The 144,179-nt window shown below is 43.2% G+C and overlaps 1 non-coding gene across 1 annotated transcript; it reads left to right on the plus strand.

Annotated features, from left to right (window-relative positions):
- The first annotated feature begins 28,637 nt into the window (after positions 1-28,637).
- Positions 28,638-28,738, plus strand: LOC147722627 (small nucleolar RNA U13). The gene has a single exon (XR_015295389.1). It is a non-coding gene; the product is annotated as a small nucleolar RNA U13 (small nucleolar RNA).
- Positions 28,739-144,179: the final 115,441 nt, after the last annotated feature.

The raw sequence follows: 144,179 nt of genomic DNA on the forward strand, positions 1-144,179 counted from the left end.
GGCTAAATTGTTGAGTGACTTGGTGTGTGGGTGAATGAATATATATGTGAGTGAATGTATGGGTGAGTGGATTTGTGAGTGGCTGTATGACTGGGTGTGTGGGTAACTGTATGGGTGAGTGAATGGGTATATGAATGCCTGTATGGATCAGTGAGAAAGTAGGTGTATGAGTGAGTGAGAGAATGCATGAGTGGTTGTATGGGTGAGTGGGTGGGTGTGTGAGTGGGTATATGGGTAAATAGGTGGGTGCTTGAGTAGCTATACAATTGAGTGAATGTGTATGTGAGGAGCTTTATGGGTGAGTGAGAGGGTACATGAGTGGCTGTATAGGAGAGAGAGTGGGTGTGTAAGTGGCTGTATAGGTGAGAGTGGCTTTGTGCGTGGCTGTATAGATGAGTGACTGTGGGTGTGAATTGCTGTATAGGTGAGTGAGTCAGAGTGTGAGTGGCCATATGGGGAGTGATTGGTCATGTGAGTAGTGTGTGGGTGAGTGAGTACATGTGTGAATAGCTGTATGGGTGATTGGGTGTGTGAGTGGCTGCATGGTCAAGTGGCTCGATACATGAGTGGCTATATGGATGAGTGAATGGGTACATGAGTAGCTTTAGAGGTGAATGAGTCAGTGTGTGAGCAGCTGTATGGGTGAGTGAATAGCTGTATGAGTAGTGCATGGGTAAGTGAGTGGTTGTGTGAGTAGTGTATGGATGGATGAGCGCATGTGTAAGTGGCTCTATGGGTGAGTAAATCAGTACAAGAGTGGCTGTAAGGATGATTGATCATGCATGAGTGGGTGTATGGGTGAGTGAGCAGCTGTATGGGTGAATAAGAGGGTGTGTGAATAGATGTTTGGGTGAGTGAATGTGTCTGTGAGGGGCTAAATAGGTGAGTGAGTTAGTATTTGAGAGTCTGTATGGGTGAGTGAGCACATGTATGAATAGCTGTATGGGTAAGTGACTTGGTACAATACTGGCTGTGTGGGTGAGTGACTGGGTGCATGTGTGCTTGTATGGACAAGTGAGTCAGTGTGTGAGTGGATATATGTATGAGTAAATGGGTATATAAGTGGCTGTATGGGTGAGGGAGTAGCTGTATGAGTATATGGGTGACTGAGTGGGTATATGGGTGTCTGTATGGGTGAGTTAGTGCATGTATGACTGGCTGCATGGGTGAGTGAGTAGCAAGGCGAGTAGTTTATGGGAGAGTGAGTGCATGTGTTAGTAGCTTTATAGGTAAGTGAGCCAGGGTGTCAGTGTCTGTATGGGTAAATGAGTGGGTATATGAGTGTTTGCATGGGTTAGTAAGTCAGTGTGTGAGTGGCTGTATGGGTGAATAAGTGGGTGTGTGAGTAGCTGTGTGGGTGAGTTACTGTGTCTATGAGGGGCTGAATAGGTGAGTGAGAGGGTACATGAGTGGCTGTATGGGTAAGTGAATGGGGCTATGAGTGGCTGTGTGGGTGAGTGAGTAGCTATATGTGTATATGGATGACTGAGTATGTTTATGGGTGGCTGTATGGATGGGTGAGTATGTGTGTGACTGGCTTTATGGGTGAGTGAGTGGCCAGGTTACTAGTATATGAGTGAGTGAATAGATGTATCAGTAGCTATATGAGTGAGCGAGTACATATGTGAGCATTTGTAGAGTTGAGTGAGTGAATATGTTAGTAGCTGTATAGATAAGCGAGTCAGGGTGTCAGTGACTGTATGGGTGAGTGAGTAGATATGTGAGTGCATATACCGATGTGTGACTGGGTGTTTGTGTGGCTGTATAAGTTTTTGGCTGGATGTCCCAAGGGCTGCATCGCTCTCTCCCTCGGTGTGTTCCATGACAATATAAGTTTGCTGAACAACACAGAAAGAAGTAATTAGGAAATTACATCACTCCAATAGATGGTGCCATTCATCTGTACAAAAAGAAAAGGTACATAAAGATAATTAGTATTATGTTTTACAAAAGTATACAAAAAACCTTTAATTTCTACCATACTTAAGTTCATATTATAAACAAAACAGTACACATTTCTTATGCCGTAATAGCATTGCACATGAAAGCAGTTTTTCCCTTTTTTTACTGTTCTCAGCTTTCATACTTGCACACCACAAATGAAGTACTGTATAAAGATTCATCCTTGAACAGTGGGTACATATAGATTGTAAAAAAAAACAGAACTGCACAGTATGTCACTATTACTATCACTATGCATTGCACTCGCTACAATTATTTAATCAATTCTTTTATCTATAGTTACTGAACTAATCTAAGCAAACATATCTATTTTATTATTGGAAGTGGTACAATACTACTAATAGATATAAAGGGCACTTGAATTATGGAGACCTTATGAAAACTTCACCCCTTGTAGGCCAAATGATGTCAAAAACAGTGCCATCCACGTAGAGAAAATACTCATTACCACTTTTTTCAACAGTAATACTTCTGAGAACTTTGGTCGAAGAAAAAAGATAAGAATTTGGTAGCTTGAAAGGCAGTTTTTGTTTGAATTTAATGTTACTGTCATACATTCCATCTATCCCGTTTGACTCTTTAAATAGGCAATATAGTGTCCAGATGTTACACTAAGCCTTTGGAGAAATATGATAGCCATAGTAGAATAGGCTCTTCCAGAAATGGATATTTGTCCAGTTTGAAGTTTGTCATTTCTGGTTCCAATTTACTTCTCTGCTCTGCATCGTTGTAGCATTAATATAAGGTATTTTCCACTTTTTTGTATATGTAATGTTGACATCACATCTGATCGATAATTTGGTCAGCTATCATTTTGCTTGGCTTTCTTGATCCACCTGTCAATAGACACTGTATTGGAATCTGGTAGTGTTAAGTAAAGAAATCGCTCTGCATCGATTTGAGTACTTGATGTGAAAGAGCAATCCTCACTTACCGTTCACGAGTAACTTAGTCCAAAAAAGTCATCAATATTTATTTATTCTTCTTCTAAAATTCCAAGCATGACCATTATAAACTCCTGTGCATCATGTTGAGTGGTCTGAGTGAGAAATTAGTGCTGATCCCAATGTATTACAGTCCTAACACTATGTAAACGTTGCAGCAAACTACACAGTGCAGAACATAATCTATCTTGTGGTTTTAATTCAAGTACATTTACAAGAGGTGGTAACTGAAAGAGTTTATTGAGAACAACATTTGCATAGCAGTGGACAACAGAAGGGTTTGACAACTGGTAACCTAGAATATCTCCCACATTCTCCACTTTTGTCTTCTTAACAGATTCCTTCTTTTTAGCAACATCTGTACAATCCTTTGAAATGTTTCACTTTGAACTGTCTATCTCTTTTTCATAAATGGTATACTTCCAATGTTAATAAAAGTTGCATCTTCACTTAAACCTTGGGATTTATGGATAGCCACAGTGTATGCTAGAGAAACTGGAAACAGCTGCCACCGAACATTCAAGACGTTTACAAGCCAAAAAAGTACAGTACACCTACCAATCTGCTTTACACCATAAATCTGATCACATTTTATTGCAAAATATTCAACCTCATTTCTATTTGGAAAGTTAATGAAGTCAATCACTTTACTCATAGCACCATTTACTAATCCATACGCAACATTAACATTTCTATGCAAAATTACTCTACAATTCTCACAAACACTTAACCATATCTCTAATTCCACAGTTCTGGATATAGACTTTTCCAATAAATCCAGTTTACTTGTAGTTTTTTATTTAGGAGTACTGTTACAACCTGGTGTTTTAATTTGACTATTGCTGTAAGTTGCACAATTTCTCCATCCTCCAATTTGAGTAATTCTTCATTAAAACAGGAGCACTCTTGAAGTGTAGGCATTAGGCATACAATCAATTTTTCTTCTTGAATTAAACTAAACTTTAGTCCTGCTGCTGTCTTGGTTGTTGAATAGTTTCTTAATAAGTTGACTTTCTAATTGACTTTTCCCTCTTTGGTGAGAACTCTCACTCTAATTTCCAAATTCAACGTCAGGTGCTTGCCGCATATTTCTAAGTAGTTCTTTGTATTGGAAGTTTAACTAACTGTTTTTACTTCTAGGACTTTCCGAGGAATTTTGAGTTTCATTATGGAGAAGTGCCTTGAACACAGGCTGTCCTTTGTTGGGGTAGGTTGTGGTAGGTCGCCAAAAATAATCAAGTGCTTTCCTCTAAACAGCACATCATACTCTAAAATCTGTTGCATTCTCAAGTGTACAAAGGCAAGCATTAAGTTTGAGACCATGCTCACCCCATCGATGATTAAAAATTTCAGTTTCTTCGGTACTCCAAGACTTCATGACAAGCTTCACCTGCTTACTTTTGGTACTCCAGTTTGTTGTCATATTCTACAGGTAGCATAAGTAGTTTGTGTAAAGCAATTTCTTTAATATGGTGTGCAGGTAATCTAGTTGGTGTTGTTACTACACACAACAAATTTGAGCCTGTAGACTTCTGTAGGTAAGCAGTGAGAACTTCAATTAAAAAGCATTTACCAGTGCTAGCTTGACCACTTATATATAATAGTTTTGAATTTAATGATGAGCATTTAAATTTTTTCTTCTCGTGGAGGAATCCATGCTGTATTTTCTCTTTTACCTCCATATTTATTTCTTACAGACCGTCATTCAGTTGTCCACCTAACTGCTCCAAACCAACACATTCTTGTCTTGCTTGCTGCATTGCAGTCTCCACTTCATTCATTGCTATGGCAGCTTCATTTTTAATAATTGATTTTCCAAGAGGATCTTGACTTAGAGGTACTGAACTTTGCATGCTTTGTGACCTGTCCTTAACTATCACAGCAGCAATTGTTTCCTCCTGATCAATCTCATCATTTTACATTTTTATGTTGTTGGGAAAGATTGAACACTGAGTGCTGTCTTTCACAGCATTGAAAGAATCTTCATGGCAGCCAAAATGTCCAAGTAACTGCAATTCAGAATGCCACAACTTGAACAGTTGCAGAATTGCCAAACAGAAAAACTCTCTATCATCAGGAGTTTGGGAACCTGGGCTCTTATTTGTGAGAAAGTCTCACAGTGCTGCACCGCAAGCCCTTCGACTATGCCATACTGCGGCACTGATGCATCCATGTGCATTCCCCTGTGCTGGCGCACTATCGGCTGCCAGGCGCCATGCAGGCACCCTTGTGCCATGGTGGAAGTGTGCCTGCTTTGCGGGTAGATTGTTTCTGTCCAGGAAGGGGTACCTTCCTGCACAAAAACAATAACAAAAAAAATAAAAAGAGGTGTTTTCATCTTCCTTTGTGTGTTACAGAATGCAGCACCCCTAGAAGGAGGAAAAAACAAGGAGAAATGTAAATGTTTCTCCTCGTTGCACCTCGCTAGGGTGGCATGCATTCTGATGCATTTCCAGGTTTACAGGTTCTCGTAAATCTGGAAAAGTGGCAGAATACATGGGTGTTGCGTGGGAACACCCACAGCAATTTATTTTATTTTTATTTATTTAAATTTATATACCAGCGCACAGCTACCCACAAGGGTTTCCCGGCGCCATCAAGGAAACAGCAAAGGGAGGAGAGACCTATTGGCTGAAAAGCCATGTTTTAAGGGATCTGCGGAAAGAAAGAAGGTCTGGTTGCATGCGAAGGTGCAATGGCAGAGCGTTCCATAAGGTGGGGCTGAGGTAAGAAAAGGAGCGCCCTCCCATACGAGAAAGTCTAACTTTCTGAACTTGGAATTTCTCTTGGGTGGAGGATCTGAGAGTGCGAGAGGGAACATAAGGGCAAGCCAGATGCTGCAAATAACGGGAGGACTTAGCATGCTTAATACGGAACATGTAAGTAAGGGCCTTGAACTTAACCCGTTTCTCCACTGGAAGCCAGTGGAGATCTACCAGCAGCCCGGACATTATGCAGTTTTGGGTGCTCGGCAACACCCATGTCAAGCTCCTTTTACACAAAGTGTTGCATGAGAAGGGGCTATATTTACAAGAAGAGGTAAAGTCAAGCAGGGTTGGTTTTCGTGTCCTTGTAAATATGGGGCAGGAGGTTCCGTTAGCGGTGCATCACAAAAAGTGATGCACCAGTGGCGCAAGGGGCTTGTTTTCGGTGGTTTATTAAACCTCCTTGTGTATGTCAAACCAAACAACTGTCGCAACCAACTACTGCACATTTACTTTCATCTACATTTTCTGTTACATTGTTTAGATATCTATAGTATTGAACTATCTTGTAAAGACACACGTTTTCAAGGTTTGGACACCGTCTTGAACAGTAAGTATCCAACATATTTATTTTCACAATATCTATATTTTCAGGTTCAAACTTTGTTAGGTGCTGACTTTCCAGGAAAGACTTCAAGACTCTGTTTTGTGTACTTGCAAAGCCTAGACCTACGCAAACAATTCCCCTTGACTTCAAAGTACAAATTGGCGGAGCTCAACAGGTCATAGCATTCATGGGAGTCTATCTCCCTATGTGAAAGCATCTTCAAGCTGAAGCTGTACAATTTCTTGGTTAGAGACTTTTCTGCTGACATCTCCTCCCACATCACCTTCATATCTGTCTTCTCTGCTTTTGTTATATACAAAGGGACATAATGAACAACAGCGATGAAGTTGTCTACAAAAAATGTGGTTCCATATTTGGAATTAACATTTTCAGGATCACAGGATTATAATCATTAATCGACTTGGAGTCCTCTGTTCTTCTGAGGCTGGATGTGTTTTTCATTGATTTTTGTATCAGTGTATGTCTGACTGCAGATAAAAAGCTGTTTAATCTTCCTTTGGAAATGATAGGTATGGTAATTCAAAAACGACACCTTGTGTAAATTTTTCCTTTACAACTGTATTTTTGATTAAGTACTTACCACGTCTATGAGTTTGAAAGCGCAGAACTAGTTGTCTCCGTTTTTTTCATCATTGCATTTTGGGATGGTGCAATTCAAATACTATTCCATGAAGCAGTGCACAGAGTTATCTCTGTCTGTTCCAAATTTTGTTGCATAATTTATCCAAAAGAACATGTAAATATGAGGAGCACCTTTTGCTTGGAACTCTTTACCCCAAAGAAGCAGAAATTTCACCAGGAAGAGGATTTCTCTGTGAGGCAGATGGTTTGAAACTTGCGGTTAAAATATCTACAAGCATTAGCAGGATCCAAATAGCAAAGTTCTCCTGCTGTCTTCACATTGGTGTCCATAGTGTTTTAGTTGGCTTCTTTCAAAAGTCAAGTAAATCATTCCATGTGTGCTCTGCACAACTGAGAGCAAGAAACCCAGTAGGTGAACCTAGGTTTCTCAACATACATTTCAGCTTTTCATGTTGAAAATACCAATACTCGCTGGTCCCACATTGGCATGCCATCTAATTAATCAAATTGTATTTAAACTTTTCATCCTTTTCATGAACTTTACCAATTAATTAATTTGCAGGGAGATCTTGTACATTAACTCATGCCTTCGGTATGTGGTTTACAGCATATGATAGTACAGACATGTCACACTCAAATAATAGATGGAATATATATGGAATAAACTGCAGAAATCTACCATCCTCTGAACATAATCTGGTTGACCTGTACTCAGCTGCTGGTATTTGTATGGGGCAGTCATCATACTGTCCACCAGCTCCAAATTACAAACTTACATCTCCTAGAACATCAATATTTTTATAATAAGTATTATTTTGTTTGAGGTATTATGTCTCTTTTTGTACATTATTAACATCCACTAACTCTAACCAGATTTTTTTGTTTTCTGTAGGGACACAATTTACAAGAATGGTCACTGGTTCATCAACATCTCTATCTACACCAACAATCTCTTCCTTTAAGGCCTTTCTGTAACTCATTTGGAGGCAGCATCCCTGTCTTTGGTTCCATAAGAACTACTGCCTGAAATGGATGTATATATTGAATGAGAATTGATTCATAAACATTTAATTCTCAAAGTTCTTACTAGAATAGATATTAATTTTATCTTGCTGTATATTGTTTGTGCTGGCATTTTGTTATCCACTAAATTATCATAGCAATACTTATATATAATTTGCCATGTCGAAAAGTCAAAATTTCATCTACAAATAAATTTACAGCAAATTCTTTCCACTTATCTCTGTTCTCTTGTTCAGATTTTGAGAACAACACAGCATTGGGAGTTTGGTTTTTGTAGTGAGTGTGCCAACAACAAATACAAACACAGCTTAGCTTCTCTGAAGAAACTTGGTTAAACATTGCAGTCTATTGTGTAAAGTTATCAATACTAATACCTGTGTCCTGTTCTTCTACACCTACACATATCAACTCCATGTTTTCACTACACTCCTCTTCAGCTCCAAAAAAATTAAACTGAATGTCTTCACAAACTTTTGCAACCTCTGCTAATGTACCATGCAATAGAGCTCTATTCATTTATCTTAAACATAAGACGGACGTTTCCCAAAGTACAGTCATAACTAAATTGTGCATTTTAGATTGAGGAACAGTTAAAATTTTGAAGTGATGAAAGGTGCTTCGGCACACTTTCTTTGAAAGACATGCCAGTGAATGCCCCTGAAAGTTAATATGCTTCCTTACTTAATGTCTCTTGTTTTGTTTACTTATATGTATGTTCCTTTTCTTTTTATAGTAATGAATGGCACCATCTATTTGAGTGATGTACTTTTATAATTTCTTCTTTCTGTGTTGTTCAAATAACTTATATTGCCAAGGTACACACCGAGGTCGAGAGTGATACAGCCACTGAGACATCCAGCAACCCACCGATACAGCCACTCAAACACCCAGTCACACACAGTACATATACTCACGCACTCACTCACTCACCTATACACTCACTGACACCCCCCTTTCTCACCCATACAGCTTTCTGTTTCAGATTTTTGCATGGAAATTCATGTAGGATTCATCAGTTGATTCCTGGTGACCACTGCAAATACTGCTACAGTTCCATTTGTATACAGGGGCCTACGTTTTCCTTGTACCTCTTCAGCTATCACTTATTCAACCTTCCTCAGAACCATTTCCTCTTCTGAAATGGAAGTACCATCTTTCCCTTCATAACATCGACCAGTTGTTTCAACTACATGCACTAATGTGTTCTTTTGGAACTAGCTTTCTTCAGAAAGGCTCAGTGTTGGACGTATTCTCCTCAGAAAATTATACAGAAATGTATTCTATTCACATGTTTTTTTTGGTTTCATCTCTTCATATACAGCACTGTTTTCTCCAGTGTTCTCATTCTGTTCGGTGTCAAAATAAATAGCTTCATCTTCAGGACAAATGCCTTATCAACTACAGTGTCAATATGTTGTTTTTGTTTGACTGCTTCTCTTCTCCTTTTATACTGCCTCATACTTCATGCCAAAAATCTGTATTTCCCTACTAAGCAAACATTCTGACTCTTTTTTCCTTAATTTACTTCTGTCTTCTTGTTAAACTATCTGTTTTCTTCAGGGCCTGCTCTAGGGCAGTGCAACCGGTGCCACAACACTGGGCGCTGACCTTGGGTTTGGGTACGGTGTGTCCAAGTATATTATTGCTTTAAAAGCACCTCCTGCTGTATTCCTTCCCTCCAGCAATTTTCAGGCATCAATAAAAATGTCAAGATATCTCTGTTGATTAATGTTCTCCCTGGAGAGAGACTGTAGTTTGTCTAGTGGAAGTTTTGACTCGTTGTAAGGTAGTGCAGAAGGGTAATATGCCTGCTGCAAAGAACGTGTTCCATGCAGATCACAAAGTGCATATAATGTATCTAGGTCAGTGGGTTACTGCTTTTGTCAGAGAGCCTTATGTTACTTGCAGTTTATTAGTTAAAATCCTAATATAGAACAGTGAGCTATTAACTGCCATCAATGAGCTGCATGCAGACAGCAAACTATACATTTTAAGTATAAGGTAGAGCTATATTTTTTTTTGCCAAGTCTCGCATTATCCTAATCTGGCAAAAAGGGGTTATTTTTGTAGAAATCAATTCTTATCATTAAAGAGAACCACTAACACTGGGGTTATGTTTTAAATTTGGAAATTGTGCTATTCCAGACCACGGACTCCAACTACACTGGCTACCAGCATGGATGACATGTGACTCCTACACAGTGCTTAAGTTGCAAAAACATAAGTGCCAGGGCTCTAGTCAGGAGGCCACTGTAGCTTCCACCACACATTGCACTGCTCTGCTGTCAATTATAGTAGCAACACAACATTAACTATTGCACTCCTACAAGATTGACATTTCAGATTATTTCAGGCACCCGAAGAATGGCTTGAGTGGCAGGTAATAGTCATTTTTACTGAATATAGCCTTAATAATTAACTGTTGTTATGGTCATCTCTAAATTAGCTAGACAGTGCCACCTTGTGCAGGGCTGTCACAATCGCTGATGCTGACAATTAAGTACTGGTGCCAAGCATCTGAAACCGCTGACTCAAATTAAGTACTGCTTCTACACTTTGTAGTCCTCTATCTTATGTAACATTTCCTATACACTGATTTACGCACGTATGATTGTCTGTGCAATGTGTGTGTAATGTAAAGTGCTCTGGCACCTTAAACTTGTATATGTGGTGCTATAAATCTAAGTGAATCTAAGAGAGGGTCGTTATGGAGACTTGAGGGGCACTGTTAAATGGTGGTAGTGAGGGAATCCATGGAAGAGGTGGTCATTGGGGGCGCCAACACACACTGTCATACAGGGCACCACCAGTGCTAAAGCCGGTCCTGATTTTCTTATAAGATTTATTATTTTTAATGTCACTTAATTTATCTCCTTTCTTTGCTGATTTGAAACATTGCTTTTTATTTCAATGGTTTTTCTCACTTTGCATTTTTTCACATACTATTTTAGGAAACTTCTTGTTTTTTTTATGAGCAGCTCTTTTTGTAATATCATTCTATGCATTATGTCCCTTTTCTCTCTCAGTTGTAAGGAGATATTATCCTTTCTTCCGTTTCTTTCTTCTTTCTGCTTTTTTCAGCATTATAACTCTTTGTATTAAGTACTAGTAGATGTCTGGAAAGAAAAAAACAAATAAATACATTTAGCGTTTCATTATGTACTATTAAATACCATAATGTAAGCTTTTAAGTACCTACGTAAACATTTATGTCACTATGTTATAGTCACTCTAAGTCTGTTATTTTTCATGTTTAAATCAGTGTTTGCCTGGGTGTGTCAGCAGATGCATAAGTTTGTCCCTAAGCTTGTCAGTGTATGGAAACGTGTGTGCCTGGATGTTTTAGTGTATGAATCAGTGTCTGACTGAGGGTATCATTGTATGCATAGGTGTGTGACTGAGTGTGTTAATGTATGCATGAGTACGTCCCTGGGTGTGTCACTGTATTTATCAGTTTCTGTTTTGGGTGTGTTACTGTATACATATCAGTGTGTGCCTGGGTGTGCTACTGTATGTATCAGAGTGTATCTGGGTGTGTCAGCGTATGTATCAATCTCTGCCTGGGTCTGTCATGCATGAGTGTGTGCCTGGGTATTTTACTGTATGCATTACTGTGTGCCTGGGTGTGTTAGCATATTCATCAGTCTGTGCTGGGTTTCTCAGTAGGTTTCTCAGTGTATGCATAACTGTGTGCCTGGGTGTGTTTGTGTATAGATCAATGTGTAACTTGGTATGTCACTGTATGCATCTGTTTGTCATTAGGTGAGTTAGTGTATACATGAGGGTGTCCCTGTGTGTGTTATTGTGTACATTTGTGTCTCCTTGGGTGTGTTAGTGTATATAGCAGTGTGTGCCTGAGTGTGCTACTGTATGAATCAGAGTGTATCTTGGTGTATCAACATTTACATCACTGTATACCTGGGAGTATGGAACAATGTGTGCCAGGGTGTCTAACTGTATGGATCAGAGTGTGACTGTATGTTAGTTTGTTTTTACATCACTGTCTGCCTGGCTGTGTCAGTGTATGCATTAGCGTATGTGTGGCCATGTTACTATATGCATCAGTGTTGTTACGGTATGCATAATTGTGTGCCTGACTGTGTCAGTGTATGTGTCAGTGTGTGCCTGGTGTTTCAATGTATGCATAGGTGTGTCCCCGGATGTATTAGTCTATGCATAATTGTGTGCCGGGATGTGTCATGGTCTGCATCTGTGTTTGCCTCAGTGTGTCAGTATGTGCATAAGTGTATTCATGGATGTGTTATTGGATGTATCAGTGTGTGCTTGTGTGTGTTAGTGTATGCATGAGCGTATGCTTGAGTGTATTATTGTACGCATCAATGTGTACCTGGGTGTGCTACTGCATGCATTAGAGTGTGCCTGGGTGTGTCACTGTATGCATCTTTATATATCTACCTACAGTCTACCCTACGGGCCACTTATATGTAGAAAAAAGGGAGTTGAAGGCTTGACAAGGGATTTTAAATGGCTACTCGACATAGCAGTAAAACTGCAGACATAGCTTGTGCAGTAGGAGGCCTGAGACATGTTTAAATGGCTACTTGTCTGGATAGGTGACCTAGATTGTCAGTAAGGGAGGAGATACCTAAATAGGTGTATGAGTCCCTCTCTGGGTGTGCCACTAGATGTGTAAGTAACTATGTCCCTACATGACTGACTGTCTTATTACATATATAGGTCTCTATAAGTATATGTAAGGGACTTTATAGATTCCTTACCAGCTGTATTAGTGAGTCTAGGGGAATGTAACTGTGTTTGTGCATCTGGTTCTCTCACTGCTCGATACATAGGTTTTGCAAGGGTGTGTAAATAAATATGTACATTTCTCTACCTTTGTCCAACTGGGTGTTTGAGTGGCTCTATGCTTTGTATACAGGTATAACACAAAGTATGGGTGGGACACTGGATGTATAACTGGGTGTATCGGTCTCAAACTGCACACGTAACTCACTGAAACTTAAAAGTAAATTCTCTACTTTTTAACCACATATCACCCTGTCCTAAGGCCTCCTTACAACCTCCCTTAGGGGTGACATATATGTAGAAAAATAGAGTTTAAGTCCTGGCAAGGGGTTTTAAATGCCACATCAACCAGGCAGTAAAACTGCACACAGCCTCTGCATTTGCAGGTCCAACGTACGTTTAAACGTCTAATAGCCTAGATGAGTGACTTTGTACTGTCAATTCTTCAGTACAAATCTGAACAACTCTATTAGTCCCTTTTTGGGTGTGTCCCTGGATATGTAAGTAACTATATCAGCATATGAATGGCTCTTTTAGTAAATCTATGAATCTGTAAATGTATATGTAAGTGGCAGTATGGATTGCTTACTGGCTATCTTAGTGAATGTTGGGGTATGTAGCTCTCTGTTCAACTAGCTGACTTACTGCTGGATACATAAGGGGTATATGGGTGTGTGAGTGAATGTGTAAGTGCCTCTGTCGCTGTCTGAATGGGTGTTTTAGTGGCTCTATGCATTTTTTTATATAGATTTATGAGTCGCATTACGAGTGGGAGATTGGATGTATAATTGGATATATGGGTCTGTAAGTGTGCATGTAAATCACTGAAAGTACATCTCTTACCATTTAAACATATAGCAGCTGCCTTATGCCTGCCTACGTCCTATCCTAGGGGTGACTTATACGTAGAAAAGGGGAGTTCAAGGCTTGGCAAAGAGTCTTAAATGCCAAGTCGGACTGCCAGTAAAACTGCACACACATGCTCTGCAGTAACAGGCCCGAGACATGTTTAAAGGGCTACTTGTCTGGATGAATGACTAGGTTATGTCACAAATTGAGTAAAGTTGTATTCGATTTTATTGTTTGTTTAATGAAAACCTTTACAAGAGTTAAAAATATACAGTGACCAATACTAAAACCATATAATAAGGAAAATGACGCTAAATACAAGCAGAGAGTGTTCAGCTGAACCATTAAAATCACAGGTTAGGAAGCTGTTGTGACACATAACTAAGCAGGTTTTTGCGCATAAGAGTTAGACAATGTGCAAGGATACTCAAAGCACACACCTGTTGTAAAAAGACAGATCTATAAAATACAAACAAGAAAGATTGAGCTGAGCCATATATTAAGGAGTAATGTAGGTAACAGATACAATTTTTGTTGACATGAGTTATAAACAGTGTGCAAAGTATGTCAAACATAGGCCAGTTGTGAAACAACGGATCTTTAATGGTACTAACCATAATCATTTTGCAAGCTTGTCTTACTCAGAGACTGACATAATACAATCCATTGGGGGGGTTAGTGTGAGAGACTATAACCAGGACTATTTAACGATCTAGCCCATCAATGTATAGTGTTTTATCGTTTATTGTCCGTGAATTTTGGAATTCTGAATATGATCTGTGAAATATCATTTGTGATTTGTATGTACGATATTTGATATTTGACTATTTTATTGGTATACTTTTATGATTCTTTTTTAATCGAACAAAGTTATTTGAACTGAACTGGGTAATGTAGGTAACAGATACAATTTTTGTTGACATGAGTTATAAACAGTGTGCAAAGTATGCCAAACATAGGCCAGTTGTGAAACAACGGATCTATAATGGTACTAACCATAATCATTTTGCAAGCTTGTCTTACTCAGAGACTGACATAATACAATCCATGGGGGGGGGGGGGGTTAGTGTGAGAGACTATAACCAGGACTATTTAACGATCTAGCCCATCAATGTATAGTGTTTTATCGTTTATTGTCCGTGAATTTTGGAATTCTGAATATGATCTGTGAAATATCATTTGTGATTTGTATGTACGATATTTGATATTTGACTATTTTATTAGTATACTTTTATGATTCTTTTTGAATCGAACAAAGTTATTTGAACTGAACTGGGTAATGTAGGTAACAGATACAATTTTTGTTCACATGAGTTATAAACAGTGTGCAAAGTATGCCAAACATAGGCCAGTTGTGAAACAACGGATCTATAATGGTACTAACCATAATCATTTTGCAAGCTTGTTTTACTCAGAGACTGACATAATACAATCCAAGTGACAATTGTATTTTTTTGTGGTTTTTTAATGTGCGTTAAAGAGCGATGTGCAAAATACGCTGTACACAAGCCAATTATAGGACGAAAGGTCTATGAACAACACTGAACGAGAACATGTCACAGTCTTGTTTTGCTCAGAGGCTATCCTAATGCAGTCTAGACAGAAGGTATTTAGAAAAATACAATAGTCAGTTGGGCAACAGGATTTTTTTGGGGTGGGGCCAACCCTGACTGCAACAAAGGTGTTCTAGCTGCAGTTTGATGAATTGCAGTTTAACATGCAGACCCTGTCCTTAGCACACAAAGGTAGCATTACAAAGTGTTGTAAAGGTAGAAGGATTCACACAGCCAACGTTTGCAGCAGAAGGTTTGCTCGGTCCGACTGGAAAAAAAGAGGCTACCCACCCTTTTTCAACCATTTTGTAAACGCACCTCCTGGCACACTGCTGGTTAGGGGATGAAGTCCCCTTGGCTCTAGAGTGTTTTTGAGGGCCAACAAGCCCTCCTATTACCTCCAATAAGTCCTACACAGCAGGATTCCTGAGAGCTGGTCAGAGGCCCAGCCACCTTTTATTCCTTATGTATTTCAATTGCTTCTTTTAGTCATCTTGATCAATAACTCACTTTGGGCGTTTGTCTGCCACTCCACTTTTGATGCAATAAATTAAGAGAAGGATCCTTTGATCAGGAGTGTGACTTTATTTTCTGTTACAAGGTGTAACAGGAATTTGCATGATATTTTACCTACTGGCAGTCGCCAGTAGGTAGTTATCATTAGGACCTAGTTTCCATAGGAAAAGCTTTTTTTGTTTTGCCAATAACATTGTGCCGTTTGACGAATCCTCCCAAAACTAGTTAGATATTTGACTATTTTATTAGTATACTTTTATGATTCTTTTTGAATCGAACAAAGTTATTTGAACTGAACTGGGTAATGTAGGTAACAGATACAATTTTTGTTCACATGAGTTATAAACAGTGTGCAAAGTATGCCAAACATAGGCCAGTTGTGAAACAACGGATCTATAATGGTACTAACCATAATCATTTTGCAAGCTTGTTTTACTCAGAGACTGGCATAATACAATCCAAGTGACAATTGTATTTTTTTGTGGTTTTTTAATGTGCGTTAAAGAGCGATGTGCAAAATACGCTGTACACAAGCCAATTATAGGACGAAAGGTCTATGAACAACACTGAACGAGAACATGTCACAGTCTTGTTTTGCTCAGAGGCTATCCTAATGCAGTCTAGACAGAAGGTATTTAGAAAAATACAATAGTCAGTTGGGCAACAGGATTTTTTTGGGGTGGGGCCAACCCTGACTGCAACAAAGGTGTTCTAGCTGCAGTTTGATGAATTGCAGTTTAACATGCAGACCTTGTCCTTAGCACACAAAGGTAGCATTACAAAGTGTTGTAAAGGTAGAAGGATTCACACAGCCAACGTTTGCAGCAGAAGGTTTGCTCGGTCCGACTGGAAAAAAAGAGGCTACCCACCCTTTTTCAACCATTTTGTAAACGCACCTCCTGGCACACTGCTGGTTAGGGGATGAAGTCCCCTTGGCTCTAGAGTGTTTTTGAGGGCCAACAAGCCCTCCTATTACCTCCAATAAGTCCTACACAGCAGGATACCTGAGAGCTGGTCAGAGGCCCAGTCACCTTTTATTCCTTATGTATTTCAATTGCTTGTTTTAGTCATCTTGATCAATAACTCACTTTGGGCGTTTGTCTGCCACTCCACTTTTGATGCAATAAATTAAGAGAAGGATCCTTTGATCAGGAGTGTGACTTTATTTTCTGTTACAAGGTGTAACAGGAATTTGCATGATATTTTACCTACTGGCAGTCGCCAGTAGGTAGTTATCATTAGGACCTAGTTTCCATAGGAAAAGCTTTTTTTGTTTTGCCAATAACATTGTGCCGTTTGACGAATCCTCCCAAAACTAGTTTGCCACTCACTTCAGCTGCTGTCTTAATAGTTTCGGGGTGATCTATCAAGGAGGGGCCGAGAAATATGGGGGGTCCCAAAATACGTTTTCCCCACACAATTAACGGAATTACTCCAAATTTGTCAGAAAGGTAGATATTGCTCCAGAGAAGTGACTTTTCCTGATTTTGTGTAAACCTGTTCAGTTGTTTTTGAAAAATTAAGGGAAATCCACATTTCTAGATGTAGGTACACAGATCCAGCTCAACCCTCCTTGGATTCACAAATCCATGCCCCAACATCAATGCTGTGGTTGGACGGCTGTCAAGTTGCGGTCGCCATTCTGTTCATCGGTACTTGGTTCCCTGCAGGGAATTTAAAGTTAACAAGTGATAGAAGAGGTCAGGGTAGAGGTAACCTAGCCCCAGGGGTCTAACAGAGGGGTCTGTGATGGACCCCTCATGAGTTAGAAATGTATCAAAAACCTTTTTATATTTACCATATCAGGAGTCATGGATCATCCCTGGATCCTCATGGAATCGGGTAGATTCAGAGAAAATCCAGGAATGCAGACCTCAATTAAAAAAACATAAACCCATTCACAGATCCACACACCTTCTCACACACTCACTCACACAGCCACTGACACATCCACACAACCACCCACATACCTACTCACACACACAGCCACTCACAAACCCACTCAATTGTCTACAAAATCACTCACACAACCACTCACAGACTCACACAGCTACTCTCACAGCCACTCACACACCCACTCAGACACACATACAGCCATTCACATACCCTCTGATAGAGCCTCAAAACGCCTCACACATCTATTGACAGACACACGCTGATTTTACATACCCACTTACATACCTATACAACTACTTGAACATTTATTCATATACTAATACAGCAACTCACATGTCAATTCACTAACCCTCAAGACCACTCACACACCTACTCAGAGACCCACATAGCTGTTACTCATCTACTTACACACCCACACAACCACTCACACACCCATACAGCAACTCACGCATCCACTCACAGTCCCTCAAATCTAGTTGCACACCCACTCCCAGACCCACACAACTTTCACACACCCAGTCACATACCCACTTACATACCCATGCACTCACTCACACACCCACTTACACACCCAAACAACCACTCACATACCCACTCTCAGTCCCTAAAAACCACCCACACTGCCACTCCTCAACCTCCTCACATACCTACACAGTCTCTCACATACCTCTCTCACATACCCACTTACATACCCACACAGTGAGTCACTTACGCACCCACACACCCACCACACAATCACACACACACTTATACACCCATACAACCACTAACACACTCACTGACACACCAAGGGGCAGGTATGTCATGGTTAGGAAAGAGCATGAGGAACTATAGAAATTCACCCAAAAAATTAAAGGTTGCAGGGACATTATAGTTAGGGAATAAAAATTTTAAAAAACTTAGAAATTCAATGAAAAAAACAAAGGTTACAGGGACATTATAGTTAGGCTCAGATTTCACTCATGCAACCCATTGAAATTCAGTAGTTAAAGTTATCTCACATAACTATAACTCGTGCCCTAAGGTAACTTTAACTCACATCCTCGCCATGCACTGCTAATTACCCCACATATTTAATCAGTTATGACATCCTCTATGACATCCTTGATAATATCACTGCAACATTTGCTGTAAAAGTATTGATGAGAAAACTGTGCATGGTGGAAGTGCGAGTTATAGTTATCTTAGGGCACAAGTTATAGATACTGCATCCTCTGCAAACCTATCAGCTCCCACTTCGTAACCACTATCACAACCTCCACCTCCATTAGACAAAGTACTCAGACACATTGACAACCCTCCCAATGTGATGAGTGTATCAACCACCAAACCCATAAACATTTCACCTAACTGCTCACTGACTCATCCATGTACAACACATTACAGCTTATATTCGCCCATTCCAAATGTGAAGGTTTTGTTAAACCCCTGTTACGCACCTTTGTAAATAAACATCAATGTACCATATCACCCACAGGTGTGTTATTTCATATTTTCCATCGAAGCTGGTTGAGAATAATTGGCCTGATTTGGAGTTTGGTGGCCAGGGTACTCCAACGTAAGCACAATGGAGTACACTGTCCTTCAGACACTTGATCCGTCCACCTCATTTAGAGACAAGTAAAACTTATCTTTTCCAGCAATAGTTAGTTAGTTCTGTCAACAGAAAATGTACTCTGATGGCCCGAGAGAGTACAGGCCATCAGAGAAAGACATTATATCATCCAACTTGTTTAGAGGTGGACAGTGTAATGTCTTTTTTTCCTGTCTGTCACTGCAAAATAATAAGGACCCCCACACTCTGAGACAAAACTGCTAGGATGCCCAGGGGTCATTAGTTTTTTATTTTTCTGAAGCTAACTTCCTCTTTGAGAGTTAATTTATGCCACAGATTTTGTTTTGATTGATACTTCCCCTTACTAAAAACACCCTTAACTACATAACCAGAAATGCCAACACCCCCAATGTCGACTTGCATCATATCCAAGCTAGATTTGAAAATAAAATTATTTTATACAACTGTTTTAAAAGAGATATTTCTTTAATTTCTTAAAGTGGACAGTCTTTGGAAAGGGACAAAAGAAAAAAATAGTGTTTTAATCCATGCATGATTAGTTAAAAGGGATGAGATTGGATAATGGAAAAAAGGCATGTTGGGAACATTAGGGGACAAGTCGACTTACAGAGTTCAGGGTGGAATCCAGAAACAACAATTCAAAAATATCCAACACAAATAGTCCAAATAATGGTAAACATTCCTAAAGGAAAGTTAGTGTTGAAAACAAAAGTTCAAAGTCTAAAAGAAATTGAAAGTCAGTAATCAACCTCGGTGGTGTATCAGAGTTGTTGTTCTGGTTTGGGAGCAAACATACTTTTACTAGAATTACACACCAGATATATCACAAATGGAGCTTAGTGCCAACTAAGGGGTCGATTACGATGTCATTAGGAAAGGCTCTGAATCGGATTCGGGTCTGCCAAATCCAATTCGGAACCTGTCTTTCGGACCAATACGGAAAGCTTTCAGAACGAATGATTACGATGTCCGTAAAAGCGTTTGGACTTTCTTAGTAGGTTTCTACTCGATTCTGGATGGCATTCAGAGTCATTCGGAGCCGACTAGTACAGGTCTATGGAACATGTTTCCGACTGAGCAAATTACGATGTCGGGTTTGAACAGCCTTTCCGAATCGGTTTGTCCGACACGGAACGGCTGTCAGAATCTGACTTTGGGTGCCTGTAGCACGACCCCTTTCACCTGGAACCTTCCAGATGGGGCCCATAGGGATACTCAAGGGACCCTCCCATTCTGACCATGCACAGTATGGCAGGCACCAAGGGGTGCCAACCACAGGGTGCACGATTTTCCCCATCCACCCCTTTCTTCAATGGTAGCCTGTGTATGCGGACAGGACACAGGCTACCATTGAAGTCAATGGGAGTATGACCGAATGGTATCCGGAAACATCGTAATCGGTCGGTCGGACTCCCCGAATCCGATTTGGTCGGAAACCTTTCCGAGACAGATTCGGTCGGAATGCTTTCTGACTGACATCGTAATCGAACCCTTAATGAGCTGTGGAACGCAAAGTAATATATATGCAACACAATGCTTATCTGGTCCTTAGTATGATAGACTAGTGCAGTCTTGCTGGCAGGAATTCCAAGTGTAAGACTTCCCGTGCAAAGGTTAGTGTAACACACAGCTGCCAAACTAATCTCAGGTGCTTTGACCAAATAACACTATTTTTGTTTTTCTCATTCTGTCTCCCAGTTGCAGACAGATGTATCTTCATGCCAGTCTCCCTAACCTACATGTAGTTACACAAAAAATCTCCAAAGCAACTAATAGACAAGCTCATCTTTCTAGAGGCACAATTTTTGTGATGCTTGGCGGCGCAAAACGAGCAGAAAGGCAAAACAGAGCAAGAAACAAGCAGAGGAGGCACAAACAGAGTGCAGCAGGTAGACAGGCATCATAGGGTAGTGGATAGTGGCAAGCTGGACAGGAGAATTGTCACAGGGGAAGCTGGCACAAGGACCTGCTCAATAGTATTGTGCTGCAACCTCCATTAGGTAGGTCCCGGAGGGGGGCGCAAGCTGGGTGGTGGGAGGAGGGAAATGGCAGGTAAAGGGAAGAAAGTAGCAGAAAAAGGCAAAGCAGAGGGCAGAAAACCAAGCAGAAAAGGCAGAGGGTAGAAAAACAAGCAGAAAAGGCAAAACAGAGAGCAGAAAAACGAGCAAACAATGCTAAATAGAAGGCAGAAAAACAAGAAGAAAAAGAAAAACTGAGAGCAGAAAAACGAGCTGTAAAGGCAAAACAGAAGGCAGAAAAACTAGCAGAAAAGGAAAAACAGAGCAACAAATGAGCAGAGACGGTAAAAAAGAAGGCTGAAGGTAGACAGGCAGCAGAAGGTAGTGAACTGCGGGTCAGCTGGACATGCGACCCTTCGCACGGGGAGCTAGCAAAAGGACCTGCTGTTCCTCTGACCTGTGCTAAGCCTCTCCGTAGTCAGAAGAAAATTAAGAACTATGCATTTGAGATATCTTACTCAAAATTAATTTTTGGAATATATATATACATTATTTCAGTCAATGGTGCCTCTGAATATATCTTTTCACATATTTTGATGACTCACTGACTCCCATTCCTTTTTACTACTTAGTCACACATCAAAGATCTTCAACAACAAACTAAACCATATTTTGTTAAGTGTCTACCTTCTCATTAACCTTGCAATTTCTCTTTCCTCTCCATTACAGTCTACCATGCCATCAACTATACTTTAGGGCTTGTGATTAATTCAGATGCATGTTTATTACTCACTTGCTCATCTCCTGCATTCCCTATTGATTCATGTACAGGGTTCTGAAGATGGATTAGGCCTAGAGTACACTTTAATCATGGTAAAATAAAATAAGTAAATTCACAGGGCATGCCTCCCCTAATTAAATTACAACTACTTCTTGCTAACCTAAGGACAAGGAGGTCTGGGAACTCACAAAGAGGGTTTTTTGCCATTGACATTCAACATCTCTAGAAATAGATGAGCAAATACACATTATTTGCCCTCTGAATATTGAGCAATGTATTGACTGGGGCCATTTTGGTGAGAACTGTGATGTGCTGTAGTATTTTCATTCAATGATTTTCAAAATATGGAGATACCTTCATTCAAGAAACATTGGCTTATAGTTTTACCCCACTTCTCTCCACTCTACAGCAAAAATAATATCAAAAGCTACAATATTTTATCTACAGGGAGTCAGTGAAAGGTATGCAGTTTGTAAATTCTACAGGTATGAATAAAATATATATACCCCAATAAAATAATGTGACTGAGTTTAAGTTGATTAGCGTAGACAATGTTAAGATTTAGCATCCCATGGCTACAGATTTTACCAATTTTGATAATTCTCTCAATGATCCTATTAAACATTCCATGGTAATCTTCATTATGTTTGATTGCTGAGGGTCATGTTTAATAAATTATTTGAGCCATCGTGGGGGCATATTTACAACGGACGGCGATAAATATCGCAAATCGCGCTTAGCGCTTTTATATGTATCGCCGTCTATCGCTGGAATGTATCGCCATGCTTGCGTTGTATTTGCAAAGCATAGCGCAATGCCGATTTAAATTCCAGCAATAGCGGGGTAATCGCTGTTTTGCAGGGAACATTGCTTGTTTTCCAGCGATGTTCCCTGCAAAAAGGCGATATGCTTGTTGATAGGACCAAGTGGTTGTAACACAAGAATCCACCCCCCATGTTAGGTATGGGTTAGTCATGATTTTAGCAGACGTTAGTTTTTGGTGAAAATAGCGGTTTTCACCCAAAACTAACGTATCCTAAAATGCGTGGGCCGCCTTGTAAGTATCGCAATGTGCACATCAGCGATATTTACAAGGTTGTACTACCCAGTGACGCCCACTTTGCATCTCATTAGAGATGCAAAGGGAGGCGTCAGGAAAAAGAGTGCTAACATGCGCTAATGCATGTTAGCACCTTCTTGTAAATAGGGTGATATTTTTATCTCCGCTTTTTTGGCTTGAAAAGCCAAAAAAGCAGAGATATGGCCCTTGTAAATATGCCCCCAAGTGACTTCAGTAGCAACGCATTTGCAAGGTTGGAATCCCATTTCTTATCAACGGAACCAGCAATTGGTGAATTTTGCACTAACTCAAAAATATTTATTTGATTTGCACACACAAGAATTCCACCAGTGTTGGACAGAGCAAATTTCCTCCCAGGGTAGATGTTAGTTTTCCTGGTTGTGCCCACTAACATTACTCAGAGAACATCAACACGCCTGCAATTTTGTGGGCATTCATCAAACATTTGCAGGTATTTTCTTACCCTAAAAGTGTTGCACATTTCCACCTGTCTACGGCAGGAATTAATGCGTTTTTTAGATGGGAATTGGAGGAGAACAGTCCCAGGGCCTCATTTATGAGGTTTTGCCATAGGGAAGCGCAGCAGGCCTTCCGGCTGCGCTTCCCTATGGCAAAAGAAAAGGGCAGGAATGCGCCGTATCTATAACATATAGCGCATTCCTATCCTTTTCCCCTGCGCTGGCGCACAATGGGCTGCCTGCACCAGGGCAGGCTCCTTAGCACAATCGTGCAAGGGTGCCGGCCTTGCGGGGATGATTATTTTTGTACAGAAAGGGAAATCTCTCTGTACAAAAATAATCACAAGAGGCTTTTCATCTTCCTATGTGTGCTGCAGAATGCAGCACACATAGAAAAAGGAAACAAAACAAGGCGAAATAAAGATATTTCTCCCCTTGCGCCTCCCATACGCCTCCCCTGGGGAGGCGTAAGCTTTTGGCACTGTCTCAGATTTACGATTTCTCATAAATCTGGGGCAGTGTCAAAACCATGGATGTTGCTGGGAACGCCCCCAGCAACACCCATTGCACGCCCCTGCACTGCGTTAAAGGGAGTGATATTTTTCAGGCAGCAATGCGCCAAAAAAAGTGGCTTAGTGCTGCCTGATAAATATCACGCATGCTTCTGCGCCACAGAACTTAACAAAAAGTGAAGTTCCGATGCCGCAAGGGGCCTCATAAATGAGGACCCCAGTATTTAATTGGGTTTAGGGGAAGGGGTTTCACCGGTATAGAGACAAAATATCGAGTTTTAATTATCGACTAGACATAATATCGAGTAAAAAATGATAGAATAGACAAAATATCGACTAGACATAATATAGACTACCAAAATATTGACTAGAAATTTATAATATCGAATAGAATGGACATAATATCGAATCAAAAATATAGAATGGACATAATATCGCATAGACATAATATAGACAACAAAAATATCGAATTTAAGGTAAGTTAATATACATTTTTAGTTTTTGTGTAATATAATTCTGTAGCGGGTTGTGGGTTTATAGGTGAATAGGGTGGGAAGTAATTTAATTATAATTAATTAAATATGTTATTTTATTTATTGGTATTTATTTAGAATTAATAGTTAACTAATTATTAATTGGTAATTAATTAAAATATAATTGGAAATTAATTTTAATTGATTAATTGATAAATATGGTAATTTTAGTAATTTAATTTCTGTAGCGGGTTGTGGGTTTATAGGGGAATAGGGTGGGAAGTAATTTAATTATAATTAATTACATATGTTTATTTATTTATTGGTATTTATTTAGAATTAATTGTTAATTAATTATTAATTGGCAATTAATTAAAATATAATTGTAATAATTTTTAATTGATTAATTGATAAATATGTTAATTTTAGTAATTTATTTTCTGTAGTGGGTTGTGGGTTTATAGGGGAATAGGGTGGGAAGTAATTTAATTATAATTAATTAAATATGCTAATTTATTTATTGGTATTTATTTAGAATTATTTGGTAATTAATTATGAATTGCTAATTAATTAAAATATAATTGGTAATTTTTTTGTAATTGATTAATTGATAAATATGTTAATTTTATTACATTACTTTCTGTAGTAGGTTGTGTGCTTATAGGGGAATAGCTTGGGAAGTAATTTAATTGTAAGTAATTAAATTATTTTAATTTTTTTTGTGTCTAATTTTTATTTATTTTTATATTGTAAATTAATTTATTGGTAAGTGGTAAATAATTAGTATTAGTAGGTAATTTTTATTATTATTTAATTTTTATTTATAATTTTAATTGATTAATTAATATGTTTTATAAAATTGTAAAATATTTTAATTATTTTGTAATTGGTATTAATATTTATGTTATTTATATTTATATATGAAGTATTTACTTTCCCTACTATTGCACTCACTGGAGTGGGAATAGTAATTTTTACTCATACGCTATCCAATGCTTTCCCTACTGATGCACTCCCTGGAGTTGGAATAGTAATTTTTACCCCTACGCTATCCAACGCTTTCCCTACTGTTGCACTCACTGGAGTTGGAATAGTAATTTTTACTCCTACGCTATCCAACGCTTTCCCTACTGTTGCACTCCCTGGAGTGGGAATAGTAATTTTTACCCCTACGCTATCCAACGCTTTCCCCACTGTTGCACTCACTGGAGTGGTAATAGTAATTTTTACTACTACGCTATCCAACGCTTTCCCTACTGTTGCACTCTCTGGAGTGGGAATAGTTATTTTTACCCCTACGCTATCCAATGCTTTCCCTACTGTTGCACTCTCTGGAGTGGGAATAGTAATTTTTACCCCTACGCTATCCAGCGCTTTCCCTACTGATGCTCTCTCTGGAGTTGGAATAGTAATTTTTACGCCTACGCTATCCAACGATTTCCCTACTGTTGCACTCACTGGAGTGGGAATAGTAATTTATCACTCCTACGCTATCCAACGCTTTCCCCACTGTTGCACACACTGGAGTGGGAATAGTAGTTTTTACTCCTACGCTATCCAACGCTTTCCCTACTGTTGCACTCTCTGGAGTGGGAATAGTTATTTTTACCCCTGCGCTATCCAAAGCTTTCACTACTGTTGCACTCTCTGGAGTGGGAATAGTAATTTTTACCCCTACGCTATCCAGCGCTTTCCCTACTGTTGCTCTCTCTGGAGTGGTAATAGTAATTTTTACCCTCTCACTATCCAACGCTTGCCCTACTGTTGCACTCTCTGGAGTTGGAATAGTAATTTTTACCCCTACGCTATCCAACGCTTTCCCTACTGTTGCGCTCTCTGGAGTGGGAATAGTAATTTTTACCCCTACGCTATCCAACGCTTTTCCTACTGTTGCACTCTCTGGAGTGTGAATAGTAAATGTAACCCTCTCGCTATCCTATGTGAAAACTATTGTATATGTTTTGTTAATAAAGTGATAAAGTGTGTATATATATATATATATATATATATATATATATATATATATATATATATATATATGTTTTACGTTTTTTTTAAGTTACATTAATTATTCATTAATTTTAACTTTATTTAAGTATTTTAAGTATGTTTAAATTAATTATATTTATTATTATATTACTTTTAAATTACTTTTAAGATATTTAAAAAATTCGATATTTTGACTGTCTATATTTTTTCCTATCGATAGTTTGGAGTCGATATTTTTGTACTTACCTGTTTGTAGACAGGAAGTCGATATTCTGGCATTCGATAATTTTACCTCGATATTTTTGTAAGTCGATATTTTGACTGTCGATATTATGTCAGTGATCCGGTTTCACCAGCGTAAACTGGTTTCTATATGGAGAAGAATGAAAATAAATTTCAGAATTGCAAATGTATCCTACAAACTTTAACATGCAGAAAGCTACACCTGATGATTTCAGTATGCGCCAACACTTGCAGATTTTAGTACTCTGACCGTGCACAGCTGTCACAGATTCATAGGAGTAATCCAGGATTACGCCGAGAATTCCAACAAGTCAAAAATGTGCTCCAAACAAAGTACAACATTTCAGAGTTTTTCTTTTTCGGTGTAATGAATCACTCCCCAAGTTACTAAATGGAATTCTGTTTACACTGATATGAGAATAATGGACATTTTTTTAAGTATTCTGCTCTTGGTGCTATAGCTTTTTGCATGTATTTTACGTTTACCAGGGCTGTCACTATTTACTTTTTTATTCAGCTTTGCTTTCTGACACATGGGACTCCACTCTGACTGATTCTGAGCGGCCTGGTGTTGCTCCTCCTGATTTTCCTGGTGTTGTAACACCACACCCCATTTTACCGGGTCAGCAGAGGCCATTTTTAGGTCTCGCCTATGCAACGTGCATGCGTTGCATAGGAAAGAGACCTTTAGAAATCTCTCCATGTTTGCAGGGAAAAACGTGCAGGTGTTGCATTGCTTTAAATGGCAACGCGTGCCCATTTGGCGATTCCCTTGAGGGAGCGAGCAGTGCCATGTGTTAGTAATTACCCTGCTCGCTCCCGCAGGGTAAACGCTGCCTGCTGTCGGCCGCCCTCTCCACACCCTCTACTTGTGCAAGGCACGCATGCTTGTTTGCCTATGCATCCTTCAGATTTATTTGACCCTCCCTCTACCACAGTACGTTTTCTCTATCTTGCTTCTCTCTATGCTTATCTTACTACCTGTTCTTTCTATCTGTTCTATTAGCTGACAAAAATAGTTTTTATTTTTTTATTGTTTAAAATAAAAATTAAAGTGAAAACCCCAAAACACACCTTAAATAAGTTAACTTGGATGCTTAACTTGGACGTTGTATACGCTCGGCAGGTTGCATGGCAAGCGAGGGTGTTCTTGAATTGCTCGATCAAAATACAACGCCCTTTACTTCTATGACATCTTCTGACATTTTATTTTATCACCCATTCATGTATAGATTTCCAGTGTCTGTCTAGCATGTCTGCCTTTTAATTTCATGAACGTTGGTTAAAAATCAAATGAGCTGATAATGTGATGCTGCACTTCTATTGTATATCCGTAGTAATCTGCAACGATTTTCTCCTGTACATTAACTGTTTGGTGACAATTAATAATCGAAATTATAACAGTTTTAAAGTTGTGTATTTTGGAATTGCTTGCAATCAGTGTAGGATTCTGGCAAACTCGAAGATGGCACAGAAAAGTAAAGTAAAAGTAAAAGTTAATCCAGTATTTGTAAAGCGCGAACAGTTACTCTGAGACATCCCAGCACTGGGGGCTGTCGGGAAGATTAAGGAAGCTATTGCCCAGAGTCACAAGGTGCTGGGCTGAGCTGTCACCGGTGCTGGGGATCGAACCGTGGGCCCCAGATTCCAGCATCAGTCGCCCTGGCCGCGGCGCGGCACGGCGCGGCGCCACACCTCTTCCTTAGAAACAATGTCTGTTTTCATTAAATGTTTAAAGTGTTCATTTATATTCAAAGTTCATCTCATAAATGCACCTTCTTCCCCTCCAACCCTTGTTTTTTATTTGTAAATGAGGCCCTTTCATGATGTCCGCAAGAAGATACAATGTAGTCAGTTGTCTATGTTGTAACTAAATAGAACATATGGTGGGCGGTCCTTTTAAGGGAAGAAACTACAAACCGGGACATGGATTGGCTACACTGCATATAAATTAGTATAATAATGCGGTTGTGGTAACAGTACAACTTTTGCTTTAGTGGACTTCTCGTTTCTTAAAAACATTGTTAATAACTTGTGATTAGTTTTGAGTGTGACCTGGGCAGATGTGGACAGACACCACCACCTCGACATTCTCACACTCACATTCATGAGTGAATCGCATGCTCTGCTGTTCCTCCGTTCAAATGTACTTCTGATCCTTCTGAGTGATGAGTGGGTTTTCATGCTTGTGCGTGATGTGTGCCTTCCCATCCTTGTTATGACAGGGCACATAAACTCCCTGAGCTAGAACTAGAGGTCCATTGGAACAGTTATATTACAAATGGTAAATATAGAGTTTAAGAATTCAATAAATTTACTGGGGTGAATAGAAAAGGGTTAACAATTAAGATTAAATGATTGTGCGTATCTCTTAGATTAAGACATTTTACATAGGCTATGAACGTTATCACAGAAGGTATGTCATACAGGAGCTGACAATGGCATCAAGGGCATTATTTGTAATATGGACTAGATGTATATTTGTGCTCCACTGGAGGTAATGATGTAGTGGCATATAAACTCCAGGTGGTGTTAGAACAATACATTTGCTTGGTACATAATTTTCCTGGTTTAACAATAGGCTGGATATCAAAAACCTACAGTAAGGAGGGTAAAGTACCGTAAAATAGAAGGAAGAAAGAAAGAATCAACAAGCGATGGCATAGCCAATAGCTCTCGCCTTTGGGACCTTATAAGTGTTTAGCCATGCAACACTTGATGTTGTTGCACCAAGGATATTGTGCTGGATAACTAAACACTTATAAAGTCCCAAAGGCGAGACCTATTGGCTATGCCAATGCTTGTTTTTATTGGCAGGCCTCTATGCCAGAAGGTTGCTCCCTCTTCGCTAATCTACTTCCCATAGCTATCCATCCACCAAAGCCCCACACAGAGGCCCCCCGCACACATTTATACGGTGTTCAGAGCAGGTGTTAAATGTATTCGTTATACCCCATAGAATTAAGGATAGTATGTATTTTCGCGACCAGTTAATCCTGTCCTACGTGTTTATTCCCCTTTCCATGAAGTGTAGCTCGTAATTGCGCATCACTGGTGTGGTGTTACCACTCAGTAACCTAAACTCCCCATGTAACGTTTGCACCCCGCCAGCACCGCGCAGTACACAATCAGGGCCTAAATGCGCAATTAATAATGCAAATTGCTGTTCATGATCAGGCTCCTGTAGACAAACTCAGGAATCTGCACCGGGGATATATCTTTTTTTAATGCAAGCGTTCTGAACAGAATACAGGCACAACAGTTTGGAAAAAGCATTACAGGGTATTTTTCTCTGCATGCCTATTGTACAATAGCACAGCGGGGATTTTCTCATTCGATCCAATTGTGCAGTGCTTTAACATCTCCACGCATTTCCACTTACTTCTCCATTAAGGCAGAATATGTCACAGGCATACTCCTGGAGATGTTCGGCTGTGCGGGCCTCCCAGAGGACTCTGTGAATGATTAAGGGTGGATCTTCAAGCCAGACCCTGTGAAGTATTTCAGCAAAATGTATTCTGCACCGCTGAGCCGTGCAGCCCCTACTCACTTGAAAAGAAATAGTCTGATAGAAAGATTAAATGGTATCTAAAAACTATGCACAGTATATTTGCAGAAGAGAATAGAGAGACTTTGGACACATTGCTTTCCTTATATTCCTCTTCACTTGCCAGAGAAGCCACTAGAGATTCAACCTGGTGTTCTGTTTTTGAGATTGAGGTTGTTGAATCCAGCTTGTAGAAAGTGTATAAGGGATCTCACATGATAAATAAAGGTATTAAATGAGAAAGTGGTCTGCCAATGTAAATCCTGTAGAGGAATGCTTTAAGACTTTTGGAACAGCTCTTGACCTTTAAGGAATCTGTGCACAATAACCTATGAAATTTCCAGCAGATATAAAAGATATGGTAAGAAAAGTGTGATTTTTGTAAAATAATAATAAAAAAAAGTCTGCATGCAGATAAATGAACCGCAACACTTTGTTATGAGATAGTGGAAAAATATATTAGTATTCATGAAAGAATAGCGCTGACCTACTAGTTTCCCACGCCCAACTCATTGGGTGCATTCCAGATAGCAATGTGTTGTTCATATGGAAAAATAAGCAATGTCAATGGCTTTTGTTGCTTGCACACTGGAAAAGTTTTTCACAAGCTTCAAAGAGAGGAAGGCAATGTGTATGTGGGCATCAACAATGCAAGCTTATCTTACATTTACAGAGAGAAAATACTCAATAGCCATGGACTCGATACTTTACAGTCACAAAAAGGCACTGCATGGGCAGAATCAGTAAAAGATACACACATAAGCCTCTCTCACATATATATGTAGTTATGTCCCAGGTAGTCTTAGCCCATGCTTCATGACCCAAAAACATGTTTGTGGTGTTTTTTTGCATTCTGCTGTTGGTACAGCTACTTGAGGTAAAGGGAGCATGCAGAAAGACTGACCATCTGGCAGAACCCGGCTCTGAGACAGGGGAAGGAGAACAGGAAGTCAGTCTTCTTCAGACATAGGTAGGGAGGGAGGGAGGCGCACAGCAGAAGCAAGATGCTCCACATCACTATTATGTCCTGGATCAACACTCAGGATATGCAGCATTCGACAGTAGTTTGAGGTTTTCTATGATTCCCTGGCCTCTGGAATTAGACTGTGACAAAGAGAAGTTCAGAGACTACTAGTAGGTGCAGATAAAGCATTCCCAGGAGCGCAAGATCTTACTGTTGCCCGAGGAACATTTACCATGTCATACATGTGTCCCTCCCCCCACTAGTTTGCACAGAAAAGGAGCCTGAAAGGCCTACCAAGATGAGAATAAGGGGTGTGAGTAGCACCACATAACTATATGTAAATGGTTTCCATACCTCTCATCTGATATTATGCTCCTCAAATTCAGGCTGGGTATTCAGTATGCCTACCAACAGCACTGCCTCCTAGAGGCACATCACACACTCTTTATTTATTTATTTATTTATTTTTATTTTAGCTGTTTTATAACGCTCTCTATTACTACCAGAGTATCCTGGCGCGAGAAAGAAAAACAAGCAAGTGGCCTTCAGAGACAAAAGAGAGAAACTAATAGGCAATTCTAAAAAGATAATTTTTTAATGCTTTCTTAAAAGAGACGAAATTTTCAATTGATCTCAAAGTAAGGGGTAAAGTGTTCCATGTCCGAGCTGCGACAACCGCAAGCGAGTAGCCTCCCAGGCGTACTCGCTGAATGCGGGGCACCCTCAAGAAATTACAATCCGATGAGCGCAACGTCCGAGTGGGTACATAGCGGCTAAATTTGACTGCTTTGAAGGCTAAGGTAAGGATTTTAAAAGTTATCCGTTGCGCGATCGGCAACCAATGGAGTTCCTTCAAATGTGCTCGCACGCTTTCTCTACTTGGAATTTTGGATAATCTGCAGTCGAGCCACTAGGAAGGCTGGAGTACTGCTAAAAAGAGAGTTGGCGTAGTCGAGCCGGGATAAAATTAAAGCCCTCGCAACCAACTCTCTTGCAGAGGATGGCAAATAAGGAAAGAGCTTTCTCATGGCTTTAAGAGATCCGAAGCACACCCCTGTGAGATTTTTTATGTGTGCCTCGAATCTCAGATCCTCTCCAAACCAGACTCCCAAATTCTTTGCTGAGATAGTAACTGAGCCTGGCTGGGGAAAATCCGGCGGCCACAGGAGTTCTCTAAAATTGGGCGGGAATTGGCCATACAGCAAAATTTCAGTCTTGTCTTCGTTGCACTTCAGCTGTGCCACTGCTAACCAGTTAAACACAGCAGAAAGGCACGAACGGACAGTCTTGTATTAGTTGTTGAATCCTGCCAGGTAAATAGAAGCTGCGTATCATCTGCATACGCTATGATTTTTGCTTCCATTAGTAGTGCATCTGGTGCATATTGATAAGTGTGCACTTCCTGAAGAGAAATTCTGTCTCTATGCAAAGAAGCAAGACTACTACACGGAATAAATAGATTGACCCGACTCACACATTTGTCCACTCATAAATTCTTCCATGCACTCAATTATCCATTTAGTAAGAAATCCATTGATTCACCTATCCATGCAGTGATCCACAAACTCACTCACCTATTGGTGCCTTTATTTGCCAATTCAAAACTAGTCTATGCACACAGTCACTCACTCATCCATTCACTCATTCTCACATTCGTTCACTCACCCACCCAGACAATCACGAACACGTGCTTATCGACCAATCACAGAAGAACTACTTTCAGTTATAAAACAAGCATTGGCAATGCCAACAGGCCTGGTTTATGAATATACTGCGAAGCCAGACCTTACAATCCATGTCCCCTAATGACTATCCTCCTCCCATCAGTGCTGTTGTCAGAGAAAAGTGCCCTAAATGATCTAGTTATCTAATACACTTTGATAGCATTGCAATAGCCCATGTGTGACCCTGAAAGTTCAAGCTCACGCAGATGTATAAATAAACATAAAAAATCATAGCTGTGTGGAGGAAAAACACTTTTTGTGGGAGCACGCAACTTCTGCACAGTCAAAACATGTTCTCCTAGCTCCCAACATGTGGGAGGAGACAAAGCCCCTCTCATGGTGATACACACATAATTGTCTGGTGACAGGTTCGCTGTCAAGCCAGAGCATAACAAGCATTGGCAATGCTAATAGGTCTGGCTTTTAAGGAATGCTGCATGGTAATGTGAAGCATTACAAGTAAATAGCATGGAAATAGATATGTCTTTGAGTGGAAGCAAATAACTATAGCATATTATTGGTGTAGGTTAAAAGATCACATAACAGTAGTACTGTCAGCTGGACCTAAAAATCCATGTAGGTAAATGACTGCCCACCTTCCTTCTGTGCTGCTTCCAGAAAGCAAAACATACATTGTCTAGTTATCTAAGACACTTTATTAGCATACCAGTGTCATGTGTAGACCCCTGAAGATCCATGGGTTAGGCAGCTGCACTGTCACACCAGACCGTAAAAAGCATACTGATTGGAGATTACTGTTATCAATAAATGGCGTGCCGTTATGTGTAAGCTCGAGGAGAGGTTTGACTATTGTTACAAATATGTTATTGCCGTTTTAACTCAACATGCAAGTAGTCATGTGTTACCAAAAACTTGCGAGGCATGAAAAGCCTTGTACCATAATACATAAGTATTAGGAGTACATATAAGAATCACCATGAAAATCAGCACACATACATAGGTTAAACAAAACAGATCTACCTATAGCGAGACTACATTTAGTGCATCAGTGATTAGTCATCCCTTGGAAAAAAGTCCCTCTGAGATAGATGAACAGGGAATAGTATTTCTCATGTATTAAGAGTATAAGTTATGTTTGCTGTATGAGAAATACGCAAGATATGAATAATGTAACCGGGGAGAAATTGGGCAATGTAGAGAAGAGGAAGGGGAAAGGGTAGTGGGATAAATAGTGCAGACGTGGGACCGTATCTAAGTGCCAACATTTGATGGTGATGAGTGCAATTGCTTGCTTTTCTCCAGAACATTGAACTTGTCGAGAGATTGCCAGACAGCAGTGGAAATCTGGGGGCATCTCGGTTGGTTGGATTGTGATCCAGGGGCACCTCCTAGGAAAGAGACCCAAGTCCACCATCCATGGAAAGAAAGATGGTTGAAGAATTTCCACTCGGCCGAGATGACCTTCACAGTGATCATTAGGAGGAGATCCAGCAATGCATGTCAATCCTTTGAAGGTTAAACTTAGTCCTAGAAGCCCCAGGACCTAGAATCATCGTACTGGATCAGGGTATTCAAAATAACTAATAGGTGAATCTGGATTTGGTCCCAATACTGGGTAAGAAGGGCGCACTCATGTATTGGAGAGAGTTAATCCCGTCATTGCAATTCTAGCAAGGATCACTTTCCCGTAAATTTAGTTTATGTAATCTAGCTGGGGTCCAGTGTAATGAGTTCATAGAGAAGAATTTTGATTTGAAGGAGCGAGAGGGTTATTTTATTGTTCAAGGATAGTCTGCTAATATTCTGCCAGCTTCTTCTGAGATATGTTGGAACACTTTTAAGTCAAAGTGCTGGGCCCACATTGTATAGAGCAGCAACTGTTGAGGTCGAAGACGATTAGAGAGCGTTTTGTATATTTGGAGACAATGTGGCCTACACACAGCCAAGATGTCAAACACGCAGGAAGGGTTGGATATTCAGCCCGTCTAAGCTTAGACAATTTTACTTTTATTTTCAGGAAGCTATAAAAGTCTAACTTAGAGAGGTTTTGTAATTGTGCTAACCATGAGAAAGGCATAGGACTATTGTTGTCATCAAATAGATCACTAATCCGTGAAATGCCTCATAAAAGTGCATAAAATGTATAAAATACATACAGTAATAAATAATGACTAAAAGTACTCAACTGGTGCTTCTAAAATACGCCTACCCCGGTGTACCTAACCTAAGTCTAGTACGAGGGAAGAAGTAAGTGAGGAGTAGCTTAAGTTTAGTAGTTCTCTGCCAGGAATCTATTCCAAGAATTCTCTAAGAGGTCTAATCTGCTCCGTACCTTGGTTTTAGAATGAAGGAGGTCTTATATCTCTCTCTCTCAGGACTCGATTTCCCAGATACCCGCAAGGGTAAGCCGGAAACACTGGAGCTGGATTTCTCGGCAAGAGAAAAGACAGCGTCTCCCTCAGTGCGTCATTCGGAGGGTCGGCTTCCTTCGGCACTTGCTGCTGCAGCACGTCGGGCAAGTAGATAGTCGATCTGCTCCAAACCACTATGTGTTTGTCTAGGCAAACCTAGGCATATTTATACGTTGAAGGTGCTGAGTTTGACGCATGTTTGGACTTAATAACGTCACTCAAAGGCTCATTTCTTGGAAAACGCCAGGAGTTCTTGGAGAACTTAATATTCAAGCAGGGGGAAGTCCCTAGCTGCTGAAGGCAGATTTTTTAAAGAAATCGTTGTTGATTCTCGGACCTTAGTGGAAGTAGCCATGCCGTATTTGGGCTATATGGCTTAGGCCAAATATGGTAGTGATTTGTATGCCTATATAAGGATATGATAAAGTACACCTATATAAGGGCATGAATTGGGAAAATTACACTAGGGTCCTAGATTCATTTACAACACTGTAAGCTTATGTTAATAATTTTTTTGTTTACCTTCTGATGTGTTGTTTTGAAACTATAGCTTTAATGTTTATTCAAATACAGTGGCCTCTGAAGAAAGAGCTCTCTGTCCCGAAATGCATGAGGCAATGGCAAATCTGTAATGTGGAAGGCACAGATGAAGATTTTGTTATCCCATATGACCAATGGAATAATGTTTGATTGATGTTGTTAATAATTATAATACAGACAGTGTAAATCTTTATTTATTCACATACTGTGGCATTTGTGCTGAATACATGCATTATTTGGAAAACTAATTGGTTGTGGGAAAATGTGTTATTTACTTTGTATATATAGCAGGGTTTAATACAGCTGAATAAGTGTTTAAACAGTTGACATTGTATGTTAAACCCACAAGGCAGTGCACACAGTTTTTTCAGGCACAATGTGATTCTGAACACTCCTACATACAAATGTGTCCCAAAGTATCACGGGAAGGGTGACTGAATTCTGGTTTTCTCATAAAAAATGTTCAATTTACTTATTGAGCTCTTCAACATCAGTTTCATCGTCTAAAATGTCGGAATTCAACTGCCACACTCAGCTTTCACCTTTGTCCGGCTCGTATAAAATCGATATCGATAAAGCAGCGTTATCTGAGACAAAAATGGGATGAATCTTTTGATCAGAAGTACTTTGAGTAGTGAGGCTCCTGTCAACGGATAATCAATGCGAGAGAAACTGGAGTGGGGTGCAGAGAAGAAGGTAAATCGTTACCTTTAGGATTATGTAGCCTCCAAGCATCTAGGAAATGGTGAGAAGAGCATAAATTAATCATCTGTTTGTGAGCCCTGGAGGATCTAAATTTGAAGGCTAAATGTTGGCCTAAAATTGGATCCATTGGGTGGTTAATTAATCTTGAGAGATATAATTTTGTTTTTTATTAAGAAAGCCAGAATAATGGGTCATCAATGTTGTGAGCGTATATGTTCATCACATATAAATCCTGCTCACTGTTATTTAATCCAGAGTGAAGCCATCAGCCCATAGAATCATGTTCTGATGAAATTACCATTATGCCGGATTTCTTGGAAAAAAGTATGAGCACTCTGTTTTTTTCCCATGAGCTTTAGAGCAAGTGACATCAGACACCCAGTCTTTCCTCAACAGTAAAGCCTCTTTAAAACCTATCTTAGTTTCTTGTAAGAGTTCTATACCGCCCACCAAACGTTTAAAATAGTTAAATATATTTCTATTCCCTTTATTGGGGGATTTAGTCCCTTAGCATTTAGGGAGATGCCATTGGAAAGTATGTTGGTTTACTGATGACATTATAAAGTATGTTGGCTTATAGATATGCAGTCTGGATTAAGGAGCCAGAGCTTAGAGGCCATATGAGAGGGCATGTTATGTTATGTTATGTTATTAGGATATATACAGCGCACAAATCCCTAACAGTGTCTTGGCGCTAACAGTCCGGGAAGGAGGCAGGTGAACTATTCATTAAATAGTGAGGTCTTACAGAAGGATGGAAGAGATGGAAGATTTCTGATGGAGAAGGGGAGGGCATTACACAGTTTCGTGGGTTCCCACAGTAAAGCTTCTACCACCCCAGTTAGCCTTACCAAATCTTTGAGAGAGCATTAGTTTTGCCCCTTCGGATCTGAGACATCTGTTTGGGACGTACCAGTTTAGAGACCGCCTCAAAAACTGAGGGCCGATGTCATTGTGTGCCTTATATGTGACAAATAACGCCTTAAACTTAATACGAGCTTTGACTGGAAGCCAATGCAGTCTCCTAAGATGTTTACCTATGTGTGCTTCAGAGGGCAGCACACATAGAAAGAGAAAGAAACAAGGAGAGATAGAGATATTTCTTCTCATTACAACTCACCTGGGAAGGCGTGAGATTTTGGTGTATTTCCAGGTTGACAAGTTTTTGTAAATCTTGCACCAAAGACCAGGGGAGCAGCACAGGAACACCCACACAAAGCCTGTGGAATGCCTTCCCAGGGCAGAGTAATGCATTCAGTAAGACAAATTTTATTACTCACTTATATAGTCAGTCACGCACCTACTAAATCCTCCATCCACACACTTATACACCCACTCATTCTTCGATACACCTTGCCATATATATAAAAGATATTTAACCTTTATAGAAACACACAGTCACTGGATGATGCCATCAGTGATGTCATCTGTGATGTAATTTGAGATATAATCAGTGATGTCTTCAGTGATGTCACTGACCATGTCATGAGTGATATAATATGTGATGTCATCAGCAGTGCATCGAGAGGGTGCAAGTTATAGTTAGCTGAACTAACTATAACTCATCAAGAACAAAAAGGGGTTTGGCTTAGCGCAGTAAGGCTACGCCACAATCATAAACAACGAAACAAATGCCAATACTGCTCAATACTTTTTCTCTAAGACCACCCAAGGTGAGTACCACGCCCTCAACTTGATAGACAACTCTTTCAGTCAAGAAATATATCTCAAAAATTATTTTATTTATTTTGAAAATAAATTATTTCTTTTTTAGATTTTTATTTTTTATTTTTTTAAAACACTTTATTAAGGCTGATGAATCAATCCACATTAATAGAAAAGAAATAAATGGCATGTACACAGGAATATCGAGTAGAGCAAGCAGCATATCAAGCGGTACAAGGAAGTGTAAAGGAGGATTGAACAACAGTGCATCGTGGGTGATACAGTAGTAACATTTTCTGATAAGGCAACACATATGGAAAATAAATGAACAAATAATACGAAAAGTAAAGCAAGATAAAGGAGACAGAAATCATAGATATTAAATTGCAAGACTAATATAGCGATTCTACTAGTGCAATAGCAAGCATTACTGTTGACAACAACCACCCAATAGCAAAAATCAGATAATCTTCAGTGTAACCCGGCAAGGGTGTGAACGATGTGTAGGAGTCTACGTATACTGGTGATGACGGAAAAGGTCAAAGGAATTAACCGAACAGTGCACTAAACACCAGCAAGTACAAGTGGGTGTCCTCCGTGCTCGGAGCGTCAATGCTTACCGACTATCCAAAAACCCGACCCCAACTTCCAAGGGGTGGAGATTTGCCCCAGTAGAACCATCGCTATAGCGGAAGTAGGAGTGGGCATCCCATGGTCTAACCCATCCCGGTCGGTGTGTTAGGATGCAGGGACTAAGAGGGCGCCTCCTGTGTCTTCTCTGCAATATATTGGCGATACGGCCCCCAGATATCTGTAGGGCGGGAAGCGGCCGGAAGCTGCTCAGAGTACTCCACACTATTCACATTACAATATGCCACACTCCTGAGCCATGCCGCGACCGTAGGAGCGCGTCGCGAGCACCATAGTAGCGCAACTTCTCTCTTGGCCAGCAGGAAACAAATGGACGCCAATTTGCGAATTTTGCGGGGGAAGTTGGAAACGTATTCCAGCAGTGCAACCTCAGGCAGGACAGATAGGGGCAGACCCAGAACCTCACCCAGAGTGCTGTGTATCTCAACCCAGTAGGTATGCAACTTCGGGCAGGTCCAAGAAAGGTGTGCAAAGTCGGCCTGGGGGGCATTGCATTTGGGGCAAGTGTGGGGTCTGGTAGGGTCAATATTGTGTGCAAATGCTGGGGTGTGGTACAACCGTCTAAGGAATTTAAAGTGAATGAGTTCGTGTCTGCTGTTCATGGAGACCTTTCTTGTCATAGCACAACACGCTTCCCATTGGTCGTCGGCGATCTGTGTACCCAAATCCCGCTCCCAAGCGGCGCGAACCACCTCATCAGAAGCTGGGAGCGAGGACAAGCACAGCTTGTAGAGTTTGGACACTACGTGGGCTCCCGATGAGTTCTGTATGATGGCGGTAAGCGCCGGAGTGTCGTCGGGCGGAATGGGGAATGTGGGAAATGTAGCACGCATCAGCACCCGCACCCTCAGAAGCACGAACGTATCCATGAAAGTGCAATCAGTGAAGCGGGGGTCTTCTGTAGTAATAAATGCGTGGCCGTTAGGGAACAGATCGCCGATTGTGTGCAGTTGAAACTTTGAAAGGGTCCGGCGGATTACCATTTCACCCATGATAGGGAGCCAGTGGGGGTTTGGAAGTGGGAGGGCCGGAGAGTACAAGGTGTCAATGTGTAGCAAGCGTTTTAGTTTGTCCCAAGCCCAAGTTGTGGTGGTGAGTGGGAGTATATCATGTGGCTCTCGGGGGAGAACTTTGGGAAGAATCGCGGCAAGAGTTACAGGGAGCGCCGCGTCTGCTTCAGGTTTTAAATGTGGGATCCTGGCATCGAGATGATACCAAGAGTGGGCATAAGAGCACTGTGCAACCAGGTGGTAAAGGTAAAAATCCGGGACCCCAAAGCCGCCTTCTCGTAAGGTAGGGTCAGCGCGCGCCAGGCCAGTCGCGGACGCTTCCCTCCCCACACCAATCTCACCAAAGCCGTGCGCAGTTGTGTAAAAAAAACCTTGGTGAGAGGGATCGGTATGTTGTTGAAAAGGGTCAAAAAACGGGGCAGTACCACCATTTTAACAATGGCGATGCGGCCAGCCATCGATAAAGGGAGTCGAAGCCACCTGTCGGTGCTATCTTCTAGAAAATCAAGAGCAGGGCCATATATTTCTCCAAAAACACCATTGCTATTTCGTTGATGTACGGACCCGGATCCCGACACTCATCCTGAAGGGCAGACGTGTAGAGATGCCGGTAGTAGGTCAAAAAAGGCCAAGATTGCGAAGAGCCGCCTTAACACTTGTGTATTTCCTCCGCGCCTCTTGCACCATCAAGGTGTAGTCCGGGAAAAAAGACAGCTTGTCCCTTGCCACTGCACTTCCCCCATCTCTCTTGCAGCCCGCAGTGCGGCGTCCCGGTCTCGAAAGTTCATGATTCTGGCAATAATGGGTCGAGGCAGTTGTCCGGTGCGCGGTTTGGGACCCAAGGACCGATGCGCACGTTCCACCACGAAGCCAGCCGTGAAAGTGTCCTTACCGAACAGCTCAATTAGGAGATTTTCCACGAAAGTGTCAAACCGGCCAGTGGTGGTAGTCTCCGCCACGCCAAGGATTCTGATGTTGTTCCGCCGGCTACGTGCTTCTAAATTCTCGTTTTTGATGGCAACATCCTTGAGAATCTTTTCAATCCGTTCTAGCCGTTTCAAAGACTTGGAGGACCCGTCCTCCAAATCAGATATTCTAGACTCAGCTAAGTCAAGACGACGGTCATGAGCTTGCACCGTGGAACCTATGTCCGATAGTTTCTTCTCCACACTATCGAAGCGAGGGTCAAGGGCCATGAAGCCTGCACGCATCTCTCCCAACATGGCGGCCATCATGGCTGTAGCATCACCATTGTCTTGTAGAGCCTGGGCGCCCTAGGCCACCCCGGGGGGGGCGGGGGGGGGGAGGGTCGGCAGCAGGGAGCGGTGGTTTGTCGAAGCTGAGCGTCCTCTGGGCTGGATCCCTTTTCCCCATCGTGGAGGGCGTGCAGCGGGGTCGCAGTCGCAGCGACAGTGGCGGAGAGCAGGGATCAATGGTAAGCAGCCACAAGAGCCAGTGCGTCATGGAAGGAGCGGCAGGTAAGCGAACAGGTCACAGACCAAGGAGCAAGATCAGGGCTACTTCAGCCAGACACAGTCAGCGCAATGGGGTGATGCCGAGGCCTCTCCGAGCTGAGGATATCGCCACCTCAATCGTGGCGTAGCATGTAGGGACCGTGTGGCAACAGTGTAGGGGAGCACAGAGAGTGGAACATGGTCGCACGGCGGGGCCACTGTGCTATACCGGGGAACGCTCTCGGTTCGCCCTGCAGCCGTGCGTCCCGCTCCCTCCGCCCCCCGCCGGGTCCCGCAGCCACCCCTCAGATCCGCACAGGCCCGTAATCCAGTCCCCGGCTCCCCACGTGCAGCCGGGCCATAGGCCTCAGCTTCAGTCAAGAACCGGGCAAACCGGAAAAAACGGGAACCGCGCGGCAGTAGAGGCGAGCACACGACTCTGGTGGTGGGGAAAAAACAGAAGGGGACGGGGTCGCGGCCGCCAACGGCCGAGCGGCACTCACCCGGCGCACCAGCGCAGAAGGAAGATGGCGTCGAGGTCCGGAGGCCTCAGATTCCCTCCGCCGTGTTCTCTGTGTCCAACCGCCCCCACGGGTTGGAAATGTCTCCACGGCAGCCTGCGGTCATCAGGAGGCAGATCCCGGTGTCCGGTGTAAACAGGGATGGCGGATTATATCTCTTCTCGCCGATTTCGGGCGCCCGCTCGGAGGAGCTTCACAGCGGAGCGGCCATTACGCTTGCCGCCGTAGCCACGCCCCTCTTTTTTAGATTTTTAACATCCGACATTAATATATCACAAACTAAAGTGAATACTACCTCCTTTTTTTACAATTACACTGGGGAGGAGGGGAGAACTCCTACTGCTAAGACAAAAGTGTGAATATGTACATAGGGGTGTTAGAAGGCATGTGCGAACAATGCAAAGGTATACAAACTCAACATTAAATTCAAACTCATTCATCAGAATCATACAACGTCATGTTTACCACATACATACAAAACATATAACATGAAGTGAGGGATTTGTGAAAAGAGGTTTGTGTGTGAAGGAAGTACCTGAACTTATGTCATTTCTTAATCCAGGGATCTAAGAATGATCAATGGAATCTTTTTCTTATACCACAATAAGTAATTAGGCCACCATATATTTTATATTTTTCAAACTATTTACAACTATGATTGGCCTAAAGAAGACAAGAACAAATGTAAAGACACAAGGTTACAAGGTCGACGCGTTTCGAATCCCTTAAACTCATGGGATTCTCTTCAGGACCATGACAGAAACCAATCTGGAAGACATAAAAACCACAAAAACATTCAGTCAGTTTCATATCCAAGTGACTCTCAACTTAACATTCAGACCAGCACTCACTCATGCAGTACCTGTTGTGCTTTCTTGAAGTCTTGTCTGCCGTGAAGCTGTGGGCAGAAAAAGGGGGCGTCTGTCAGATTTGGGGGCTATAATGTGAAATCTTCAAAAGCGCATTTGCGATGATTCTTACTCACTTTTGAAGGATGAGTACACTGTTTCTCCTATCGATTAAATTCAGTTTCCAGGTTCGGTTAGTTGTAAGGAAATTAACTTCTTCTATCCATTTTTCTCTGTTGGCGGTAAAAAAGAGGCATCTTTTAAATCACTGAGCTCAATGATAATCTTTTACATCCATGTAAGAAAAATGCTCTCGCGTTCTGTATTAAAAAAGGTGACCGGTCGTGCACATTGCCAGGTGCAGGCGTTTATCTTCAAAAATCTATGTGCTAGCGATTATTCATGTAAAGGCAACCTCTAGATAGTACACATTGGGCTCCCCATACGAATTCCGTCTTTACTCTTAATGGAATGCATTTCGAGCTGCCCACATTTCGGCTTAATACCGAACAGCGCGATTTTCTATGAAACTCTCTGCTCTGTTTGGGACCCTTGTGGGGTTGAACTATTAGGGACGAAAAACTCTGAGCTAACAAGCTTACCATCAGTTCCAGTTTTTTGGAGTTCCCGTTTGGCGTGTATATCGGGCGCCGTTATTAAATGTCATGCTACTGCCGCTTAAATCCGGAATATTTTTAATCCGCTTGGCATGCTGGGGTTTGTAGGTTTTGATGATTTTCCGCGTCTGAAGAAACAAGTTTTCGGTGTGTTTAAAATTCTGAACTCGCAAATTTAGCAATACGAAAAAATTTGATACGAAAAAAAGCGGGGGGAGGGCCTATAATCCTATCTGTGATCCCACAGAAGTCTTACAATATTTTGGATCACATATTATTTTGTTACTATTAAGTGACGTTGAAGGACACTAGAATGCACTGTTTATTACCATTCTACTTGAGAACAGAACGTATCGGATGGTGCATTGTTTTTCTTGACGATTGAAAAGAAAGAAGTATATTAAAACCATAGGAATTGAATTATTACGCGCCCTGGCCAATCGGTCAGCCTGGGGGTAGAAGTTATTATAGCTTAAATGCGTGTACATAGCCCTATGTCGATCGTCCAGGAGTGTTGGAATGGAGTTCGAATAGATTCACAGGTTGTAAATTCTGACATTTCATTCAGCCCGTTTGTTGCAGTATTGAATTTTAGTATTAACTTGGCTTCCCTCTGCCGTAACTTGGCTTCTAGGCCGCCACCTCTTGAATCCGGTTCAACTTTAGAGATGACTGTCCATCTCAAATCACTGCCGCCATGTGCATTTTCCATCCAATGTTGTACTAAGGGTGCTGTGAGTACTTTCCTCTTGAGCCTAGACTTATGCTGGGAAATTCTCTGCCGAACTTCTTGGTTAGTTTTACCAATGTACAATTTGTTACATGGGCATAAAACTCCATAAATCACATTGCGAGTTTTGCAATTCGTGAAAAACTTGTGTTTCCAAGATATGCCATCATGTTGAAATAGTGTCCCTTCAACAGCAGAATTTCTCTGGTTTTGTATGAGTGAAATGCCCAAGTAACTATAATGTCCCTGAAACCTATGTTTTTTTCAGTAAATTTCAAAGATTCTTTAAATGCTAATTTCTAACTAGAACGTGCCTGAAACCTATGTTTTTTTCAGTGAACGTCAAAAGTGTTTTAAATGCTAATGTATAACTATAACATCCCTGAAACCTATGGTTTTTTCAGTGAACTTCAAAGGTTTTTTAAATACTAATTTATAACTATAATATAGAGGTTGCATTTTCAGATTGGTGGAGAAAGGTGAGCATGGCCTCTAAACACCTTTTAGCAATCCCACTGTGTGGGATTTACTGGAGGTAACAGGAGGGGTAGTTAGCCCCCAACATCAACATTGGGGGCCAACTACCCCTTTTATTACCTCCAGTAAGTTCCAAACAGCAGGATTGCTAACTTGTTATATCAGGCCCTCCCCCTCCCTGCACCACTGTGCAAACACGCCCTCTGGTGTGTTGTAATTTGGGGATTAAGTCCCCTTGAATCCTGAGAGTCCCTGGGGGCCAACTAGCTCACCAGGTACCTCCAGTAAGTGTCACAGAGCTGCGTTGCAGAGAGGTGTTCCAAGGCCTTGCTTCTTCTCATACTACACTGCAAACTTCTGGCACACTGCTGCTCGGAGGACGAAGTCCACTTGTGTCCTGAGGTCCTCAGGACACAAGAGGACCTCAGCTCCCCACCAGCACTGCACCAGAAGCTGCGTTTGCAGAGTGGTGTAAAAAGGGGCGTGGTCTTAGACCACCTCTCTGCAACGCAGCTCTGTGGTGCTTACCACAGGTACCTGGTGGGCTAGTTGGCCCCCAGGGACCCTCAGGATTGAAGGAGATTTAATCCCCCAATTTACAACGTGCCAGGGGGTGCGTTCACACACTTGTTATGTCAGGCCCGCCCCCTTCCTGCACCACTGTGCAAACGTGCCCCCTGGTGTGTTGTAAGTTAGGGGATTAAATCCCCCTGAATCCTGAGGGTCCCTGGTGGCCAACTATCCCACCAGGTACCTCTGCTAAGCACCACAAAGCTGCGTTGCAGAGAGGTGTAGAAAGGGATGTGGCCTCAGACCACCTCTCTGCAACGCGGTTCTGTGGCATATATTGGAAGTACCTGGTGAGCTAGTTGGCCCCCAGGGACCCTCAGTATTTAAGGGGAATTAATTCCCCAACTTACACCGCACCTGGGGACGCGTTTGCAGAGTGGTGGCGAAAGGGGGCGTGGCCTCTGGTGAGATGACAGCTTTTTAAATTTATTTTTTACAAGGGGGTTGTGTGGCCCCCCTCTTTTGACATTTTTGGAGCCCTTGGGACTCCATCCCCCAGGGCCTGACCCCTTTTTGTGAATTTTATTTTTTTCGAAACTGGAAAGTGGGCCACGTGGCCCTCTCCCAAGGCCAATTTCAGCCTCGGGGATCCCATCCCCCGGGGCCTGGCCTCTGTGATGGGGACTGTGGGGGATCCCCAATCTCCCCACGGTCGTCTGCCTCCCTCCCTCCTTTGGGAGCCAGCATTGCTTTTGCAGAAGGGGAGCTGCTGACATGTAGCTCCCCTTGTGCAAAGGCAATCTGCTTTGGTTTTTGGAATCGAGAGCAGGTTTTCCTGCTCTTGCTTACAAAAACCAAAGCAACTTTCCTATGACAGGGCGGGACATTACAGGAGCCGGCCATGGGTGGCAGTCCCCAGGGCCATCAAGGGATCCAGGAGGGGGGCTGCTGGGCCCCCCTCCCAGGATTTTCAAAGCCCTGGGGAGGTGGTGGTCCCCGAGGCCCGGGGGTCCGCTACGAACTCCCGCATTTTTACTAACTGTGTGCCCCGGGGAGATGGTGGTCCCCGGGGCGTGTGGGGGACTCTTGCCCCCCCCCCATTATCTTTTTTTTAAAAATAGAGTCCCGGGGAGGTGGTAGTACCCGGGGCTGTGGAGGGCTGTGTGCCCCCGTGTTTCATTATCCAAGCCCTGGAGAGGTGGCGGTCCCCGGGGTAGCTTAGGGGGGATTGGGGCCGCAGTGCCCCCGCATAGAATTAAATAAGCCCCAGGGAGTTGGCGGTCCCACAGGGGCCCTCATAAATTAATTGGTGAGTGTCCCCCGGACCTGACCCACCCAGGGGCTTTCAAAAACAAAGTGCGGCAGCCCACACTTCGTTTAAAAAAAAATGTGTCCGGTTTCGCACACCCTGCATGAATTTGTAGAATTTGTTTTTTTAAAGAATTCTTTTTTGGGCCCTGGGGGTCAGTGGGTGTCCCCCCTCAGCAGGCCTAGGGGGTCAGGGTATTTGTTTTTCACCTTTTTTTACTGTTTTCTTGTGACTCGGTTACCGAGTCACAAGATGGCTGCCAACACACTTTAGTTTGGAATGTTGGCAGCGAATTAGAATTGATCTTGTGATCGAGAGGTTTCACGACTCCAGGAGCTGAACTAAGTGAACCTTTTTTGGGGAAAATTTTGCGAAGATTTGTGAAACGCCGATAAAGATATTGGCAAATCAAAAAACGCTTTACCTTTGGATAATAGGCCCTAACTATACTAACCTACTGGCGACCGCCCGTGGGTAATATATATATATACTAGCAGCCCGCCCCAGCGTTGCCTGGGGCAGAAGGGGGCTGGGGGCAGCATTTCAGGCTTGCGTGCACTCCCGCCCCGGCCCCCGCCCGCCACGACATTGTCTGTGTCCCGGACAATGTCGTGGCGGGCGGGGGCCGGGGCGGGAGTACAAGCAAGCCTGAAATGCTGCCCCCAGACCCTGAGCCTTACCGCAGTTGTTCCGGCCCAACCTCCCGCACCGGCTCCCTCCCGTCCCGTGTCCCAGAGCCTTACCTGAGCCGCCGCTCCTCCCCGAGCTCCTCACTTCACCGCTGCTCGTCCTCGTCATCACGTACGTTGTGGCCAGCGCTACGTCGTGGCCGTCAGCATCGCGGCCGGCGCTACTTTCAGGGCACTACTTTTTTTTAAAGTTATATTTTTAAATTTACGTTTTTATTTTATTTTCTATAGCCTATGTCCATCTGCACACCCTGAGGATTACAGCAATGTATTGGGTGTGTGGATTGGCGCTGTAGTTCCCGAGTTTACCTTGCTAAAAGGTTTGTGTTCTCTCTTTATAATAGTAGTATATACTATATATATATATATATATATATAATATATAAAAGTTGAAAATACACTTACTACACAATATTTCACAAAATAGTTTACTACATGGTTTTCATTTTTTTTTAAATGTTTAATGCTTTACAAAAATGTCTCCCAGTAATGCAGTAATACCTCAAAATAACTGCTTTACTTCAAAACGAAATGACATATGTTAAAAAATTATAAATACACTGTACTACACTATATTTCAGTAATATAGCGTACTACAGTGTATTTCTAATTAGATAGATAGATAGATAGATAGATAGATAGATAGATAGATAGATAGACAGACAGATAGATAGATAGATAGATAGATAGATAGATAGATAGATAGATAGATAGATAGATAGATAGATAGATAGATAGATAGATAGATAGATAGATAGATAGATAGATAGATAGATAGATAGATAGATAGATGGAGAGATAGATATATTATTTAATCAGCATATACTCCGTCAGCAAGTACAACTTCTCGAGACAACGGAGCATGGACCACAACTTGGTGCAGTAAGGTAAAATCTTTATTTCCCTTAAACCTTTACAACCATGGCGCGTTTCACCCCGTCAAGGGCCTTGATCACAATGCACGCTCTGTCAGGTGGGTTCGTTTTTATACTCTTTTTTTTGTTTGATGCTTAACCAGAGCTAAAAGTTAAAAACCATGGAAACAAAAGACCACTTGCTATGTATGCTAGAAGCCTTTTCAACAAGCGACCCTGTTTAAAATTGCAATAATACAGATAAAATATCTCATCGACTTGGTTACATTTCTAACAAAGATCTTTGTGTCACAGCAAATCATAGTTCATACTTTATCACTGTATCTTTTCAGTTGATAAAACTGATAGTTAAAAAAGCCTGAGTTTATAAATTAAATACAATTATACATGTAATACATCACGGTATAAATACCTAGTTTTTGGCAACTCAGTAGAAATTCAATTGTAAACGTTGTCAATTGAGTGCAAATTTCGCATAAACGGTGCAATTGTCAACTAGGCATTTCATTTAGTGTATTTAGTTCCATGTAAACTGTGACTTAAAGTGCAAGTGCTACATAATCCTCAACATTCGTTTTAAAAAATCCTAAAAACCCTGTGTAAAAACACTGTGTAAAATACCTGTATAAAAAACCTACTAACACCCTATGTGTTAAAAACATGTGTTTATAGTGTATCGGATTGACAGCTAGCATAGTGTGATGACTAATGTCTAAAAAGGAGAATGCAATTCACATGTGTTGTTATTCGGTATCCCTAGTTTAAAATTATACTTGAAAAGCTGAAATATGGAACATTCATAGACAGGTGTAGAGTTCTTCAACGGCATTAAGACCTTTTGGATGCTTGGTATCAAGATTCATGATATACCTAACCTCCAATAGCCTAAGTGCTTTTCCCCTATCTCCTCCCCTTTTGCTATGTGGGACAGAGTCAATCAGAAAGTAGCCTAGTCCGTTAGGGTCTGCCTTGTGTGCCTTACTGAAGTGTCTGGCCACTGGATAGGCCTGATCTTTGTTCTTTATCGCTCTCATGTGCTGGAGTACCCTCTTGTGTCCTTGTAGGATAGTGCTACCCACGTAGCACAATCCACATGGGCACTCCAGCACATAGACAACATGATCAGATTTGCAATTGAGGGTCTTTGTAATGAGATTTTCTTTATTACTGAAAGGAGTTTTGTTTGAAGTGTGGTTGCTGCCATATTGACACGCTTTACACACTTTGTATTTGAAGAAGCCTATTCTTTGAGCTAACCAGGAACTTTTGTTAGAACCTGCAGGGTCATTCTGACAAAAATATCCATCATAGACATTGCCCTGCTATGTGTAAATGCTGGTTTTCTTGGTAGCAAGGGAGCAGTTTTGGGGTAACTATGGACCAGGGGCTAGTTTTTTGTGATCAGCTTTTTGATGTGTCTTTCTTTTTTATTAAATTGAAAATAAACCTGAACTTATTTTCTTGGTTATGTGTGTTTGTATTTCCTGTTGCTGTGTCATTCGTCTCTGAATTTTTTGTTGAGAAGGATCTTCCTAGGTTAGGCCCTACTTTTGAGGATAGCTGCATCTATGCAGTGCGTAGTGTATACTCTTTCCTGGAATCTTCGTTTACTGATCTCTTGCTCTGCGATAAGGTCTCTGTCACAGCTGCAGATGCATCTCAACCTCATCATCTCACCATATGGGATGCTGTGGATGAGATGCTTGGGGGGCGAACTGCCTGCATGTAATACTGTACTGCCTGCCGTGGGCTTTCTATGTAACTTAGTTTCTATTTGGCATTATCAACAAAGACTTCAACATCTAGAAAATTGACACTTTTGTTATTGATGGTGCTGTGATGTTTCAACGCAATGAATTACTGTTCAGACCTTCTATGAATTCCTCTGCCTCACTGATTGATCCGTCCCATATTATAAAGAGGTCATCAATGTACCTCCACCAAGCATGATGTTTTTGGTTACATAGGTGGTGTGTTCTTTTAGTAGGACCAGCTCCTCCCACCAGTCCATGTGGAGACAGGCATAGCTGGGGGAGAAGCTGGCCCCTATCTCTACCCTGCATAGGTGCTGGTATAGGGTGTTTTGAAACAAAACATAGTTATTGTGCCAACAAAATTCTACCTTGTTTAAATTCATAGAACTGTGATATATTATTTAATATATATATCAAAACTATTTACACCTGTTACCAAAAATTCCCATTTGCACCCAATAATGCATATTTTTGCCACAGATGATTGCGCTTAGTAGCGAAAAGCCAAAAGCTGCTGGGCAGGTTACTTGGGGAAGTCAGCTGGAGGAACAACGAGGCGCATCAGGAAGCCAGCATTAGTCAGGCTCTGGGAAGCAATCGTCTGTGTTCCTTGCTGGATCCCCCAGAGACTCCCAAACCGCCCCTTCCAAGACAGAGCTTTCTCAGATCCAACTTGAATTGTCCCTGGACCTTGCCCTACCTGGATTTTTTGTCAGTTGCGATACGTCACCACTGCCACATAAATAACAGTAACCTGGTCCTGATGATGGCCTAAATACTTCTACAGGCTGAAACGCAGTCGACTTTTACAGTGAAAATCTCTGCACTAATTCTTCAAGAATACCCTACTTCACTGCTTTTGTATACATTATCATTTATTGTTTGGGTATCCCAACTATGTAAATTTCACTCTCACTTGTTCTTTGTTGCGCCCCTTCCTGTCGCTGTACATACTTCCTCACGTGTCACTTGCGCCGTCACACTTTTTCACGAGCTCTTGCGCATAGTATTCCACAGGTTACATTTCATCCAATGTAACACTGTGTCTCCCTTCCATATGTTTGAATGTATGAAGCTAAATATGACACATTTATGCATTTACTGAAGTACAATTTATGTTACCAAAAATGTTTTGTCTCCCTGGTTTTCTCCTTCCCTCTTTCCACTCTCAGCATTACATTGTGCTGCCTGAAACTGACCTTTAATTAATACCCTATGAGACCCTGTTGTATGTTACAGATGATCGCCCTAGTCTTTTTAGAGTTTATGGGCTACATCCAGTAGTCTGATAATGCCCCTTCTCTCTGAGCTGACTATTTTGTCAACTTATATTCTCCCACTTTCGAGCATTCCCATTTAACTCACCCTGCCTCTGCCTTGCCCACCTCCTTCTGAACCCTCATTCGATTTCACAGATGTAGCCCAATCCCTCTCAGCCACTGCAAGTAAAAGGGCTGCGAGGCTGGACGGCGTCCCGGCTGACATCTTATTAGGCAGGGAAACTTGGTCATGTTACATCCTTACCATTGCTAATGCCGTCGCTGCTGGGGCACCATCCCTAAATCATGGAAAGGTGCCACTGTGATACCTGTTTTTTTTTTTTGTCCTCATTTGCCTGTACCTCTTGCCAGCAGACTATATAGCCAACCACCTGTTCGTGCGACTCGGGGTGGAACGCACTCACTATCGCCACATCTTTGGGGAACATTCTGGCGGGAGACCAAATCTGGGTTTACTGAGGTTTTTGTGACGAGTGACGACCAGCCATACCCGACACAGACTCCATCGAGGTAGGGACTACCGCGAGGTCCTTTTCTTGTCTAACGGAACCGCCACAGTGGACTCTGAAGTTTGGAGGCATAATCATAGGACCGGGAAAAAAAAAAAACCCCGGCACACTATCACCAAGAAGATAATAGATTCCAAAAAGTTTTTTCTGCTGCAAGATCTAGCCAGATCTACCTTTGATGTTTCAATTAAAGATGATAGCCAGCTGGCATGTGTTGGCGCCTTGGAGTCAACCCAAAATTTACATATCTGACGCCTGGCGAATAAAATTGCATAAAACAGTAACGGCCTTGCTGTACCAGTCACATTATCAACCATTCCAGAGATTATCAGCGTTAATGAACAGGTTAAGGATACTTTAAGTATCGAGCCCAGTGTATCCAGGACTTCCGCCCAGAAAGTCTTGATTGGTGGGCAGTCCATAAACATGTGAACTTCTGATGCGCCCTGAAGACTGCACTTATTACAACATTTACCAGCTTGGAACTTTGCCAGCTTTTGTGGTGACCAATAGGCTCTGTGTAGTGTGAAGAGGTGGTTTCTCCTCAACCATGCTGGTTTGACAGTTTTATATAAAAGAGTGAATGATCTTATCCACCAGTCTTCTCCTTGAAGGAGCGTATCCTCCGCCCATATTTCATCAGGAAGGTCGAAGTCTCCGTCCACCTCCTCCGATATTGCCCAGTACCAATGTGCCACTTCTTTGCTTCCCTGTGATTTCTCCACCAGCTGTTGTTCTAACATGCTACACCTCCCCACCAAGGCATTCTTTTTAAAGAGCTCTCTAGACCAGCTTACTAGTTGCATGTATTTAAACCTTGATAGCCCTGGGCCTACCCTTTTCAATCAGATTATCCCATGATATTAATGCCCCACCAGCAAACAAGTCTCCCCATCTCGTGATCCCCCCTTCTCTTAGTGGCATCGAGAGGTTGTCACCCAGACACGGAGGGAGCCCCGGGGAACCCCAAATTGGAGCCAAATTTGAATAGTAGGCCAGCCTTGTTGACCTCTTAATCCTTGTCCAGGCTCTGGCTAGCGACTGCAAGGTCTTCAACCTCACCTTCTTGAAAAATTTCTGTTCTCCAAATTTAAATAAAAACCCGTCCATTGGCTGGCCCGTTCCAGTTAACATGGCCTTGAACATTCTCCCTACTGATGAGTCTGTTGGGGTTTTCAGTAGCATTCTTGAGAATGATAACTGAAAGGCCCAGGCGTAGTATTGTATGTCTGGAAGGGAGAGCCCACCCTTTTCCCTCCTCCTCCTCAGTTTCTTCCATGCTATCCGAGTTGCCTTATAATTCCAAACAAACGAGTTGATGTCCTGTTGACATTTCATGATTTGTTTTGGGTCAAAGGCTAATGGAATGCTGTTGAATATAAATGTAAGCTTCTGTATAATTGACATTTTTATAAGGCTTACCCTCCGATAGATCGTCAGTGGGGGAAAGGTCCATGCCTTTAGAAGCGCCCGACATTCTCGGGAAACCCGATCCAAATTTACCTGAGCTATATTCCTGACTTCCTGGGTGATCATAATTCCCAGATAGCGCATTGAGGAAGTTGTGTCCAGTTGTGAGTTGTTGATATTCCACTCCATTATTTCGGTTTTCCCCGCATTTATCTCGTACCCCGAGATCTCACCAAATTCTTCTGCTCTCCTGACAACTGTTGGAAAGGCCTGAATGGGATCTGACGTATATATAAGAATGTCGTCTGCATACATGCCCAGACGTTTCACCCATCCGCTGAACTCGAAGGGGATAATACTCTGTTCTTCTCTTATTATCTGAGCAAAAGGCTCTAGATAAAGGTTAAACAGAAGCGGGGAGAGGGGACAGCCCTGCCTAGTTCCTCGTGAAATATTAAATGGCTCAGTGAGTGTGTCGTTTACTAATAACTTAGCGGTAGGAGCTCTATATAGGAGCTGGATAGTTCGGCAAAACTTCTTGCCTAGTTGGAACTTCCTTAATACTGCCGTCAGATAGGGCCAATTGACCCTGTCAAAGGCCTTTGTGGCATCTAATGTTAGGGTGGCCAGGGGTAAGGAAAAAGTTGTGGCGATGTCTATTGCCGCAACCAAGTCCCTAGTTAGGTCTGCCATCTGACGTCCCCTGATAAAGCCCTTTTGATCTTCATGAATTATCGAGCCGATCTCGCTTGCCAAACGTGCTGATAAAACTGCAGCGAAGATCTTATAATCTATATTCAGCAGCGAGATCGGCCTATAGGACCCGCAGTCAGTTGAATCTTTACCTGGTTTCGGTATAAGGACTATGGTTGCTTCACTCCATGATTCAGGAGGCACTAACCCTTTTGTGAAGATGTTATTGAATAACTGAGTCAATGTTGTTACTAGCTCTGAACGCAAAACCCGGTATAATTCCCCTGGGAGGCCATCTGGCCCAGCCGCCTTCCCCTGCTTTAATTGACCTATCACCTTACTCACTTCCTCCTCCGATATCTCCCTATCAAGGCGGTCGATCTGATCTCTTGAGAGGGTGGGTAGTTGGATCCTACCTAGCCATAGATTTCTTGCCTGGGGATCGTCTTCAATATCTTTGGTATATATGTTTTGAAAGAACTCCTGAAAAGCCCTACCGATCTCAGTGTTGGTGCTCCTAACAGTAGCATCTCCCTCCTTACAGATGCCCTTTATAAACTTTTTAGATTTGTCTGTTTTGACTTTCCAAGCTAAAACCTTACCAGCCGCCTCTCCATATTCAAAATTCGAAATCTTGCTTGCCTCCCACCTCCTCTCTACTCCTTCCTGTAGTATTTTATTCAGTTCCCACTTCACTTTATTTCGCTCTTCCTGCTCTGCAGAGGTACCCCCAAAAGAACCACAACTCCTGTCTAGGCTAACCAGATCCCGTTCTAGGTTCCTGATTTTTTCCCTATAAACTTTTCCTCTGAATGATGCACGATTTGTAATATGCCCTCTTAAAAAAGCTTTGAGGGTTTCCCATACAATACTTATTTCCGCAGAGTCCAGATTTATTTCCAAGAAGTTTGACACTTCTTCTGCCAACAGGTCGGTCTCCACCTGATCTAAGAGTATCGTCCGATCAAAAGACCATGACGACATTTTTTTTTGTTGCGTGAGTGTCAGAGAGAAACTTATCGCTGAGTGGTCTGAGAGGTGGGGGGGTAAATACACTGTGATACCTGTTAAAAAAAAAGGTGATACGCCTGCTCCAAATAGCTACATACCCATCAGTTTAATTGACTTCACCCAGAAAATCTTTTGCCATTGCATGTTTGCTAAGATCCAGGACTGGATGTCCAAGATGGACATTCCCATCCCTTTTAGACAGGCTTCCGGTTGAAAGTTTCCACCATTGACAAGGCCTTCCGTTTTTTGTTGATTTATTGGCGCACAGTCACCATAGGCAAAGGCAACTTATATGTTGCCTTCGTTGATTTAGTTCCACGCCCTACTTTTTGGCAAACACCCAATGATAGGAAAATGCCACCAAATTTACTGTCATTGGTAGTTCGCCTCCATAAGGACAATTTTGCACATATTAGTTGGGGGTAGCAGAATTAGTTGACTGATAAGATCTCAGTCCGTAGAGATGTACAACAGAGTTGCTCCCACACTTTTTTCACTATAAATGAATGATATTGTTTCTTCACTATCTCAAGTTGAAGCAGACGCACCCTCATTGGCTCACATTAAAATCCCAATACTTTTATGCGCTGATAACAAGCTTCTGATCTCAGAGACGCAGAGCGAGTTAAATAATCTCTTGGTATGTTTTGATGAGTTCTGTCTCGCTAGGGGGCTGAAGATCAACACTTCTTTTAAGAAGGGCATAGTACTTGCAGCAGGGCACCTCTCGAAATGGAGGATAGTTTTACCTACCTAGGCATTACCTTTAGTTGGCGTATGTCTTGAAAACCTTATCTCATCAAAGCTGCCCTGAACCTCTAGCAAATAACGGGGACATTTCTTACACAAGGTCTCCTATACCAAACCCATACCGCTTGCACTTCAAATTTATGAGTTCAGGGTCATAGGTTCAGCTTTATACGTGGCAGAATTGTGGGGTTTCTCCAACACTGATATACTTACTAGCACCAAAAACAAATGTATTTGTAATTTTGGACTTTATCCCCCTATCACCAACTTGGTGTCAATGTTCCTGGATATGGTTGTAAGAAGCCTTGCTGGCAAATTCAGGTAGCGTCCTCTGCTATACTGGAGATGGCTATGGACAACCCCAGAACTTGCTCACTATGCCACAATCCTCCAGGATGTTATGCATGCAGGTAATCTTGCTAAAATACGTTGGCTCTTGAGAATCAAAGAGTTAATCCACACTCTAGGGGCACCAGACCTTTGGAACTTTGCCACCACTACTTGTTTCCTGCCAAAAATGTATTGAAGAAGCGTTAGTGGTCAGCAACAGAGGCAAACAACCAAAAAAGAGCTGACACATCTAAACTGGCCTGAGGTTACAAGCCATAATAGGATCAAATTCCTGTCTCTGCTGATTGGAAGCTATATTTACAATTTAGATGGGCACTCTCCCACTGAGATCTTTCACCAAGAGTTGGACTGTTGGAGCTATTGACACATGCCCTCCATGCACTTCCTTAGTTGAGAGTGTCACACATGTTTTCTTTGCTTGCCTAGCCTATGCCCGCCCCCGTAGACTCTGGTTAGTTCCCACCTGCAGGCTTTTACAACAGCATAGCCATCTGGCTGCACTTTGAATTCTGAGGTCTGATTGCAGCTTATCGCTTGCCATACCTGTAGCCAAGTTCCTGGGGGCCATGTGGATACTTCATAAAAAGACATTGCCCCCTCCTTAACTCTACTTATTTATTTACTATGTACTGTTGTATCGTACTTGCGCTTTCAAGTTATTTGAACTGAACTGTAATTTATGCTTTTCATGATTGTGTGCAATGTAGCAGTTAATTACATACATATTGAACAGCAATAGGTTGGATGATGCCATCACAGTCATCATCAATTATGTCATTTGAGATGCCTTCAGTGACATCATCAGTGACGTAACTGAACATGTTTTGACGTGATGTAATATGTTAGGTCATAAGCAGTGCATGGTTGGGGCTCAAGTTATAATTAGCTTGCTGAACTATAACTAGTGAATATCAGTGGTTTTTTTGGTTCACTTCAACACCTAACCATAATCTAAGTTTCACCTTTTATTTTTTTTCTGTGAATTCTGCTTTTTTAAAACATAAGCTTCTTTTCAGCATATCTAACTATAAAGTCACTTTAACTATTGGTTTTTCATAAATGTCTCATATTTTTGGGGCATATTATACCACCACCTCCACTGGGCATAGCCTTCAGCCATTCACAACAGGGTATTGGTACGGCCAACCCCTCGCTTGAGGTCAACCCTCCGCAGCCTACCCTCCGTAGTCAGCTTGCTGCTCCTGCCCCTGCTCCCCTCCTGTTTGTGCTCCATTCTTCATCTGCATGAACCTGACCCCACCTCCTGACATACGGAGTTAGCTTGTTGCCACTGCCCCCTTCCTGTCTGCCCTCTGTTCACTGTCTGCATGCCCTGGTCCCTCCTGCCTGCCATCCCTGGTTATCTTGCTGCCCCTGTATCACTCACCTCTACCCTCTGTTCTCTATGTGCATGCTCCTGCCACATGAGCCTGCACTCCATGGTCCATTCAGCACCCCCTGCTCATGCTGGTCTTACCTCTGTAGTCAGTTTGTGCCCCTTCCTCCCTCTGTCTTCCCTCAGTTCACCATCTGCATGTACCTGCCCCATCCTGTCAACCTTCTGTGAGCAGCTTACTGCCACTGCCATCCTATCCTATGTGGTCAGCTTGCTGGCCATGCTTCTAGCGCCTCCCTACCCTCCATTGACCGAGTCTGTGCCCTGTCCCCTCGCTCCTTCCCTGCATGGTCTTTTATGCTGCCACTAACCCCCTGCTTGGCCTCCGTGCTTAGTATGCTATTCATACCCAACTTTCCTTCTCTGTTGCCCAAGTCCGTGCCTCAGTGTCCTCACTTCAGCTCTGCACAGTCCATTGTGCTGCTACTTCCCCTTTCATCTGCATGGTTGGTTTGCTGCTCCTGCCCTGCTCCCCCATGCCCTCCATTGTCCATTGTCTGTGTGTGTGCCCCTTCCCCCTCCTGCATGCCCTCTATGGTCAATTGAGCTGTCATTCCTCTCCTGCCTGCCCTGAGTGGTCTGTTGTGCAGCCACTGCTCCATCCACCTTAAAGCACTGTCAGCTTATTGCTCCTGGCCCTGCTCCCCCTTCTTTTCATCCCCATAGTCCATGCTCCTATCCCCTCTCTGATGTCCTCCAGGCTCAATTGTACTGGCCCGCCCTCCATTGTCCATTATGCTGCCATTGCACCCCCATGCCTTACCTGCCTGATCTATTGTGCTGCCGCTGTCCCACCTGCCTTCCCTGCATGGTCAGCTTACTGCACCTTCTCCTGCACCCTACCCCTTTCCCTCTGTTGTCTGAGTCCAGCCCCTACCTCCTTCTTTCTGTCCTCCACTGTCCTTAGTTTATGCCATTACCCCCTCCCTCTTGCCCACCATGGTCTCTTTTGTGGTTCCTAACCCCCTCGCCTTCCGTTCGCGGTCCATTGGGCTGTGACTGCCCCTTCTACTTTCCCTCTATTTTTCTGTGTGCATGTCCTTACCCTTACTCCTGTCCTAATTGTGCTTTGTGCTTCTATTCCCCTTCGTGAATTCTGATGTCCACGCATGGGACCCTGCCCCTTTCCTCCTGAACTGCATGATCAGTTATGGTGCCATTACCTCTACTGCCCGCCCTGTACGGTCAGCTTGCTGTCCTTGCCCCCCTCTCTGTTGCCCTCTATTGTCCAAGTAAATACCTCTACCCTCTATGTTCTGCTGTTAATGGTCCATTGTGTTGCTACTGCCCCTCCTTCCTGCCCTCCAAAGTCTACTGTATGGCAACTACCACTCCTGCTTGCCCTGCATGGTCCATTGTGCTACCAATGGCCCTCCTGTCTAACCTGCATGGCCAGTTTGTTGTGCCTATCCCTGTCCCATCCTTCCTGCTCTCAGTTGTCCAAGTTCATTCCCTATCCCCTCCCTCCTTCCCTACTTGGCCTGTTGGCATTCCTCTGTCTCTCTGACCTGCCCTGTCTGGTCAGCTTGCTGCCCCTGCCCCCTGCCCCCACCCCCTCCCTCTTTCCCTCCATAGTGTGTTGTGCTGTCACTGCCCTCTAACTTGGCCTGCTTGGTCTATTGTTCTGCCACTACCACTGCTTCTTGTCCGATGTGGTCAGCTACCTCTTGCCGTCTATTGTCCACGTCTGTGCCTCTACCCCGTCCCATCTGCCCTCCTTGGTCAATTGTGCTACGATTGCCCCTCTCTCCCATCCTCCATGGTCATTTATTTTGTCACAGCCGCTCCCACCTGCCCTGCATGGTCCATTATAGTACCACTGCCCCTTCCGCCTGCCCGATGTGGCCAGTTTGCTCCCCCCGCCCCTGCTCCTTCCCCCATGCCCTCTGTTGTCTGATTCCATATCCCTGATCCTTCCCTTCCGACAATGTTTCAATGAGCAACTATAGCGCTAACATTCTGTATTTATGACAAAAGTGTGCCACTCCTGAATTAATCTTGATGAAATCAAAACTGTAAAACTCATAGCATTTCCTTTTGAAGTGAACAAAATAAAGTGTTTTTATTCTCAAAGAAATTATGTTAGTGCTGTAGAAAGCTAAAATTAGGACACATTTACTAAGTTTTTAAATAGTGACTAAGGGCTTTAAACTAGTTGCTATTCTTATGTGTTTTTGTATCCAATTGATAATAGATCATTTGTTGCACGAGTTACTTAAGCATTTTGCTCACTTCTATCATCAGGCTATATTTGGTTTCTTTTTATTAGCTATTTTGGGAGGCATTTTTTGTTATCAATGGCCCTCATTTCTTCCTTTACTGCAGTATCCTCTGTAGTAAATGCTTTAAGTTTTATTGTGTTGATTCCGTCAAGAAGATCATCAGTTGTGCCACACTTTCGTTATAAGTACAAAATGTTAGCACTGTAATTGTTCATTACAACACTGTTAAAAATGCAGTTGATCACCAAGAAGTTAAGTGCTGGTGTTGAAAGTACATGTTTGAGTCTACATGTTAGAATGTTTACTGAAATGAATGAGGAAGATACTTGAGAACTCACAGATAATGTCTCCTATTTAGCACGACTCTCTCTAAACTCCTCCTTAAATTTCCCTTAGTTCAGCACATTTTGTGGTAAATATTCCAGACTTTCAAAACACTGCCCTTTGTCCATCTAACCCCTTGTACTTCTAAATTCTATACTGACATGTGTTAATATCTGCCACTAGGGCTGAGACCTTCATACAATGAAGACAGGAGAGGAGGCGGTGGAGGTGCTCCATACGTTTGTGAATTAAATTTTGAAGTCTACGAAGTGATACTGCTGGAGCACTACTAATTTAAGTACTCCAAAATCCCTTTTGTGGGCTCAATGTTTCAACGGTGAAATATCAACATAGAAATGCAATGTAGTCCTAAATTGCATGCTCAACTATTGCAACACAAAAAGCATTGTTCATGCTGTAGTATGCTCATGTGAATTGTTGTACGTTTGGAAAGCCAATCACGATATTAAGAAGAGGATCATTCAGCATAAATCAAAAAATGTATGCAAAACCCATGATGCTTCAGTTGTTGGTCATCATATGGAGAAAGCTCACACAGCAAATGATTTATGCCGGACAGTACTCAAGTGCATCAAACCCCACTTAAAAGGAGGTCCTGTAGAGTGAATTCACCTGCAATAGGAAGCATGGATGATTTTAAAACTTGGCACGCTCAAGTAAGGATTGAACGAGCTATCGGAATTGAAGATCATTTAATGGTTTCTAATCAGAAACATTGTAATACCACACCCAAATTTGCTTCAAGCCACACGCAAGGAATGGACTAAAGAGCAAGACCGTTCAGCAAGGGCTGTAGGTGCGACATTATCACCAACATAGAAGTGTGCTAGGTGGACATTAACAAAAAGTTTGATTTGAAGTTGGTTCAAATCAACAGTTCCAATTATGAGCTATACTATTCATAAATGCAATTACCGGAAACGAGGCATGCGGCCCGGAAGACGGGTTCAGTGGTCCAGATTTCACAGGGTTCCACTTCAGAAATTCACTAGAAGGGGTCAGCACAGTCACTGAACCCAAATGTAGACGTCAGGATACCTTCTGAAGAAACGGATGTAACAGGAGATATGTAGCGGCTTGGGGTTTCTTAAGGGGATGAGGATTATCATCCTATCTGCAACCCTCAAGGAACCACTTTCCATATTGCCAACAAGGCACAGCCATCCACACAATGCTAAAAAGAAAAAATCATGGTACAGACTTGAGCCACATCATCACAAGCACCAAAGGCATCAAATGATTCCTATAATCAAGTTGTGACTAATCCCTGTCTTTGGCAAACCATGGAGAAATGTAAACACACTAGCAATCCCGGCATGGTTTGAAAGCACCAACCAGCATCAGAGGGTTCCCATCTCCAGACTAGGACTAAGCACTGGCCTACGCAGATCTCCGGGCACATCAACAGGCAGTCGCCATCCTGGTAAGATTTCCAGCCCATTTACCTGGATCATGCTAGTGAACTCACCTGTCTAACGACAATATTCAAAGTAAGGCAATAATTTCTTACAGAACAAGACGTGATATCTCTCCAAATAGAGTACGCGTGTGGTAAGCCACATAAGCTGAGTGGTTACGCATTTGTTTTCGTTGAAGCCACACTTAAAAATGCTTTATTACCAAAGAAACCAATAAGATTCACACAAAAAAGCACATATCAGCATGAATAGATTTTCATACAGTATGAACCATATCTTGTTTCTATTGACATAAGGGGACACAGGATCAACCTCTTGATGAAGGGCTTCACTCAAAGCTATACTCCTGAGCTGAAATTGCCAGGCATTGAGCTTCATAACTGAGAGGTGCATTGAAATAGTGTGATAATGAATACCTAGAGTGGCCAACAAAAGCCATGAACTTGGAAATAAGAGAAGCTGCACCCTCAATAGAGACAAAAACTGTTTGAAAATAGGATGAACGGAAAGAAGCATACATTTCAGTTTCGCCCCAGAATCCTGTTGATTCAAACCGCTATATTTTCGGAACTTATCGATTGCATGATTGAATATTCACATATTGTTTTTTATGTTTCCAACACATGAGGAAGAGTTAAGCACTATCAGGAAGACTTAAACAACAGTTTAAAGAAGAACCAAACTTTCAGGATGTTATTGTTTTCAGAATCAATGTTGTGTGTTTTTGTACATCTTTATTTCAAACATGTGTAATTAAGTCTGTGTGGGGCTGTTCTAATGAGTGAATTATTTTTTTAACTATAGTTAAGCGAAGGCCTTTTTATCACTTTCATGTTCTTTAGGTCTCACCTTTGCTAACTTAAAAGGACGTTGCTAACATCGCACCTCCCTTCAATCTAAATGTGAAATTTTCGCAGTTCCTACTGCCTTCCCCTCTTTTACAGAGTCTTGAACTCAAGCTCTCCCTACTCTGGGACTAGCTGAGCTTTGTCCCATACTAGATTGGGTTTATCTTCGCATTGCTCATTGCCTGGTGAGTCTAAAGGGCTAAGGGATGTGCCTGGGGTGCCTGTTTGATTGCGGTGTCGGTTGTAGGTGGTTGTTGTGGGCAAGAGGGTTGATCTACATCTGAGCGACCGCTGAGCCTGTTCCAGGCGAGGTCGCCCCCATACACCGCTGCTCCTGCCCGCTGACTGCCTGTGCCCTGCTGCCAGAGTTTTCTGCTTGTGCTGCCTTCGTTTTTGTGTCCCCCTGCCTGGTGTGCTGTAGCCTTTGTCTGTACCCCATTGACTGTGTTCTGTTGCCTCCGCTTTTCCCCCCATTTTGCTTCCTTCCCCCTGCCTTGTGCTCTGTTCCTGCTCTCACCTGCCTTCAGCCGATCTCTCCCCGGACGACCCAGCCGCCGCTGAGCCGCCCTCGGACCTCCCTTTCCCGCCGCGGACTACCGGCGACTCCGCCCCCCTCCTGCCCATTCGCCGCCCCGCTCCCGCCACCCAGCTGACCCGCCCTCCCGGCTCCTTACTAAAGGGGACCGCGTGCAGGTGTAGGGAGCGACCGCTGAGCCTGTTCCAGGCGAGGTCGCCCCCATACACCGCTGCTCCTGCCCGCTGACTGCCTGTGCCCTGCTGCCAGAGTTTTCTGCTTGTGCTGCCTTCATTTTTGTGTCCCCCTGCCTGGTGTGCTGTAGCCTTCGTCTGTACCCCATTGACTGTGTTCTGTTGCCTCCGCTTTTCCCCCCATTTAGCTTCCTTCCCCCTGCCTTGTGCTCTGTTCCTGCTCTGCCCCGCCTTCAGCCAATCTCTCCCCGGATGACCCAGCCGCCGCTGAGCCGCCCTCGGACCTCCCTTTCCCGCCGCGGACTACCGGCGACTCCGCCCCCCTCCTGCCCATTCGCCGCCCCGCTCCCGCCACCCAGCTGACCCGCCCTCCCGGCTCCTTACTTAAGGGGACCGCGTGCAGGTGTAGGGAGCGACCGCTGAGCCTGTTCCAGGCGAGGTCGCCCCCATACACCGCTGCTCCTGCCGGCTGACTGCCTGTGCCCTGCTGCCAGAGTTTCCTGCTTGTGCTGCCTTCGTTTTTGTGTCCCCCTGCCTGGTGTGCTGTAGCCTTCGTCTGTACCCCATTGCCTGTGTTCTGTTGCCTCCGCTTTTCCCCCCATTTTGCTTCCTTCCCCTTGCCTTGTGCTCTGTTCCTGCTCTGCCCCTCCTTCAGCCGATCTCTCCCCGGACGACCCAGCCGCCGCTGAGCCGCCCTCGGACCTCCCTTTCCCGCCGCGGACTACCGGCGACTCCGCCCCCCTCCTGCCCATTCGCCGCCCCGCTCCCGCCACCCAGCTGACCCGCCCTCCCGGCTCCTTACTTAAGGGGACCGCGTGCAGGTGTAGGGAGCGACCGCTGAGCCTGTTCCAAGCGAGGTCGCCCCCATACACCGCTGCTCCTGCCCGCTGACTGCCTGTGCCCTGCTGCCAGAGTTTTCTCCTTGTGCTGCCTTCGTTTTTGTGTCCCCCTGCCTGGTGTGCTGTAGCCTTCGTCTGTACCCCATTGCCTGTGTTCTGTTGCCTCCGCTTTTCCCCCCATTTTGCTTTCTTCCCCCTGCCTTGTGCTCTGTTTCTGCTCTGTCCCTCCTTCAGCCGATCTCTCCCCGGACGAGCCACCCTCGGACCTCCCTTTCCCGCGGCGGACTACCGGCGACTCCGCCCCCCTCCTGTCCATTCGCCGCCCCGCTCCCGCCACCCAGCTGACCCGCCCTCCCGGCTCCTTACTTATGATGCCCCCTGAGTGACCGCACAGCGGACGCGCGCAGCGGGAGCACCGATTGAGCGCCGAAGGTGCGCCAAAGGTAAGCCCATCTGTGCCCGTCCGCGCCTGGACCGCGCCCAGCACCAGACCCCCTGGCCCCCGCAGAGGCCACCCACCCGCTGGACTTACGGCACCACCGAACTCAACGCACTCAACACCGGGCGGATCCCTGGATGTTACCAAGCCACCCCGAGACGCACCCACGGACCCTTCAGCTGCCACTCCTGCAAGTTCACCTGCATCCAGACCTGCACTGCACCAGTACCCACCAAACCGAGCACCAGCAACAACCACCTGAAGTGCATCCTGCTCAACACTCGCTCCGTCCACAGACACGCCGTCCATCTCTGGAACCTGATCGACACCACATCTCCAGACGTGGCCTTCCTCACGAAAACCTGGATGAACGCCTCCTCAGCGCCCGACATCGCCATCGCCATCCTGGACGGATACAAGATCACCTGGAGGGATCGCGTCAACCAGACCGGAGGAGGCATCGCCATCTTCCACAAAAACACCATCCGCATCACGACCTACACCGACGACACCCTCAAAGCCGCCTAACACCTGCACTTCCAGATCCAGACCGACCCCAAGACCACCCTCAGAGGCACCCTCATCTACAGACCCCCGGGACCACGCACACAATTCAGCGAAGACATCGCCGACTTCATCAGCCCGCACGCCCTCCCCTCCGCTGACTACATCCTCCTCGGGGACCTCAACTTTCGCCTGGAGAACAACAACGACCGCAACACCACCACCCTGCTGGACAACCTCGCCAACCTCGGTCTCAAGCAGCTGGTGACCTCCCCCACCCACTATGCTGGACACACACTCGACCCCATCTTCTCATCCAGCAAGCACATCCCCTTCAGCCACGCCACCGGACTCCACTGGACGGACCACAGCTGCGTCCACTTCCGCTTCAGAAAGAACACGAACCACCAGCAACAGGTCGCACGCAGAAGCTGGAACAAGATCACAGCCGACCAGCTCGCCGCATCCCTGAGCCAAGACCCCCCCGCCAGCTCAGCGAACTCCAGCCAGGCCGCCAACAACCTCACGAAGTGGATCAGCAACTGCGCAGATGACCTCGCCCCACTGAGGACCCCGCCCAGCAGACCTGGCAGCAAAAAAGCACCTTGGTTCACCGACGAACTCAAGAGCTCCAGGAAGAACTGCCGAGCCCTCGAGTGAGCCTGGCGCAGAGACCCAACACCAGACAACATGACCACCCTCAAGCTCCCAACTCAAAAACACCACCAACTGATCCACACCACCAAGAAAACCGCCTTCAAGGAACGACTGGACAACAACGCACACAACAGCAAGGAACTCTACAACATCGTCAAAGAGCTCTCCAAACCCAACGCCGGAAACAACGACATCACCCCATCACAAGACCTCTGCAACTCCCTCGCCTCCTACTTCCACAACAAGATCGCAGACATACTCAACAGCTTCATCACACAGCCAACGCATCCCATGACCGCACCTTCACCCCCCACCACCACCCTCCGCGCCTGGACTCCGATCAACTCCGATGAAACCCGACGCACAATGAACTCCATCCACTTCGGATCCCCAACCGACCCCTCCCCTCACCACGTCTTCAACAAGGCCGACGCTGTGATCGCACCCCACCTGCGGGACATCATCAACACCTCCTTCGACACCGCTACCTTCCCGGAGAGCTGGAAGCACGCCAAACTCAGCGCTCTACTGAAGAAACCATCAGCAGACCCCACCGAACTCAAAAACTACCGCCCCATCTTGCTCCTCCCGTTTCCGGCCAAAGTCATCGAGAAGACCGTGAACAAGCAGCTGGCAGCCTTCCTCGAGACGAACGGATCCCTCGACCTCTCGCAGTCTGGCTTCTGGGCCAACCACAGCACCGAGACCGCCCTCATCGCAGCCACCGATGATATCCGAGCCATGCTCGACAACGGGGAAACTGCGGCCCTCATCCTCCTGGACCTCTCCGCGGCATTCAACACTGTCTGCCACCACACCCTAGTGCAGCGCCTCAGCAACGTCGGAATCCAAGAGAAGGCACTAAAATGGATCATCTCCTTCCTCGCCGGAAGGACACAGAGAGTCCGCCTCCCCCCGTTCAGATCCGAGGCCACCGAAGTCATCTGCGGCGTACCACAAGGATCATCACTCAGCCCCACCCTCTTCAACGTCTACATGAGCCCCCTCGCGGCCATCACACGCCAACACAACCTCAACATCATCTCCTACGCCGACGACACCCAGCTGATCCTCTCTCTCACCAACGACCCCGCCACCGCCAGACCCAACCTACACGAAGGGATGACAGACGTAGCCGAGTGGATGATGAACAGCCGCCTGAAACTGAACTCAGACAAGACGGAAGTCCTCATCCTGGACTCTTCACCCTCCGCCTGGGACGACTCCTGGTGGCCCACCGCCCTGGGCAGCGCACCCAAACCTACAGACCACGCACGCAACCTGGGCTTCATCCTGGACTCCTCCCTCTCCATGACCAGACAAGTCAACGCCGTCTCCTCGCTGTGCTTCAACATCCTGCGCATGCTACGTAAGATCTTCCGGTGGATCCCCACCGAGACCAGGAAGACGGTCACCCAGGCCCTCGTAACCAGCCGACTGGACTACGGCAACTCCCTCTACGCCGGAACCAGCGCCAAACTCCAGAAGAGACTCCAGTGGATCCAGAACGCCTCAGCAAGACTCATCCTCGACATCCCCCGACACAGCCACATTTCTGGACACCTGAGGGACCTGCACTGGCTCCCGGTCAACAAGAGAATCACCTTCTGTCACCTCACCCACGCACACAAAGCCCTACACAACCAAGGCCCAAGATACCTCAACAGCCGCCTCAACTTCTACACGCCCACACGCCAGCTTCGATCGACCAGCCACGCCCTCGCCGCCGTCCCCCGCATCCGAAGAGCCACCATAGGAGGAAGGTCCTTCTCCTACCTGGCCGCCAAGACCTGGAACTCCCTCCCGACCCACCTCCGCCTGACCCAAGACCACCTCGCCTTCAGGAAGCAGCTCAAGACCTGGCTGTTCGAGCAGTAGTGGACCCCCCCCCCCCCTCCCCAAGTGCCTTGAGACCCTCTGGGTGAGTAGCGCGCTATATAAATGCATTGATTGATTGATTGATTGATACCAGTTGCCTATGAACAGTAATGGCGCAAAGGTGCGTGCATTGGCGCCAAGCAGCCTCAAGTTCTGAAGCACAGGTAGAAAGTTAATAGTGCCATATCTTAGTAGATATGGTGCTGCACAGCTCTTTTCCATTCACGCAATGCAGTACAGCAACTTTCGTTGCTGACCTATGTTGTTTGAATTTTGAGCACATATGCCCCTGGTTTCCTTCTTCTATGTTGAAGGCAGGGAATGCCAAAGTCAGATACTTTGTAGTCTAGAACTGCCACACCATTTAGATCTCCTTGGTTTAAGTAGCACTAAAAGGACTTTGGAAGAAGAGTTTCCAGACCATTTAAATCTCCTTGGTTTATGTATCACAAAAAGGACTTTGGGAGTTTCCAGAGGAAACTCTATTTGACACATATCTAAACTTGTTGCATACAAACTATCAAACAGCCATGAAAGTGGAAGCTAGAATTAACATGTGGCTAGACGTTTTCCAGCACAGCTGGTATTTGCAGTTTTCAAACCAGTGCAGCTCATTTGGAAAACCAGTAATGAAGTATGCTGCCAGCTGCACCTTGCACCGGTATATAAAAAGTGTTTTGCCTCCAAGAGAGCAGTGGAGATGTCCTTAGCCCTATCAACAATATCAACAGAAATGTTGCTCAAGCTGTTGCCTGGTAAAAGGATTGAGACATCTATTTAGCCGCACAGACATTCCTCTCCAATTGTGTGCCACATCAATCCAAAGTATATCCTGCCTGAACAACTCAGTTACTGGCAGCCTTTTCTGCTACACACTGTTACTTCATGGAGAAACACCGGTCAACAGTAAGAAAAGAGGTCAGAGTGAGGCTGGGAGCACATCCTTGCAGTTCATGTGAGCATTAAACCAATATGGCAGATGTGAGATATACAAGGAAGCAAAGGACACACTAGAATGGGGGAATGAGCCATACTGGGTTAGTGGGCATAATTCTTAGTCGTCATTACATATCACTACTGTTTGTTTTTGCTCTCCCCCTGTCATTACATATCACTCCTGTTTGTTTTCCTCTTCTTGTGCCCTTGCATATCACTCCTGTCTGTCTCTGCTCTCACAGACCCCACTAGCTGGACACAGCAAGAACAATTGTCACAGTTAAAATACAATTTACACCAGGGAGTCTAAAATCGGAGCAGTAAATTTCAAAAGTAAATGGTATTATTGCTGCTGGTATTAATCTTTTACATCACACATAACAACAAATAGCATTGTATCTCGATGCTTTATCGTCATACCTGATATACACCGCCACTAAACAGCAGAAGTGCGAGAATTCCCAACCGTGTCCCCAACAATGATCGTACATGTAGCAGCAGCATATTGCTTCCATTTGAAAAACGAGCTGCCCCATTGAAGGAAGGAGATAACAGCCACAGAAGCCGTCAGTGCATTGTTTATTTTAGAAAGCCCTATATCGTGATAAACTAGTTCAAATGTCACTTGTGCTACTGCTCCTTATTTATCACATATGTGCGTCTGTTTGTTATTAATTAGAGAGTGGCAGAATTCTCTACAAAAGAACAATCCGTGGCTTAGGCCCTCATTACAAAGATGCAGTTTCACCCGGAGCGCTAACTCAGAGTTATATTACTCCACCCAAAATCACAGTGTCTCCAAGTGTGCCCCCGCTCATTTTACTGCACCAGGACTGTAGACTCTGGGCAGCAGCACAGTCTGCCACCCACAAACAGTCTCCCCCCCCCCCACCAGCAGACTAGTACCGACAGAAACCCAGGACTCCCACCCAAGCCACCTGCCTGACTGCAGCTCTCCAACTAAAACTTTCTCCCTGCTCGGAATTAGTAGCAGAAAAAGTCTGTAGTTTTCTCCCTGGAATGGGGGGAAATTCATGGCAACAAATCATGTCTTTCACCCGGTATATTATGTTTTGAGCCTACCGCAAATTTGCTCCTCGCTACCCCCCCTCCCCGCCCCCGATATCCCTCACCAAGTTCCAGCCAACTACTAATGAGTATTTTAGTGGTTTAATGTTCACTCTGTCATCTTCTCGGCTGGAGGTTACATTAAAATCACACAGGCGTCTGGCTTAGCGGACTCAAGCCAGTTTGACTACAGTAGCGACAACAGCAACAACAATAACGAGGGGAACCAGTACGAACCAGGCTTGGATTTTCAGTTGAGAAAAGTAAATAATAAACTTTTACTTAACTTACCTATACCTTCCCAAGTTCCCGCCTTCAAGTTCCGACTCGGACTCCAGCAGACTCCCGACTCCCGCCGTCCTATTTAACTCCCTTGGTGCTCGATGTCGTCACGCAGGAAGGCTGCAGGCAGCCTCCCTCCACCACAGCACAGTGCTGTGATTGGATCGGCCGGCTGCCCCCAAACCACGTGATTTCTCTGTATGCTGCAGCATACAGAGAGCAGGGAGAGTGGGAGGGGTTACTCGAGGGCAGGGGGGAGCGGCTTTCTTAATACAGTTAATACTGTCTCTGTGAGGCTGTCCAAACAGACAATATTAACAACAGTGGGAAAGCCACTCCCCCCTGCCCTCGAGTAACCCCTCCCACTCTTGCAACCAGGAACTTCATCTTTCTCGCCGTGCGAGAAGGCAGAAACAAATGGTAGTTCTCTACTATTTGTTTCTGCCTTCTCGCATGGCGAGAAAACAGTGGGGCGGCGCCCAAACGCCCCCATGGAGGATCCGCCACTGTTCCTCTCGTCCCTGTCATAGTGCCAATATTGGCAACACTCCCCAATTCTCGTACAGCGAAATAAAGACATAAACCACACAACACCTTGTTAGTGGTGAAAATTGCTGCAGGTTTATTTGCATAACAAACATGCCAACCTGGTGGGTTATCTTTGGGGCGATCCATGGGCAGGCAAGCCACCCTATGCCGCCTGCCCGCCTAATGAGCCAAATTCCGCCATGGCTGTCGCCAATTGGTGGTTACCAATTTTGGGAGGGGGCCACCCTTTCAATGGTGGACCGCCAGTCCACACCCTTACTCACGCCCCAAAAGGGGGCGGATCATTCCATGCAGCCTAATAAAACGATAGTGCGCAAGTAGAAGTGATTCTGGGTAGCTTTATTTACACCCACCAGAGAGGCAAGTAGTCACAGAAAAGTCCAGGCTCCAACTGGCTTCTGCTTGACCATCAACATTCCCTTGATGACATGTCGCATTCCTAGCAAGGAATACTTGACCTTAAAGGAGAAGATACAACACATCTCCGTTATCATAATAAAAAATATAATAAATTAAACCTAAATAGAGAAATGACATAAAAGAATATGAACCAAAAACAAACAATGAAATAACAGGAATGATACAGGATAGGAAAATAATATGCTACTTAGAACAATAATCCTGTAAATACAAAGGATGTCTTCTAGCTCTAGTGCTGCGAAGAGGAACATTCTGTGACAAATTGTTGAAACATTTCGGTTTTACAAAACCATCAGAACATTCCACCTTACCATCCTCCTCTGCACATTTTGACAACCAAGACACACTCCAAAGATCTCCCCCTGCAAGCATAACAACATTTTTCATAACTTTCACAATGCTTCTAGGCCCAAAGTACTTGGATTCACCTTTTGGTGACCATGCTGCTTTTTTTATGAAAACAAAATCACCAACTTTCCATGAAATCTTCATTCCCCCTTTTTTTATATCAAACCTCCGCTTGTAAATATCCTGGTAATACTTCACTCTCCAATTATTGACCACACAACCTCTGTCTTTTACACTTAACCACAAAGGATTCAATTTAGAACCAGCCACTCTCCCTTTCAATTTCTTAAAAGGTAAAAAACCAATCACACAATTAGGGGTGTTTCTGTGCGCCCAAAATTGTTCTCTGAGAATCGGCTTAAGGGGAACCCTCATTTCTAATGCAGTCTGGGCACAAGCTCTAATTAATCTAATCATGCTCTCAACCAAACCATTTGCCTGGGGAGCATAAAGAGCAGTTCTTTGATGGGTGATGGACAAATCACTCAAAAAATCAGCCATCTCTTGTGAGGTGAATTGCACCCCATTATCAGAAACAAGGATATCAGGAACCCCTTCACAAGTAAAGGCATCCTTCAGAAAATCAATAATGTTTCTGCTCAACACTGAACCCATACAAGAAGCAGATAACCATGTTGACGTATAGTCCACCAGGACAACAACAAATCTCTCAGAGGAAGCCAAATTATCAAAAGGGCCAACTATATCCACAGCCAGTTTAGACCAAGGACGCTCCGGTATAGCAACAGGTGAAAGAGGGGTGGTTCTCACCTTCCTTGACTTATCATTTCCAGCACTAATGGTGCAATCTGTAACAACTGATGGAGAACCGGGCCTTATGGACCTGGCGGCGCAGGGCACGCCTTAAATCCCCGAGTTCACCTGCCTTGTTGAACAGAGACACTCGACACTCTGTTGAGCGTGGAAAGCCAGGTTTATTAGCTGCAGCCAAGCACAGTTATCCCAGAAGTTACACGCAAGGTGGGTTCTGAGGAGACTGCCACTTCAATCCGTGGCGCACAATCTTTTATAGGAAACACATTTACAAAGTTTACTCCTTACACATACAAAACAAGACAATATGAAAAGTTGGAAAACAAGCTATCAGGTGTCTCAATACGCTCCTCTCTCAGACCCCGTGTGTTACCCCCCCAACAAATTAATCAGTACTAGTACCAACAATCCAATTTGCAGATGGCAGGACGTAGTTGTGTGACTCAAAGGATAGTTGTGTAACAGGAGAATACAAGGAGAGAATAGTGAAGGCCAGTCGGATAAGATAATGTAAGGAGAGAATAGGAGAAGGCAAATAGTCAGTCGAGACGGGGATCAATCAACCCAGACATGGATTAACGAACTCGGCCAGACCCTGACATCGGTTTAGTAAACAAGGGCAATGGAGTTACTCTTTAACAGAAAGGACATGCAGCAGCTCAGGAAAGCAAAAACACTCCGTTCGCCGTGCTGCCTGAGTGAGGGCAACACAAAATGGCGACGAGACACAAAATGGGGGCTGAATACGGGACGAAGTCAGAAATCGAAGAACCTCACTGACTCAACTTCATGGTCTAATTCAGGCCACCAATAGGATTCCCTAACCCTTGCTTTCGTAGGACTACGCCCAAGATGTCCCTCATGTGCCAAATTTATTATTTTCTCTCTCATCATCAATGGAGGAATCAACCTGTCACCACGAAATAACTCACCCTGTACAATGTTTAGCTCATCTCTCACATTCCAATAACCTTTAGCTGAATCAGGAACCTCTTTCAATGCCGGCCAACCATTTACTGTAAACTCCATGACTACAGGTCTAGCTTGATCACTTGAAAAACAGTTTTTCCATTCCACCTCATTCAAAGCTGACTCTTTCACCCAGGAAACACTCTGAGCCTCAGAATCATACACCATATACTTCTCTAAAGGCAATCTTGAAAGGAAATCAGCAGGTATATTCTTAAGACCAGTTAAGTATTTTACACAAACATTGTATTCCATGAGTCCTTCAACTCACCTCTTGATCCTAGGAGTGGTGCATTCAACTTCCTACAAGAAAACAACTGTACAAGTGGTTTGCGGTCCGACCTGACAATAAATGGCAGGCCCCACAAATATAATCTAAAATGTTTGATGGCCCATGAGCAGGCCAGAGCTTCCCGTTCGATCACCGAATAATGCTCCTCAGCACCATTTAGTGCCCAAGATGCAAAACCAATGACCCTCTCAGTGCCATCAACCATTTGTGAAAGCACAGCCCCCAACCCACGTATACTAGCATCGGTAGTCAAAATTGTTTTCTTGTGCACATCAAAATGTCCCAAAGTTGGTATTTTTGCAATTTCAGATTTCACCATTTCAAAAGCTTCAGTACATTCTCTGTCCCAATTAAAAACAGCACCCTTCTTTAAAAGGAGTCTGATGAGTTGCATAACACTTGCAAAATTGTAAATAAATTTAGAGTAATTCTCAGACAAACCAATGAAGGATTTTACTTGGTCCTTATTTGAAGGAGGTGGAGCCTGCAAAATAGCCTCTTCCAAGTCAAATTTAGGACTGATACCCTCCCCTGAAATGTAGTGTCCAAGATAGGATACAGTATTTACTCTAAATTTGCATTTTTCAGGTTTCAAAGTCAACCCACATTCCTTCAATCTAGATAAAACTCCAAATAAAGTGTCATCAGGTTTGCTTACATCACTTCCATGAACCAAGATGTCGTCCTTAAAGAACAGAACAGAATTAATTCCAGATAAAACATTTTTCATTACCCTTTGGAAGCAGGCAGCTGTGCTTGCCAGACCAAAGGGCATTCTAATGAATCTGTAAGCACCAACAGGAGTTACAAAAGATGTTAGATGTCTTGATTCCTCATGAAGCATAATCTGATGATATGCTGCCAATAAATCCATTACGCTAAACACAGTGGCCCCACCCAATTTTGTCAAAATGTCATTTATGTTCGGCAAAGGTTGTCTATCAACCCAAATCGAACTATTTAGACTCCTCAGGTCCACACACATCCTAATTTTGCTTCCTTTGTCCTTGGGTGCTAAAACAATGGGCGGGAGCCTTTCTGAGGATTCTATTTCCTCAATCACCTCAAGTTTCAGTAATCTGTCCATTTCCTCCTGGAGTGGCTTCAACATAAGGTTAGGTACCTTTCTTACCTTGTGCACAACATGTTTAGGATTGTTCTTTAGAATTATTTTGTGTTTGAAACCATTCAAAAGACCCAATTTTTTTCTGAAAACACCTGGAAATTTTTCTAATATATCATGAACATCACTTTGTTGAGAGACCAACATAACTTGTTCTGGTGCATTTGGATTCAGAATATTCCCAAGGTCCCTTTGATGACGCCAGCCAAGCAGATTATCCCCCCGTTTAGCAACATAAACCTTTCCCACTGTTTCTCTATCCTTAATCAAAATAGTCTGAAACGAAAATCCAATCAAATCAATCTTCTGGCCGCCATATCCAACCGGATTGATAACAGGTACCAAAAGCTTGATTTTGTTAGACCCAAAGGTTGAGAACCAAAATTTGGCACTAATTAAAGTAAACAGTGAACCTGAATCAGCTAAAACAGGGATCACCTTATTTGCAACATATATATCACAATTAGGCATTAACACTACATCAGAGTCCACAGGCTTTACATCATTTACAACTTCAAGTGGCAGGTCTGTGATGCAATGAACAGCATGTTGAGTCCATTCTTCATCCTCTTCTACGAAATTCACCTTGTTGTTCTTGCACATCCTAGCATAATGACCTTTTTTCCCGCAATTCCTGCAAACAGTACTCCTTGCAAAACAGTTCGGAAATTCGGTCCATGTTTCTCACTTCCACATCTGGGACATCTAATTCTATGATCTTTATTAAAGCTGAAATTTTGCTTTGATTTGTCAGTTTTCAAAGGGAACTTCTCTTGTTTCATAGGAGCCTTACTTACTGCAGCAACGTGCACTTCCGGTTGAAAAATCTCTTGGTTCTCATTGTTAATGTTTGAAACAGGGTCGGACTGACTAGGACCTTTCCTTATCTCTTTCACCCAAGTAGAAGTATGCTCAACACTCTCAGCTATGATTATAGCCTCTTTCAAACTCGGATTCTTTGATAACAACTTTTCCTGAATTTTTTGATTGTTGGTGCAGCGGACAAGTTGATCACGGATGAGAGACTCAGTTAGCTGCTCGAACTCACAAGTTTGCGCAAGAGATTTAAGTGCAGCTACATAATTTACAACTCTCTCACCCTTCCCTTGTGTACGCATGAAAAACTTATGTCTTTACATGACCACATTAATGCATGCTCCAAAATAATTTTTTAAAAGGAGAACACTCATTTCGTACACATCACTAGGTTCACCAGCGCCTCTGCCTATAGGTATAGCATCTGAACTGTCATAGATGTTCCTTCCTTCAATTTCCAGATTATTCATCAACTGCTTGTTTTCTGACTGCAGAAAACTTTTCGCCACCAATTGCAAGCAGATACGAATCAAAAATTGTTTTCCATTTTTTCCAAGGTAAAATTGGTTCACCCTGCTCACTTAAAAACTGAGGTGGTTGATTAATCCCACTTGCTGTTGACATCCTGAAAGAGAAATAAACTAAAACAAGCTAATACAATAAACTAAAATAACAATTTAAAATAAATAAAACTAAAATAGTATCCAACTTCTAGCTTATATTTTCGTAGTGCTATTCTTTTTTTTAATATATCCAAGTAATAGTTCTCCAAACTTCATAAGTTTCTCTTCCAATCTTGCCTCATTCTGAATTAAATATCTTGAAATACCTTTATTTCCTTGAAAACATTAAAAAACTTAGAGTTCTCTCTTCCTCTATGCTAAAGGAAACCTCCTTCGCTCTCTCTCTCTTTGCGGACTCCGTCTTCAACTCCGACGATAGAAACGTAAACACAGCGCACCTCCATACACGTGTCACGCTACGTCGCACGATGATGTCACAACAGCATACATGGAAGAAAACTCCCCGCTTACAGACAGAGTAAGACTGCCAGCAAGCTCGTGCTCAGACTGCCAGCAAGCTCGTGCTCCAGCTCGTTCCAGGGAGTCTCCTTTCAAAAGACGCCGAAACGACAAGTAAGCCAACTTTCGATTCAACTTCCGCAAAACACTCCCATGCCACAATTTATTTTGAGCGGAGTGTTAGTTGTTTAAGTTAACTTAAGCTTATGTTTAAAAAAAACAAAACAGATCCTCTGCTCAAAGAAATACCTTTTATAAACCGAGAGAGCAGTTTTCCACAAACTCCACGCATGCCGGGTTCATCATTTCCTGGTGGGTTCCTCCGTCGCCAGTAATAAAAGGATAGTACGCATGTAGAAGTGATTCTGTGTAGCTTTATTTACACCCGCCAGAGATGCAAGTAGTAACAGCAACTGGCTTCTGCTTGACCATCAACATTCCCTTGATGACATGTCGCATTCCTAGCAAGGAATGCTAGACCTTAAAGGAGAACATACAACACAGCCCCCGGTTGCTCAGGCCCACAACCACCCATAAAACTAACGGGGCACCGTCGCTCTTCCAGGGGACAACGCCAGGACATCCCTGGGTACACTTGGCTTTGCACCCTTATTGTGCTCCTGGATAGAGTACTCTTCTGCACCTTACAGCCTCTGGATCACCCTGTATCTCCTCCTGCAACACAAACCAATAAGTTAGAATATTTGCCCCCCTACTATCCCTTGCCCTTCCGCAGGGTAAGTTTTAGGGCGGGAAACAGCGAGACAGGCAGCAGAAAAGAGGCTGCACCATGGGCTGGGGAAGTATATATACTTCCTGCCCTCCCCCACCACTGCCAGAAGTGATGCGGCCCACTGGCCCTTCTGGCTATTAGAAGGGGGAACTACTAGCTGATGACTTGTGTGCCCTCATGTGGCACTAAGGCGACCACCCTCTTAGGAGGGTCCCCTTCGTGGACCACGGGCAGCCCACATAGTGCCAATATTGGCAACACTCCCCAATTCTCGTACAGTGAAATACCTAAATAAACCACACGACACCTTGTTAGTGGAGAAAATTTCTGCAGGTTCATTTGCATGACAATTATGCCAACATGGGGGGTTATCTTATGGACGATCCAAGGACAGGTAAGCCCCCCTACGCAGCCTGCCCACCTGATGAGCCAAATTACACCGTGGCCGTCACCAATCAGTGGTTACCAATTTTGGGAGGGGGCAACACTCCCAGCAGCAGACCTCCAGTCCACACCCCTACTCACCCCCCAAAGGGGGCGGAGTATTCCAGGCAGCCCTCGGTTGCTCAGGCCCACAACCGCCCATAAGACTAACGGGGAGCTGTTGCTCTTCCAGGGGACAATGCCAGGACATCCCTGGGCGCACTTGGCTTTGCACCCTTGTTGTGCTCCTGCATAGAGTACTCTTCTGTATCTTACAGCCTCTGGATCATCCTGTAACTCCTCCACAGCTCTGGGTGTGGCCACCATCACAACCAGGGCCCCCCACCACGGCAGGCATTCCTACTTACATCCTGCTGCTCCCAAAGCCTCCCCAAGGTCCAGCAAGAACAAGTCCATACCTACCCTCGAAAGGTGCACCCCATCAATATCCCAGCATCCAGTAGACTTGGCATGCAGTAACTCATGTCCGATAAAGCCAAATCCCCTTTGCTCTGTGAATTTATGCACTGCCGGAAGTGACGCAGCCCATTGGCCCTTCTGGCCACTAGAAGGGGAAACCACTAGCCGATGACTTGTGTGCCCTCATGTGGCACTAAGGCAGCCGCCCTCTTAGGAGGGTCCCCTTCGTGGACCACGGGCAGCCCACAGAGTCCCTCCCTCACCGATGAGGGGTCCTGCACCTCCTTTCCCTGGCATCTTGTTACTAACAGAATGGGAAGTGGGGGGATGAGCCTTAAGTCCATGTAGGTCATGGACATAAAGGAAGGACTTTTGGTTTTAAGCGTGGTATAGGAACTGTGGTGGGCGGGGCCGCCTCACCCTGTGATGACTGGGACGAGGACGACGGGGACCAATGAGGGGGTAATGGGTATTTGATGGCGCTATTTCTCTGATGATACAGAGAACTGCTGTGAGTTAGACCACAACAGATACTGAGGGACTGATGATATTGAACCACAGATGAGACTGAGTTAGTGATCGTACTCGGCTACCTACCATACTAATTTATCAATGATACCGAACCACCAATAATAATGAGCAGTTGATGCTACTGAGTCACTCATAATCAGGGTCAGATTGGGACATAAAATAGACTCAGGCATCAAAATAAAAGTGGGCCCTATTAGCGTGTTAGAAAAATAATAAGGTAGGTCATGTTTGCAAATTGGGGCAGTTTTGCACTTGTAAAGACATGCTTTAGACATGCTTTAAACGTGTTAGACTGCATGAATTTTACCTTGCTGCAGGCAATGTTTGTTTAATGTTTAGGAAGTCAACTTAAAAGCTGGCCCAGCAGATCATAAAACAGGCCCACAAACAGTTAAAATACCAGCCTATCCTCTGACCTGTCAGATCAGACTTTCGGGAACTGCCTGGTTGCTCTTTAGGCCAGTTCGTCTTTGAAGTGATAATAGCAAGCCACTGTTAAAAATGAGCCACTGTTATTACAGGGGCGATCATATCAGCGACTGCTAATATTAAGGCACTAAAGAACATTTATCTATTGATTATACTGAGCCACTAAGGGTGCTATTCCACTGACAATTCTGAGGCTCTGATGGACATCATAAAGTCTCACTCATGACTAAATTTGTGCTTTAACGTAATGAAAAAATACCAGTGGATCCAATGAAAAGATAAGTCTCTCCAAATGGCATTTAATGGAGAAAATTCCAGACTCTCCACTGTGTGTGAGTGTGCGCGTGACAGACTGAGACAGTTGTGCAGGTCGTATGTTCAATTCTGACAAGTCTGTTCTTTTCAGGTTCATAAAACAAGAGTTTTTTGATTGACTACCAGCAGTTAATAGTAATCCTTTCAGTCTAAATCTTCAGGTGAAAGTCAGGGGCAAAATGAGGCATCACCAGGGGAATCGGACTGGGAATTAACGCTTTCTTGAGGAATTCCTAATTTCTCAGTGGACCGTCTAGGTCAGGGCCGGCTTTAGCGCTGGTGATGCCTGGTGCGACAATCACTTTTGGTGCCCCCTATGTCCCATAACTGCCTCCTCGGATTCCCTCACTACCACAGGGCAAAAGTCCCCCTCATCTCTCCTAACATAATATATTGCTAAACACAGCGCCCCCCTGAGGTCAGCGCCCCCTCCACAGGTCAGTGCCTGCACTGTAGCACTGCCCTAAAGCCGGCCCTCGTCTAGATCCAAATCAAAATAGGCTGGATTTTCCCTGCCCCAGGAGTTACTGTACCCTGGTATCAGTAACTTGGGTATCAGTTTCTAGTTTCAGGATTTGTAGAGCGCATGGCTGCCAGGGGGCTTCCCGGCGCTAGTGGAGAGTGCAATGTTGAGGACGGAACCCATTAGTGGTTTAAAGAAAACAGCCAGGTTTTGAGTTTTTTTCTGAATGCAAGTTCGTTCTGCAAAGCTCTTAGGTCATGTGAAAGCTCGTTCCACAGTTTTGGAATCAGGTGTGCAAAGGATCTTCCTCCTCATCTTGATCTTTTCTCTGGTGGTGGGGAAATATCGGGCAATTACCACAGCAATTCTAAATGAAGGTCTTAGTATCAACACATAATTTAGTTAGTCATGCGCACAGTGTAAATAAGCATATTTGTATATTATCAACAACACTTTTCAATATTCTAGCAGTTTTAATTGTAATGCTTACTTTGTGTAGTTTAAGCATTTTATGCGTTTACACAACGCATTTTGTTTTAACAAGCAAATTGAACAAACGTCCAAATATTGCACAGTTTTGCTCAGCACTTTAGAAAATAATGTCAGGTCTTTCACAGTTACTGGAGGATATTTTACTTAAAGGATATATAAGTAGGGTACTTGTATACCCCGTTTATAAGTGAACTGGCTGAGGGTGATAGATTCACTTAAAAAAATGTGTTACCACATGCAGACTTTGGTGCTTTCCAGCATCCAGTTTTCATGTATCCAAATTCATGACATGTTCATTAGCCGGTATACTTTCGCAGGTTTGGCCGGCCGAAATGCTCCAGGTGAAGAGTGTGTTTGTTGTAATTTCCGGAGAACTTAGATCCACGATCAAACAGAGTTTTTTGCAGGGATCGAGATTTAGATCCGTCTGCAAGGAGGGCCTTACAGTGGAAAATACTGTGACAATTACATATTTCTATTTATGGAATTGTTTTCTAATGGGTTTTGTTAGTATAGCCAAGGTGATTCTTGTACTTGTCATCATGTATGTATTGTATTAAACTGTGTATGATTTTTATGGTTTTCCTTCTAAAATAGAATAAAGTATATTGATGATAATGAGTATAGCCACTTCATAATGCATTTTGGTACCATTAGACACTCATTAACTTTGATAGAGGTCTATGGCCATCATTACGAGTTCCCCTTTCCCCATTAACTTAGTGGGCAAATACCAGGACTGGAATTAACATTTCCCGACAGTATCCCCAGTGATTTCACAACGATTACGAGTTATTTCCATAACACATTGACCTGTGATTGCCAGTTCTGCAGGTTTTTCCTACTTCTGGGGAAAATATTAATAGGGCCAACTCCCCACATGTTTATCACCTGCTTGTAGCAGGTAAATAAAGTTGTGCTGACTTTTCCTTGGCCATTGAGGTTATGGCAGGGGGTGGCAGGAGGGCAGAATTTTTATTCAAGTCGACTTTGGGAACTTTATCTGCTCCTCCATGCTGAAGTATGACGTTGGCAGGGGCTGGCGTAGCTGCTCTTCACAGTCTGCACAGCTCCTCACAAGACTCTGGGTCCTGTAGTATCCTGCGGGACACGTCATGTAGTAGCCCCTCTCTAGGTGCAGTGCCAACTCCATCGCCACACCCATCCAAGACAGGCATCACCAGTCAGGAGACCCTGTTAATAAAAGAGCCCAGTTGCACATGCTAGTGGGCAGTTATACCTACCAACCTGTCGTGTCTGTGTCAGTCATTGTTGCAACATGTAGGCCTAGGAACCGCAATGCTACATTTGTGATGAGGGGCTCTGATCCCATCTGCTGCGCTGCTGTGGAGAAATGCATTATGATGGAGAAGGACGGTGCAATCAGGGCCGCCACCACAGTCCCGAATCATGCTGGGGTTTCTACTGTGCCATGAAGAGGGAAAGGCAAGGAACTCTGCCCCAGCAAAGAGAGAGGGATGTATGACGTTACAACGCATACTTTTACAACGCCTACCTTTACAACGCATTTTTTACACCGCAACATCCATTACAACGCATACCATTACAACGCATGCCATTACAACGAATTCTTTGAAACTAGCTTTACAACGCATTCCACTACAACGCATACTACATTTACAACGAATACCATTACAATGCATAACATTACATTGCATGTAAGGTAAGTATTGGATAGTGTAGGGGTAAAAATTACTATTCTAACTCCAGGGGGTGCAACAGTGGGGTAAGTGTTGGATAGTGTAGGGGTTAAAATTACTATTCTAACTCCAGGGGGTGCAACAGTAGGGTAAGTGTTGGATAGTATAGGAGTAAAAATTACTATTCTAACTCCAGGGGGTGCAACAGTAGGGTAAGTGTTGGATAGTGTAGGGGTTAAAATTACTATTCTAACTCCAGGGGGTGCAACAGTAGGGTAAGTGTTGGATAGTGTAAGGGTACTATGTGTTGTAATGCTATGCATTGTAATGGAATGCGTTGTAATGACTGCGTTGTAATGGCATGCGTTGTAGTGGTGTGGGTTGTAGTGTCATGTGTTGTAATGGTTGCGTTGTAAATGCATGCGTTGTAATGGATGTTGCGTTGTAAAAGTTTCGTTGTAATGGTAGTGCGTTGTAAAAGTTGCGTTGTAAAGGTTGTTTCCCAAGAGAGAGAGAAACCTGTCAGCACCAGCCGGAGATAAGAACAACAGAAGAAACTCTAACCAAAATACCCTTCGGGCGGGCCCTGCACTTGTGTAAAGAAGAGCTCTAGGGCAAAAGCTGCATGTGAAAGGGCTCTCTGACTCAAAAAATAGAAAACAAAGAGGTGAACAGCCACACTGGGACACAAACTGAAAGATCAATTACAGATGTGGTGGGCAGTAGTTGTTGACTCATCTACAGTACATACCCCTCCTGCCCAACAGCAAAGAGCAAGTGGTTTGGAGCAAAGAGAGGCACATGAGAGCCTGAGTTGCAGAACACCAAAATTCATTTCCAGACTCTGCACACTCCCTGGAAGTTTGCTGTTCTGGCTAGTCCCCTATTATGTGAGCTCCCCTGCTATCCCATCTCCACACAGTCTTAAACACAGACCATCAGCTGCAGCGAGGATTCATAGGTTTCTGCCCCCACTGAAGGGAAGAAGTACTGTGCCAGCCTACCACATGCACTAACAGGCTCCAAAAATTAGAACAGTGCTGGGCCCCTGCACCACCGCAGACTGTTTGCTGCCCACGTGAGCCCAACCGCCCCAACACATGCTGTGAGTCTGCTGCACTAGAGGGTTCTTTCTACAGGTCGTTTGCTGTAAAAACTCACACAGCTTCCCATGCAATATTCCCACATTGGCCCAGAAGCACTGTGCCCCATCCATATGAACAGTGTTTAAACACAAATTCATCACCTGCCACCAGCCTCTAAGCAGGGCACCAGGACCAGGCCCAACATAGATAAAGAACTTAAAGCACAGCAGGCTGCCAGACACAGAGTCCATAGACTGGCACGAAGGGAGGAATGGACACAGCTAGGCCCAGAGACACAGAACACAACCACACAAGCAACCCTTACTGAGGCAGGCTGTACACTGAAACATAGTATGTAGAGCAGATGGGCACAGCTCTATAGAAGAGGCCACAATAACATTTTCAAGATGAAAGGCCTAACTTGTGGCCAAAAGAGACCTCAAGGCAGTAAGAGTGCTAGACAGAGGCGTATCCCAGATGGGTCATGGCCAGACCAGCCACACCTCTGCCTGTGGTGCAGCCAGGGCACCACAAGAGGATGCTCAGACAAATTTGCAGCATAGCTTGGATGCTGTACCATTGAAGCGACTCAGTACTGGACAGTGCCCGCTGGCTCTGTCAAAAACCTGCCCGATGCCTGCATCCTAAGATGGAAGGAGGATTGGAGGAGCCAAGCAGCATGAGGGAGAATAGCGTTCTGACTCTAGTTCCACATGACAGAGAAGTGGAAGCATCCCAAGAAGGCACCCAGGTCACGAGGTGCAACCCTCAGAGTGCCACCCACTAAAGAGGCTTAGAAACCCAGAGACACCACACTGGTCGACCACATTGCCCCACCCCACCAACCATGCTGAGGGCAGTGATGCTTCAAGGCAAAACTCCAGCGCCACCAACAGAAAGTGAGACAGAGCCACAGCTCCCTACTACCTGTGAAAGGAAGTCCTGGAGTAGGAGCTCCAAGAGGACCCCTGAGGAGGGAATGGCGGCACATGGCATGACGCCATAGCGACCCAGTGTAGAGTAAGGTCATGCAGAGGGAAGGCTCTTGGGGCAGAGGGTCAGCCACACTCACATCTACCCACAGAGTGGGCACTCCATAAAGGTCCTGGAAGATGGGTCATGCAACAAATGGCTGTACACCACAATGCCCTAGACAAGATAAGGAGAATTGAATCAGCAAATATTAGAGAAGGTCAAACCAATTAGCATGAGCACTGAGAACAATGCCTCATGGGGCACCTTTACTCCCCTCAGTGAAAGAGACATTAACAAGACTCTTCAGAGTAGCAACCCAGCAAATCACTTCAGCGACCCGCTGCCACCTTCCAACTTCAAAGAAATCAAGGATGTCATCACCCCCATCTGGACAAAGATTGTCAATGCGTCACAAGGCACAATCCCGGAGTGCCTAAAAGCAGCTCAGGTAACACCTATATTAAAAAAAAAAACTAAAGCAGATATTGCAGCCCTATTTCTAACATCCATACTCTAGCCCAACTCCTAGAAAAATGCAACCAGTTTTAAGTATGTGCTCCCATCGAAAATTTCCAGCTACTGAACCAACATCAATCTGGCTTTCGGAGTGAGCACAGCACCGAATCAGCTCTCACTCATGTTATGGATCACATTTTAAAAAAGCTTATCTAAATGAATCTTGCCTCCTTATCCTCCTTGACCTTTCCTCTGGATTTGACACTGTTAATCATGACAATCTCCTATTCATTTTGGAGCACAGGATGTGCGTTTCTGGTCTGGTGTTGCAATGGTTCTCGTCCTTCCTCCACCACAGATCCCAAAGAGTTAAGGCGAACCATTCTCTCTCTCATCCATCACCAGTATCCATGGGGGTCCCTCAAGGGGCCGCCCTGTTTCCCATACTCTTCAACCTGTTCTTGAACCATTAGCTAATTCCCACGGACATTCTCTTCCATATGTATGCAGATGACACGCTACTTTATCTGAAAATCTCTTCCCCGGATGACCTCATATCACTCACCACTACCCTAACGATTACTTAAAACTGGTTAACCTCCTGCTCAATACCTCCAAAACAGAATTCCTTCTCATCTCTCCTCGGAATCACATCCCCGAGTCAGACCTTTGGATGAACCACCTCACATCTCTCATTATTGATTCAGCCAAATCTCTTGGAATCACCCTGGACAAGCAACTGAACATAAAGAATCATTTTAGCAATGTGTGCATGGGAGCTAATCACCTGATGAGGATACTCAGGAATCTCAAAACTTTCCTCCCACAAGCTGACTTCAAGCAAGTGGTCCATGCTCTTGTTTTGCCGAGGCTAGACTATGGCAGTGCTATGCTCTGTGGCCTCCCCAAATATACCTTGGCCCCACTAAGGGCTTCATTGAATGCTGCTGCTAGATTGGTTAGGGCGACCAAACGAAATGTGCATATTTCCCCAGTCTTAAAATCCCTAAATTGGCTGCAAGAATACAGCTAAAGATTGCCTGCCTGTCTCACAAAGCTCTCCATTTCAAACCCCCAGTTGTATAGCACAACAGCTAGATTTATCCGGAGGGGGTAGACATTCAAAGAGTGCTAACTCTTTCCCCCCTTGAAACCACAGATCTTTCGCAAAAAGAGAATGTGTCACTGTGCTTTCTCCAGTGCTGCGCCGAAGATCTGGAACTCTCTCCCACTGGAAATACGTAGAATATCCTCCAAGATTGCTTTGAAATTGGAAGTAAAAAGATTCCTTATGAACAAGTTCTTACCTTAAAAGGGTTTTGGATCATCTGCTCTCATGCATTAGACTTACACCTTTAAGCCCTGCGCTGGGTGCTATTCTTCTTTTACTAATCATTTGTTCCCCTCCTAGCTCACTGTGTACCAATTGTCTTATTTTTTGTTTAGCCCTTTTGTTTTTAACTGTTTTATTTTGTATTCATATTAGATATATGCTTTGTTTACTATTCCTATTCGATGCCTTCCTTTCCCTCCAATTGTGAAGTGCTCTGATATCCTTCCCGATCATGTTTGTGATATATAAAACTTTATAAATAAATAAATAACCATCCTGATCATCGCCAAGAGTCGGAGTCAGACAACTGAGGCCAGTGGCTGGACTACAAAGACAGTCAACCACTGAAAGGCCCTGTTGTCCACTCCCAAACAAAAAAAGGTGCACACTGCTGCACCCAGAACAAGAAGACACTTGAGCAACGACAAGCTTAAGTTGAAAGAAGGTGCTGGCTGAAAGAAGGAAGATGAGAAAGATGACCTGTCTTTTCGCACTGGGAAACCTGATGACTAACCAAGCCCTGGAGGGAAGATCAAGAGAGGCCAAGGATAAAAAGCATGCTGAAGAGGACTTGAACTTCTGACAGAGTGCGTCCATTCCCACAAGTGAATCACATAGGTAAAGTGAGGTCAACCTGGGGACACTACAGTGGAGAACAAAGATTAAGCCATAAATACGCATGAACTGAGTCTATGCCCCACGATTCCCAGGGTAACCATCCAGACATAGTAACTGGTGGCTTAGGAACTCACAGCATCCAGGCTGAGGGATGCAAAAGCCTCTGCAGAAAACAGATGTAAGCAACTGTCCCACATCACTCCAAGTTGTTGATGATCCAAGAAGGGATGCCTGTGACCATCAAGTCAGATCGTTGCCACCCATCACAGGCTTACCACATGACTGGCAATCCCATCATGTCAGTCTCTGCCAAGTACATCATCAGTACCACCCATGGAGCATCAAACAACCAGAGTGGAGTCAAACACAATTGCTACAACTACAGACAAGAAGCACCAGTGACACTTTGAATCAGCCAACACGTGACTACCTGCTCACCCTACTTCCATCCTGATCCTGGTAACAAGAGCATGTCCTGATAGAACCCATCTGCCCCTGTGGTTGCACGAGCGACTAGGCAGGGCTCTTCTGCAGTATTGCAGTGGACCAGACGTGGTGCACATGCAGCCCCAGCGCAGACCGCACGCAGTCCTATAGCAACCCAACCAAGGGACCTCCACAAGCACGAGAGATGAACTTGACACTGCCCCACCGACGGATGCTAGGACAGGAGCTTGTGGGGCCTAAGAGCAAAATCTTCAACAGATTGTAGCCCACCAAGACTGTTTACAAGTAGTCAAGCAGTACCACCAATGCAAGTTTCGCAATGGACCCCAACAACACTCCTGACGCACCCTGTTTATGAACGGTTGACACTAATTATGAATCACCTGGAGCATCAGCAGAGTGGGTCAACAACAAACAATGGACACAACTCTAGCCGCATGCAGCCAGAAGGTTCCTGACAACTCTGAGCCAGCTTTCGTGTCCAGAACCACTCTGGTTAGAAATATGAAGAAGAGCTGAGATGTCTTGTTGCATCCAGCTTCATCAATCCACATGTCCACTGCTGCCCTGCTGACTGACTCTAGAGACTAATGATCTGTGTGGTGTCCAGTTTATTTTGTTTTAAAAAAAACAGACATGTCGTCCTTTGTTTAAGATTTTGGGGGGAATGTAATGTCCTGCTTGACACATCAAGTAGGAGCCCCTCACAAAGGACAGCTCTAACACTCACACCACACCATCCAACACAGGCGTCACCAGTCAGGTTAATAAAAGGGCCCATGCGCACATAGTCGTGGCCAATTATACCCACCAACTCCTTATGTCTGTGTCAGTCATTTTTTCAGCATTGGGGCCTCGGGGATGTATGACGTTACAACGCATACTTTTACAACCCCTACCTTTACAATGCATTTTTTACACCGCAACATCCATTACAACGCATACCATTACAACGCATGCCATTACAACTAATTCTTTGAAACTACCTTTACAAAGCATTCCACTACAACGCATACTACATTTACAACGCATAACATTACATTGCATGTAAGGTAAGTATTGGATAGTGTAGGGGTAAAAATTACTATTCTAACTCCAGGGGGTGCAACAGTAGGGTAAGTGTTGGATAGTTTAAGGGTAAAAATTACTATTCTAACTCCAGGGGGTGCAATAGTAGGGTAAGTGTTGGATAGTGTAGGGGTTAAAATTACTATTCTAACTCCAGGGGGTGCACAGTAGGGTAAGTGTTGGATAGTGTAAGGGTACTATGTGTTGTAATGCTATGCATTGTATTGGTATGCGTTCTAATGACTGCGTTCTAATGACATGCGTTGCAGTGGTGTGCGTTGTAGTGTCATGCGTTGTAATGGTTGCATTGTAAATGCATGCGTTGTAATGGATGTTGCGTTGTAAAAGTTTCGTTGTAATGGTAGTGCGTTGTAAAAGTTGCATTGTAAAGGTTGTTTCCCGGGCCTCGGGCCATAACACTAAAGGTCAGGTGTCCCTGGTCACAGAACTATCAGGTCCAGCGTTTAAGGACCCAACAATTCAAATCCTGGAGACACCTTCAAACTTGTAGTTTGCCTGGAGCATTATCCCTCCAGGCGACACCCTGATGGGCAACTCATAATGAGGCCCTATGAGCGCTCCTGTAAAACATTCAGCTGCTTGAGCTATTAGTACATAGGGAGTCAGATTATTCTGTGACTGCCCCGGATAAATCATTCTCTAATAAATGAAGTGTTTCCAGCACTACAAAGAATTCCGCTTACTTTGGAGAAGAATCAGTGTCCATCACGCACACTTTTGTGGAGTGTCGCCCTGAAATCTCTGCTGTCACGCTGAAGATTAAGCAGGGGTTAGTTCTGAGCGATGGCCTCCTCCGGGCTCCTTTAGTCGATGTATGTGCACACACAGCACATTAATTGTTCAGGTTCAACTTCCCCTCTAAAGACAAATACCTGCACGTTTTGGTTTGACACTTGCATTTGTCAAGGCCCGCAGCTGCTTTGAGCCCTCATAACAAAAGACAGGTATATCGACTTTAGCCAGAGCGTTAACGAGACCTGCATAATTTTAAGCAAAATCAAAGGGGAAAAAAATTACTGCCTACTCACATTCCTGGTGGGTAGTAACATGCTTGCAAAGAGACTGCTTTTTTTGCACTGTTGAAGGTCTTTTAATGTGATAGTTTTTAATGAATATTTATTTATTGATACGTTTTATAATGCACTCACTGCCTTTAACCTTTAAGCCACTTCGGAAGCTGTATTGCCCGCTTTGAGAGTGCGCTTTGTAAGAAAGAAACGTGTCCAGTGAAGAAGCCACAGCTTTTAATCATGGCCCCTTAAAATATTCTTGGAAAGTTAGCCAGTAGTTCATTTTCAGGGATTTCATGAAGCGCGTGATTGTCTTCTGATCTTAGAATTTAGTGTATATTTAGTATTGTGTGCAACGAACAAGGCTGGGTTAAGACTATAGTGCAATTGACTAGATTTTAAGATTTTAATGACCTCCGTTTTTATATTTTGTATACATTAATTGTTGGGTAACGTGATCAAATCATTTTATGCTCTGGCTTTTAAACTAATTTTTATCTTATTTATGTAAGTAGATTGTAGGTTTTAGGGCGTAATTCATAAAGTGGAGAAATTGCATATCTGCTTCTGCCCTAAACTATTGTAACCTGCCCATGGGATTACTTGTTATGTAATGTTTTTTATCTTCTTGCTTTTATGGCTAAAGCCGAAATAAAGTTGAAACAAACAAACAAACAATACATTCATTTTATGCAGTGATGATGCCTCATGCAACCATACTTGTTTAACCAGCCTAACTTGATTACATTAGCTTACTCTCTTTCTAAATGTGTTCCTTTTGGTACAGGATTGAATGAGTGTCAGAGTGTATTACTAATCCAAACACTAGTCATCTGCTACCAATTGTGTTGCAAATAATTCAAATAACAAGGAGTCCCTTTGTCAAAGCCTTGCGCTTGTCTGTTTACTGGTTTCGAGGTGTGCGGATTTGGGAATTTCATTAATTCACCAAGGACCATGTTTATGGCCCAGTTTGCATCGGTTTTGCACCACCAACGTGGTGAAAGAGTGAGGCAAATCATAAGTTAGAGTTTTGAAGTCACGCAAAGCCACTTTGCGTGGCTCCAAAAAGCTGGAGTAATGCAACGCAGTGCAAATTGCGGAACTGTATTACTGCACCCTTGGTAGGCATTCTAGGGGCATTGCGTGAGTGTTTCTGCGCAACTCCCATGGTTTTTGACACATTCCCAGATTTGAAAGACCTTGTAAACATGGGAAAGCGCTAAAAAAGATATGCCTCCTCAGGAGAGGTGTAATGAGGATAAATATCTTTATTTCTCCTTGGTACTTCCTTTTTCTTTGGTTGCTACAGAAGGAAAAATTCCTCTTAGGATTGTTTTTGTGTAGGTAGGTGACCCTTCCTGTGCAAAAACAATCCTGCATGCAACACAGGCACCCTTGCACCACAGTGAAAAGGTGCCTGCATTGGCACTAGGCTGCCCCTTGTGCGCCAGTGCAGGGAGGAAGAGTCAGGAATGAGCTGTGTCTCTTAAAAACAACACATTTCTTCACTTCATCAGAGATGGAGTGAAGCGCAGCAAGGTGACTTGCTACCCTGCGCTGTGCCACTCTACCATGAATATGCCCCTAAGTGTTCCAAGCGCCTTATTTACAAGAAGTGATGCATCAATGCGCTGCATCAGTGATGCGTCAAAAGCACTTCCAAAACGTGACATAATTTTTAAATGACATAGATGCACCATATTTACGGTATAGTGCACCATGGCATAAGCTGTGGGCTACATGAAAAAAAATTATGCTGGCACGGTTGTTATGGCACTGCAAAAACTGATGCATCAGCTGAATAAGTGTTGTAAGGCTGATTTGCATCAAGTAACACAACCCAAACCAACTCAGAGTCATTTTTCACTGCATGAAACGTGAAAAAAAGTATACAAAATGATGCAATAAAAATGACAAACTCACAGAAGGCAGTAATGGAGCAGGGACAAGAGACCAACAGCCAGTACAACAACCTCAGCACCAATCAAGATGCCCCGGCAGAATCCCAGGGGAAGAGGAAGTGCAACTTCAGTGAGGAAAATAGTGAGATCCTGATCACTGAAGTGACGGACCACCAACATCAGCTGTTTTTCACCTAAAAATTGCCATTAGGAAAGAAAGTGGATATTTTGCAGGCCATATTGGTTCAGGTCAACAGCGTGGTACAAGCAAAGATGACGATAACTGACTTGAAGAAACGCTGGCATGATATAAAGTGCAGGATGAAGGAGAAACTGGCCGACAACCTGCAGGCAGCAATGCAGAGCAGACCAAGGAGGAAGTCCAGGGCAACTATCAACCAATCAATCATTTGTAGTGCACTACTCACCCGTGAGGGTCTCAAGGTGCTGAGGGGGGGGTTGCTTCTACTTCTCGAACAGCCAGGTCTTGAGGAGTCTCCTGAAGGTCAGCAAGTTTTGGGTCTGTCGCAGGTGGATGGGGAGGGTGTTCCAGGTCTTGGCGGCGAGGTGGCAGAAGGATCTGCAGCTCGCAATCATTTTGTGGATGAGTGGAACGATGGCGAGGTCAGCAGAGTGAAGCTGGCGGTTCGGGTGTAGAAGGTGAGTCGTTTGTTTAGGTATGCCGGTCCGGCGTTGTGGAGTGCTTTGTGAGCGTGGGTGAGGAGCTTGAAGGTGATCCTCTTGTTGACGGGGAGCCAGTGCAGGTTTCTCATGTGTGCTGCGATGTGGCTGTTGCGAGGGATGTCAAGGATGAGGCGTGCCGAGGCGTCCTGTATGCATTGTAGTCTTTTCGGGAGTTTGGCCTTGGTTCCTGCATAGAGGGCGTTGCTGTAGTCAAGTCTGCTGCTGACAAGGGCCTGGGTGACCGTTCTTCTTGTCCCGGTGGGGATGCATCTGTAGATCTTGCGAAGCATGCGGAGGGTGTTGAAGCAGGAGGAGGAAATGGCGTTGACTTGCTGTGTCATTGATAGCCTTGAGTCCAGGATGAACCCCAGGTTGAATGCGTGGTCGGTGGGTGTCGGTGCAGCTCCCAGTGTGGCTGGACACCAGGAATTGTCCCAGGCGGAGGGGGTGGAGCTGAAGACGAGGACCTCCGTCTTGTCTGAGTTCAGTTTCAGGCGACTGTGCTTCCTCCATTCGGTGACGGCCTTCATTCCTTCGTGGCGGTTGGTTTTGGCAGTGGCGGCAAGGGAGAGGATCAGATGGGTGTCATCAGCGTATGAGACGATGTTGAGGTCGTACGATCAGATGATGTTTACAGCGGTGCCATGTAGATGTTGAAAAGGGTCAGGCTGAGGGAGGATCCTTGAGGTACGCCACAAGTGATCTTGGTGGCTTCGGAGAGGAATGGAGGGAGGCGGACTCTCTGGGTGAGGAAGGAGGTGACCCAGTCCAGGGCTTTGATGCAGATCCCTGCGTCGTGGAGGCGTGCGTGTAGGGTGTGGTGGCAGACGGTGTCGAATGCGGCTGAGAGGTCCAGGAGGAAGAGGGCCGTGGTTTTGTGTTTGTCCAGCAGGATCCTGATGTTGTCTGTGGCGGCGATAAGGGCAGTTTCGGTGCCGTGGTTGCTGTGGAAACCAGATTTGGATGAGTCCAGGGTGTTGTTCCCCTCGAGGAAGCGGGTCAGTTGCCTGTTGACAGTCTTCTCGATGAATTTTGCCGGGAACAGGAGAAGGGAGATAGGCTGGAAGTTCTTGAGGTCCTTTAGGTTCCCTTTGGGTTTCTTGAGTAGGGCGTTGATCTCGGCGGGCTTCCAGCTCTCCAGAAAGGTGGCAGTCTCGAAGGAGCTGTTGAAGATCTTCCAGAGTTGGGGATCGATGCTGGAGCTTGCTTTGTTGAAGATGTGGTGCTGGCAGGGGTTGGATGGTGAGCCGGAGTGGATGGTGTTCATGATTTTGTTGGTGTCGTCGTAGTTAACGTGGGTCCAGGAGAGCAGGATGTTGGAGTGACTGGGGGGCGGTGAGTGTGAGGTGTTGATGGCTGTCGGGGGTTTGGGTGTTGAAGCTGTCATGGATGTCTGTGATCTTGCGGTGGAAGAAGCTGGTTAGGGAGTTGCAGAGGTCTTGTGATGGCGCGATGTCATTGGAGCTGGAGCTAGGGTTGGAGAGTTCCTTCACGATGTTGAAAAGCTCTTTGCTGTTGTGCTCATTGTTTTCGATGCGATCCTTGAAGGAGGTCCTTTTGGCGGTTCGGATGAGTTGGTCGTGCCTGCGGCTGGCGTTCTTCAGGGCTGCTTGGTTGTCAGGTGTTTGTTCGTGGCTCCACTTCTTCCTAAGTCTTCGACAAGTCTGCTTGAATGCCTGAAGGTCGGTGGTGAACTAGATGGCTTTTCTGAGGGTTTCTTGAGCGGGGCCAGAGTGTTGACGCAGTCGTCAATCCATTGCCTGAGGTTGCGAACGGCTGTGTCGGTGTTGGTTGGTGGGTCTCGGGTGAGGGTGGAGATTAGCTGGTCTCTGGTGACCTTGTTCCAGCTGCAGTGGGGGATCTGTTGCGGGTGGTGGTGCATGGTGGGTTTCTCAAAGGTGAAGTGGATGCAGTGGTGGTCGGTCCAGTGGTGTTCGGTGGTGTGGCTGAAGGTGACATGGTTGTTGGTGGAAAAGATGGGATCGAGCGTGTGTCCAGCGCCGTGGGTGAATGTTGAGACAAGCTGTTTGAGTCTGAGGTTGGTGAGGTTGTCGAGCTGGGTGGTGGTGTTGCAGTCGTTGGCGTTCTTGAGGTGATAGTTCGGGTCTCCTAGGAGGATGTAGTCTGTGGATGCAAGAGCGTGTGTGCTGGCAACCTCGGTGATGGAGTAACTGAACTGTGGCCGGGGGGGTCTGTAGATGAGGGTTCCTCTGAGGATGGTGTTGGGATCGGTGTGAATCTGGAAGTGCAGGTGTTCAGCGGCGCTGAGGGTGTCTTTTGTGCTGGTCAAAATTCTGAGGGTATTCCTATGAACAATGGCAATTCCTCCTCCTGGTCTGTTGGAGTGGTCCCTGCGGGTGATCTTGTATCCGTCCGGGATGGCTATGACAATGTCGAGCACCGAGGAGGGGTTCATCCAGGTCTCCGTCAGGAAGGCGACGTCCGGGGAGGTTGAGTCGAGTAGGTTCTAGAGTTCGATGGCATGCTTGTCGACAGTATATCAAACAGAACGAATAGCCAGACAGGTTTACTTTTTTATCATTTGATCACTCCCAGCCTACCAGTACTGAGTGATCTACTATTTTATTTTAGTTTTTTCGTCTTATTTTATTTTTTCATTGAATTTTTTGTAAGTCATCAAAAGAACAGTTATCAAACAATAAAGAATACATTCAGAAAACAATGTGCGCAATTAGGGACATGGCACGGACAGCACAGACACCAACAAGACCAGGAAGCAGCACAAAACTCTCCAGCAAGCAACGAACACCTCCACCAGCCAGCACAGCCAAAAAGACAGTGGGGCATATGTACAAGCCCCTATCGCCACCACAACGTCACCTATAGTGACGTTGTGGTGGCGAAAGAGGTTGTGCCGTATGTACAAGGCAGCGTTAAGCCACTTACTGTGGCTTAACACTGCCTTGTACATAAGGCCCCCTTTCACTCTAGGGTGAAAAGGGTGAGCAGTGGCTGTTGCGGTGGGCGTTCCACCGCAACACCCATTCATTTTGACGCTGCCCCCTATGTACATAGGAGGCAGCACCAAAATTAAGACCAGGTAAAAACTGTTTTAAGATGGCGAAATGAGGAGAAATGCATTATTTCTCCTCGTTTTTGCTTTTTCCGTGTGTGTGGCCTTGTGCAGCACACATGGAAAAAGCAAAACATCATTGTTTGTTCATGTACAAGGAGGTGTCCCTTCCTTTACTTAAACAAAGTTTTTAACAAATGAAATTTTGTCACTTTCATGTGTGCTGCATGAAGCAACACACATGAAAGTGACATAATGGCATTTCTAGGATTGTTTATGTGCAAGAAGTGACAACTTCCTACCGATAAACAATCCTCCCCTGCACGCAGTCACCTTTGCACTCTGGTACAAGAGTGCCTGCGTTGGCGCTAAGTTGCTAAACTTAGCGCCATCGCAGGGGAAAATGCAAGGCTGCACCACACTCTTGTAAATATGGTGCAGCCTTGCAGTTCATAAGTGGAGGAGAGAGGCGTTAAGCAAGGAAGGCTGTATTTATTTATGTATTTATGAACATTTACATTTTCCAAAGGGAAAGGTTCTATTTAAAAACATTGCTATCAGAATTGTATCGACTTTGTCAATGTGCCCGAAAATGGACTTGAGACATTGAATCCATTATGGGTGACTGTCTTAAAATAGAAATCAAATGGACCGAACATGTAAATCCAAATACATTTATTGTATCTTTAGGGCATGGTGGCTAGTGTACCTAACAAGGTGCTTGCATCATTTTAGGACTGTGCTTGACTTTAAAATGGACACCAGTACTAATTTCACAGAAACCTTCAAAATTTGGATATTTCCCACTGATAATCACGCTGCTATTATTGACCTTTCCCTTATCTAAACTTTGTTCCCCAGAAGGAAGGGCTCGTGTTATTTAAACCTCCCTTTACATTTCTGAGTTCAAACGATACAGCCAAACCCAATTATAGCCTCGTTCATTAAGGAATCTGGGGGCATATTATCAAGGGGGTTTTTCTCCGCTTTTTTGGCTTTAAATGCCAAGAAAGCGGAGATAAAATTATCTCCCTATTACCTAGCTATTGCTAACACCAGTTAGCGACAGCTAGTAGGATATAGCGACCATCTCGCGCCCCGCTTTGCATGTCAGTGATATTTATCACTAATGACATGCAAAGTGGGCATGCCAAGATGTTAGCGACTGGAAACAGTCGCTAACATCGCTATCTCCTATTACCAACTTTTGGAGATATTCGTGCTAAGCCCGAATATCTCCAAAAGCTAACACCTGCCCTGAGCAGTTCTTAGCTATGTTATCCAATGGTAGGTGGATAACATGGCTAAGAGCATTAGCTCGGTAATGCATGAATAAACCAACATAGCGATAATTATCGCTAGTTGTTGGTAATATGCCCCCTGGTAACGTGAACTTAAAATGTACAGGTTTTCTCCATCGCCAGCATAAAACTATTTGCCACGGTTTTGCTGGGTGTTTATCTTCCAAATAAGCATTAGGTTACAGAAAGATGACACAAATGAACTGAACTCCAATCTCATAAATTCATTATCTGATCCGGCCTTCCTTTTGAAAATATTTGGGTTCAAGGTGTATGTGCTTTCCAACAAAAATTAGCACATGGATACTATCATGATGCTGACACAACTTGTTGTATCTAGTAAAAGATTTGATGAGTTTAGCTATCAACAATAGTAGTGAACTCACGTGCAACTTAAAAAAGAATGTCATAAAATTAGTCATGATGAAACTCTTGTCAAAAATGTTGGCAACGACAAGCATTTTGGAGTATCATTGTTAATTAATAACTTACACGCAAATAAAACCCTTAGTGTGCATCTGGACACGCATTGCATGGCACGCGCACATATCTTTTAGCTTTAGAATGGCATATTCATAGCATGCCCCACTGAGTTCGCACTCCCTGTATGAGAGGATGCTGGACTCATGCTGATTCTGCTATTGCACATGCAGTGAAAAATATTTACATTTCTTTTAACAGCATGAGAATGAGCGCGTGGTGGGTGACAGATGATAGAAGTTCGAAAGAATATTTTTTTTTGCTCGTCGCCAGGCAGATAGAATCACAGTTCCCTTTTGAATTTTCGCTCATTAGAACTATGTTAATTTGAAGACATGTAAACTTCTGTACCACATTTGCATAACATGTCATACATTTCCTGTCGGTTAATATGACACAGAAAGTTATCATGTTGTTTCATACACAAATGCAGATATATATGTATGGGCGAGGGTGGTGGAACAAATGCAAAAGTCCTAGAAATAACTGATGACATCTCAAAAGACGTAACAGATGAAAGTATTGATTTATCTTATTTTTATTTTTAAAGTTTTATATAGCACGAACAAGGGGGCATATTACCAATGGCCTTATCGCCGCTTTACGGGTATTTTTCCCGCTAAAGCGGCGATAATTATATCGCCCTATTACCTAGCTGTCGCTAACACCAGTTAGCGACAGCTAGTAGGAGATAGTGATCATCTTGGGGCCCACTTTGCATGTCAGCGATTTTTATCGCTAATGACATGCAAAGTGGGCGTGCCAAGATGTAAGCGACTGGAAACAGTTGCTAACATTGCTATTTCCTATTACCTACTTTTGGAAATATTCGCGCTAAGCGCGAATATCTCCAAAAGCTAACGCCTGCCCAGAGCAGTTCTTAGCCATTTTATCCAATGGTAGGTGGATAACATGGCTAAGAGCGTTAGCTCAGTAATGCATGAATATCGCAGACTTTTCAGCGATATTCATGCAATTCGGCCGATTTTTATCGCTTTGGAGATAAACCTTGATAATAGCAAGGTTTATCTGCGATAAAAATTGGCGGAGCTTGGCGATAATAATATTGCCGCTAACCCAACATAGCGATAATTATCGCTAGTTGTTGGTAATATGCCCCAAGATCCAGAGGGATATCAAAACGCTTTATAATAGGATGGAAGGAAGGACATAAATGCAATATCGACATCACGTAAGAATAAGAAACAAGAATGATCGCATAATTACAGGACAATTGAGTCGAGGAGAGCAAGGTATATAGCGGGCTACGAAGGGGGGCATGCGGTAAAGAAGAGCAGTATCAAATGATGGTACAATGGTTGTAGGATCAATGACTTCGACAGCCACGGCCCCTGGAGGGAGTTCCGGTGGGGCAGGAAGGCGGGTAGGATGAGGGGCAGGGTGGAGGTTGCTAAAAACCGGCATATGGATAATTGCAGGTAAGTAAACAATTTATTTATTAAAACGAATTTCGTAGCGTGCCTTGCAACGCAAAATGCAATGCAGTGCGAGCTACGAAATTCGTTTTAATAATTAAATAGTTTACTTACCTGCAATTATCCATATGCCGGTTTTTAGCAACCTCCACCCTGCCCCTCCCCCACCCCGCTCTCCTGCCCCACCGTAACTCCCTCCACGGGCTGCGGCTGGACTTCGAGCTGGTGAACCTAGTTCAATTAAGGTAAGAATTCATTCATTAGGAATCTTTTGGCTTCCAGTTTGAAAGCAGTTGTTGAGATTCTGAGTACTTCCGGTGGAAGTGACTTCCTTATCTTTGGGGCAGCGCTGGAGAGTTTTACCTTGAGCCAAGGGAAGCAAAATTATTGACAGAACTGCGAATGCTGTAGCTTAAGTTGGCCATCTTGCCTCACCTCAATATCCGGGTAATGTCTGGTTCAACATGTTTAAGAAGGATATGTCATTTGTTGGTAAACTAGTGACCTTCGAACTCAGACACTAAAGTTCTACTTATGCTCAGACGCCTGCCCACCACAAAACAGCGATTCTGGGCAAAAAAAGTTTGTATGTATTAAACTGTAATTATATGTACGGTTTCTACTGTAAATGTGTGTGATGCATACATATGTGTAAAAAATAAGTGACAAAGCTTAAGGCATATGTTGTCTAAATCGGACCGCTCACACCATACTGAGTTATATAGACCGACCTTACTCGAAGTGCAAGATCACTTGAAAAGTCTCACAAGATGCTGACAAACTACATTCCACTCTGAAGGCATAATTTTACATTTATGTTATTTCACAAAATTAAGACGTATTAAGGTTACATGATTTCACCTATCCTTATTCCAAAAGCAAAGACTACCCTTTTAACCATGTTATCCTTGAGAGTAATGCACCTTTGATTCTTAGACTTCACAGTTTATGGCTAGGCCACAGAACTCAACTAACCTGAATATAGTAAAACTAATGAATGAGTTTAGAAATAGATATGCACACAGGATAGACTATTTTCTATGTGTTTGTACGTAAACATCTGAGAATTTTCACTAACACATAAAAACACTGACCTAGGCAAGTGATTCACCTCTGATACACTTTAAATATATACCAGTTTGCACATCAAATTATTCTCTCCAAAAGATGGCTAGCAGTCGGAGAGGTGGTACATATCAGATAGCTAAATCTCTGCTAAAGGTCTGCAAAGCTGAACAAAATGGTGGGAGAACAGTTAAGGCGGGGCGAGACAAGCATGGTGAGCCAAGGCAAGGCAGAGGCAAGACCAGAAAAACAAGGGGAGATAATAAGGTAGGTGCAGTAGAGGTAACGGGATACGGAAGGAGTGAGAACAGTGGTGTAACAAAACTTAAGGGCGGCCCCCTGCACAGTACATTGAGGGGCCACGCCCCACCCCTGACCTAGTCAGGGCCTCTGAGGCCAAGGCCCTGCCACCCACACACAGTGCCAGGTGTCCCCTGGAGAGTGGCACCACAGAGTGAGGAATATAATGAGAAGTATGTGGTGAGGAAGGTAAGGAGAGAGTGAGGAAGGCAGTGAGGACGTGTTAGAAATTGGGTCTCTAGTTGGTAGGGATCACAACCCTAGTCAGGGTAAGTCAGATACACACCCTAAATTAACCTGTACTCACCCTCTGGTAGCTTGGCACAGAGCAGTTAAGCTTAAGTTACGATGCAATGTGTAAAGTATTTGTGCAACACTTATTACAATAACAGTGAAAATACCACAAAAAGACTCCACACTAGTTTAGAAAAATAGAGAATATGTATATAAATAAAACAAGACCACAACGACAAAAATCAAATAAGTAGATCCTGAGACATGCACATTTAAAGATCTAGGTGAAAATAGTGCATAAAGCACCAGATCGCGGCAAAGTCACAAGTTCAGGCCGATCGCAATGGAAGATGGGGTGGGTTGGCTACAAGGACCTACTTGGGCATAGTCTGCACGGCGTCCAAGATGACCTTGGTAAGACCAGTCCGTGAGGAAAGAATAACATGTGATGGAGAGTGTGTGCACTAGTCGCCAGTTGAAGATAAACCACTATACGAGGCTGTGTGATGTACCCAAAAAGTATTTAACTCAAGGCTAAGACTTCTCCCAGGGCCTGAACCCAGCCCCGTCATGGCCAAACCAGCTTTGCACAGGTCACCTATTCACACCCCATGAGCTGTGCACAGTCTTCAGCTGATCTTTTATCCAGGTCCTGCCCCCAGCCTCAACCGAGCAAACAAGTTGTGCAAAATATTTACTCATATACAGCAAGATCTGAAAGCTGTGCCTAGCTTTCTGCCAGACCTTGTGGTGAAGCCTCAGCCCACCCAAACCAACTCCCCATGGCCTTTAGCCAGAGCCTATACCCAGTCCCCGTCTGTCAAATGGGCTGTGCACAGGCTTTGGACCCACATAGCAAGGTCTAAGAACCTTGCTTTCGACGATGCCTTAAACCCAGTCCTCATTCCGCTTAAGGAAGATGCACATGGTGTTTTGCTGTGCACAGCCTATCGGTTGTCCCTCCAAAATCAGCTGTTGCTGCACGGTGAATCCAGAGGTGTAAGAGACACTAAATTTCAGGGATGGACAGGAACAGCCTTGGGATTTTCCATTGAACCTTTACAAAAGTGCCTGTGGTCTACGAGCCGTAGGCTTTGATAAAGGTATACACTCAAGTTCTAAATTGAAAAAGTGTAATAATGAAAAAAGAAGGCAAATAATCACAGTATGATATCTTGTTTTTTTACGTTCTCCAGAGTAATAGGAAAATATGTGAAAAAACATTACTCTTGCATCTTAAAGCAAACAAGGGTTGGAGGGTAAAAAATTAGACTAAATAAAATGTTCTTAGTGGCATTCCTCAACCTCATAATGTAAATAGACTATTCTGAAACAATTTATGTAGAAATAGCTCCAAAATGTTCAAGGCACTAATAATAGTCAAGGCTCCAGTAAAGTTGGGACATATGAGCAATATGAAACTGACCATGATGGAGGGTGGGCCCGATACATCATCCGGGTCTCTCCAGGTCAAAGAGTTTACATTCTGACTTTAGTCCTTTAAGTCCCAATCCACCACAGGAGTAGATTTCTTAAGGCTCCTATGGCCTCAAAGGAGACAGTAAGAAACTCACAGGTTGTCAAGAACCGGAAAACACCAGAATCCAGTCCATGACTAGTTGCCACTGGTCAGCTGGGCAGTTGCATGAAAACAGTCTTGTAGTTTATTGTATCCCTGCATCTTGAACAGTAGGTTAGTCTTTTGGCCCTTTAAATCAACTTCTTTGTCCTGGGTACAAGAGGTCACATGCCCAGTCCTTCAGAGCTCCTCTCAGGTCACAGATAGCAGGCCCAGTTCTCTTCTGTTCTTCCTCAGATCCACGAGTGCTTTGAAGAGGGTGACTGGAGCTGCCACATTTTAGCCTAGCACAAGCTAGTGGGTGGGATTGACTCCTAGACACACTATAAACAATCGGGTAAAAGTTCCTTGGACCGAATGTACCCAATTTGTGCATTTCAAGATGGCATAAGTGTTCGATCACTCTAATCTTGAGCGCTAGGGCTGAGTTAAGTATATCTTATGGAAATCCTAGTTTCCTCCCTCATCTAAATTCCAGTTTTAGGTAGTCACTGTACCCCAATAAACCCAGAGATAAAAGATAGAAGTCTGGTAGGACTAAAGCAGTTGGATGCAGCAACCAGACCGTGGATACCCAAGAATTATCTTGGCATCCTGTTTTCACCCTTTGTAGTGCTCTCCAAGTGTTCTATGTTAAACCAGAGGCAGAATTCTGGTAAGACAAAAAGAGGGACTTCCAGTGACCAAACAGCGGATTCACAAGAATTGTCTGTGTCCTGTTTTTGCCTGCTGAAGTGTTCCTTAAGCTGTATATGTAAACCCAGCAGACTGGTAAAGCAGGATTTTACACTCAAACAGTATCTGACAATGTAATGTCAAAAATGATGGTCACAGTTCTTACCCTGCAGATTCTATGGGGAGTCATCTCTGCTAATTCGCGCTGACCATGTCAGTCACAGCTGAACTATTGTGTAGCTTCTGGGAGGAATTACACATCTATTCAAAAGCTAATCACTGCCTGAGGGAAGCTGGCGAGCAAATGCAAATTGACCCACAGAAACTTTAGGCAGGCAAAAAGGTAACTTTCTAAAAGTTAATTTTCCTTAAGATTATACAATTATCTTTTAATAATTATTAAAAACAGTTGTTTAATTATTTTTCTAGATAGTCCTATTTCTGCAGTATTAGGATTTTTATGTTATTCTGATTTTCTACATTGGGCAACTAGATCTGCCACAGTGAAAAATAGCTTTTGGAGGTTTGTCACTGTAAAGACTTGTAAACATTACATGTCTACATGTCCTACTTTTTAATACCATGCACCTTTCCTTCCGGGCAACAAAGTTTACACAAGGGTGACTAATCAATATTGAAAAGGGTGGTTTTGACCTGTCAAAAGGATTTATTATGACAGGGCGAAATTCAGTTTTTACACTGCCACAGTGAGGCTACTGTGGAAGGTCTGAAACCATGTTTTAGACTGTCACGGTGGTGGATGGATCAGTAGGTGCTGCCGTCCATTAGTGACATTTAACTTACAGGCTCTGGATACAACTTTTACCATATATTAGGGACCTATAGATAAGTTAAATATGCCAATTAGGAGAATGCCAATTCAACCATGTTTAAAGGGGGGTTCAGGCTCTTCACCACTGGTTTGCAGCAGTAACATGCATAGAGTTCTACAGGCAGCAAAACCAGTCAAGCCACTAATCCTGGGGTACACCACACAAAATATGGTTGATTCCTGCAAGTATGTTGTAATAAAGACTGCATTAAAATCTTGACACAGCTCACAACAGTGGCATTTTCCACAGCAGTAATCTCTGCACATTTTCTTCAGAAGAACCACCTTTGCCATAGCCACAGTGCTGTGAGCACTGTGAAACCAGGAAAAAATGATTATTTTTGCCAGCATTCCCATTGACAAACTGTGTGCTCAGGAGCAATCATATTTTCAATATATTCGCCTGCTCCCATTTGCTCTAGTATTGCACAAGATGGGGGGTGAGCATGCTGCCGCAGACAATAGAAGTGTATTGATTATTTTCCTGTGGCTGGAAGGTCAATTGTGCACTCAATGCAGCAAGTTACAGTATAGCACACAATAAAAAAAATGTAGATTTTACTGTCTAATCTGGGGAAATAATTAGTGCAGATGATTGGCATGAGTCTAGAGTGCTCGCAAACTGAACATGCAGACAAATATGAGAATCCTTATGAGACACTTATGAAATAAGCCTTGTGTGTGAAATGCTCACAAAAATGAGATGCCATGGTTGGGTGTGTTGGAAAGAAATGCTTTACAAATGTGAAAAACCTGACATGAGTGAAACAGATATAAGGAGCCTAGTATGTGAGTTGCTCATAAAACCATAAAATCAAGATGCCGTGTGTGTGTGCAAGTGTAGCATGTTCTCAAAAGCAAGAGGCAATGTGTGCGTGACAGGTGCATAGAAATGCGCACAGCCTTCTGTCTGAGACACAAAGTACCCCTGTACGTGAGATGCTTGAAGAAAAATGAGGAATGTGGCATAGGCTTGTGAGTTTGGGTGATATTTAGTTATTCAACCAGTCGAATGGCTTCTTTACAGTCAGGAAACGGTTTCATTCTTACAATCCTTTGAAGTGTCCTGGTGTAAATGAGCTATTCTTTATTGAGAGGTACTCTAAGGTTGTTACCAGTTATGAAACTTTTGCACAAAGTACAGTCAATGTGTATCACTTAAAATAGAAAAACATTGAAAGCATTGTAACATTTAAACACCAAGGGACACATTTCTACCTTTTGATTGAACACAGTGTAGCAACCTAAGTTGCTGCCTTGCGTCATTAGGAGAAAGTAGAACAGCACCAATTCTACTAAAATATGGTGCCTACTTTGTCTCTTTCTTTGCTGGTGCACTTTTGTCTACCTTGCTCCAATGCACGCACCCTTGCACCAGAGTGCAAGGATGTGTATCATGTCATGCAATAATTCTTTAGTGGAAAGGTGACCTTCAAGTACAAAAACTATACTTTGACTTTAACACTTTTAATACTGTATGCATGCTGTAAAGTGCAGTACATATGCAAAGTTTGAAAATATTAGAGAAAATATTTTTTTTCCAAAATTAATGCCTGCCTTCAGGAACCATACATTTTTTGGCATAAGGCCTGTCTACCTTTTCTTTTTAGGAGATAGGGCATTGCATCAAAAATGTTGTTGGTTGCATGGGAAATTCCATGTACAACCCATGGAATGCCCATTTGCCGCAAAGTAGGGCGTAACTCTACTTTGCTTTGCTTTGGACAACTTTACATAGCAAATCAGAATTTGTGGTGTAAAGTACATTCCAGCACAACACTTTGTTCCAGGTTACATCACATTTTGTGATGAAAACCTGGTGAAAAGTGTTAGTAAAGTTTCCCTGAGACTTTCTGCATATTTTATGTCAGTCTATCTTGTATTTTGTGTTGCCTATTATACTGTGTTTGTAATACATTTTTTAAAGTACTCTACACATTCAGGGGCTTATTTACAAGCCCCTTGTGCCGCCAGTGCGTCACTTTTTCCCATGTTAAAAGTGATACACCGGTGGTGCAAGGGGCTTGTAAATAAGCCCCTCAATGTGCTTCCTCTCCCAGGCCTAAAGCTCATAGGTCTATAACCACAAAAGTGACTAGTCCCCAAGCAGCTATACATACAGATATCTGAAATAATCATATTAACCAACTTAGGGGCCCTTTAGGATGGCGGGCCCGACGTAAATCGGGACCGCCCACCATAAGTGCGGCGGTCCCGTGGGGGGCATTATGATGCGCCCGCCACAGTGGCAGGCGCATCCCACATTTTTAACAAATCGCTTCAATGCTAAAAATGCACGACGCGCACTTCAATGCACAACGTGACAGGTTCCGTGCGGTGCCTGCCACCTTGTACATTGAAGTGCAGGAGGGTACCGTAGGTACCCCCCATGTGCACCCCCACCTCCCAGAATCCCTGGGGGCCCGCAACAGGCCCCCGCAGGAGATTCTAGCATGCTTTCCGTGGCGGCAACACCGCCACGGAAAAGCATGTTCCCGCCCACATCCTAATATGGATGGCGGTGTCTAACAGACACCGCCACCATAAAGAACCCTTTTCCGGAAAGACCGTCCGCCGCGGTCCCCCCGCCATAGTAATATGGCAGAGGGAAATGGATGGCGGGCGGGGAAGGATGTCGGGCGGATCACCACTGCCCGCATGGCGGTGACGATCCGCCCGACATCCTAATGGGGCCCTAAGTTTTCCTCCCATAACAATGCATCTCCCACAGGTTAGTTTATCTTTCATTTATTTTTCACTTGAGTTGTCTGTGATTGTATTTTACATGTAGTTTTTGCCCACAGTTAGGGTCCCTGGGTTATGTGGCAGAGAGGACCAAATTATACAGTGGAGAGGACCAAACGCAACAAAAAAAGCAAATGTGGCATATTTTGTGATGTATTACCTCATTATTTTATCATTTTTTAAACATCTTAACACTGTCTGGGCAGAAGCTTAGCCTCATTAGTACCAGTTAATGCCCAAACATAGAAATCCGCAACTGAAAGGGAATAAGTCAACCTTTCAGATGGGCTTTTCACTACATGGTGATTCATGTTACTTCATTTTTAGTTACTTCTGATCTGTTTGAGCTAGAAGCAATATTTTTTGTTAAACTCTGAAGATTATGCAGCCGATGACGGATTATGTGACAAAAGCAGCAAATATATAGTTAGGCAGAAAATGCAGCAGCTGCAAAACAAAATTTTTCCAGTGGGCCTGCTCATGGTGCTCTGTTCTACAGGATACTAGTAAAAGTCACTAGCTGGCCCATTCACATACATACAAAAGATTAGCACCATAGAGTATGATAGCACTTTTTAAGACGGGCTATGCTCAGTCTTAGGTGAAATGCGGTCACCATCAGATAAACCATCGTGAATTCCAAAAGCAGCAAATGAAATATCTGAACATACAAGAACACAGAGAATGGAAAAGAACAGATTGCAAAGGGTAAGAAAACTGTAAAGCTTGATTCATTCATTCAGAAGTCCTATAGCTATAGTTAGAATACACAATCCAGTATTCCTACCCTGAAACAAGCATACAGAGGTTCTACAGGGACAATCACAGAATTCCTGTGTGAGTACTAAAGGGAGGGAAGGTCATCCTTGTGGAAAAGGAAGCCTCACACACAAAATTGAGTCATGCTTCATCATCCGCAACTCTTCCCCACCCTGGTAGGACGGTACCACCAGGGCAGATTCGACCTCCTGTTGGACTGCACATGAATGAGTTCCTAAAGGCTTCCACTGCTGAGTGTGAATGGACTCGCCGCCACTCACCCCTGGGAATTATCTCAGACCAGATTATGTTGCAGGGAACCAAGTTCACTGCCAGTATAGTAAGTGTTGCCCTCATGTTGTGTAGCAGTCGGCCCCTGCCAAGTGGGGTAAGGTCATTGCCCCCTAAATTATCACCAGTATGTCTGACCCCTTCTGGCCTGCCCTCATGGTGTGTCTAAATTTGGGTTCCAGCATCGCCAATGTCATGTCGGGGGTGCCGATCCATGTCACATGCATACTCGGGGGCTCACTTCAATCATTCATGTTCACCCATCTTGCTGCCCTAGCCACGAAGAGTAGCCGATAACCCAGAATCTTGTACCTGCGTGGAATGCAAAGGAATACTTAGATCGGAGAGCTTAAGGCAATCGGACACCTCTTCCCACTCCTGTTTTGTGATTTGCCCTTGTTCACTGCACCATTGCCCCTGATCACACCTCACTGAGCCTTTCCCATGGTGTGGTGGCGTGCTCCCGTTCATCATTAAACACACTTTATATTCAAACATTTATTTCTCACTGCACAAACTAAAACTTCTACATTGCTGTTTACAGCTACGGTCTTTCACATTCTCATGCACATTTATTGCATCACTACCTTTGTTGAATTGTCAATTCACTGTCGAACCCTTGCCCTTGGTCAGTGTAGCAGCTTTTGCTGGGAGATGCAATAGTGTCTTGGGTCTCCCACAATGCATAATTCAAAATATTGCCACCTTGGACATTGCCTTTGTTTTGCATGCAACCCCTTGCACCTTATAATACTATTCTTTTTGTTCTTAACAGTGCATGGCATGTACACCTAGGACCTCAACCTCCGCCCATGGTTGTACGAATAGCTTGTACTTGTCAGAGGCCCAGTGGCCAATGCATTTTATTCTGTCGCTGGGTAAGCCTTCCTTGAATGCGGTTGTACCAGCCCCAATCCTAAAAGAGTGTACAGAGTAGGCTCCTTCTATTTAACCCGCCTTTTGCAGTGCTTTGGTCAGGACTTTGCGGAACTGAAACATGGTGAGTGGTGTGCCATCTAAGTGTATTAGAAAGAGATCTGCTCTTGATGTGCCTGGGCATACTTGGGTGTACTGTCACACTATCGCTACTGAGCAGTACATGCTTTCCTCTATGCCTTGTAGGGAGATAGTTGCACCCTCCCCTGATTGGTCTGTTTTGGAGCTCCTCCCCATGATGTACAGTTGCTTGCCCTTACTTCAACATCCTGTGCTGCCAGGGCATTCCTTGTTGTGTTCCCTTTGGAGTGTGCAACTAGCTTGCTACATCTGAAGGCACCAAAGAATACAAGTGCAAATGCTGCCCTGAACAGTGTTTCTTTGTATCTGGTGGTGCACGTGCCACCCAGCTCATCAAGTATCTTTTTTAGAGTTCCAAATTCTAAGTTACAGACATAATGGGGAATAAGCATTTTCTGTATTGCTCTCTTTTGCTGTATGCCAGTGCTTGCTCACCTAGGTCCATTAGTCTGGAGTGCACAGCACCAGTCTCCACCGATCTTCTTGGAAGGGCATCATCTCCTGATCTGCCTCTGGGCATGCCAGACTGAACCTCTCCCACTGTAAAGGAGAAAGTGCATCAGCTGCATTGTTCTTTACGCCTTGCACGAGGCACACGTGAAAGTCGACACTGCCAAACAGGCAAGCCTTGACTAGCTCTCTGATCAGGCCCAGCAGGATGAAGCATTTCACTGGCTGGGCATTAACTGCATGCCCTATGACATGTTGTCAGACCAAAACACTATCGCCCTGTCCTTTAGTTCCCTGGGCCACAGCTGGCGTGCCAATGCTATTGGGAAGAGCTCTAAGACTTCTTCATTCTTTGTGATGCCCCTCTCGTGCCAATCGCTGGGCACTTACCTGCACACCATTGCATTCCGAGTATGGCTCCAAATCCTTTGCGCTCTGATGCGTCGGTGGTCAGCCTAAGCTACTATTTGGTTGCCTGTGGGTCTCACCAGATCAGGGCCACATTGAACTCTCTCAGGAATGGGGCCCACATGGCTAGGTTTTTTTTGATCCCCTGGTTCACCTAAACCAAGTGGTGCTTCCTAACTGCCTTGGCCGAAAACTTAGCTAATCTGCGCCCAAAAGGCCTTCCTGTCGGGATTGCTCTGACAGGAAGGTTGAGCCTGCCTAATAGCCTCCGGATGTTTCCCAGTGTCACCATTTAACTAGATAGCATGTTTTGAATCTCTATGCAGAGGGCCACTATTTTGTCCCATTGCAAAAAACACTTCTCCTTCGCTGTGTCCAGCTCTATACCCAGGAATGTGAGAGCATGGATGGGTCCTTGGGTTATTTTAGGTGCCAGTGGCATCCCTAACTTATTGCAGAGTTCCTGCGCTTGAACCGGTGTGCATATTTAGCAACTGGTTTTAAATACTAGACAAAATATACTTGGTAAATAAGTAGTTGCTATTGGAGTATATTGTCTATCTTACTTTTCACAAGGTCACATTGTGAGATGTGGTTCTTTTCACTTCACTGCACTTAATCTTTTCTTTTCTGGACACTTTCTTTTTCTTTGTGGCAAAGTGACCACCAATAATGATAAAAGTGGGCACAACTGGTGAGTACCAACCAGTGAACCCATTGGTGGTGCGTACGTGAGAGGTCATTTTGCCATTCTCACATTTTTCGTAGCACTGAGAGTGTGAATAGTTGGGGTTTAGTTAAAGAGAGAACTTAACCCTCCACTGCTCTAGCGGCTGTCTTTTATAAATGTTGTTTTTAAGTGAAGGTGTGAAATGTGTTGCAACTACCTCAGAGGAGTTTTTTGAATGCTACATAGTATAGCATATCGCAAACGTCTCAGAAAATAAATAGGAAATATGCACCTTAGAAACCAGGTCTTGTTACAAGATAGTGATACCTTGTGGTATAGCTTAAATGGAAATTAGTCTTATGTATGACTTTCCAAATATTGTGATGGCAGACCGAAGTCATTAGGTAATTTCCAGTTGGAGCAACATGCTTAGACCTGGATTGCAGATTGGATAAAAAAAAGAAGTTTACAGGTTTTTCAAAAATTTAGCAAAGATTCCACTTGCTTATGATGCAAGTCGGAATTATTTGCAAAATGATTGGTATTGAAATACATTGTAAGCCTTTGATCTGCAAAGAGCAATATTTCAAGTTTTTCTAACATTGACATCTAAGACATGAGTTGAAGTTTATATTAATCAATTCAAAGTAATCAGGAACATAAAGTACCAAACAGTTCTAAAGATTCCTTATAGGACTACAGCGGAAACATACGAAATCCCACAAACTCTCAAAACCTATAAATGACCAATAGAAAGTTAATCCAAACCGTTAATTAGGTAAGCCACACTGTATAGCAGACACAATTCTGAAGTTAACATTCGCAGATAAAAAGAAAATGAAAACAGATGTTGTGGTATCATGTGGCATAATGTGACACCTATGCAGTAGAGTGTCGATATGAGTGATGATCGATTTTTATTATGTTTAACAGTACATTGTCTAATACACAATTCAGTTCTGTCTAACACCGCTGAAGGCGAAATGTTAGGAGTTGCTTGTGCCCCCTTGTGGAGGAGTCTCACATGGCAGTTTGACACGATCTGTTCCCATGAGGAGTAGAGTCAGTAAAGATTTGCATAAGGCGGACCTCGGTCTTGAGGGCACAGTGAGTAAAAACGATGGATTGGAATGCTAGCCTGAGAGATTGCCAGTGGTTAGACTATTCGCAAACATCCCTCTCATTACCTTTTGTGTGTTTGATGTATCACCCTACGTGGCCAAAGGTAAGCCCATATGTGGTCCATGGCTGTCCCACAGGATGCACGCTTTACCTCATTCAGGATGCCTAACAAGACCGAAACAGGTCTGGGTCTGCTTGTATTCTGTTCTGAACGGTGCCTCGCCTGGCAGTTGGGGATGGTCTGTTCCCATGAGGATCAGGATCAGTTCTGATTTGCATAAAATGGACATCTTTCAAGGATGGCATAGTGGGTGAAAAAAGATAGGTTGGAATGCTACCCTGAATGATTGCCAGTGGTTAGATTATTTAATGCATTCCTCCCATCACCATTTTTGTGTTTGATATAACTGCCCAAGTGGCCAGGATATGCCTAGACGTAGATGCCTTGCTTGCTGTGGCAAAGAATCCAAGCCATACCTCACTGAAGAAGCCTAGTAAGGCAGAAACCATTATGGGGTTACTTGTGTTCCCATCCAGAGAGGGGCTCATCTAGCAGTCTGGAATCGCATGTTCCTTTGAGGAGCAGCATCAGTAGCAGGCCCTCTGGCAGTAAGGCACAGTAGGTGAAAAATTATGGGCTGGAATGCTACCCTTAGTGATTGCTAATGGTTAGACTATTTCCCATCATCTTTTGTATCTATAGTTTCCAATATAAATTCAATTTTACATGGTTCTGCTTCTATCAACCATGGGCTTTTTCTGACCAACCTCTTTCAGTAATTGGCTTGAGGCCTCTCATCTTGGCTCAGCGCTGAGACATATTACTCTTTCACTTAATGCTGCCTCTCCCTTTGTGGACCCCAGATTGCTAATACATGCATACGTAGGCATGCAGAAATGCACATTTGTGCATACCAGTCTTTGCATGCATTAGTACATTAAACACATACCTTTTGGCTTCACAGATCAATGTTTTATTTTCCAGCACTGGAGGCTTCAAGGCGCAGCACTGGAGAAAAGAAATAGAAGATTGTGTATTAATGGAAATAACTCACAATTCTTATTGTTATAGAGACCACAGCTGTGGCATTTATTTGGATGGCATTTCTGTGATCAGATGTGATCTTTCTCTCAAAAGGCAGAGAATATATTCAAAGACTAGTGTGTTCAAGGAACTGATGCAGCACTGACATATATTATAATATCACTAAGTAAATGTTAAGCTTCTGCTCTTGGTATATTTTGAAATAATTGCATTGCTCCCTAGAGTGAAAACAGCCCCAGACGCTCCTGAGAAACAGAGTTAATAAAAGGCCCTCCTCATTACTATGGGCATGGGAGCCTTTGGATATTGAACTAAATGAGAGATGAGGTAGATTATTCTCCAGTGATTTGAATGCTGGCAAGCATCCAATATTTGTATTCTCTTTGCTCTGAGGAGGTTTCGCATCCCCAGATCACCTGCCAGATTCAGTCTGCAGAGACCCGCAGTGGAAAGATGGAATCGTTTTCTATACCTCTGCAAAGTGAATAGTCGTCTAAGATCCTCATTACCAGTGCCCTAGTGTTGAATATGATAACTATTGCGCCCTATACAATTCAACACCTAGGTGTTAAGAATTTATCATGTCTAATAATCAGCACTATTCTGAGTTTGCCTGCAAAATGAGACATAATAAGCGTGTTGTTGTATTTATTGGGGCGTTTTTCCCAGTTTAATTTCTGAAGGTTTGACTTGCTGAAAGGTGCCTAGGCAGGATTACGGTGGCCTAATGTTTGCAGCAAAACTCATAATTTTAGTGTATGCTGTAATATGAGCTGTAGTGAGGCCACGCATGATAAGCTGGTGAAAGTCTACTGGTAAACCAGGTGAGAACAGCATGCTTCTGGGTCTTTCCTGGCCTGAACTTGTGTTATCAGGTCCTGAATATGTGAGGTAGTTTTACCTTTTGAGACAAAAGAAGAGATGTGGAAAAGGGATTTTTCATGTTTTACCTTGTTATCAAAAAAGCCAATAGAGAAATGTTACAAGCATTGTAAAGATGCAGCTGCTACAAGTAAAGGTTCTGAAGGTGCAGAGTACTTAAAGGGCCCGATTACAAGTTTAACGGTGCAATAGCTGGTCCGCCCCACAGCCGCACCGCTAAACCTGTGGTTGGGCCGTAAGCCAGGTTACGAGTTAAATTTGTGTCTAGTGGGATTTTTTTGGCGTTCCCTCAGCAGTGCCTTTAAAATTAGGCACTAATATGAGAACGCCAAAAACAGTTCCTGCATGGCATGGACTTGTAAGTCCATACGGTGCAGGAACTGGGGGTGCATTCACACAGGGAGGCACATGTTGTGCCCCCTGTTTGCATCCACATGGAGTGAGGCACCGGGGGGACCTTACTTTCCTCAACATCACTTTTTTCAGGGAGGAAAGACCTCCATGATATCAGTGGCAATGAGAAAAGTTGTAATATGCTTGGCAGGACCCCAACGGTACTACCAAGCATATTACTGCCTCAAGACCACCAGGAAACAGCTTTTCCCTGGCGATGTCAGCAGTCCCAGGGCTGCATAACCACCAGGGTTGCAATGTGGCGGTCGGAATGCCGCCACTACCACCCAACCAAGAGTCTGGCGGCATGAGGACCGCCAGACTTGTAATTAGGCCCAAAGTGGTTTTTGTGGCTTTCAATGATCAGGAGAACATTCCAGAGATTGACTTTCAGCTGATACATTTCTTAGGAAATTTGGCCAATGCTTCAAGAGATTTTTTGGGGGACAATATTTGTCCTTACAACGGGACACTGTTGTGGTTCAAAAGACAGGTGTTTAACGGTGATCAAGAAATAAGTAAAGTTAGACAGAATCCCCAAAAAGAAAAATATGGCTTGTGATCCAAGAAAAAATCAATTCCATCAGCGTCACCCACCGCTCGATAGACGGAATTAAGAAGGTCTGGTACGACCAAGTAGAGGGTTGCTGACCGGCTCAAACAAGCCAAACAGACAGGTGGCGGGACATCTACTGCGCCTGTACCAACTCCCTTGGAACAATTGGTTGAGTCCACCCTCCAGCCGGAGAGCTTCATTGGCATCAGAGACATGGACAGCTCAGCCAGAGGACATAACAGACAAGGTAAGATGCATGCACAGCATGCTGTGCCTCCCCCTATCCCCAATCCCCAATGACCCAGTTTGAATCCCACTCCAGTCCATGATTTGCCAAAAACCAGCAATTCATCATGGGAGATGGAGTCCCAATTAACACGCAGCATAACAGTTTAGTCCACTGAACCCAAATGCATGTCACACACATCAGTAAATAAGCAAGCGGGGGACTGTTAGTTTATGAAATGTATTGAAACTCTAATGCTGATAGACAAGTGAGTAAATGGACATTCTGTATCTACAGGCAACCCAGCGCACCAGGCTGCAGAAGGGGAGACAGAAGAGGCACCCAGGGAGCCCAAAACCCAGGATGAGGAGGCCCTGTCACCTGCTGAGGTCACACCACCATCACCACCACCACCGAGAGCCAGGAGGTATACAGTGGGTAGCCTCCAGGAGGTGGAGGGGTCAAAGGAGGAGAGCATGGGAGCCCAACAGTCCATGCAGGAAGAGGCTGGACAGACACCAGGAACACAGTCCCCCTTGGAGCGTGGCCACACAGGTGCCCGACGACGCCGACCAAGGGCACACAGTCCTGATGCACAGGGAAAAGAGTCCAGTGTTTTTGCAGATCTGGAGGGGAAGATGTTGAAGGTGCAGCGGCTGCAAGGTAAAACAATGCGGTCAATGCAACCCCAGATGGTGGCCATTAACAAAAACATGCAGGAGATAAAGGGGGGTATATACTGCCTTAACAACACCATGGCTGAGGGCATGCAGGACATGGCTGAGGCTGTAAGACTATTGTGCAGCAAAATGGACAACGAATGAGGGGCAAGGCGCAGGAACAGACAGAGAATGGATGGGTTCACAAAGGCGGTGAACGGGATATGCAATGACACCTCTGTCCTTAGCAGGCGCTTGGTTGCCATGCAGTTAGAGATGGCCCACCGCAGCCGTGACATCACAAGGGGGTTGGTCACAGTCACTAGTGCCTTGGAAGTGCTCCAGACCACACAAATCGCTGCCACAGGATCAGGGGATGGGGAAAGGGAGGAGGCAACAAGCCGCAGCAGTATTACACCCACAACTCAAGAGTCCAGGAGGCGCAGTGGAAGGCACAGACCAGCCGCACGACAAACCTCTAGGGAGGTCAGTGTGTCTAGTGAATGCAACAGTGCTGCGCATGGGTGCAGAAAATAATACCAGGCATCACCTGATATTGGGAGATGGGTGAAGTAACCCATTTGACCAAATGATGGAATTTGGAAATTTGCATGGACAGTATCTATGCCATGCTGGGGTTGTTGAGGCACGGTGAGGCCTTCATGGTGCGGCGGTGTGCTGTCCTATTGCCTGACTGAAGGTCAATAAAACATCATAACGCAATTGCAGTTACTCGCTTTGTCTCATTACTTAATCAGAAAAAGTTGTGTGGGATCTCAGCCCGTCTGTGTCTCCCATCTGGTGCTGCTGCAACACCTGCAGCACTGTGATGTGGCTGTGGCTAATCCTTACCCTCATCCTCTGATTCAGTGAGTTCCACAGGTGTTCCTTTCTTTGTGGCCAGGTTATGCAGCATGGCACATGTAGCTATTATTTTGCAGCAGATCAGAGGCCGGTACTGTCGTGCACCTCAACTTTTGTGGAGGCACCGGAACCTGCTTTACAGGAGTCCGAATGTACGCTCCACCACATTCTGCTTAGATTTATGGGCATCATTAAATCTCCTTTCACTTGGGGTAGATGAGTTGAGGTATGGAGTCAGGATAAATGCACACACCGCATATGCGCTATCACCTAAGTGTTAAAGGAAGAAAGATTATTCACAGTCAGCAATAGATACATCAAAGGTATACATCAGGGTGTGTCACATAGATTTACATAGCAGGTATCCTTCTCCAAATTCACCCCCAGCAAGACGGGTATAGATCCCACTGTTCCTAAAGATGTAGTAACCATGCGTGCTCCCAGGAAATTTAGTAACAATGTAGGTAATGAAGTGAGATGCATCACATATGACCTGTACGTTGATTGAATGTGTTGATTTGCGGTTACAGTAGATGTGCTCAGTAGCAGAGGGGGGCAGATTGGTATATGTGTCCCGTCAATGCACCCTATTACATGTGGGAACTGGGCCTTCTGATAAATGTCCATCTTTGTCTTATGCAGTTCCTCCTTTGTGCTGGGGAACCGGATTTAGTGGTGCATTCTTTGCATCATGGTATCCAGGAATGAGTTGAAAAAGCGTGACAGGCAACTCTGTGTGACACCACCAGCCACAGCTATTACCCCCTGGTAACTGCCGGAAGCTAGTTGGTGCAGGCAACAGAGGACCTGTACATGTGGAAATATTGCTTGCGCCCTTGGTGTCTCGTGCTCCAGGATTGGGTGCAGGTCACATATCAGGTCTAGGATGGTGGCTGGGTGAAGCCTGTACCTCTCATGGATTTCTGCCTCTGTGAGTTGGAATAGTGTAATGTGCACTCTGTATACACATTCCTCTCGTCTCCAGATCCTCTGTGCTGCTGCTTGCATCCGCATCTGCCTTGCAATAACATTGAGGGCCGTCATTGTGTTTACACAGATGCCTTCTGGGGCTGTGCACCTGGTTACCACTTGCTTTGAATCAGTGTTAATTTGTGACTCCTAAATAGTGATTTTTCAAATATTAGCTATTTGCGAATTTATGTACATTGATTTGGAATTTATTTAGCGATTCCTCACTTAGCGATTCGCTAAATGGGGAGTTGGTGTGTCATATTCGCTATGTAACGAATCGCTAACTGTTTTCCCTATTTTTTTGCGATTCTTTATTTAGCGATTTAGTATTTCTGTCCCTACATGTTGCATGGCTGAATTGCGATCACAAACATGGAAATTCTGCGAATTTCGGTGTTTACGATCGTTATTTGGCTTCCTACATCTGGTCCTAAGACTCAAATTTCTGGAACCTTTTGAGATTCATAAAGCTTGTTGAATTTCATTTCACAGAAAATCTCATCAAAGCCTAGTCAAATGTTCTTTAAAGTGCTTCACCATCACCATCTGGTAATGATTAGGAAAACAGCTCACAAAATACTATCTTTCATGGTAAATGACAATTGAATATACACCCATCAAGACTTCTGTTGTGTAAATTATGACTTTGGCGTAACTCTACAAGGGGTGCCTTCCCACCCATCTGTGACACGGGTCAATGCATCAGCGATGAATGTGAAAGACAAATTATTGTAGCACCGCAAAAAAACAATCAATGTGACATTTACATAAAAGTGTTGCTTTTGGGTTACTGTCAATCCCATAAAGGGATCAGGGGCACCGTGGAAAAAGCAACAAACCTTATTTCATTATTCACAGTATCACACACACTGTACTAAGAAGAAGGAACACTTTTACGTTAAAAGTATCTATTACTACAGGGACAATCTGTTCTAAAATAACTACCCAAAAAAATTTAAAAACAGAAACAAGACACGCAATAAATAACTAGAATAAAATTAATATTATCTAGAACCTAACACCTTAATGCCTACTTCTATGTGCTATACTATGAGAACATGAAAGGCAGAGCAACTTGCAATCTAGAGTTTCTCAAGGAGAAGAGATGCACTGCATACGAATTTCGTAGCGTGCCCTGCATCACATTTTGCGATGCAGTGTGCGCTACGAAATTCGCTTTATTAATTTAATTGTTTACTTACCTGCAATCATCCATATTCCGATGTTTACCACCCCCCCTGCCTCTCCCCCGGCCCACCTGCCTGCCCCTCGGAACTCCCTCCATGGGCCGCGGCTGGTCCTACATGAGATGGAGTCAGACCCTTAGGGACTGTTTGTCACTTTGCAAAGGAAACTGTTACCATACGGTAACAGTTTGCCTCTCTATGAACTTGTCTCAAAGATATTAGTTATAAATATGGCTTATACCACTCATCTATTATGAACATTTGGAAAGATGGTATCACTAAATCTTTCGGTGCACCTCAAGATCTAATTGACTTTCTAGACCAATATCATTCCGCTCACATAGAAAGCAAGTGGACTCCCTCCACATACAATCTGAATGGCCAACGGACCTCTTTCAGAGCTTTGGTTCCTTTTCTGGTGTACATGCCTCACTGGGCCTAATTACATTACCTCATTGTTTCTCTATTTTGTATGTTGATTGTACCAGTTGTCTTTTCACCACTTTGAGCTACTTGATATTCTCTCCCTTCTTTTCTGTTGTCTCTCTGATTATTCAACTCAAATGGTCTTGCTCTCTTGTGCAATGCATGGTGCCATTTGCACAGGTTTTCAGAGATTCAGGCACTGGTGCCACAAAATTTTAGTGTGAGCAGCATGAGCTGCATTATTTTCTGCCAGTTGGTGGAATTCAGCCAAATCTCACTTCGTTTTTCTGTAATTCTCCAGAATTCTGTGGAGTGAAATTCCACGACTTCCGCCAATACCTAATAATATTTTTAATGCGACAGAGAGAATTACATTATTATTATTCTCAGTTGTTAAAACATCTTTATATGATGATAATGTTTTATTATTTATTTATGATCCTGTTAACTCTATTTCTGATGAAATTTGTATATAATTAATGTCTATTCTCTTTTTTCAGGCTATACTCTCAGCTTCACTAAAATCACATTTTTCCAGTTAAAGTTTCATTGTACAACAACTACGATCTATCCATAGAACATTATTTGGTGCCAAAACAAATGTAAGTATTTAGGCATTTTTTTTGCGAACACTACCCAACTTACAATGAAACTTAATAGTGACATTAATACAATTAGAAACAAATTTGAGAAATGGTCTTCTCTTCATTTAAGTCTGTGGGGGTAGTGTTCTATAAAATGCTTAGTGTACCTCATGTTTTTATATTACCCTTCCATGCTACCATTTAATTTCTCCAGATCATTTTGCAAGCAATTACAATCTGCTATATGTACATCCAAATGAAATCCCGAAACTCCTAAATGTAACTATTCCAAACTCAAATGTTCTAAAGATTATGGTGGATTGTTTTTTCTAGATTTTAATTATTCTTAGGAGTGGGCAGAACTTGTTGAATTTCACTCTGTGGAATGCCACAGAGTTACCCAAAAACTCAGCTTAATTCCGAGGAGCTCCGCGAATGGGCAAAAAATGCATGTGGACCTGCTCGCAATGCGATTTAGTGCCAGTAGCATGTTTCACGCTGAAAAATCAGAATGAATGGGACCACGCAATGCGCAAACATGAGGCCATTTTGCTCTACCTGCTTCTGCCTAATTTTCCTAATTTTTTCAAACATAACTAATCAACCGCGATTTGATAATCCACTTCACAATCCCACCTTTTATTTACTTATTTGTATTACTGTCTGTCTTTCCCTGTGAGTATTTGCGTTTCTGTGTGTGTTTTTTGTGACTTTTTTGAACTTTGTTTTTTGTTTTCCTTTCCTGATCTGTCATCTGGTTTCCTATCCATCCTATTCAAGTCTGACTCCTTCCCATACCGAATCCTGAAACATGGCAGCCACAGAAGCAGGCAGTACCACCCACACCCCTTGTGGGTGATGCAGGCAGGCAGGGGTGCAGCCCGCTCCATTTTTGGTGTGGTGGAGGTGGTTACACTCATCTTCTTGGTGCAGCGCCCCCCTGCATGTTTGGAGCAGGCAGTAGGCCCAGTAAGGGTTCCTTTCTGTGAGTGCATTGGGTGCTCTGGGGGTGAGTGTAGTGATGTATGCGCCACAGCACCGGCATAACTTGCACCCATCCGCAGCTGACGCACCACTGGGTGGACATGCTTGATAGGGAATAGGACATGCTTGACCTGCTAGTCGTTGAGTTTGCGGAGCTAAGTGAGTAATATTTTTGTTTTCTAAAAATACTAATCTTATTAGTTTTTTCCAAGCAGCATTAACACAGGTAAGTTAAGCTTAAATTTATATATGAATATATCTATATATACTTGTATTACCTAGTGGCAGTCGTCACTTGGTATTTATTTATTTATTTATTTTAAAGGTTTTATATAGCGCTGGCTAGACCCAGAGGTATCGGAGCGCTTTTCATGAGTATCAGACCATAGCTGCAGTTACATCCTTACAAAGGTTGCACAGTAATTAGAGCATGGCAACATAGTTACATGTAAGGTCGAGACAAACAAGAAGGACATATACGTAAGGGAAAAAGCAGGCAAGCGGGGAGATTCAGGGGAGGGGGGTAGGATCAGGGGAAGTAAACAGAGAATGGAGGGGGGAAAGAGGAGGGGCGGGTGAAAACACAACATGGAAAGAGATGGGGAGGGTGACGGGACACAAACCGGTAGAAGAGTCAAAGCTGCATCCAAAGTCCGGTAGACTGTGGTCACAGGGGAAGTGGTATCATTTCCCCATCTCTGTTGCGAGAGGTTCCCTATATGCAGTGGACTCTCTCAGAGGGGTCTATGAGACTCCAAGGTCTGGATACTTCCCTAAAAAGGGTACAGGGAGTGCTTTGGCAAGGGGTGCCATACCATACCTCAACTGTGAGTGGCTCCCTTGGCGCTGTGGACTCTCTCAGCGGGTTCGCAGTGACTCCAGAGTGTAAATATTGGATCTTTACCCAACAAGGGGAGAATGAGTGCTTAGTCACAGGACACAAAAGGGCAGGGGGCTAGGCGGTGTAGCAGGCATGGGGAGAGATTGAGGGGAGAGGGGATGGGAGCAAAGAAGTAGACAAAGAAAGAGAGAGTACTAAATGGGAACAAACAGCATCAGTTTGGGGGACAGTTTACTCTCTGTGGCCATGAGTTTGCCCCATCTCTAAGGTGAAAGCCTAGCACAGGCCATTCCAGATGTTTTGCCATCCAGGACATGAAGCACACAGTTAGTAATTATTTTTTCACGATTCACAGAAGTTTATAGTACGCTGCACATCAGCAATCCAGATGTTATCATATTACGTTCTTGGGTGCAGAGGATGATGCTCAGTTCGCCATGTTGTGTTCCCCTGTTGTCGGCACCTGTGAGTCTTTGCCGGCTGTGATGGTGAAGTAGGCGAAAACTCTATTATGTTGCTGTTTTTTGGCAGTATCAGTCTCTCTGGTGTCCAGATTCTCCATGAATTCAGTGGTGTAGGGACCTAGCACCCTCACCTCTTTTCCACCTACCGGGTGATTCTTTTAGTGGGGTGGAGTCGTTCTGGGGCCTGTCTCAGCATCCATCCTCCTGGTGTGCAGTATGGCTCTTCTCGCTTGTTGCCACAGTGCTCTGTTGCCCCTCACCTCTTCACGATGGGTCTGCCATTAGTCCTGGGGTCAACCTGCTGTGCTGTCGGAGGTCGCCGCTATTTCCCTGGTGGGGGTGGTTGGGTAGGTGCACAAAAGGATGATTGGTATTTTTGGTGCCCCTATTAATTCTCTGTGGTATTTTCCAAGCGGTTCGAAAGATTCAGGATCAAAAATTTAAGAAAGCCGTTTTACCATTTTAAATTTTTCTCATGCAGCTTGTACAATGAATATACATGAGAATAATTTCAGTCTTGCATTTGTTTAAGCATCAATAAATATTCTTCGAGTGGAAAGTAGGGAGTTAAGGAGTTGTTTTCCTAAAACACAAGGGTTTAATTTAATTTATGTAGTTATTGCGATATATCAAAATAAAATAAAAGTTGAAACAATACCAAAGTACATCTGACTGACCAATTAATCAAATAAAAAGAAATGTCAATGCTTTCTCTCTTTTAAAACATACTGAACATGTAAACACAATAAGCAAGAATAACTATTGATGTTTGAAAAAAGGTTAATATTATTGTACTAGTGGTCTGTGTGGTCATGTAGTTTATGGATTACAACGCAAATCTGAGCATGGAGGGCCTTGAGAAAGGCTACTCGGCTAATGCAAAGCTGTGGTTACTTTAACTTCACAAAAGAACCTAAAGGCTTTAATAGGGAGGAATGTGTACATTTGTTATTAGCTGACCAATGAGTACTTCCATAAATCACCTGTATCATAGTGATCAAGTTTCATATTATTTTGGGAGTCTATTGTCTATGCAACAGTTTTCTTGTGCTTTTCACAATACAATATTTGCTGGTTGTTGACCAAAACTCATGACAGGACACGAATATGTGGGTATGAGTCTCATTGTTCTGTAATATATGCATATAACACATCATTTAAAAAAATATACAAAAGATTGTGCATATAAAACAATTTGTCACTCTTTCACTCCATCTTGTAGTTACATCATCGATGACTGGCTGGCATCCACGGTGCAACAGAGAAACATCTCAACAGCACATGAGTGGTAGTTTCCACAGTCAACGGTGCATACTATTTCGCTCGTTACCACCCCTCCCCCCACAGACTTATTGCACATATTCATCTAATAACGCACTCATGTAGTAGGCCAAGATTCTGAACTCAGGCATTTACACTTAGGTCTGCTTTCCCAAACCTTGATCTTGTTCTGCAGATTGTGCTTTTTGTCACTCTATGTAAATCCATTCAGTAGTATTTGAGAAATTAAGGGTAAAAAATAATTGTATCTCTGGACGGTTGGATCAGCAAGAGGCTCTGGAAACTCTCGCAGGAGCAGCAGTTCAAAAATTGAGTATTCTGATTGACCCAGGGAACTTTATTTTCCCTAGGGCCAATCATGTTGTTCCCGCAGGAGTCAGACTCCCACAGGAGCGAGCACTCTGATTGACTACCAGCAACATGAGAAAAATGTTGCTGGAAAGCATTACAGCACTTGGGGACTAAGTCTCCTGTCCCGAAATTAAGAAAAATAAATAGTGTAAGGGGGCAGGATTGGGATCCCCTGATCCCCTAGACCCCATGTGGAACCCAGAGGAACCCTCTGGAGCCAAAAAAGAAAAGCAATTGGCAGAAATACTGCGATCCTACGAGACTCTTGCGGAATGGAAAATAAAGTGGTGGCCAGGCCGCATTTATCAACTCTAAGACCAGGGGACCGCACCCTGGGACTTCATTTATAATTGGGAGGTTGCTGCATTGCCCCTGTCCCTTAGCCTCTAGATGCCCCAGGGAGCTGACCCCTAGGGACGAAAACATTATGAAAGGGGAAAAGGGATACATGGCCCCCCTCCCTGAGCCATCAGAGCCCCTGGGGAGCCCGTCCCCGGGGCCAAACATATTGTGTGCCTGGAGGGGGATGCATGCCCCCCCTCCCCAAGCCATCAGAGGCCCCAGGGAGCCTGAACCTGGGACAGAATATATTTTTACGGGAACGGGGATGCATGCCCCCCTCCCTAAGCCTCTGAATGCCCGGGAAGCCCACCACCAGGGCCGGTTACTCACTGAGCCTTTAATAGCCCCAGAGACCCCATGCTCCAGGGCCAGCCCAGATGTTAGTCCTGGGGCGCCCACCAACGGAACATAGTTATTTCCCTGCCTGCAGTGGCGCAGGAAGGAAAACCTTTCTCAATGTAGGTTCAGTGACTGTCAGGGGTTGGATACAGGTAATGAGTGTCCATAGTAAGGCATCAGTTATGTAACAGGGATTGAGTATCTGGAGTAAATTGGTTTTACCTGAGTAGTTGTATAAGATTGATCTCCTTGTTCAGGATTGGTTACCCTATCATCGGTGGTTCAACAAGAACTCAGCTACCCATGAAGTATATGGTATAGGGTCAATGTTGCAAATAACACAAGCTTGCTTTTCCATTGGGGTTTTTATATAAGATAGCAGTAAACATGCTTTATATTATTCTACGCTATTTTACATTTACTTTCCAGGCTGTATGAGAAACCAGAACTAGAATGAAGAATGTGTAGCAGTGAGATCAGTGCAGTGTTTTTAAGTTTTGTATTTCTGTCTCCACATATTGTTAGATCACTGGAATCATGTTATCTATCCTCAGTTCAGGACTTTGGGCTTGTTGCAGGCTCATTTAATTAGTATAGTTAGAATGCCTCGTCCCTGCTTGACTGACTACCCAAATCACAAGTTAATTTGTCAAAATCAGACCATTGTTTTTTCTTCATTCTTCATTTCTTCATTCTTCATTACTGAAAAGACAGGCCAATCTAAATAAATGTTTATGGTAGAGCGAGCAGCACAATGAACAGCCCCAAATATGTTTCCTGGCTGACTGTCACATGGATTGGAAGCGTGCTGCGCTTTGTTCCTCAGTTGTGTTATTGGGTCTTTAATGATCCTGAAAGGTACGAGAGTACTAATAGTCCTTTATGTTGGCAGTTTAATGACAACATTGGTTCTTTGAAACATATGTTATTCGATTGTCCTATTGTCTTTAAATGCTGGTCTTATTTGGGATATTATTTGGAAAACTCTTGCTATTTCTGATATTATGTCATACTCTATAGCTATTAGTAAGTCTGTGGCTCTTTCTTCTACTTTATCCTGAAATGATAAGAAACTATTTGACTTCTTAATTCCTGCAACTATAAAATCCATGACCTCGAATTGGAGAGAGGCCAAATTACTATCTTCTTGGATTACCTTTCCAAGAAAAGTTGATAGATTATTAGCATTTCATCCCACTATCTCTTCTCTTAAACATGCTGTTTTTGGAAGCCACTGAATCATTATGTATCTTTGTTTTTCTAATGGTTTTTGACTTTTATGTATTAGCATTACTAGTTAGCATATGTTATGCTATTTTAAATTTTTATAAAGTTCCTCAATTTTAAAACTTTATTTTCTCCCCCCATTGTTTACATAAATTTTATTAAAACTGGCAATTGTTAGCAATATTCGCTTGGTGACATTACATTTGCCTTATCCGGTTATTCCTCTCATAATTGTGTAATTGTTTTGGATCATCTTATGAAATTGTAATAAACGTATTTGAATGTAAACCATATTTAACATTCCATCTAGTAGGCAGATATGCCCGCCAGAGTTGCTGAGACATCTTGGGGAGAGAGTGATATCTCACTATGGGAAGTGCAGGGAAGTACGATAGGTTTAATTATTTAAAATAAATAAATAAACATATCCCAATGAATAATATCAATCTAAATTAATTTAAAATATTTTTCATTGGAAATGCTAAAATACTTTTTTACTGCATATCATCTCCTTACATTAAGGGGCAACTTCGTGAAAAGGAAAGGCCAAGAATGCACCATATTTAACATTATACGCACACTCCAGCACTTTTCTTGTGCTTGCGCGGTTTTTGCTGCTTTACCCCATCGCAGGCACCCTTGCACCATAATGCAAGGGTGTCTGTGTTGTGAGCAGGATTGTTTTTGTGCAGAAAGGGATACCTTCCTGCACAACAAGAAACCTCAGAGGCATTTTTCTCTTTCTATGTGTGCTGCATAATGCAGCACACTTAGAAAGAGGAAACACCGGGGAGCAATAAAGATATTTCTCCTCGTTACGCCACACCTGGAAAGGCGTTGCATTTTGATGCATGCCCATGTTTACCGGTGTTTGTAAATCTGGGAATGCGCCAAAATCCATGGGTGGATGCGTGGGAACACCCGTGCTCCATGCATGGAACATCTGACTGCAAAGTAATGCAATGCAGCGATTTGCAGTGCGTTACATTACTCCAGATTTATCAAACCATGCAGGCCCACACAAGGTGGCCTTGCGTGGCTTGATACATCTTACTTTAGTGTTATGTCACCCTTATGGCCCCTTGCACGGTGCAAGGCCGATGCAACACTGATAAATATGCCCCAAAGTTTCTTTTCAATTGTCTTACTCTTTCGTAGGTATTTGTTTTATATTAGCATATTCCCACACCACCTTTGAAATTCCATGAATCCCTCCTATTTTGGTAGTAATTATTCCTGATTTTCCTACCACTGTCCCTTGTCCCTTACATATTTACTACCAATTTCTATACCAATGTGTGCAGATACCTCTGCCCTTGTAGCCGAGATCTCCGCATAGAAAAGCTAGAAGAGGTAGAGGTGGTAACCAGCTTGTTTGTGAATTGTATTTTGCTGTATGTGATTAGCACAATGCATTACACCGTTACGTACTACAAAACGCAATTTGTCACTCTAGGGGCCATATGTATCAACACATTTGCCCATAGACACAGAATGGGCAAACACTTTGATACATTTGGCCCCTAGTGTGTTTAAATTGTCTGTGCTCAAGTGAGGTGATTTTGAGTTAGTGGTAGAAGGAGTGTATATGAATGAGCGAGAGTGAGCTAGAGAGATTCAGGAGTTCCGGCAATTATTTTGTAGCAAATTATTTATTCAGTTTTTAAGTTTTGAAAAAATGATTTTTTTAGACAGAGACTTCTAGTAATGGTATTTCCACTGTCAGGTTGTTCGTGTATCTGAGTTTGGACGAGCTATCGGAGAGTTACATTTCTGGATTATTTTGGTGTGTTTGGGCATGACGCTTAAAGAATTATGGAATGTAAAAGATGTCAATGGATAACCATTTGACTGGATCTTAGAGCATGCGTGATGTGGCCCGAAAATTTTTAATTCGGCAGAAGCTATCAGGATAGTGAAGCACATTTTTTAAGGAGCCGAACAAATAGGATATAAGATAGCTTTTTATGGGCTGTGAACTTGCTGCTTCTATTCTTGTTAAGAACTTAAGTTACAAAGATTTATACATGCTTAGTATTACAAGCAAATGCCATTGCTACTTTGAAATCAGAAATTCTGTTTTGAAAGATCCAGGTTATATAGAATAATTTAACTGACTCAGGTGGCAATGTCTACCCACCAGGTTTACATTTCCTTTAACGTGTGTGTTTTCCGTAAAAAATAATGAATTGGGACAGGAAACAAAATGTTTTTGTTATTTAATTATAAATACACAATTTCAATTTCAATTTATTTTATTATGTTTTGGCTCTCAACGAGGGCCACATAAAATTCACGATACAATTTACATACAAAGAAAAAGAGATTAAATAAACAAACACAATACAAGTTACATCCATTGGCAAAATAATCCAGAATAGGCAACGTCAGACATCTCCATAGCACATTAATAAATAGCTAAAAAACCTTTAAAAAAGTTAAAAATGTAGAAGCAAAACATTTCATTTGGGGGACAGTATAGAAATTGTAGAAAGGTATTTACATTAGAGATACCTAGTAGGAAACATATAGGTTTTAACCATTTGGACCGCAATGAGCGGAATGCCGGGCAAATCAACAGGACATGCGTTCGATCCTGAATACTCAAATTACAAAAATTGCACGTGGGAGAAGATCCATACCATTTAGATAACAGTAAATTTAGGGGCAATAAATCGTATCTTAAAAGAAACCATAATCTACGGACACCATGTGGCATATTCCATGTGGCATGAGGTTGGGCCAACTTCATAGAATAAGAGTTAAGGAGGAGATCACAACCCCCTTTTTCTCGTATTACATTCATATCTGTTTGGAAGCACAGTTCCCAAGATGCCTGTTTTAGCAGGATTTTTAACTGGGCTGCTGAGTGAAGGAACAAAACACTTTCGTCTAGCTTTAAAAGTGACACAGCTCTTCTAAAGTTCCTTACTAATCGAGAGAACTCTTTGAAGTTGCCCAACAGTTCTCCTTTAAGGAGAGCTCTCATCGAACCTGGTTCAGCTCTGGCCAAACAAGCCACCCATCGTACCAGAGCACATAATCCCTGCACCCAACTGCTCCTCAGGCCGAAATCAAGCCTACATGCGGCCAAGGAGCACGCAGTGTTAAAGGTAGATAGGGATCTTAAGAGTTTCCCTTCAATTTTGTGACAGAAACCCCAGTGCTTCAGCTCTATGAGTTCTATGCCATATAGTATCGTTGCAGGAGTCTTTGCCCTATACACTTCGAGTAAACTGGAGAAGTGTCTTTTACCGGTGGCGAGATAGAGGGAATTCAAACCCTTGCCATGAGCGAGGGCTTTACGTGAGATATGCTCAATATGGAGCTTCTCGCTCAAATTGGACGAAATTATTTTACCCAAAAAGGTATAGGATTTGACAACCTCTAATTTCTGACCCCCAATAAACCATCCAAAGTTTTCAGAACGGCACTTCTTTTTCCCGGCAATACACATAATTTTACTTTTAGATATATTAATCTTCATAAAGTGAGCATCAGCAAAAACCATGTAAAGCCTACTGCCGATTAGCCAGCCCTTTAGGAGTTAGATCTAGGACAAGAATATCATCGGCATACATCAAACAAGAGATGGGGGCCCCCCTACCACCGGAGCTATACCCACACAAGCATTCAGGGAAGCAGGAAGCTCCACTGTGTACAAGGAGAACAATAATGGAGCCAGGAGGCAGCCTTGTTTAAGGCCGTTCAAAGATGGGATTCGGTGCGAGAGTCCCCTTTCTCCTCCTTGGAGAACACATCACCAAGTATCAGTATGGAGAGCACGTACAAGATCCAGTAAGTAAGATGGCAAACCAAGGGCTGCTAATTTTCTCCACAGCGTTCGACGATCTACTTTATCGAACGCTGTGGAGAAATCAATAAAAGCCGCAAACACCACCCCTCCTCTCACATGAGTGTATTTATCAGAGATCACATTCAGAGTGGTGAGGTTATCTAATGTACCGTGCCCCCTACGGAAACCCGTTTGTTCTAACGGCAAGATGTCATTCTCCTCGATCCAATCGTTAAGTAATATTAAAATACATTTTGCAAAAACCTTTCCGATTGCATCGAGGAGGGCTATCAAACGATAGTTCATGGGGTTGTCCCTAACTCCCTTCTTAAATATAGGGACCAATACACTTCCTCTCCAAGAAGCAGGGACCGTTTTAGTAATAAAGCAGGATTTAAACAGTGGGTAGAGGATCTTACTCCATAGCAAGGGTTCCTGCTTCAGGACCGTCATAGGTAATTCGTCAGGTCCCATTGCGCCGGAGGAGCGCATGTTCTTTATGGCCTGTTCTATTGTTTTCTCAGTTGGAAAATTAATAGGGCCTTCGGGTATTAGATCAGGGGCACTATCTACAGCCAATATAGCATTCCCTGCGTACAGCTTCTGAATGTAAGAGGACCAAACCTCTTCCGATATAGGGATGGGGAGAGGGCTCATTCTAGTACCACAACCCCTACCAACTATGGACCAGAATTCACTAGACCTGCCATGTACAACCGCCTCCCGCAAGTTTATCCATACGGAATCTTCCTTCTCCTTTTTCAGTTTCGCTTTTAATCTAGTTCTCCTTCTTTTTAACCTCGATATTTCTTTTGCTAGTTCACCAGATCTACCTAGAAATTGCTCTCGCACTAATTTATTTATTTCCTTATTCAGGATACGCAATGTGCTAGGATAAACTACCTTTTTCCTAGAACAACTAACCCTTTTCACATCTAGGATGATCATCCTCATAAACTTTTCAAAGTTAACAATTTCGGAACCATGCCAATCATGTAATTCTAATATAGTTTTACCTAGCATATCCTGCACAACTATAATGGCAGTTGGATTCCAAAAACATCTACCCGAAGATCCATGAAAGTTAACATTGTTATTATTAAGGGACCAAGACACAGTGGGGGGAGGTTTTAAAGAAATAGTTATAATAATTATGCTATGATCACTCAAAGATGTAGGGGATACCATAAGATCCTGAATACATGGGAAAATATCATAATCAGAGATCACATAGTCAAGTATTGAGGCACTAAAGGGGGACCTGTGAGTAGATTTCGCAGGCACATCAGAGGGCAATCTCCCATTTAGAATAAGCCCCTCAACTGCCGACAATTCTTCTAAAAGAATCTTCTCTCTTTTATTCGTTATTATTTTATCTGGAAAGAGGGTTTGTGGAATAAAATAGGCCTCTTCTTTAGATTTGTTTCTAAATAGATTTAAACTAGCATTAGAAATTTTACAATTCAAATCTCCTACTAGGATAACTTCAGGTGGGGAATTAAAATTTTTAATCTGTCCAATGTACTGAAACACTTGCTTCAATAACATGTTAAAACGCTCTTCGGGGGGAATATACACATTAATGATTACAACTGCCGATTTATTTGGAGAGCTAGGGAGATTAGAAATTGTTATAGCTTGGAACAGGTTACTTGGGTCAATATAATGAGAAAATCTCCAGTCCAGTTTATTAGACAATAAGCAAGCAATTCCCCCTTTGGCGTGACCTTTCTTGGAGGGGGCAGCCGGCGCTTCCAATACATAGTAATCCTTCCCTGCATAAATGTTATTAGTACACCATGTTTCTTGGATGTAAATAACATTTGCTCCCAGCGAGAATAAAAACTCTAGTTTCTCTGAACTGCTATGTATTCCGGCTGCATTCCAAGAAATAATTTTCAGCTTATTGTTAAAGATGATGGAATAATTTGGGATTTTCTGTACTTTTATTTGATAGGGCACTAGGCAGCCAATTCCACCTATGATTATCCTCTGATGGAAGAGAATTCAGAATTGGTGGAGGCGGCAATACCTGGGAAACCGAACGTTGCCCTTTAGAAACCCAAATCTTTAGATCTTTAAATGGAGAAAGAGCCCCATCTTGCTTATCACCTTTTTGGGTCATCCTGTGGGGATGCATGGTCTTACCAAGACTAAAAATAGGCAAGACATCAATCCCTCTGCATTGAAAGTTCTCCGCTTGCTGTAGTATCAAATTTACAATAATTTTGGAATAAAATTTGACCCTTATAAGTGAAACACTATCTCCCCCTAGCAAAGAAACTAACTCAATGACACTTGACTGAATAAGGTGGAGACTTTCCAAATCTCTGAAACATTTAAGCAACCATGATCTATTTAAGGGCAAATCAGCATCGAATAAAGGTAAGAAGTCCAAAACCAGAGTGTCCACATAAGACATTGAGATTCTTGCCTGGGAAGAAAGGTGTGGACGTACACCAACCTCATCTGTGAGGGAAAAGGAGGAAGCCAAAGGGTTAAGAGCTCCAAGTTCAACCGGGTTTGATCTCCTTATCTCTACCATTGGGGAGGCAATCAGTCCATGTCCACCGTTCTGAGGTACATCCTCCACAGACAAAGGAAGAGTTTTACTAATGGTCTCTGGACCATAATATGGCGTGCCAAGTTCACTAGCCAAATTTGCAGCCACCGGGTTAGAGACAATGACAATATCTTCATTATCAGTTAGAACAATTGGATCTTGGAAGATTATCCGTCTTTGTCTTTTCTTCTTATATTTGCGCACAGGCTTCCTTTTTTTACCCTTATTATTTCTATGTTTGCCAGTTTTTTCCTTTATCTCTTTCTCGTCATCATGTTGCCCTTTTTTCTCAGGGATGAATATTGGAAATAATTCTTGTGTTATATTTGAAACTGAAACCGACAGATTTTCTTCCTCTATTACAAGATCTGAATTCTTTACACAGTTAGTTGCCGCAGTAGCAGGAAAAACCTTGACAATGTTTTCTTGAACTACTACTGTAGGCTTTATACCAGAATTCTCTACCGGAGTTTTTGCTTGCCCTGATGTCAAACTAGTTTCGTCCTCAGGGGAGGGAGCACTCGTCATTTTAGGCGCCTTTTGCAACAATGTATTCAATATTTTAGTGACAGAGTCCAGAATACAGTCAGAGCTGCCCACAAATTTGCCCAAAAGAAGTAATATGGAGGCTAGCAGATGTTCAAGGGCAATCAGAGATTCCGATATAGGTTTTTCGCCTGCAGCAGCAGACGGACAAATTCCAGATAGATTGAGCTCAGGGCTCTTGGAAACATTTAACAACGCGGACATATCCTGCACATTTATTGAGGGAGTGCTGCTATATAACAATAATCCAGATGGAGTAGCACCCGTTGATGGCTTAAAGGCTTCTGGAGATTTCAAACTACCTGCCTCCAGGTAGCGGCCACAGAGTTCAAGGTCAATAGAGGATAGTGAAGAATCTCCTCCTGACCGAGCATAAGAAGTAGAGGCATGTGGAGTTGGTGGATTATTAGCTTATTTTCCCTCCATAGTTTGTACATGAAGCTTAATAGCACCATCAGCCTCGGAATGTATAAGGCAGGTCCTCGCCGTAGTTTCTATCTGTAATGGGTTATCATCACAGAGGGGGGGACCGAATTATCAACCACTTGAGTCGGCCCCATAGGTGCCAGTAAAGGCGGGCCATCTTTTCCAACGACTGGAAAATTCTTATCCACCGGTTTTTCCCACAGTTCAAAAAGCTGGCATTGTCCCTTTAGTAACGGATTATTAACTGATTTATTTCTTAGGGGGTTGGATTTTGTTTTAGCACAGGTCCTTCCCCCTACTAATCTCCCAGAACGAAGTTTCTTTGTCATCCTCTCCAGTACTTTTTCACAGGATGTCGTTTATACAACAATAAATTTCCACAAAGAATGCAATTAAAAATTATAAATAAACCATAAAATGGATATGATGATGGAGAAAAGTCTGGGGTTGCCCTCCAGTCAATGTCCATGGAGCAAAAGAAACTGTTATTTCACTTCACGTGATGGCACTTTGTATTGCAGACAACACATCTATTTAGTAGGAAATTTTAATAACCTGGCCCAGCCCAGCCTATCTCAGTCACCGAGGGCTTAGCCTGGCGCCGCCCGCGCGCGTCCCGCGATGCGCGGTCCTGCTGCACAATTAAAGCCAGGTGAGGGGGGCGTGGCGGGGAGGTGCTCCAGTCCCAGATGGCTTGTGGGATTTGCAGTTTCCTTGTCTCCCTGTCCGCCTACCAGCCCAGAAACACAAGTGTTTCCCGTGAAGCGGGAAACGCGAGCAGTAGAGTCCAAGCACTGCCCAATAGCGCTTTCAGGTGAGTAGCGCTTCAGAATGCCAGCAGCGACCTCCCAGCGACGAGGGTTCTCCTTCCACAGAAGTCAAACAGCAGCACCGGATTAGCAGCGGCTGTCTCCGCTCCCCAGCGCTCCTGCTGCACAATTAAAGCCAGGTGAGGGGGGCGTGGCGGGGAGGTGCTCCAGTCCCAGATGGCTTGTGGGATTTGCAGTTTCCTTGTCTCCTTGTCCGCCTACCAGCCCAGAAACACGAGTGTTTCCCGCGAAGCGGGAAATGCGAGCAGTAGAGTCCAAGCGCTGCCCAATAGCGCTTTCAGGTGAGTAGCGCTTCAGAATGCCAGCAGCGACCTCCCAGCGACGAGGGTTCTCCTTCCACAGAAGTCAAACAGCAGCACCGGATTAGCAGCGGCTGTCTCCCTAGATGAAGCTGTGCTAATAATTTTGTTTGAAACGTTTTATGTAAGCAATGATGTTGTCTAGATTTCAAAAACAGCATGATGAAGTAGCTCATTTATATTAGGAATCCGTTCTTTACAATATCCTGGAACCAGGACACAGTCAGCTTCAGAGAAATCCAATATAGGGACTATGTCTTAAATTGAAAATACTAACTATTCACACTCTCTCAATGGCGTTTACCATCATGTTATGTGCTATTGCACAGGGATAAAAAGGTTCATGAGAGGCTAAACAAACATAAGGACGAAGTCACAAAGAGTGCCACATAGGGACATGTAGTCTTTCTTCATTACAGGTAAGGAAATATCCAAGTTGTGGCCAGTAACATGCTGCACGAGGTGGACATGTGCCTGGTGTGTGTCTGGATAGCGGAGCCGGGGGTAGTCGGCTAGCACATGTGGCAATTTTGTACTTTTTATTTCTTAATGAACTTTTACATGTATGGCGCTGACTAGTAAGGGAAGTGGTGCTCCTGTACTCAACAAGCTAAAAGAGTTTTTATGGGTTAGGAGCTGCAATGCAAGAAGTGGATTTTAAGGTTTAATGCAATTGTATGAGTGAAGAATAGCAAATAGTAGTATGCATATTTGTTACTTTCTGGTCAGAATGCAGAAAATGAAAAAGCTGACCACTAAACCAAAAACATGCTATAATTAAATACTTCATAAAGAGGATTGGTTTTCTTTGCCCATCTGTTCATGCGGCTAGCTGGCTAGTGGCCCATCTCAAGCGTAACACATTTTGTAAATTCCAGTTTTGTAGCCAAATAAAACGTTGACTTTATAAATATGTATATTTGCATGTAAAAGTATTATTTTTGATCTGCAATCACATCAATTAAAATCATCCTGCCCAAAATTCATTACTGGCTTAAACTGTCACAAAAGACATGGTGCACATCAATCTGTCCCCCACACCCATAGTACATCCCCTGCGCCCCCAGTGTACTTCATTGTGTGCCCTGCTTCACATCAGCCTAGGCCTCCATAATTGACATCATCTAAGGTCCCTGAATTATATATTATCTAGCGCCCCCAATGTGCAACTTTCAGCACTGACCTCATGCACAAGATGAAGTGCTTCAATGACGGTGAGGCGCATGAGGTACACTGCTCAGTGCTCCAGTGGTGGACATTAGTCTGGCTCCAAAACATCTTTCTGTACCCTCAGTGTACATTACTGTGTGTCCCACACTGTACATCATCCAGTTATTTGGTGATGCACACCACTGCTTGCTCTACAAAGATATGTACAATTATTGATACAAGTGCATGAATGCCTGCATGTCTGTTTGCCTGTGTACATGGCTGTTTTTAGGTCTTCTCGAGTTGGTAAAAATGAATGTCCATGTGTGTGTTGGTCTGTGTGCATGCTCTAGTTGTGCATATATCTATGCATGCTGTGAACCTCTGTATGCATGCAGTACAAAAAAGCAAAAACCTATTGGTTATGTCGGTGCTTCTCAGGACTGCTACTAAGCTACTTAGGGGCAAAAGCAAAGCAACATATAATGTATTTTTATGCTAGAAATGTGCCCACAAAGTAACACAAAGAGTGTTTTGTGCTGCTTTGCTTCAACAGAGGCCCTATGGGTGGGACATGAGCATTCTCGTGCCACCACCAACGTTTTTTGATTTAAAGCCAAGTTTACTAAAATTGTTAGACAGACTTGTGCCAAAATGTGATACCTCTGAGGCAGGTACTATGTAGGAGAAATATTTTAATTAACTTTTAAAATAAATCACTGCACTGCAAAACACACATCCAATGTGTTAAAGGTTTACATTTTTACCTAGGCATAATGCTTTGTAATGGAAGGGTACAAACCTCTGCTAGATATTCACAAAAACATCCTTACACTGTGGTGCAAAGGAGCGTGCAAGGCAGTAGGCAGTCTGCCTGTACACCAGTGCTGAGGAGAGAACATCAGTGCCATGTCCTAGTAGACATGTCTCTGTGCTGCTCTCTCCCACTAATGCACTTTGACTGTTTTTCTGCACTGAACTTTACTATTTTACAGTACATCTTTCCACTAGTGTCAAGGACACATGGAAAGAACTACAATTCATATTTTGCTACAGAACTAACAAGAGTCCCATTCATTTAGATGCCATTTTCTTTATCCCTGTGATCTTTCTCTCTGCCAGCGAAGAAATGCATTCAAAGACTGGTATGTTCAAGGAGCTCATGCAGCTGTGACATATATTATAATATCACTAAGTAAATGTTAAGCTTCTGCTCTTGGTATATTTTGAAATAATTACACTGCTCCCAAGTGCAAAGAAAGCCCCCAAAGCTCCAGAGAAATATAGTTAATAAGTTGCCCTCCTCATTACTATGGGTATGGAAGCCCTTGGATATTGGACTAAATGAGAGATGCTGCAGATTATTCTCAGGGGGTTTCAATGCTGACAAGCATTCAATATTTGTGTTCTCCATGCTCAGAGAAGATTTCACATCCGCAGATCATCTGTCAGATCCAGTCGCGTGAAGCTTTCCGCGGAGCAGAGGAATAGATTTATACAACTCTTGAAAAGATGGGGCTCACTATCCATTTTGAATGGCTTTCTCCTGAAAAGCAGGCACTCTGTCTTATAAATGAAAGTACTACCATGTCCAAAACATGCAGTCTCCAAACTGTCCAAGCTATTTCTGAAGAACAAAGCACACAATTAAAAGTGATGGCCTCCAGCAATCATTAATGAAGAGACTAAATTAAAATGAATTGTATAATTTTGAGAAGCTTTTTCAAAAGATTGGTGAGGGTTTCATGATTTTTCTAATTTCCATTACCCTCTCCTGTTGACGTTGTACCTTCCAGACACCATGCTAATTCAATATCTCCTTAGCTTTTGACCACCTTCTCCAGGACAGTTCATGCCTACTCATCAACCAGTCCTAGCAAATCCCACCTTTGAGCCTGCTCGGTCCTTGTGCCTTTGCCATTTCCCATCTGTCTCTTTGCTCTTGTCAACACAACTGTACTCTTTCCTTACTCTCTCCATAGCTCCATCTCTTTATCTCTTTCCTGACAGTTCCCCATATCTATGCTACTGAACGGCTACACACACAAACACATCACTCTGCCCAGTCTGTTCTTTTAGCAGTTTGTATCATTTTATTTACTCCTATTTTTACTTGTTAAATATTTTTTTATTATTAGTTCTCTATATTAGTGAAACTTTTTTTGCTACTAGTCACATAAAGATATTAAGATTTAAAAAAAATGGAAAATATCAATGTAGTGCTTTTATGGTTTTAAATGTGTACTGAGTGTTAAAATGAACTATGATGTAAAATTTCTATTGCTAAGTGGATCCATGGTCTTGTGTATGGTTTATAGACTATTGTCTAAATGAAATTTGATTTTACTACTACTACTACTACTATTCACATATATACTTTTTTAACATTTTCTTTCAAAATGTTCTATATTGTCAAGGTTTTAATTGACCATACAATAAAAAAAAACGTTCTACTTTTCAACAGCTGAGATAGTTGTTCACTGTATTTTCACTATGCAGTACATTAAATGGGGTCAGGGGGTGGATATGCCCAGGCACCTGAGGGGAAGGAAGGAACAGCAGTGCATGTGCCGTGAACCATTTCTTCACAAGAAAATTCCCACGGTTTTCTCTCAAAATAAAAACACTGAAACATCACACATTTTTAGCTCTTAATATGGGAAACTGTGGAATTTATTTTTCAAGGATCAAGGCACTGTGATTCCGCTACGAACAACTGCACGGTTGCAGAACTACCACCACAGAATGATAATATTAGATGTAATGGACTAAATTGATCATTTTCAACCTTCCCATCTTACTATACTTCCCATAATCGCTGAAGCTCTGTGACATTTGCCAGTTGCGCTTGGCTTCCCAGGGAATGCATCTTGTTGAATTGAATTAACAGGAAGTCGCTTGATGGACCGTGCTCGCGCCGCGATAAGTAACAGCACGTTTTCACTGGGCTGCACATTTGGGTTTTCACAGATCTTTTTTCCAGTATCTATCCACAAATGTCAAAAACAGTTGAACAAATGATTCAAACTTTGCACATATCAACGAAAACCTGGCCTGTCAAATGCATTTGTTGATTTGAGATCTCAGCAAAGGTGTGAGAAAAAAAACAAGGACTAGGAAGTGCAGACTTTTGCAGTCTTCCTGACAAAATATGTACAAGGTGCTACTGATGTCATTCGTATTGACTGGCCTATTTTCCATGCTAGTCTTTGGAAATAAAGAAAATGTTCTTAAAATAGATTTATCTGGTGTGCATGCTGAAAATGAGGGTTTTTACCTCCCTTCTATTTTACTTTATTTTATATTCATTGTTTCTAAATGACACCAACAAAATATGCTTTCCTTCCCTCTGTATATTCTGCAAAAATATCATAGTTTGTGTATGCAAATTAGAGCTTGGTGATAGCATAAAAAGGAGTTTGAAGACTGTTGTGCACATTTGAAGCGAAGCGCACAGGAAGCGAGGGATTTTTTTGTAACAAGGAGCATATCAGTTCTCCCAGATGTATATCGTGCAACAAAAGATACACTCATCTCGGATCAATATCAATATCAAGGCACAGTACGTTTAACAAGCCGCCAGCCGCGGCCAGCACAGGTAAGCATGGTGATGTGGTGGGGCGGGGCGCGTCGGGAGAGCTGGTGGAAGTCGACAACCGACTAAATAGGTATTTATTTATTCAATTATACCTATTCCGTTATCTGCCGACTTCTTCCCACTCCCGCCCGCACTGCCCTGCCCCACCGCCCTATTGCGTTTGCATGTGCCAGCCGCCGCTGCAAGCCCTACGTGTTCTCTCTTTAATTTTAGGATGGGTCGAAATTAGATATACAGTAAACAGGATAAGAAAAGATGAGATAAGGTAAGGCAGTACATCAGTGCACAGCAAAATGTTTGTAAAACTCCTTGAATAAATACATTAAAAGTCCTTAACGACCTAGCATTTAAATACATGCCATAATATGCCATCCGCATAAACTAGCAGAATGCAGCATCATCTGTATGGCATAACACAGGAAAGCAGTCGGGATTATAACATAAGACAGCCAAAAATACCATAAGACACCAAATATGTGCTGACACTACATAGGATAAGATAATATGACATAACTGAAAACAGCAGAGTAGCAGCACATGACCTATCTACATTGTGCAGCACAATGTGACAACAAAATCATCTCATAATATAACATAGCATGAAGTCATGTATTGGAGCATAGCATATCACAGCAAAACACAACATAGCATAAAACAATAAGATAATATAAAACAAGGAATATCTAAACACATTTCTTCAGCTTTCATATTACAGTCTAGTTGTGGCATCACTAGTAACCAACCTGACTACCGAAAATTGTAAAAGTGCTCTAATGTAATAACTAATACCCAGTTACATTGTGATCTCACAATACCTGGATCAAGCAGGTAGTGGGAAAGGCAGATCATAGGAAAAATGCTTAGTTGCTGTTTAAGCAATGAGAGGAAGAGGTAACATTTCAGCTTCCCAGAACCAAGGCCCTAATTATGATGGCGGTCGGTCGAACCGCCGATCGCCATCGCATTAGGCTGGAGACCTTATGACAATGAGTCGGTGGTCCCACCCACCTTATTATGATGACACAGCCAGCATGGCAGTCAGAAGGTGCTTTTTACTACTGCGGCTAGAACTGTGGCCCAGGAAAAGGGCCGCAGCACAAGCTGCAGGAGAAAAAGCACATCCATGTAGTGCCTGGCACACAGTGCATGGATGTGCTGGGGGCACAACATGTGTACCCAGGGCCACATAGCAGTGGTCCATGGGGGACAGGAGTCTGCTTTGGCCCCCCAAAGTAGTTTCCGTCTGTCTTTTCATGGTGGTGGGACCACCATGAAAAGGCAGTCGGAACGGAACATCCTAATCCCTACGGCAGTGCCTGTGCAGGCTGTCAGGATGTTGCTGGCAGTCCGACAGGCATCTAAATGATACCCTAAATATATTAAATAAAAACACTAATATAATACAAATTAAATATATTTAATTACGTTTGAAATAAATATAACTTATACTCATTCAAAAAATTAAAACAAATATATATATTATTATATATATTTAGTTACATATATAGTTAGAAGTATTATTAAATAAATATATTCAATTTATATTTTAATTTGAACATTTATTTTAAATGTAATATTTTAATAAATAGCATATGTAAATATATATACATATGCCCAATAACATTGTAAAATAACAAAATACCAATTTAATGTCAATTAAAAGGTAAACACAATACACATTAGAGAAGGCCCTCTCAGTACTGATAACCTTGAACCAGTCCTACACAGACAGCATCACAAATAAGTCACTTTTTGGGGTATTTTATTATCACAAAATATCATTATTTCATATACTAGATAGTCAATATTTTTTTTCAATAAATATTTTATACATAAAATTCATACAATTACAAATAACTCACATCCAGATCCAATTTGTGAGAGTCCGAACACAGACGAAGCAGTGAAAAATTGAGGTGCATGGGACTAGTTCAAGGTTATCAGTACTGAGGGGGCCTTCTCTAATGTGTATTGTGTTGCTGTTTCCCTGATTTTGCCCTCTGAGAATTGCTTTTCAGGGTCCCTCTTCTGTCTTTTATAATAATTAAAAGGTAAACAACATAAAATACTATCAATTTACAAAAAATATATAAAATATTACAAATATTAATTATAAATATTATACTTTTACATACGCAAAAACATAATAATTAAATTTTAAATAATGTAAACTAAACTATACAATTCTACAAATAATGCATATGCTATTCCCACTCCAATTTCTACAACAGTAAGAAAAATGCTGGACTCAGGACGGGTAAAATGTAGTCTTTTATTCCCACTACAGTTAGTGTAACATTAGGGAAAGTACTGGATAGCGGAGGGGTAAAATATTTTATTCCCACTCTAGTCAGTGCAACAGTGGGGACATTGTTGGACTTATGAGGGGTAATTTTAACAATGTGCACTCCACACAGTGCTACAATAGAGAAAGAGTTGAATTGAGAAGGGGTAACATTTACTATTCTCACTCCAGTCAGTGCAACAGTAGGGAAAGTTGGATTGTGGAGGGGTAAAATGTATTATCCCCACCCCAGTGTATGCATTGGTAGGGAAAGAGTTGTATTGCGGAGGGCTAAAATTGACTGTTCCCACTGTGGTCAGTGCAACAGTAGGAAAAGTGTTCCATTCAGTACAAGAGTAAAGAAAATATTGGATGGGAAAGGAATAAAATGTTGTTCTCCCACTCACTCTGTGCAACATTAGAAACAAGGAAATTCACTTCAACAAAATAAAATAAATTCAAAACTATAATTATAAATTAAAAATATGAATGTGTAAATATTGTAAATATTCATTTGTTTTTTAAACAAACAGATTAAATATTTTGAATATGTTTAATACATATTGTAAAGCAATACAATACAATTATTATTTTACTAAAAACACCAAACTATGGGGGTTATTAGGATTGCGGATTTTCCGCATCCTCTGGGCCGGCGGAAGCCACCGCCGGCCCGGAGGATGCGGAAAATCCGCAGCGGACCCACCAAAGACCCACCGCCACATTAGGATGGCTGGTGGGTCATGGTTTCCGTCCGCAGCTTTTCCGCCGCGGCTGGCTTACAACCGCGGTGGAAAATCTCTAATATGGTGACGGTGTCTGTCAGACTCCGTCCGCCATATTAGGATGGCCTGTTTCAGATGCTTTTCCGCACCGTGGAAACGCATGTGTAACTTCACTGCGGGGGCCTGTTGCGGGCCCCCTAGGTGAAGGGGGGTGGGGGGTGCACATGGGGGGTACCTATGGTACCCCCCTGCATTTGTATGCGGAAAGCGGCAGGCACCGCGCGGTGCCTGCCTCTTTCTGCATACAAATGCAACACCTGCATTTTTGACATAGCCGCGGGTGCAGCTTGAAGCCGCACCCGCCGCAATGTTAAAAATAGAGGATGTGACCGCCAGGGTGGCGGTCACATCCTAATTGCACAGGAGGGAACTCCGCATGCCATGCGGAGGTTCCCTCCTGCTCCGGGGTCGCGGATGGACGCAAGTCCGTCCGCGATCCTAATGAGGCCCTATATTTGCACTGTTATAACAATAAATAAATCCAACCTTATTTAACTTTAAACTGTGCAACACAATTATCACATACAATAATAATATTTTTTTTACTATTTTAAAATGTGTCATTAGGTATCTACCTTGCCAACCTATACCTCTACAAACTACACAACACGGATTAAAATATTAGATACAACATAATAATATTTACACATTTCACATAATTAAACATCTATTGCAATATTATTAATATTTAACTAATAAAACAATATGTATATTTAATTAACTTTCCACCCTTTATCCATACAAAAAAAACAACCCACACCTCATATAATAAAAAAATACTAAATTACATATGTTATATATTGTTTTATCAATTAAAAAACATAATAATAATATTGCACTAATAATAAGTTAATTATATTTATTTAACATCCCACCCTTTACCCCAGAAATGCAACAACTCACACCGAATTTATATTTTAAGCAATATCTTAATTACACATTTAACATAAATATTTATCATATAAATAATTATTAAAGATTAAAATTGAAATTATATTGTTAATTATTGTAATACATTCCTTATTTACCGTTTAGCCATTCAAAATCCACAACACACACCTTAAAAAAAACAAAAGTATAATATTATCATTCCAATAAACATATAAATATTAATGAAATAATAATTATAAATAATAATTAATATTCTTCCCATCCTATACTCACTCAACAACCTGCACCTACAATTTAGGGCCAGATAATGAGTCTGGCATTCTGAGTACCACCAGACTCATGGAGGCGTGGCGGTGGCGGACCAACAACCACTTCACCATTCCCTGGCGGTGATGTGGCTTGACAGTCCTGATTCCCTAGTATGCTTGACGGGACCGCTGCCATGTGAACGGCACCTCCATGGGAATGTCAAATACCAGCCATACCAGACAGGAGGAAACTCTTAATCTGGCGGGTCGCCAGACCGTGGCTTTGGTGCAGCAGGAGCATGGCGGTGGCGTACCGCCCCCTCCTGCTGCGATAAACATCGTAATCGGGCACTTAATATTTAAAAAATGTGTCACACAATTAGCATAATTATTTATCATTTACATAATTAACAATAATTTAAAAATAAATATGGATTTATGAAAATGTACTTATTTCTCACCCTATACCCTAACAAATCCCACAACCCACACCTGAAACTCAACTTTTAAAAAATGAATAACACAATTAACATGAATATTTATCAATTAAGTAAATAATATTAATAAAAAAATATTTATTATTTAATTATGATGAATTTATTTCCCACCCTATATCCCTACAAAACCCCAAACCCGCACCTGAAATTTAACATAAAACATGTATTACACAATGAGCATAAATATTTATCAATTAATCAGTTGTTATTAATTAAAAATGTATTATTAATTAATTATAATTAATTTACTTCCCACCATGTAACCCTATAAACCCCACAATCCGCCGTGGTACTAAAAATCACAAAAATGTATTAAACTAATTTTAATTACTACTAAAAATGGAACAACTATATTAAAAAACATACACAAAAATTATGTAAAACATTTTTAACATATATATTTAAAATATATACTAAAATGCATAAAAATATTAAAAAACTATAATCTAAACCACAATTTTTAACGTATTAATTATATTTTCAAAATCAATATTACTTACCTTAAAATCAATATTCTTGACAACAACCATCTTGCAGATGATATTTCTTTATCTCAAATTTTAGACATAATACTTTCGTATGACAATATATTTTTATCAATATTTTGTCTAAATACCATTGCCAGCCACTTCAGACTTCCATGTTCATTCAAATGAACTCAGCATTTGGCCTTGTTCCTACATATGGTCAGTGAACTCATTGGTGACTTGCAATATTTTAATAATGTAGATTAATGGTTGTTTACTGATAAAAGCATGGAATTAATTTCACATTTCCTTTCACTGCACATTTCATAAATTGCTTAAGTATCATTGAAATAACATGCAATGTAAATCTTTCCAATACTTTTCTCTGTACACTTAGGGCCCTATTATGAGTTTGACGGTGCGGCGCCGAGACCGCCCCTCTGCCACACCACCAAACCCACGTGGAAACCGCTTGCCCTATTACTACTTTTTAAGTAATTGCGGGCTTTTCCATTGGCATTACCACGTCGGTGCCTATAAAATAGGCACCACAATGGGAACATCAAAGGACGTTCTAACACAGCATGGACTGAAAAGAGCTTGCCATGCTGGATCTTCTGTGCATGCACACAGGGGGACACATGTTGTGCCCCCCCTGTGTGCATCCACCCCAGGGGTGAAGGGGGGGGGGGGTGGGAGGTGCACATGGGGGTACTTATGGTACCCCCCTGCCTTTGCCTGCACGAAGCGGCAGGCACCACGCAGTGCCTGCAGCTTCGTGCACGCAAAGGAAAAGATGTTTTTTTAACATTGCGGCGGGTGCTGCTTCAAGCAGCACCCGCCGCCATGTTAAATATACAGGATGTGACCGCCAGGGTGGCGGTCACATCCTAATCAGCACAGAGGGACCGCCGCTGCCCCTGCGGATGGTCCCTCCTCCTCTGGGGTGGCGGACGGACGCAGGTCCGTCCGCCATCCTAATAGGCCCCTAAGTACTCATCACTTTTTATTTATTATAGAATATTTATGTTAAACATTTATAGAAATCCCTTAATATTTTCCCACTTCAGAGGCATCACCTGAAATTTGTTCTAAGTATTTGTACGAAAACAAAGACATATTCTAACATTTATTGATGATTTAAAAGCTCCAAACCCAAAAATACAAATAACCTGTTGGTGTAAACCTTCTCTTATAGTAAAAGTTGTGTAGCAAAAATAAATGTTACCTTCTGGAAAAAATATATATTTACTCTAATTCATGTATTTGTTTTTAATTTATATCATTTATGGATTCCAAAATGTCAACAGAAGTGAATTAAACATCACTTCTGTTGACAAATATGTGGCACACATATTAACAACCCATATGTTGGAAGTTCACTAAACAGTAGTCAAAGGGAAATTAATGGCAATCCATTACAAAAAATTAAGAAATGGCCAACGTAAGAGAATATAACCACCTGTCATCAATGGCTGAGAATTAAATTAGAACCATGCAAGACCTAACCTAGAACAATTGTAAAAGAATATGCTCTAAGAATCCTATCCCAACTTCGTTGGCCAAATTTCACCAGTGCAAAACCTGTAAAGGACCAATAAAAACTAAGAAGAGAGAGACAAGTCACAAGTGCACCAAACATGTTTGTTGAAAGAGACATTTCCTCTTAAGCCTTCTCACACCAAAAATACTTCATCTTGTATCACAACATCAATAACAAAAAATAATAATAACATTTACTATAGCAAATGACAGTCTTACATTAAACAAGTCACCTATTTGGCTGATGGGTGGGACTTTTAAATCATGCCTCTGCCCTTTTGCACAAATATTCACTATCCATGGCCAATATCAAAACAATCTACTTTTCATTTTTGGCCTTCTATCGAACAAGTAAGCTGCAACATACTAAACATTCCTGTAAGGAATCCAACAGAAGACCAGAAATAGTCCCCTGTTATGATAACTGATTTAGAACATTTTATGATAAACACTGTATCCAAAATCTGCCAAACAACTTGTTACAAGGCTGTAACTTCCATTTCAACTAAGCCAGTTGGTGGCATTTACAGATATCAACCCTGTGGAATCCAATACTACCCATCACGTTTTTGATCTAATGACGCATAGATTTCCAAATGGGTGCTTGCTACAAATATGGATTAATGGATTCATCAGGAATATGATAGTGGGTGACCTAAAACCCTCATGAAGATGTGATTCGTTCAAAAATTAATTCATCAACAGTGGTTGCCATGTATTAATAAATATTTATTGTGCACAAGACAAAGCCTATCACACTGCCAACCATTACAGTCTAAATAAATCAAGACAATGATAATTTAAATATATTTCACCTCTTAGATGCCTTGTTTGCCATATAACAAATCTGTCTATTAGTATCATTGAGACTTTCCAGACCCAGCTTGGTCCTGCAGTTCTATGCTTGTATTTGGTAACAGTTGATCAATGTTGACAGCTGTTTGAGAGCCTAGAATGATCTAGATGATGTATTTGAGTTACATGCTCGATAGAGAGACTGCAAATGATGTGAGCGCCATCTAAACTAAGAGACTGAGAAATGTGCGTAATGTGGTGGTGCCTGACTGGTCATCTTAAAGAATTGTGGTATTTTGAGAATAGAGCCTTCTGTGAGAAAATATACAGTTTTGGCATGCCAGGGAGGATCAGCTGCCATAATCCTCCTGGACCTAAGTGCCGCCTTCGACACTGTCAACCATAGCACTCTACTCCAACGGCTTGCGAACATCGGGATCTCGGGTATGGCCATTTCCTGGCTTGAATCCTTCCTCTCTGATCGCTCTTTTCAAGTGTTCGAGGGTAACATCACATCCCTGAGCAAGCCCCTTGTCTGCGGCGTACCCCAGGGCTCTTCCTTGAGCCCTACGCTGTTTAATGTCTATATAGGGGCCACTAGCTGAGGTAGTCCGTCCGTATGAAATAAAAATCATCACATACGCAGATGACACTCAGCTAGTGGTGGCCCTTAACCAACTGGACACGAACCCCGACAACCTCGGGACCTGCCTGGAAGAGGTCTCCAAATGGATGACCCTGACATGCCTTAAATTGAACGGCGAAAAAACTGAGCTAATGCTCCTAGGCAACCCCTCCCCACTCGCTTTCAAGTCACTATGGCCCCCCTGCCTAGTCGCAACCCCCATTCCTAAGGATAAAATCAAGAGCCTAGGCATATGGCTCGATAAATCCCTCAATTTTAACACCCAAACCACTAAACTTTCGGTGACCTGTTTTGGCCTACTTAGGCTAATACGGAAGATCCTCCTTTTACTGCCTTTCCAAGCCAGGAAAATAATGATCCAGGGACTTGTTCTTTCCAGGCTGGGTTTTGGAAATGCCCTGTACTTAGGAGCTCCC

Source organism: Lissotriton vulgaris, chromosome 4_1 (genome assembly GCF_964263255.1).
Source record: "Lissotriton vulgaris chromosome 4_1, aLisVul1.2, whole genome shotgun sequence".
Classification (NCBI taxonomy): Eukaryota; Metazoa; Chordata; class Amphibia; order Caudata; family Salamandridae; genus Lissotriton; species Lissotriton vulgaris.